At 37.0% G+C, this 134,088-nt stretch overlaps 7 protein-coding genes and 1 long non-coding RNA gene across 10 annotated transcripts; 4 read left to right on the top strand and 4 right to left on the bottom strand.

Annotated features, from left to right (window-relative positions):
• Nucleotides 1-47,627: 47,627 nt before the first annotated feature.
• LOC114823884 (uncharacterized) lies at nucleotides 47,628-51,962 on the top strand. Of its 2 annotated transcripts, none has more exons than XR_011579151.1 (2): nucleotides 47,628-47,864; nucleotides 51,629-51,962. It is a non-coding gene; the product is annotated as an uncharacterized lncRNA (long non-coding RNA). The 2 variants fall into 2 exon arrangements; XR_011579150.1 differs by lacking the exon at nucleotides 47,628-47,864 and adding an exon at nucleotides 51,269-51,455 and having other exon boundaries at nucleotides 51,629-51,894.
• Nucleotides 51,963-61,761: 9,799 nt separating this feature from the next.
• LOC103418419 (LOB domain-containing protein 15-like) lies at nucleotides 61,762-62,985 on the top strand. Its single transcript, XM_008356551.4, has 3 exons — nucleotides 61,762-61,912; nucleotides 62,006-62,324; nucleotides 62,513-62,985. Exons 1-3 carry the CDS (start codon nucleotides 61,899-61,901, stop codon nucleotides 62,954-62,956), a joined length of 777 nt encoding a protein of 258 aa, XP_008354773.3. The 5' UTR covers nucleotides 61,762-61,898; the 3' UTR covers nucleotides 62,957-62,985.
• Nucleotides 62,986-72,109: 9,124 nt separating this feature from the next.
• LOC103418409 (peroxidase 4-like) lies at nucleotides 72,110-74,666 on the bottom strand. Its single transcript, XM_008356542.4, has 4 exons — nucleotides 74,275-74,666; nucleotides 73,514-73,705; nucleotides 73,244-73,412; nucleotides 72,110-72,680 (listed from the first exon to the last, which is right to left on the bottom strand). Exons 1-4 carry the CDS (start codon nucleotides 74,569-74,571, stop codon nucleotides 72,289-72,291), a joined length of 1,050 nt encoding a protein of 349 aa, XP_008354764.3. The 5' UTR covers nucleotides 74,572-74,666; the 3' UTR covers nucleotides 72,110-72,288.
• Nucleotides 74,667-86,387: 11,721 nt separating this feature from the next.
• On the top strand, nucleotides 86,388-87,359 carry LOC103407651 (biogenesis of lysosome-related organelles complex 1 subunit 1-like). Its single transcript, XM_070818854.1, has 3 exons — nucleotides 86,388-86,640; nucleotides 86,770-86,975; nucleotides 87,120-87,359. Exons 1-3 carry the CDS (start codon nucleotides 86,481-86,483, stop codon nucleotides 87,207-87,209), a joined length of 456 nt encoding a protein of 151 aa, XP_070674955.1. The 5' UTR covers nucleotides 86,388-86,480; the 3' UTR covers nucleotides 87,210-87,359.
• Nucleotides 87,360-96,724: 9,365 nt separating this feature from the next.
• LOC103418383 (peroxidase RIP1-like) lies at nucleotides 96,725-98,525 on the top strand. The gene is made up of 3 exons (XM_008356517.3): nucleotides 96,725-97,007; nucleotides 97,170-97,364; nucleotides 97,604-98,525. Exons 1-3 carry the CDS (start codon nucleotides 96,771-96,773, stop codon nucleotides 98,162-98,164), a joined length of 993 nt encoding a protein of 330 aa, XP_008354739.3. The 5' UTR covers nucleotides 96,725-96,770; the 3' UTR covers nucleotides 98,165-98,525.
• Nucleotides 98,526-99,913: 1,388 nt separating this feature from the next.
• LOC103419828 (cationic peroxidase 1-like) lies at nucleotides 99,914-101,868 on the bottom strand. Its single transcript, XM_008357921.3, has 4 exons — nucleotides 101,656-101,868; nucleotides 101,239-101,430; nucleotides 101,000-101,165; nucleotides 99,914-100,376 (listed from the first exon to the last, which is right to left on the bottom strand). The coding sequence occupies exons 1-4, from the start codon at nucleotides 101,866-101,868 to the stop codon at nucleotides 99,988-99,990; spliced, it is 960 nt and encodes a 319-aa protein (XP_008356143.2). The 3' UTR covers nucleotides 99,914-99,987.
• A 1,700-nt stretch (nucleotides 101,869-103,568) lies between these two features.
• Nucleotides 103,569-109,096, bottom strand: LOC103418327 (protein TIC110, chloroplastic). The gene is made up of 14 exons (XM_008356456.4): nucleotides 108,441-109,096; nucleotides 108,166-108,349; nucleotides 108,010-108,075; nucleotides 107,814-107,912; nucleotides 107,550-107,616; nucleotides 107,075-107,139; nucleotides 106,896-106,990; nucleotides 106,514-106,641; nucleotides 106,325-106,425; nucleotides 105,991-106,207; nucleotides 105,621-105,775; nucleotides 105,240-105,365; nucleotides 104,167-105,138; nucleotides 103,569-104,030 (listed from the first exon to the last, which is right to left on the bottom strand). Exons 1-14 carry the CDS (start codon nucleotides 108,935-108,937, stop codon nucleotides 103,788-103,790), a joined length of 3,015 nt encoding a protein of 1,004 aa, XP_008354678.3. The 5' UTR covers nucleotides 108,938-109,096; the 3' UTR covers nucleotides 103,569-103,787.
• A 13,826-nt stretch (nucleotides 109,097-122,922) lies between these two features.
• LOC103418337 (transcription factor SCREAM2-like) lies at nucleotides 122,923-124,481 on the bottom strand. Of its 2 annotated transcripts, none has more exons than XM_008356465.4 (4): nucleotides 124,143-124,481; nucleotides 123,722-123,850; nucleotides 123,436-123,612; nucleotides 122,923-123,199 (listed from the first exon to the last, which is right to left on the bottom strand). In XM_008356465.4, exons 1-4 carry the CDS (start codon nucleotides 124,221-124,223, stop codon nucleotides 123,101-123,103), a joined length of 486 nt encoding a protein of 161 aa, XP_008354687.1. In that variant the 5' UTR covers nucleotides 124,224-124,481; the 3' UTR covers nucleotides 122,923-123,100. The 2 variants fall into 2 exon arrangements, with proteins under 2 accessions (XP_008354687.1, XP_008354693.1); XM_008356471.4 differs by having other exon boundaries at nucleotides 123,722-123,845; nucleotides 124,143-124,309.
• Nucleotides 124,482-134,088: the final 9,607 nt, after the last annotated feature.

Raw genomic sequence — 134,088 nt, 5'->3', positions numbered from 1 at the left:
TTATATAATTACATGCAGAAAGAAAGGTTTTTAAGGATAATGGTTGACATCGTAAAAGCATGGAGAGATTTGGTTGGCGGTGGAAAATAGGTGTCAAAAACCAATTTTGGCACTTGAAGCTCACATCACATATGCAATGCAAACAATTCCAATTGCAGTTTTTAATTGTCTAATAGAACTGCAAGCACAGTGTTTTATCAGATAGAAAATAGTCCAATACATCAAAGCAATTCAAGTTCTTGAGAGACTAAAATAATTTGTTTCCAACTATGTATTGCATCAATCTACATGTGAGATTCCATGTGGAAGGGTTCCTTAACTGAAATACTAATTTACTTGGTTAGTGAGGCATCCAAGCATGTTAGCAACTAATTAATTTCAATTTTGTTCAAGCTTATTAGGGTTGTTCAATGCATCAAAACTTAATCAATTCTCCCTATTTTTGTTTCAAAATTCTCGTTCTAGTAACTCTCCTTTGGATTGATAAGTGATTGGGTACACCTATTTCAAAGATTGGTAGTGTTCTCGAGTTCAATGCTTCTCTATTTCGCACCAAGGTCTCAAACATTATTAGTATGAGAAAATGAGTACTGCTTCCTATTGATGGGTTCATGCCAGGGCGCTCAACCATGGAGGCAATCTATCTTTTACGAAGATTGATGGAAAGATATAGAGATGGGAAAAAGGATTTACACATGGTCTTTATAGATTTGGAAAAAGCGTATGATAGGGTCCCAAGAGACATTCTTTGGAGGATTTTAGAGAAGAAAGGAGTACGAGTAGCATATATCCAAGCTATACAGGATATGTATGAAGGAGCAAAGACTGCCGTAAGAACTCATGAAGGACAAACCGAAAGCTTTCCCATAACTGTAGGATTACATCAAGGCTCATCCTTAAGTCCTTACCTTTTTGCGTTGGTAATGGATGAGTTAACAGGACATATTCAAGATGATATTCCTTGGTGTATGCTTTTCGCAGACGATATAGTGTTGATAGATGAAACTCAAGAAGGGGTAAATGCAAAGCTTAACCTTTGGAGAGAAGTGTTGGAATCTAAAGGTCTTCGCCTAAGCCGATCAAAGACAGAATATATGGAGTGCAAGTTCAGTGCAAATGGAGGCCAAAACGAGTTAGGGGTGAGGATCGGAGATCAAGAAATACCAAAGAGCGACCGTTTTCGTTACCTAGGATCTATCTTGCAAAAGAACGGAGAATTAGATGGAGATCTCAACCATAGAATACAAGCTGGATGGATGAAGTGGAAGAGTGCATCCGGCGTGTTGTGTGACCGCCGTATGCCACTGAAGCTCAAGGGAAAATTTTATAGGACGGCAATAAGGCCGGCGATGCTGTATGGCACAGAATGTTGGGCGGTGAAGCATCAACACGTACACAAAATGGGTGTAGCGGAGATGAGGATGCTTCGTTGGATGTGTGGGCACACGAGAAAGGATAAGATTAGGAATGAGGATATCCGGGGTAAAGTAGGAGTAGCCGAAATTGAAGGAAAGATGAGAGAAAATCGGTTACGGTGGTTTGGACATGTGCAAAGAAGGCCTACTGACGCTCCGATTAGAAGATGCGACTATGGGACAGAGGTTCAGGGTCGAAGGGGTAGAGGAAGACCCAGGAAAACTTTGAGAGAGACCCTAAGAAAAGACTTAGAGTACTTGGATCTAACGGAGGACATGACACAGGACAGAACACAATGGCGTTCTAAGATTCATATAGCCGATCCCACTCAGTGACTTGGATTTTCCAAGTCTCCAACCGAGAAGTTGTCCTCTCTCGGGAAATTAAGGGAACACTACCTCAACCTACATGCTCCACTCACAAAGCTCCAACATACAAGCTTCAACAAAAGAAAATTCAAAGAACTTAGCGAAAAAGGCTTTGGTGATTTAACACAATACGTTGAAATGAAGGAAAGCTTATTTATTGATATCCCCGATAAATTACAAATATGTACATATACTTGAGTCAAAATAAACAAACAAGAGGGAGCCTTCACAAAGGTTGCTTAGGAGAAGTCTCGGCAGTCGGTAGAGCCCCAGAAAGAGAAGGCACCGGAGGGGGATCATTCGGAGCCTCAGTACTGGACAGAACCCTAGAAGGAGGAGGCATCAGAGGTTGATCATTTGGAGCTTCATTACGCGGTACAGCCCCAGAAGACGAAGGCAATAAATGCCTTTGGAACAAACCCACAAATCTCTGATGATCAAGTAAAACCTGACCATCAGATTCCTTCATCTGGTCAAGCTTCCTCTTCATGTTTGTAGCATAGTCATGTGCGAGCCGGTGCAACTGTTTATTCTCATGCTTGAGCCCTCTAATCTCCTGTTTGAGACTCATCACTTCAGCCGCCAATGATTCAACTTGGCGGGTTCGAGCAAATAGGCGTTGGGCCATATTAGACACAGAACCTGCACACTGAACACTAAGAGCCAGAGAATCCTTAACAGCCAACTCATCAGACCGTTTGGAAAGTAGTCTGTTATCTTTGGGAGTGAGAAGGTTCCTGGCCACTACCGCAGCGGTCATATCATTCTTCATCACGGAATCCCCAACGGTAAGAGGACCAGTAGGGGAGACGAAGGATGGGCGCCATATGTTGTCTGGAGAAGGCGGGGCTGCCTCTTCAACAAGGTTCAAGTCAAAACGACGGTCGGAGGGGCCAGACATTTTCAAAGGTGTAGAAAAGAGAAGAGGTCGGACAAATCAAGATCTTAGAAGTGCAAGAATGGAGCTTCTACTGGTGGATATTCAAGTGTGCTTTGGAACTTAATGTCAGCCTCTATAAAAATCTGCACTCGACGAAGCTTCAGAAATCGAAGAGGCGTTTGCTTTCTCAAAAGCTGGGCTGCTCAGAGACCACGAGGGTCGATCTCAGAAATCGAAGAGGCGTTTGCTTTCTCAAAAGCTGGGCTGCTCAAAGACCACGAAGGCCGATCTCAGAAATCGAAGAGGTTTGCTTTCTCAAAAGCTGGGCTGCTCAGAGACCACGAGGGCCGATCTCAGAAATCGAAGAGGTTTGCTTTCTCAAAAGCTGGGCTGCTCAGAGACCACGAGGGCCGATCTCAGAAATCGAAGAGGTTTGCTTTCTCAAAAGCTGGGCTGCTCAGAGACCACGAGGGTCAATCTCAGAAATCGAAGAGGCACCTACTTTTCCAGCCTTGTCAGCACCTGTCACACGCACACTCAGTTTTGCGGAAATTATGGGCATTCTGTCGAAGATTTCTGGCGAAGTAGAAAGCACATGAATCGTACTGTTCAATCACCCACTTCCCACACGCAACAGTAGCTCATGGGTACCACATATAACTTTGCCAAAGTTCTCTGACAAAGTTGAGACTACTTTTCCAGCCTTGTCAGCACCTGTCACACGCACACTCAGCTTTGCGGAAATTATGGGCATTCTATCGAAGATTTCTGGCGAAGTAGAAAGCACAGGAATCGTACTGTTCAATCACCCACTTCCCACACGCAACAGTAGCTCATGGGTACCACATATAACTTTGCCAAAGTTCTCTGACAAAGTCGAGACACGTGAAGCTTGCAACTCTCACTACATCGCTCTGACCAAGAAGGGTAAAAGAATAGCAAAGAAACAACACTAACAAAGTTTAGACACATAAATTTTGACGGCCTAGCTACCATATTATTACCCACAAGGGTAAAGGAACAGTACCACTGTTGGATAATTGGAAAGTCCCGGTGTGTCAACCTCTGTGCTTCATGGCAAGGTAGACTAGAAAACATGCCCAACCTTTACTCACATTCGAGAAAACACTCCCAACAAGATTGCTTGCCCCAAAATCGAAGAGGCATCGCCCTCCGAATCTCGAGAGCCAGACTCCCAACATGATTACTTTCTCAAAAATCGAAGAGAGGGTAAAGGAACAGTACCACTGCTGGATAATTTGAAAGTCCCTGTGTGTCATCCTCTGTGCTTCGTGGCAAGGTAGACTAGCAAACATGCCCAACCTTTACTCACATTCGAGAAAACACCCCCAACAAGATTGCTTGCTCCAAAATCGAAGAGGCACCGCCCTCCGAATCTCGAGAGCCAGACTCCTAACATGATTACTTTCTCAAAAATCGAAGAGAGGGTAAAGGAACAGTATCACTGCTGGATAATTGGAAAGTCCCTGTGTGTCAACCTCTGTGCTTCGTGGCAAGGTAGACTAGCAAACATGCCCAACCTTTACTCATATTCGAGAAAACACTCCCAACTCCCAACATGATTACTTTCTCAAAAATCGAAGACACCGTTCTCCGAATCTCGAGAGCCAGACCCCCAGCATGATTGCTTTCTCAAAAATCGAAGAGGCATCGTTCTCCGAATCTCGAGAGCCAGATCCCCGACAGGATTGCTTGTTCGAAAACCGAAAAGGCACCACTTTCCCAACTTCAAGAGCCGGATCTCCTTGGATAAAGCTTGTCTGTAATCTTCACACGCAACATCAGCTTTCCAGATACCACAGACCACTTTTTCAAAGTGCTCTGACAGAGTTAAAACTTGTGAAGCTGGCAGCTCCCACTACCGTGCTATGACCAAGCAGGGTAAAGGAATAGCATTATTACTTGATGTTAGGGAGACTTCTATATATGTCGACCTCCATCCCCAACGGACAGGCAGACCTGCAAAAATGCTCAACCCTTCCTCTTATCTGAGAGGGCACTCCCAACGAAGCCTTTCGAAATATTCAGCTTTCTTTCCCCCCGATAATACCTCTGTAAACAAGCTATACTAGAGCAAGAATATCTCATATCATCAGGGTTAAAAGCAAGAGTATCCCATATCATGCTTTTTCCCTGTCTTTTCCTTTGGCCTTGTTCTTACCTGCAAGACAAGGAGAAAGAGAGCAATCAGTCAGCACTTGGAATCAAGCTTCCAGCCAGGAACTGACTGCCTGGAACCCCTTACCCTGGCATTGCTCTCGAGTACTCATCTTCAACATCTTATGCTCCCAAGGAAGATACCGCATCTGCCTGAGGAACAGATAGGGCAAGTGAGAAGGATACAAGGAAGCATGTGGAGACAAGCGTAACAGCACACGTGCCGATACATCCACTACTCTGTCAAAAGCAAAAGTACCCCATATCAGCAGGGTCGAACGTACTCTAGATTTGATGGACTTGTTTTGACCCTCAAATTCTTCAGTCGGCCTTATACTTTGGAGGAAACCAGAAAACCCTCCAGCCCAGTTCAAGAATAAGCCTGTGGAAAGTTACTTCTTCAAAAGCAAAAGTATCCCATATCATCTCTTCTCATTTTTCTTCTCTTTATCCTTCATGCTGCCTGCAAGATAGGGAGAATGTGAACAATCAGCCGGAGCTCTGATTGTTTACCTTGTCTGTTACCTCTTTCAGCAGATCCCCTAGCTCGGCGACTTGGGGGACTCCTACTACATGGTTTGTATCGCGCTTGACCAAGCCTGAAACTACAAGTAAGCTTCAAGTGACATTGATACATTACCTTGTGCATCTCCACCAGTTACAGATACCACCCCTGGATGGAAGAAGAGTACTTCCAGAGAAGATTCCACATCTACCTATGAGACAGATAAGGAAAGTCAAGCCGATACCACACTCCGGGACTTAGAAGTTTCGTGGTTACGAGATCATTCTCCCACAATATTTCCTAAAGTCATTTGTACTAAATCATTCACTTGTACTCCCTAAAGGAGAGCTTGAACCTATGTACTTGTGTAAACCCTTCACAATTAATGAGAACTCCTCTATTCCGTGGACGTAGCCAATCTGGGTGAATCACGTACATCTTGTGTTTGCTTTCCTATCTCTATCCATTTATATACTTATCCACACTAATGACCGGAGCAATCTAGCGAAGATCACAAAAAGTGACCGTTTTCGCTACCTAGGATCTATCTTGCAAGAGAACGGAGAATTAGCTGGAGATCTCAACCATAGAATACAAGTTGGATGGATGAAGTGTAAGAGTGTATCCGGCGTGTTGTGTGATCGTCGTAGGCCACTGAAGCTCAAGGAAAAATTTTATAGGACGGCAATAAGGCCAACGATGTTGTATGGCACAGAATGTTGGGCGGTGAAGCATCAACACGTACACAAAATGGGTGTAGCAGAGATGAGGATGCTTCGTGGGATGTATGGGCACACGAGAAAGGATAAGATTGGGAATGAGGATATCCAAGGTAAAGTAGGAGTAGCCAAAATTGAAGGAAATATGAGAGAAAATCGGTTCCGGTGGTTTGGACATGTGCAAAGAAGGCCTACTGACGCTCCGGTTCGAAAATGTGACTACGAGACAGAAGTTCAGGGTCGAAGGGGTAGAGGAAGACCTAGGAAAACTTTGGAAGAGACCCTAAGAAAAGACTTGATTACTTGGATCTAACGGAGGACATGACACAAAACCGAGCGCAATGGCGTTCTAGGATTCATATAGCCGACCCCACTTAGTGGGAAAAGGCTTTGTTGTTGTTGTTGTTGTTGTATACTTTTCGATAAGCTTCCAACATAGGATCAACTACAACGTAAATGTCCTCCTTTGGTACCAATCTACCAATTATGTTACTGCAACTCAGAATCCATTGATCACATATTTATAAGTTGTGAGTTTGCATAACATGCTTGGTTTTTATTTGCTGCTAAATTTGGCACTGTTTTGTACTTACTAGCTCTATTTCAAATCTCTGACTCTCTTTTATATCAAAACACTTTTCTCCACAGATCTGAAATATATGGGTTGCTTCGAGGTTTCTCTTGCTAATGGATATCTGGAAAATGCGTAATAAAATGAAGTTTGAAAACGACCCTCTTTCCCTTTTACACATATGTTGTTCTACTTTGGCTTGGATTAGAAGTTTTGGAGCATTCTTTCGGTCATGTCGGGGATTTTAGCTGAGTTGTTTAGCTCTCCTTCTATTGTTTCCTTTCTTTGGCATTCTTCTCTGTATGCTTGGGTCAAAGTGAATACAGATGGGCTCATTGAGGGTAACCTAGATTTTGCGACTTGTGGTGAGGGCTTTCAAAACTTTGCAAGTTATTTTCGTGGTGATTTCTCTCAAAGTTTGGAGGCATCATACTTCTTTCTACGTGGAGCTTCATGATGTCCATCCTTACTGTGGAGTTGGGGCATCCGCATGGTTGGCAAACTATGTTGCTTGAAACTAGTGACTCTTCCAGTGTGATATCTTACGTTTCTTCTAGCTCATTTTCCCCTCCGTGGACGCTCTAGACTCGTTGAAAAAATTGCCATTCCCTTTTACAGCACATGGTGGTTTCTCGTTGCTCATAATTTTCAAGAAGAGAATGACGTCCCTCTCACAAATTAGTCAATTTAGGATTCTACTTGTCTTTCCTTGTTAATCAGGGATTTTTATCGTTATAGCCAAAATTTGGCTACCCAATTCAAAAATTACAGTTTTTATAAAAAAATTCAACCATAGCAGAAAACTCAACTAAATAGACTTATATGCGCTCTAAATTCAATTATAATTACCATCTAAAACTCAAAACCCTTCCAAATTTTTTGCATGGTTGTTCAATGAGGAAGTGAAAAGGTCAGGGACCAGTTGCAGGCACATAGAACAAGCCGTGAATGGTCAGCTGCGGCATTGAATAGTCTCCGTAATTTTTTCGTTGATCTAAGTCGTTTGATCATTCGCCACACAAGGTAACTTTTTTTTTTTTTGGTGTGCTGAGTCAATAAAGCATCGAAAACTGTTTGGTAAACATTAGACCGTTTAGGTCAATTAGTACTATGGTTGAGTGGAATTCCTTTTCATTTGTAAATAAGAGGTCTTAAGTTCGATTCTCGTTAAAAACAAATTTGAACCACAACATTACTAGCCCATTATGAGGCTAAACCCACCCTCATCCAGCTTAATGTAGATAATATCTTTTGATCAAAAAACATTAGACCGGTTGGTGCCCTCTTATTTAGACACCGACTTCTCCATTGGTTCTTGTAAACATGACAATTATCAATCGTAGTAGTTTGATTTAATTGAGGAAGATTAATTACTACATAATTAAACACAAGATCAAACTTGTTTAGGACAAAGCTTCCTTAGTTGCTTATCAATCCAACTTGTCAATAGAGGCTAATTAACTCAACCCATGCATCTTACAAATTCCAAGATCTAAAAATTTCTCGAATAATTTTAAACTGTTTGAAAATAAGAACTTGAAATTGTTTAAATGTTTGTCAATTCCAATAGATTGACTAAATAATTGTTGGAGCAATATTAGAAAATATGAAAATCATAAAGAAAATCACAACATCAATAGTAAATATGAAAATCATAAAAACAACTAGAGATAAAGTTAGGAAAACTGACAAACTTTGAAGATTGAGGCTTGCATAAATGCAATGTCCTAAAGACAGAATTTCGCCCCTACTCTTGTGCTTGTAGTTCGGTAGGCGTCCGTCTCCCAGGATTCAACAATCTATAATCCGAAGTCAAAGCACTTCAATCTTCGGACTCTGGCGAACTTCATATATTCTGTACTCTCAAGACACGACTCGGATTTCTACTAAGACATTGGAAAAAACTCTTCTCTTCATTCCTGTTAGACAGGTGGGATGCTTGAGTTTATATAGAACTCAAGCCACCCTTTTTGAAACAATATGACTGTTGTCTAAAGTTTCAATGAACAGATACAACTCATGAATTTGAATTCAACTATGACACATGACTCTTATTTTTCATTCATACAAAAATTAAATATTATAATATTAATTATAATATATAATTTCCAACAATAATTGAAATCAATATGCCTTATATTTTTTAATTATGTGGGGCAATCTTAAATAATAGTAGATTTTAGCAGACTAAGATTGATCAACAGATCGCCGAAGTCGCCGCTCATAGGGCAATAATAGTAGGAAAATGTCTCAAAAGGTTCGCAAAAGGCCACTACGATACCTAAACGATGATTAAATTTCTAGGGTCTTTAATATATTAATCTATTCAGAATTAAAGCAAATGAGCAAGTCAGTGAGTGAGGCAAATGGATGGCACCTGGACGTACCTGGCTTTATGGTTCAAGCCTCTACTGCATCTGCATAAATTCTGCAGTGGATCGGTTGAAGTTATATAAATGCATTTTTTAACGGTTAAGCACGTGATTATCAAGCTTAAACTAATTGCAAATATACGAAGGGCTTGTAACTTAAGCAATTAGTACACTTTTTGCATATGAGGTCTTATGTTCAATATCGCATGCTCCAAGTTTTTTGTATCGAAAAATGTTTTCATAAAAGTACAAATGTTTTCATAAAAGGGCACAAAGGCAAGAGTCGAGAAACAAAACAGCGAAAACGGCTGAGGGCAAGCCAAAACAAAGGCATTAAGAATGCAGCAAAATGATGGTCATGACTCATACCTCTTTTGATGAGATGAAAGCGAAAAGGAGTAAGCAAGTTGCTGTATACAATACGTATGTTTCAGCTGACTTTTTTACACACTTACATTAGTATAAACCATTTTTTTTTACCAACCATAGAGTTAGTGCGTCAATAGAAATCGTATCCTCACTAAGGTCCATAAGTATTATTACTTTCTATCACTGCGGTAAAACGTCGTCTATTATTAGTATAAACCATTAAAAATGAACATTTGATTAATTTGGTATATGTATATATATATGAAAAAAAAGGCTAACAAAATTAATTAGCAGTTGATTTAGCAAACCTAGACGGTTTACTGGGCTTTTAATTAATGTGCATGTGGTAGCGATCTAAGGGTTTATTTGAATGTGCTTTTAAAATGACTGAAAGCGCTTTTAAAGATCTTTTTTTTGTTCCAAAAGCACTTAAAGTGCTTTCTGCAAGAAGCACCAGTTATGTGCTTCTTCCAGGAAGCACTTTAAGTGCTTTTCCAGAATATACTTGTATTTTTACTAAGAATTAGTTCCAAAAACATTTTCAACAAAAGCGTTTTTAGTCATTTTAAAAGTACATCCAAATGAGTTCTAAATCTAGATTATAACTAATGATGAAAACTAAACTTGGAATTAATCTTTTATTATTTTTTTATGTATGTAATATGTATTAGTTGGCCGGTCATGATCAATTATATAACTCTCAATCCATAAAATTATATTTTTATGTTTCACTAACAAATTTTTCAACCCCCTCCTATTTTTATATAAGAAAAACTAATCTAAGTCATACATCAGCATGTTAGACAAACACATGCAGACAATTTTAAGGCACAAATCGATCCTTTAAATTAGCAAAAGAGGCATGAGTTTATTCCACTCTGCCCCTTGCATACATATATCTAGGATATTGGTAAGACACTTATAATTAATACTGAAGCAAACAATTGCTTCAACCCCAAGCACGACAAGCTCTCTAAGCACCCAAACAAGAATTTATGGATAACTTCTCATCAGCACTTGAAGATCAATACCATGGAGGAGCCTCTGCCTTTGTTTCAGTTCCATTCACTTGGGAATCTCAACCAGGTACTCCTAAAGCCAAGTTCCTCCGAAACCCTAGTCGTCTACCTCCTCTTACACCCCCACCTTCATATTTTTACGATTCCCCGAAAATACACCCAAGGAAAAAGAACTCAAAAAGCTCTCTTCTTTCACACACTATTTTCCCCAAAATGCGTAGTACTAGTACTACTTCAAGAAAAGCATCAACCCCATCATCAGCACCAGTCTTTTCATCAGCATCTCCTTCATCTTCTTCTTCTTCGTCGTCATCAGTGTATTCAACAACGTACTATTCAGTGCCATCTTCCCCAGTAACACCGACGAAATTTCTGGCACGAGGTAGATCGATGTCAAGCCCGAAGGGTTTTGTTGATTCAAGGATTCATCATCATCATCAGTACGAGGACTATGATGGGTCAAAATTTTCAACTAGAGGTTGCTATGCACCCTTCATTAAGTTGTTTCTTAGGGAATTTCATTAAGTTTTTGGTTTGCTTATGCATTGTAAACAAATGTATATATGATCACCAATTAGCTTAATTGTGATCAGATTGTTACTTGGATATAGTGAAATTAATGCACGTTATATATTGAGCTGTTAATTACATCTCAATTAGCTTTTCCTTGTCATGCATGCTTTACCTGAATAAACATATATAATTAGCCACGATTGGAGAGGAACTTCCCTATCCCGGGTTCATTGTTCCTCTTTCTCTATCAATCTCTCGTGAATCGCAAAAGAATATGGGAAGATAAGTGTGTAGTGTACTTGTCTGAAGTTTAAGGAAGAGAAAAGCACCTTGTTCTGAACACTGGAACCGAATCAACTAGGTGAAGTTAATTTGTCAATGCGGAGAATGTGTCAATACTGAAAATGTGTGCATATCAATTTCTTAACATAATTAATCAATTATTATTTTTCCTCTGTTAAACGAAGAATAAATGATGCGCCATAATCTTACTCAACTTCGTGTGATAGCTTATTGTTGAATCAAATGCATGTGTGACATATCAGCACAAACTTTTGGACATGCATCATGCTTATTAGTTAAAAAGCATTTGCAATTGTTATACGATTTTGTCAACTCCGATCTTCTTGCTGCATGACACTGTCTGATCTTGTTTTATGAGGCCCATTTATGGCCCTATACTTCGCCATTAATGTCGGCCCAAATCACGTGCTTCCATGGCGAACCAGAAAAATACTAAAATTATTTGGAAATTACGCAGGGTGGTGCTATCAACATACCTTTAATTCATTCGATCTGACAACCGAAAATTGAAAAGATTGTGAAAGATAAAAAGGGATGTGTCTGCAAAGGCTTATTAATTGAAATGCCCCCTGAAAACTGCCATTTAGTCTCAGTTTAACGCTTGAAACTGGTTTTGTCTTACTTTACCCTTTGAAACTAACATTTTCAACTTCTTTTGTCTCACTTCACCCCATTTTGTTTAAGAAGTGTTAAATTAAAGGGTATTTTAGATTTTTTACATTTTACACATCTATTTATCTCTAAGCTACACACTAAACCAATCTCAATTCCATTTTTGACAACTCTAATTCAAACCCCATGAGTTAGGCCTTTTTAAAATAAATTAATCAGTCAATAGAAAAATTCCGAGTAACAATGTGAAACTTTTGTTTACAAACTATGCACAGTTGCTTTATTTGATTTTTTTTTAGATTATATTTTCTGCAACTGATTTGAAATAATCTTTTAAGGGTGAAACTTATCATGTTTCTTTTCTGTTGCAATGTGTTTTAAGTGCAAAGTTTCGAGCCAATACATGGATGTCTTGGAAGTGAAATAACTCTACGAACAAAAATATAACCCTTATTTTTATTGATATAATGATTTTATTTCTTGGAACTTTTCTATTTATTAAATAATTTATTTTTAAAAAGACCCAAAACTCGTGAATTTGAATTAGAATTGTTAAAAATGGAATTGAAATTGGTTTAGTGTGTAGGCTAGAGGTAAATAGATGTATAAAAATTAAAATGTCTAAAATACCCTTAAATTTAATTTTTATTTAAGGGAATGGGGTGAAGTGAGACTAAAAGAGTTAACAATGTCATTTTTAGTAGGCAAAATGAGACAAAACCAGTTTCAAAGAATAAACTGAAACTAAATGGCAGTTTCAGAGAGCATTTCAATTAATAAGCCTTACACAAAATACATTTGTGCCACTCGTGCATCCAGCAACCAAATTTGTTTATTTGAAATTTGAAACAATTAGAGCATGAAAGGCTGTGTTTCTTTTAAGTGTATGGGTAGTATTGTTAGAACTTAGAAGGGCAGTTGTAAATATTGTAAAGAGATATAAGATGGCAATAAAGCTACTACGATTATAGTGAAATACAATTGCAATTATTTTTTATTTCTCTCAATTTCCTCTCTTTCAATTTGCTTTCTTTATTCATCTTAACAATAACAAGCCCTAGTAACCAAAATTGACCTAATTTCACTATAGGAGGAGAATTAGGAGAGTTTGAGTCAAACTCTTATGTACGCATGGAGGTAAATCTTTGCTATTAGAGTTATTGCCTGAGTTGATCCGCATACTTTTTAAAGAACAACAATAAGAAAAATATTTGGTGTTTTAATTTCAAATGGTGTGACGGATTTACTCCCGATATATATTAATCCAAAAAGAACCTGTGAGCAATTTCTGCAGTCTATGATACCCCAGTTTTGATATTAATGTTGGTAATTAATAAGGTGAGATTTGTGCGGCAAGTATTATTGTTAATAATTTCCTAGGGTTTTGAATGGCAAAGTGAGATCAAGTTTCTGATTAATTTTGTTTGTTGTTAAGAATATATTTGGAGAAATGTTAAAGGGACTCTCTCAAAAATTAAATTCTTCATGAACTCTTTGACACTTCACACTTTTGACACAATGTGTAATAATATTAATATGAAAATTGACGTTAAACTATAAAGTGATAAAAAATCCATGAAAATTTTTATTTTTGAGAAAGAGCGAAGACACCGTCAAATCACTAATGCCGACTTTCGTCGTTGTTGGATGTGACATCCCACATCGCCCAGGGGAGTGGATCCTGTATGTATATTCTCATCTCTACCTAGCACGAGGCCTTTTGGGAGCTCACTGGCTTCGTGTTCCGTAGGAACTCCGAAGTTAAGCGAGTTCACGCGAGAGCAATCCCAGGATGGGTGACCCACTAGGAAGTTCTTGTGTGAGTTCCCAGAAACAAAAGCGTGATGGCGTGGTCGGGGCCCAAAGTGGATAATATGATGCTACGATGGAGTTAAACCCGAATGTGGTAGAGGACCTGAGTCGGGATGTGACATTAGATGGGTGGGTCTCCTTAGCAGTTAGCACTCTCATTTATCTGAGTATAACAAGAGTGCGAGTTGCTAGCCTTGAACTACGGGTCAAACAAGAAAAAGTTATTTTCTCTCTTTCCCTTAACCATGTTGTCAGAACAGAAAAGTACATGATTGTGTATGCATGAACCAAGCACTAATAACTGTGATACTCGTTTGCCTTGTTAATTATAAGTAATTTAGGTCTAACACTTGCTAGAGAGTCCAAGGAGGCCTTCATATTGTTAACTGATATATACACATTTCATGTTGTTAACTGATATATACACATCATCATTGTTTTGGATACATGTCAGCATGAATGTTTACACATCAGCAAGGCAGTTAGGTGACACATCAACAAGGCAGTTAGGATGCTTGTTAAGATTGTAGAAATATAAGGAAGTTCGTTAGTCAGTTGCTTATCTCTGAAGCATATGATAGATGTATAAATATTGACTTCCTTTTCTCTGTAATTCATTCGGGTAATGAAATCTTTGGTCATTCATTTCCTCTCTAAACATTCTGTGATTGTTCTTCTTTTCATTCTTCTCCCTTTATACATTATTAGTATGAGAAAATGAGTACTGCTTCCTATTGATAAGTGATTGGGTACACCTGTTTCAAAGATTGGTAGTGTTCTTGAGTTCAATGCTTCTCTAGTTCGCACCAAGGTCTCAAACATTATTAGTATGAGAAAATGAGTATTGCTTCCTATTGATAAGGAACATCATTTGTTGATTTAAAAACCTTTTTTTTTTGGGCATTATTTTTTTTTTTTAAGATACTTTTCGATAAGCTTCCAACGTAAGATCAACTACAACGTAAATGTACTCCTCTGGTACCAATCTACCAATTATGTTACTGCAACTCAGAATCCGTTGATCACATATTTATTGGTACCAATCTACCAATTATGTACTCCTACTCACAAATTCTTCTCAATCTTTTTTCTTTTAAGAAAAAAATCTTTAGATCCGTTATTGAAAGTGGGACAACTCGAACGTAATTTAACTTGCATTAATTTAAAATAAATTGACCATCAATGTGACTGTGTATATGTTAATTGAATATAAATGGACTTCAGTGTCATGCTAATCCAGAACGTTCTCATTCGACAACCTTATATTGGGAATTATCATATTATAACTAGATTTTTAGATCGAATCCTTATTATTATATAATTACATGCAGAAAGAAAGGTTTTTAAGGATAATGGTTGACATCGTAAAAGCATGGAGAGATTTGGTTGGCGGTGGAAAATAGGTGTCAAAAACCAATTTTGGCACTTGAAGCTCACATCACATATGCAATGCAAACAATTCCAATCAGTGCAGTTTTTTATTGTCTAATAGAACTGCAAGCACAGTGTTTTATCAGATAGAAAAATAGTCCAATACATCAAAGCAATTCAAGTTCTTGAGAGACTAAAATAATTTGTTTCCAACTATGTATTGCATCAATCTACATGTGAGATTCCATGTGGAAGGGTTCCTTAACTGAAATACTAATTTACTGGGTTAGTGAGGCATCCAAGCATGTTAGCAACTAATTAATTTCCATTTTATTCAAGCTTATTAGGGTTGTTCCATGCATCAAAACTTAATCTATTCTCCCTATTTTTGTTTCAGAATTCTCGTTCTAGTAACTCTGTTTTGGATTGATAAGTGATTGGGTACACCTGTTTCAAAGATTGGTAGTGTTCTCGAGTTCAATGCTTCTCTATTTCGCACCAAGGTCTCAAACATCATTAGTATGAGAAAATGAGTACAGCTTCTTGTTGATAAGGAACATCATTTGTTGATTTAAAAACCTTTTTTTTTTTTGGGCTTTCTTTTTTTTTTAAGATACTTTTCAATAAGCTTCCAACATAGGATCAACTACAATGTAAATGTACTCCTTTGGTACCAATCTGCCAATTATGTTACTGCAACTTAGAATCCATTGATCACATATTTATTAGTTGTGAGTTTGCATAACATGCTTAGCTTTTATTTGCTGCTAAATTTGGCACTGTTTTGTACTTACTAGCTCTGTTTTCAAATCTCTGACTCTCTTTTATATCAAAACATTTTTTCTCCACATATCTGAAATATTTCGGTTGCTTTGAGGTTTTTCTTGTTAATGGCTATCTGGAAGATGTGTAATAAAGTGAAGTTTGAAAACGACCCTCTTTCCCTTTTACACATATTTCGTTCTACTTTGGCTTGGATTAGAGGTTTTGGAGCATTCTTTCGGTCATGTCAGGGATTTTAGCTGAGTTGTTTAAAGCTCCTTCTATTGTTTCCATTCTTTGGCATCCTTCTCTGTATACTTGGGTCAAAGTGAATGCAGATGGGCTTGTTGAGGGTAACCTAGATTCTGCAACTTGTGGTGGGGGCTTTCGAAACTTTGCAGGTTATTTTCGTGGTGATTTCTCTTAAAGTTTGGAGGCATCATACTTCTTTTTATGTGGAGTTTCATGATGTCCATCCTTGCTGTGGAGTTGGGGCATCCGCAGGGTTGGCAAACTATGTTGCTTGAAACTAGTGACTCTTTCAGTGTGATATCTTACGTTTCTTCTGGCTCATTTTCTCCTTCGTGGATGTTTTGGACTCGTTGGAAAAATTGCCATTCCTTTTTACAGCACATGGTGGTTTCTCATTGCTCATATTTTTCAAGAAGAGAATGAGGTCCCTCTCACAAATTAGTCAATTTAGGATTCCACTTGTCTTTCCTTGTTAATTAGGGATTTTTATCGTTTGGGAAATTTTATTTGAACCCATATAACCTCTTTCTACACCCAACTTAAATTTTAATTGTGAATTGTCTTTTTTACCCTATTGCATAATTACCACCAAATACAATATGAAATTAACAATCAAACCAAAATTTATCAACAAACCCACATCCCAAATAATCAAATTCTATTATCACGCAATGTTTATCCTACTTTCATCACGCAATTAATCAACATTTATTTGAACCATATATTCGCAAGAAATCATCATTATGTGTTGTCTACACTAAAAATAGCAATAACATCTGTTGATGCACAAAACCAGAAGGTCTTGGAACAACGTAAATCCGACCATGAATCTGCAAGAAAATAAAGAACACAAGATGTATCATGGTTCACCCCAATGTTTGGGCTACGTCCACACTGATGTTGATATTGTTTTACTCTGAATGGTGAATATACAAGAAGGCTAGAGGTAGTGTGCTCTTTAGCCTATTATAGTGTGTTATCTTCTTATGGCCAAAATCTTGATCTCTCCTAATGAGGAGAGTGAGCAGTCATTTTATAAAATAAAGGCTCTTCACTTATTACATATTTGCCCATTCATTTATTACATAATTACACTTGAGTCCCCCGAGTATTTATACGAGGTCTAAATACGGAGGCCCTAAGTATGGTACAAACAGTAGTCCCCCAAGTCTTCAGTCAAGAGTGTCTTTTGGCTGGAGACTTGAAATTCAGTCTATGTGTGGGCCGAAGTAACTAGATGTCGTCTAGAACTAATACTCTATATGAGGCAGTGTTCAATCTGAAATAATGCTCAACTAGATGTAGCACATGTTGCGAGGCTGCTCAGCTTGTGGCGTTGAAGGTGAGGGAGTCCCTTTTATAGAATAAGGGCTCGTTCCTCAATACATAAATGATGGGCTAGAGTTGATGCTCGCGGCGAGGCGGTTGCTCAGCAGGCGGTGATGCTCTCTATTAATGGTGAGGGAGTCCCTTTTATAGAATAAGGGCTCGCTCCTCAATACATAAGTGATGGGCTAAGAGCGATGTTTGCGGCGAGGCAGTTGCTCAGCTGGCGGCGATGTTCTCTAATGATGGTGAGGGAGTCCCTTTTATAGAATAAGGGCTCGCTCCTCAATACATAAGTGATGGGCTAAGAGCGATGCTCGCGGCGAGGTGGTTGCTCAGCTAGCGACGATGCTCTCTAATAATGGTGAGGGAGTTCATTTTATAGAATAAGGGTTCACTCCTTAATACATAGGTGATGGGCTAAGTGTCTCTTTCTAATGAAGGTGAGGGAGTCCCTTTTATAAAATAAGGGTTCGCTCCTCAATAATGGGTGCTCTCTAATGAAAGTAAGAGAGTCCCTTTTATAGAATAAGGGTTCGCTCCTCAATACATAAATAATGGGATAAGTCCCCCAAGTATTTTCATGAGGCCCAGTTGCGGAAACCCAATATATGGTACATAGTGTAGTCCTCCAAGTCTTCAGTCAATAGAGTCTGTTGGCTGGAGACTTCAAATTGAATCCATGTATGGGCTGAAATGGCGACTGTTCAGAGGCGGTCTTTGTATACCCTACACTGAAGCTTTGTAGGTGAAGCTTTGAAAGTGAAGCTTTGAAGCTGGATCTTTTGTAAATTAAGCTTTTGAAGTTGGAGCTCTGTAAATGAAGCTTTCGAAGCTGATTGACATGAGTGATACTCATGAATGTTTATGTTGATTGACATGAGTGATGCTCATGGATGTTGAAATGAGTGATGTTCATGAATGTTGACATGAGTGATGCTCATGAATGTTTATATATGATTGACATGAGTGATGCTCATGTATAATTTTGGAGTACTTGACGTACTTTTGATCACCTGGTTGGTGATAATAACGGCATGTTGCTGAATAATTTTGGAGTACTGGATGTACTTTTGATCACCTAGTTGGTGATAATAGCGGCAGGCTGCCAAATAATTTTGGAGTACTGGACGTACTTTTGATCACCTGGTTGGTGATAATAGCAGATGAACCTTAAGTGGAGGGATGGAGGTTGGAGTTTGAAGCCATAGGGCCTGGCTCTTTTGGGCATATGGGCCTTCACCCTCCACATAACATTCCAGCCCACTATTTTGGGCTTGCCGACATTTTGCCCCGTTCTTTTTTTTTTTTTTGGCATGCTGCCTTCTTTCTATTTATGATTACAAGTGTGAGGGGGTGTCTCCCCAGAGAAAGAGAGAGTTTGAAAGCAGGGACTGTGGTTGTGAGCCTTGTGGCTTCTGTATGTGAGGATGAGACCTCCGGATTGTGAGGGTGATGAGGCCTTTTTATAGATTACATGCCCCTTCCCTTTTACATAAATCATGGGTTCAATGTCTGGAAGCCCAAGTAACGAGGCCCAATATAAACTTATCGTTTTAGATAATGGAGTGGACATCTTCTTTGGTGGTTGACAAAAGTCATTTTACCTGATAATAAAGTTCTTTTCTTTATTTTTGACGAAATTATGATCTACTCCCTTTATTTCTTGCTTTTGCGGTGTCCCCCGTGTGCTCTCGCAAAGGAAAGCCTTCCTTTATTCCTTGCTTTTGCATGTGGGTGTTTATTCCTTGCTTTTGCTTTCTGCTTTTTTTTTCTCGATTTTTTTCTGCTTTGCTTTTGCTTTTGTTTCTTCTTTTCTATTTTGTGGGAGTGGTTGAGCTGTCTTAAGGCCTTTCTTTTTCTTTTGTTGGATAAGTGTGACAACCTGGAGAATAAATGTATGGTTAAGAATGGGATCTGGCTTCCACTGGTCGGGGGAGAATATTAACACGTCGATGCCGGTGGACAGCTATTGTAAAGACATGAGCAGCTGCAGCAGTGTGGACATACATAAATTTGAATGGGAGTTTTGTGGAACGCTTTCTGAATTTCACGCTGACTTGTATTTCGCTCCACTTCAAGGACCTTGTAAGGGTCTATAGTTTTTTGCTTCCATGGTTAAGTAGCACCAGCTTTCTTATAATGTAGAAAAAATTGATAGCACTAGCAGTTTTTGTACTCTTTTCAAAATACAGCAAGAAGCAAAGAGAATGATCTTACCGAAAGTGGTGATATCCATCAATCACATCAAGAACCAAGGACAAAGAACCATCCCAGCGATGCCAATGCTCTGATGCAGTGATAAGTATAGTTTTTCTAGGAATATGAGCAACACGTCTTCCACCACGCACCAGTCTAGAACTGCCACCACTCCGCTCATGTTTCTTAAAGGACTTTACCACCTTAGAGCCAAAGATTCTCCGTAGCTCATTGTCAGCATTTAAATACCTGGGATCCACTTGCAGCACAGAGAGTGCACACGGCTTAGCCAAATTCTCACAACCTTTTCCGCTAGCTACTTTTTCCGGGGCATCTAAAGAAATTGATTCAAGAATCCCATCCAAGGGCTTTTTGATATTGGAAGCAGCCGAAGAAGAGGAAGAAGCCTCTTTGCTTTTCTTCTTTTTCTTTTTCTTTGATTTTTTATCGTTGGTTGAAGCTACACAGGCCTTCGTTTTCAGCTCAGGCACAACAACCACAGGTTCATCAATAGTTTCTTATTCATCCTCTTGATCGTCGTCGTCACCAAGTTTTTCGACGAAAGCGGTTTTGCCGCCGAGGCGAGCCACGACGATCATCACGTTGACGGGGGCCCCGGTTGGGATCGTCGACTTGGAATGACTTTTTGTGAAAGCAAGGTAAGAACAAGCATGGGGGGGCACAATCTTCAGTATCAGAGCCTTCTCCAGAAACTTCAAAGTGATTGGCACGTTGTTTTCCCAGCAAATGTGAGAGACCAACATATTGGCGAGCTCTACTGAGGGCAGAGAAACTCCCATGGAGTTCAAGTTGGAGGACAACTGCATGACCCAGAGCATATGATCACTGCCCTTTTGCTGTGCCCCTTTGGTCAGTTCCACCATACTATCCTAGAGGTTTCTTTGTAAGGAGACCTCCATTTATGAGACAGATTTTGATTATGGCTCTGGAATTTGGAATTTGGAGTGGATTGGTGAGCGTGGAGAGAGAAAGAGCTCTGTGTTTGTGTCTCTGTGTGGGTTTTGCAGATCCACGGTGAACAGTGGTGAGGTTATGAAGGTTTCACGGTAGTGATATGAAAAATTGAGAGAGAACCGACATAGCTTTTTGTGTCGATTCCCACAGACGGCGCCAAATGTTGATGCACAAAATCGGAAGATCTTGGAACAACGTAAATCCGACCGTGAATCTGCAAGAAAGTAAAGAACACAAGATGTATCGTGGTTCACCCCAATGTTTGGGCTACGTCCACACTAATGTTGATATTGTTTCACTTTGAATGGTGAATATACAAGAAGGCTAGAAGCAGTGTGCTCTCTAGCCTATTTTCTGTGTGTTCTCTTCCCATGGCCTAAATCTTGACCTCTCCTAATGAGGAGAGTGATGAGTCATTTTATAGAATAAGGGCTCCTCACTTATTACATATTTTCCCATTCATTTATTACATAATTACACTTGAGTCCCCCGAGTATTTATACGAGGTCTAAATACGGAGACCCTAATTATGGTACAAACAACATCTTTTAGAAAAATAAAAAATCACGAACCGTAAAATTCTTCATAAACTAGACATCCAGAACTTTCCAAGCCAAAGCTCAATATCTAGTTCATCTTGAGGAAGTACAGCTTAATCTTAAAACTTGACAAAAGAATAATTCCAATAGAAGCCAAACGCCTTGGATAAACAACAAACAGAGAAGCCATGACCTTGAATGCCATGGTGAGGAAAGGAGATGTCAAGTATCCTCTTTGTCCACAAGATCTCAAAGTGGTACATGAGGAGGAAGACAAGATAAAATGGGAGAAACAAGCTTACACTATGTTATAATAAATATTGGCAGTAAGTGATCAATCTGCAATGGTCACAAATTAAACTTTTACGATATCTGCCATTAAGCTTTACTACGAGTCTAATGCTAAAATTAAAATCAAATTACAGTTGTTGGAAGCATCGATACTAGCGGGATCACCATGCTTGAAGAGGTCCAAAAAAATGTATATAGAAAGGGTCTCAAGGTATGATATTATGGTAGACTAGTTCTGTTTGATATAGTTCATATTTTTGTTTGATCATGAGCTTATGTTTTATTCTTTCTTCTGATCCATCAGCTTGTAATAGCAAACCGCCGAGAAAATTGGTAAGGAATGGGTGTAAAGATAAATATATATTTTGAATTGGGTTTATGTGGGTAGTTTAGGTAGTAAATTTGGGTTTAAAAAAGATATTAAACCTTTAATTAAAAATAATATAGGTGTAGAGAGTAAGTTGGGTGTAGAAATAGGTTATATGGGTTCAAATAAAATTTCTCTTATCGTTTATAGCCAAAATTTGGCCATTCAATTCATAAATTACAGTTTTTATAAATAAAAAAAATTCAACCATAACAGAAAACTCAACTAGATAGATTTATATGCCCTCTAAATCCAATTATAATTACCACCTAAAACCAAAAACCCTTCCAAATTTTTTGCATGGTTGTTCAATGGGGAAGGGGGATGGAAAAGTCGGGGACCAGTTGCAGGAGAAATTTTTAGTTGTGATGGGAACACAAGTAGTACATCACGTGTTTTATTAGGAATAGTGGGAAATTTTATTTTTTTAAGTTATTAACTTTTTAGTACACATATCACACCATTTGTTTAGTGACACGTGGTGTACCACTCTGTATACCGATCACATTGAAAAATCTCTCTGATTGCAGGCATGTAGAACAAGTCGTGAATGGTCAGCTGCGGGCCTGCGGCATTGAATAGTCTCCGTAATTTTTTGATCTAAGTTGTTTGATCATTTCGCCACGTAACTTTTTTTTTTTTTTTTGATGTGCTGAGTCAATAAAACATCGAAAACTGTTTGGTAAACAGTAGATCAGTCGGGTCAATTAGTACTACGGCCTAATGATATTCTTCTTCACTTGTAAGTGAGAGGTCTTAGGTTCGATTCTCGTCAAAGGTGAATTTGAACCACAATATTACTAGTCCATTATGAGGTTAAACTCACTCTTATCCACCTTAGTGTAAATAATATCTTTTGGTCAAAAAACATTAGACTGGTCAGTTCCCTCTTATTATTTAGACACCGACTTCTCCATGGTTCTTGTAAACATGACAATTATCAATCGTAGTAGTTTGATGTAATTGAGGAACATTAATTACTACATAATTAAACACAAGTTCAAACTTGTTTAGGACAAAGCTTCCTTAGGTGCTTATCAATCCAACTTGTCAATAGAGGCTAATTAGACATAGATTGAGTACTTAAAGGCGGTGTATTCACTTGGAACTTTTATAGGATGTAGAAAAGCTGAAAAATTCAAGAGCATTCAGTCAAAAATTTTAAAGAGTTTATAGAAGTATATAAAAATTCAGGTGTATTTAATTGTAATTTTTAAACGAATGTATAAAAACTACATATTTATTAAATTAAAGGGTGTAGTATATTAAGATTTATATGGACTATTGTTGATAGCACCAAAATAATGGGCTGGAATGTTATGTGTGTTAATATGTATGCAGTTATATCAGAGAGAGAATTATCAAGAACTTAGAGAGAGAAAGTAAGCAGAGAGAGAGATGAATATCTGTATTATATATTTCTTACTCATGAAGTCATTACATTTAGACTTATATAGCAGCTCAAATACATGTAACTAACTAACTAACTAAATGCACAATCTATTGACAAGTGTCATAATCCCACACACCTATATATCCTAACAGCCCCCCACAATCTCAGGTTTGGATGAACCAAGCATGAGATTGGTACAATGAGACCGAAACAAAGGAGAACTAAGGCCTTTTGTAAGGATATCCGCAAACTGCTCCCTGGAAGAAACAAACTGAACCAGGAGACGAGTGCATTTAGTTAGTTAGTTAGTTACATGTATTTGAGCTGCTATATAAGTCTAAATGTAATGACTTCATGAGTAAGAAATATATAATACAGATATTCATCTCTCTCTCTCTGCTTACTTTCTCTCTCTAAGTTCTTGATAATTCTTTCTCTGATATATCTGCATACATATTAACATGGTATCAGAGCCAGGATCAGCTAACGCTACTCTGTTCGATCCTTCTGATTTCTTCCGCTTCTCCAAATTGATATAATATCAATCGCCGATTTTCTTCTCTACGTGTTTCGGCGTCGTTGCTGCTCGTGATTGTGTTCTTTCTTTGTACGAGTACACTCTTTTCTCCATTTCTAGGGTTTGCTGCAAATTGGGATCTGTGACGTTGTGTTGAAGCTTTGCTGCACACCAGGTGTTTGTTTTGGTGTCTCAGTGACAAGTTGTTCTTCGAACTTTGACAATATGGTAACTGCATCACAACTTCAGATTCTTCAATCTCCAATTACTGCTCTTATTTCCACAATTCCTACATCTGTGAATATTAAGCTTGATGATACAAATTACTTGAATTGGCAATTTCAAATGCAATTGTTGTTAGAAGGTCATGGGATTATGCAGTTTGTTGATGGTTCTAATCTCTGTCCTCCCCGATTTCTTGTTAATTCGAGTGACTCTGGTATGGTATCTGGTAATTCTTCTTCTCAACTTGAGAATGATGCATACGTTGTTTGGAAACTGCATGATAGAGCCTTGATGCAACTGATTACTGCGACTTTATCACCTGCTGCCATTTCCTGTGCTATTGGAAGTTCTAGTGCCTGTGATCTTTGGAATCGGTTGAAAGAACAGTTTTATACTGTTTCAAGAACCAGCATATTTCAGATGAAATCGAATCTGCAAACCATTAAGAAAGGTTCAGATTCTGTGTCTAAATATTTGCAGCGCATTAAGGAGGCTCGAGATTACTTGTCTGCTGCTGGAGTTTACTTTGCTGATGAGGATATTGTCTTCTTGGCCCTCAATGGCTTACCTCTTAAGTACAATACTTTTCGATGTGTTATTCGAGGACGGGAAAGTGTCATTTCTCTTAAAGACTTTAGGTCTCAATTACTCGCAGAAGAACTAATTGTGGAGAGCAATGTCTCCTCTCAGTTTTTGTCTGCCTTGGTTGCTACTACCAATACCATATCTGAACCTAAGTCTTCCTCTTATCACACTCAATCTCAACCTGGTCATGTGCCCTATAGTTCTTCTAATGGCTCATCTAATGGTCATAATGGTGGTTTCAGACAGTTTGCCAATAATCGGCAGAAGGGTAAAGGAAAGTTCAATCCAGGGTATCGGTATCCTGCATCAAGACCACAGTTCTTTAATCAGACTCCTGTTCCTACTTCTGGTGTTCTTGGTCCATCTCCAACTGTGCCTTTTGTTCAATCTGTGTTTTGTCAGTTGTGTAATGCATATGGTCATACTGCACCATTTTGTAACTCCAAGACAGTGGATAAATCTAGTTGTCAGATTTGTGGAAAGAACAACCACACAACTTGGTTTTGCTTTTACAATGATAAAGGTCCTTCATACATTGGTCCACAGCATCCATCTATGGCTCCGTATTCCTATGCTCCTTCAGCACCTCAGTTCCCTTCTCAACCTGTGATGCAAGCCATGTATACAGTGGTTCCATCCTCTTCTCAGGCATCTTCCTCTCAGTCTTCCCCTCAACTTTGGCTTGCTGATTCTAGGGCTACGAATCACATGACCACTGATCTCAGTAACCTGTCTTTAGCCTCTCCATATCCAACCAATGAGACAGTTCAAACTACTAATGGAGAAGGTTTGACAGTATCTCATGTTGGCAGCACTGTTATTAATACACCAGTTCATCCTATCAAATTAAATTCTGTTTTATATGTGCTCAAATTGTCTCAGAATTTATTATCAGTGCATAGAATCTGTCTTGATAACAACTGCTGGTTGATTTTTGATGCGTTCTGTTTTTGGATTCAGGACAAGGCCACATGGAGGATCCTCTACAAAGGGCTATGCAGTAATGGACTTTATCCCATCTCATCCCTTGCCAAACATCCTGGTTCTTATTCCCCAAGTGAATTCAAGGTGTCTGCATATCTGGGACAGCTCATTAGTTCATCTCTTTGGCATAGTAGGTTAGGTCACCCTACCAATAATATTGTGTCTACTATGCTCAATAAAGCTAATATTAGGTGTTCCAAGGATGATGTACCCTCAGTCTGTCATAGTTGTCTAGAAGGAAAGTTTACAAAATTGCCTTTTCAATCTAGTACTCATCAATCTCAAATACCTTTTGAAGTTGTACACAGTGACCTTTGGGGCCCTGCACCCTGTAATTCAATTGATGGTTTCAAATTCTATGTAACTATCATTGATGAATGTACTAGATTATGTTGGGTATTCCCACTTATAAATAAATCAGACTTTTTTGATACATTTGTCTCCTTTTATGCCTTTGTTCAAGCTCAGTTTTCTGCAACCATTCAGTGTTTACAAACAGATGGTGGGGGGGAGTATATAAGTCATAAACTCCAAGCTTTTCTCAAAGCCAAAGGAATGTTACATCAAATTTCTTGTCCATACACTCCTGAGCAAAACGGCTTAGCCGAAAGAAAACATAGGCATCTTATAGAAACTACTGTTACCCTGCTGCAATATGCTAAACTTCCATCTCAGTTTTGGTCTTTTGCTTGTCAAGCTGCTGCCTATTTAATCAATAGGATGCCTACACCAGTTTTAAATCATAAGTCTCTATTTGAGTTACTATTTGGTACATCTCCTGTGATTACTCATCTTAGAGTTTTTGGGTGTTCGTGTTTTCCTTTACTAAAGCCCTATAACACTTCCAAATTACAACCTAAAACAACTCAGTGTGTTTTTCTGGGGTATGCCTCTAAATATAAAGGCTTTATTTGTTTTGATGTCTTGAAGGGGATGATCTTTATATCTCGGCATGTTGTGTTTGATGAATCCATTTTTCCGTATCAACAATTACTAGCTCAGTCTAAATGTGTCATAGCATGTGCCTCATCACCTGCCTCTTCTGATATTCATCCTTCATTACCCTTAGCAGCTGCATCAATACCGTATATCATACCTCCTCAACCACTTTCCACCCTCGACTCTTCTACTTTGAATCCCACAGATGCTTCATCTTCTCCGTCCATTACTGTCTCAGCAAGCTCTTCCTCCTTACTCCCTGTGGATCCTGAGTTTGGTCCTAATCATCTACAACCAGTGTTGCCTATTGCTCCTTTAAATATGCATCCTATGCAAACTCGGAGCAAGAATGGTATTGTGAAGAAGAAAGCTTTCCTCAGCTCTCTCAGTGCTTCCGGTTATGTTGATTTGTCCCTGTGTGAGCCTGCCACTTATAAATCTGCCTTTAAGGTCCCTGTTTGGTATAAAGCTATGCAAGAAGAAATTGAGGCCCTACATACTCAAGACACTTGGAGTTTGGTTCCTTTACCTTTTCAGAAAAACTTAGTAGGCTGCAAATGGATTTTCAAGCTTAAGAAGAACTCTGATGGTTCTATTTCTCGGCATAAAGCTCGGCTGGTAGCCAAGGGTTTTAGTCAAGAACCTGGCCTGGATTATGGGGAAACTTTTAGCCCTGTCATCAAGCATACTACTATTCGCTTAATACTAGCTTTGGCTGCCCATTTTAATTGGTCATTAAGGCAGCTCGATGTTAAAAATGCCTTCCTACATGGCTTGTTGCACGAAGAGGTATATATGGCTCAGCCTCCGGGGTTTGAAGATCCCACTCATCCTGAGTTTGTATGTAAACTGCACAAATCCTTATATGGTTTGAAACAGGCACCAAGGGCATGGAATGAACGGTTCACCAATTTTCTGCCTTCTCTTGGTTTTACTTCCACTTATGCTGATTCTTCTCTGTTTGTTAAGCACATTGGTACTGAGATTGTCATTCTACTACTCTATGTTGATGACATAATTGTCACCGGCAGTGCTTCTTCTGTCATTCAACAAGTCATTGATTCTCTTACAGATGAATTTGATATTAAAGATCTGGGCAATCTGCACTACTTCCTTGGCATTCAAATTGATCGAATTGGTACAAGTTTTTTCTTGTCTCAGACCAAGTATATACAGGAGTTATTACAGAAGGCAGAAATGGTTGATTGCAAGCCGTGTGATACACCTTGCTTGCCTAACAATCGCTTACTCAAGGATGATGGTTCTCCTTTCAACAATCCTGCGGCTTATCGCAGTATAGTAGGTGCATTGCAGTATCTTACTTTCACCAGGCCGGACATTGCTTTTTCTGTTCATCAAGTATGTCAGTTTATGCAGGCTCCTATGATTTCTCACTATACTGCAGTCAAAAGAATATTGCGATACTTAAAGGGTACTCTGACCTTTGGTATATCATATTCTGCTAGTGACTTACAGTTAAAAGCTTTTAGTGATGCAGACTGGGCTGGCGACCCTAATGATTGAAGATCTACAACGGGCTTAGTTGTGTTCTTAGGTGGCAATCCCATTTCCTGGTCATCTAAGAAGCAGCATACCGTGTCACGATCCTCTACCGAGGCGGAATATCGGGCCATGTCTTCCACTTCCGCTGAACTTGATTGGATCCAACAGCTTCTTCAGTTTCTGCACATCCAACTTCCAACAACTCCAGTTCTTTTTTGTGATAATTTGTCCGCCATAGCTTTGTCCTTCAATCCTGTTCAACATCAGCGTACGAAGCACATTGAGATAGATGTTCACTTTGTGCGTGAAAGGGTTGCTCAACATCGTCTCCTGGTTCAGTTTGTTTCTTCCAGGGAGCAGTTTGCGGATATCCTTACAAAAGGCCTTAGTTCTCCTTTGTTTCGGTCTCATTGTACCAATCTCATGCTTGGTTCATCCAAACCTGAGATTGTGGGGGGCTGTTAGGATATATAGGTGTGTGGGATTATGACACTTGTCAATAGATTGTGCATTTAGTTAGTTAGTTAGTTACATGTATTTGAGCTGCTATATAAGTCTAAATGTAATGACTTCATGAGTAAGAAATATATAATACAGATATTCATCTCTCTCTCTCTGCTTACTTTCTCTCTCTAAGTTCTTGATAATTCTCTCTCTGATATATCTGCATACATATTATCAACCATTTCTGCCTTCTGTAATAACTCCTGTATATACTTGGTCTGAGACAAGAAAAAACTTGTACCAATTCGATCAATTTGAATGCCAAGGAAGTAGTGCAGATTGCCCAGATCTTTAATATCAAATTCATCTGTAAGAGAATCAATGACTTGTTGAATGACAGAAGAAGCACTGCCGGTGACAATTATGTCATCAACATAGAGTAGTAGAATGACAATCTCAGTACCAATGTGCTTAACAAACAGAGAAGAATCAGCATAAGTGGAAGTAAAACCAAGAGAAGGCAGAAAATTGGTGAACCGTTCATTCCATGCCCTTGGTGCCTGTTTCAAACCATATAAGGATTTGTGCAGTTACATACAAACTCAGGATGAGTGGGATCTTCAAACCCCGGAGGCTGAGCCATATATACCTCTTCGTGCAACAAGCCATGTAGGAAGGCATTTTTAACATCGAGCTGCCTTAATGACCAATTAAAATGGGCAGCCAAAGCTAGTATTAAGCGAATAGTAGTAGGCTTGATGACAGGGCTAAAAGTTTCCCCATAATCCAGGCCAGGTTCTTGACTAAAACCCTTGGCTACCAGCCGAGCTTTATGCCGAGAAATAGAACCATCAGAGTTCTTCTTAAGCTTGAAAATCCATTTGCAGCCTACTAAGTTTTTCTGAAAAGGTAAAGGAACCAAACTCCAAGTGTCTTGAGTATGCAGGGCCTCAATTTCTTCTTGCATAGCTTTATACCAAACAGGGACCTTAAGGGCAGATTTATAAGTGGCAGGCTCACACAGGGACAAATCAACATAACCGGAAACACTGAGAGAGCTGAGGAAAGCTTTCTTCTTCACAATACCATTCTTGCTCCGAGTTTGCATATGATGCATATTTAAAGGAGCAATAGGCAACACTGGTTGTAGATGATTAGGACCAAACTCAGGATCCACAGGGAGTAAGGAGGAAGAGCTTGCTGAGACAGTAATGGACGGAGAAGATGAAGCATCTGTGGGATTCAAAGTAGAAGAGTCGAGGGTGGAAAGTGGTTGAGGAGGTATGATATACGGTATTGATGCAGCTGTTAAGGGTAATGAAGGATGAATATCAGAAGAGGCAGGTGATGAGGCACATGCTATGACACATTTAGACTGAGCTAGTAATTGTTGATACGGAAAAATGGATTCATCAAACACAACATGCCGAGATATAAAGATCCTCCCCTTCAAGACATCAAAACAAATAAAGCCTTTATATTTAGAGGCATACCCCAGAAAAACACACTGAGTTGTTTTAGGTTGTAATTTGGAAGTGTTATAGGGCTTTAGTAAAGGAAAACACGAACACCCAAAAACTCTAAGATGAGTAATCACAGGAGATGTACCAAAGAGTAACTCAAATGGAGACTTATGATTTAAAACTGGTGTAGGCATCCTATTGATTAAATAGGCAGCAGCTTGACAAGCAAAAGACCAAAACTGAGATGGAAGTTTAGCATATTGCAGCAGGGTAACAGTAGTTTCTATAAGATGCCTATGTTTTCTTTCGGCTAAGCCGTTTTGCTCAGGAGTGTATGGACAAGAAATTTGATGTAACATTCCTTTGGCTTTGAGAAAAGCTTGGAGTTTATGACTTATATACTCCCCCCCACCATCTGTTTGTAAACACTGAATGGTTGTAGAAAACTGAGCTTGAACAAAGGCATAAAAGGAGACAAATGTATCAAAAAAGTCTGATTTATTTATAAGTGGGAATACCCAACATAATCTAGTACATTCATCAATGATAGTTACATAGAATTTGAAACCATCAATTGAATTACAGGGTGCAGGGCCCCAAAGGTCACTGTGTACAACTTCAAAAGGTATTTGAGATTGATGAGTACTAGATTGAAAAGGCAATTTTGTAAACTTTCCTTCTAGACAACTATGACAGACTGAGGGTACATCATCCTTGGAACACCTAATATTAGCTTTATTGAGCATAGTAGACACAATATTATTGGTAGGGTGACCTAACCTACTATGCCAAAGAGATGAACTAATGAGCTGTCCCAGATATGCAGACACCTTGAATTCACTTGGGGAATAAGAACTAGGATGTTTGGCAAGGGATGAGATGGGATAAAGTCCATTACTGCATAGCCCTTTGTAGAGGATCCTCCATGTGGCCTTGTCCTGAATCCAAAAACAGAACGCATCAAAAATCAACCAGCAGTTGTTATCAAGACAGATTCTATGCACTGATAATAAATTCTGAGACAATTTGGGCACATATAAAACAGAATTTAATTTGATAGGATGAACTGGTGTATTAATAACAGTGCTGCCAACATGAGATACTGTCAAACCTTCTCCATTAGCAGTTTGAACTGTCTCATTGGTTGGATATGGAGAGGCTAAAGACAGGTTACTGAGATCAATGGTCATGTGATTCGTAGCCCCAGAATCAGCAAGCCAAAGTTGAGGGGAAGACTGAGAGGAAGATGCCTGAGAAGAGGATGGAACCACTGTATGCATGGCTTGCATCACAGGTTGAGAAGGGAACTGAGGTGCTGAAGGAGCATAGGAATACGGAGCCATAGATGGATGCTGTGGACCAATGTATGAAGGACCTTTATCATTGTAAAAGCAAAACCAAGTTGTGTGGTTGTTCTTTCCACAAATCTGACAACTAGATTTATCCACTGTCTTGGAGTTACAAAATGGTGCAGTATGACCATATGCATTACACAACTGACAAAACACAGATTGAACAAAAGGCACAGTCGGAGATGGACCAAGAACACCAGAAGTAGGAACAGGAGTCTGATTAAAGAACTGTGGTCTTGATGCAGGATACCGATACCCTGGATTGAACTTTTCTTTACCCTTCTGCCGATTATTGGCAAACTGTCTGAAACCACCATTATGACCATTAGATGAGCCATTAGAAGAACTATAGGGCACATGACCAGGTTGAGATTGAGTGTGATAAGAGGAAGACTTAGGTTCAGATATGGTATTGGTAGTAGCAACCAAGGCAGACAAAAACTGAGAGGAGACATTGCTCTCCACAATTAGTTCTTCTGCGAGTAATTGAGACCTAAAGTCTTTAAGAGAAATGACACTTTCCCGTCCTCGAATAACACATCGAAAAGTATTGTACTTAAGAGGTAAGCCATTGAGGGCCAAGAAGACAATATCCTCATCAGCAAAGTAAACTCCAGCAGCAGACAAGTAATCTCGAGCCTCCTTAATGCGCTGCAAATATTTAGACACAGAATCTGAACCTTTCTTAATGGTTTGCAGATTCGATTTCATCTGAAATATGCTGGTTCTTGAAACAGTATAAAACTGTTCTTTCAACCGATTCCAAAGATCACAGGCACTAGAACTTCCAATAGCACAGGAAATGGCAGCAGGTGATAAAGTCGCAGTAATCAGTTGCATCAAGGCTCTATCATGCAGTTTCCAAACAACGTATGCATCATTCTCAAGTTGAGAAGAAGAATTACCAGATACCATACCAGAGTCACTCGAATTAACAAGAAATCGAGGAGGACAGAGATTAGAACCATCAACAAACTGCATAATCCCATGACCTTCTAACAACAATTGCATTTGAAATTGCCAATTCAAGTAATTTGTATCATCAAGCTTAATATTCACAGATGTAGGAATTGTGGAAATAAGAGCAGTAATTGGAGATTGAAGAATCTGAAGTTGTGATGCAGTTACCATATTGTCAAAGTTCGAAGAACAACTTGTCACTGAGACACCAAAACAAACACCTGGTGTGCAGCAAAGCTTCAACACAACGTCACAGATCCCAATTTGCAGCAAACCCTAGAAATGGAGAAAAGAGTGTACTCGTACAAAGAAAGAACACAATCACGAGCAGCAACGACGCCGAAACACGTAGAGAAGAAAACCGGCGATTGATATTATATCAATTTGGAGAAGCGGAAGAAATCAGAAGGATCGAACAGAGTAGCGTTAGCTGATCCTGGCTCTGATACCATGTTAATATGTATGCAAATATATCAGAGAGAGAATTATCAAGAACTTAGAGAGAGAAAGTAAGCAGAGAGAGAGATGAATATCTGTATTATATATTTCTTACTCATGAAGTCATTACATTTAGACTTATATAGCAGCTCAAATACATGTAACTAACTAACTAACTAAATGCACAATCTATTGACAAGTGTCATAATCCCACACAAGTTAGAATATAATGATGTATGGTTGAGATCTTGCCATGTGTAATTAGATTAGGTGGTTTGTTAGATTAGTAGTTTGTTAGGAAGTCTGTTAGAGTGACTAGTTTACTATAAATACATACACTTGTAATTACTCCATCATTAAGAAAACAATACAAAAATCTCATTTACCTTCTTACTTCTCTCTCTCTGTTCTCTGCTACTCTCTCTCATAACTCTGTTTTATATTTCTTTAACATTAACATGGTATCATCGCGAGTCTAGGCTAATCGCCAACTCCGATCATGTGTTCTTCCGCTGTTTTGATTCTTTTTCGTGGTGGTTGTTGAGTTCTTTGGTGGAGTCGTCTTTCACCACCTCAATCGTCGGTGTCCAAGCTTTAGAATCTTGATTCTTGGAGCTCCATTATTGGTTCTTGAAGATCGTTAACTTCCACTATACATTTCTTGTGCTGTGCTTGTGTCTTCTTTGTGTTTCTGGGCACCTCCGACTACCCATGTATGTGTTTCTCAAGCTGCAAATTGTTGCACATAAGGTGTTCGACCTTTTTCCTTAGTGAAATCTTCCTCTCAATTTTCTTAAAATGGTCACTGCAAATCAATTGCAAATCTTGCAATCCCCAATTACTGGCTTGATTTCTTCGGTCTCTACATCCGTTTCTGTCAAGTTGGACGAGACCAATTACCTTCAATGGCACTTTCTGTTGCAATTGCTGCTTGAGGGCCATGGCATTATGGGATTTGTTGACGGATCAAATTTGTGTCCTCCTCAGTATGCAGCAACCTCTGCCCATTCAGTACTCCAAAATGGTTCCTCTGCTAGCCCTGAATCAGATGAGTTTAAAGCATGGAAAATGCACGATTATGCTCTGATGTTGCTCCTTACTGCAACACTTTCTTCATCCGCAATTTCATGTGTGATTGGTAGCACGAGCTCTCGAGAGATGTGGGTTCGTCTCCAAAACCATTTTTTCTTACCAAGTACAAAAACCAGTATAATCAAGTTACAGACTTATCTTTACAACATGAAGAAAGGATCAGATTCAATTTCCCAGTTTCTTCGAAGAATTAAAGAAGCAAGAGATGGACTTTCTGTTCTTGGTGTCACACTTACTGATGAAGACTTTGTGCTCATTGCGTTGAATGGACTCCCTGCAACATACAACACATTTAAATGTGTAATCAGAGGGCGTGAGAGTGTTATTTCACTCGAGAACTTTCGTCAACAATTGCTCGCTGAGGAAGCCATTGTGGATTGTGCTTCTGTGGCACCCCTTCTGTCTACTGTGGTAACTAAATTTGGTGACTGTCAGACACAATGTTCTTTCTTTCCTCTCTCTAGCTCTCAGTTACATGCTGGTTTCAATAATGGTTATCATGCTCAACACAATTTTAGTTCATGCCAATCACGCTTAGATAATAATGTTGATGGTTATAATGGTGTGTATATCAATTTTCGATTCAAGAATCATGGTAAAGGGAGGTTTCATTACAATAATGGTGCAACCTACAAGTATTTTCCTGAACTTTCACCTGGAATTCTTGGCTCCCCGCCATCTCCAAATTTTAATTCTCCACCACCTGATTTTCCTACACATCAAATTTGTTCACAGAATGATCATTTTGATGATGATTGTTATCCCAGACATAATGCTCAGTCTTCAGTTTCAACCCCTGAATCATGTCAAAGCCCATTGGATCAACAATTCAAACTAGGTTGTCCAGTCATCCTGCAGAAACATGAAACACCTTTACAGAGTAATTCTGATGTTGAAATTCATACGGTTTATGATTGCAAGTCTGGTTCTCTATCGGACTTCATTGTTTCAGAAGATGAAATGTTTTTAGATGATGTCAAAGACCAAGTTTTGGAATGTATTGACAACGAAGGTACATAATCTCAATTGATTTCAATGGGTTTACAATCGTGTATTCAAGTGACATTTCATGTTCTTAACTCTGATAACAAGACGGACATTAGTGTTCCTGCTCAAACTGTTGCACTTGCACATGAGTTCAGAAGATTTTATGTATTTCGGTTATGCAATGGTGGATGTATATTCGATATTCAGTTAGGCTATCATATGAGAATTTGTGACAAGGGTGGGGACACCAGGTCTACGTTGATTTGGCTACTATGGTACACATGATATAGCAATAATATACAAGCTCAAGATGCTAGGAGGGTTTTCTTATTGCAGAGACTTTGTGCAGCAGCAACCTCACTCTCCAATTGCAAGGAATACTGCACTAATGATTATTTGAGAACCTGACTGCTTCAACCTCATGATTAGGTGCCCCAATCTTGAGTTTGAGGGGGGAAGTTAGAATATAATGTTGTATGGTTGAGATCTTGCCATGTGTAATTAGATTAGGTGGTTTGTTAGATTAGTAGTTTGTTAGGAAGTCTGTTAGAGTGACTAGTTTACTATAAATACATACACTTGTAATTACTCCATCATTAAGAAAACAATACAAAAATCTCATTTACCTTCTTACTTCTCTCTCTCTCTCTGTTCTCTGCTACTCTCTCTCATAACTCTGTTTTATATTTCTTTAACATTAACACTTATCAATCCAACTTGTCAATAGAGGCTAATTAACTCAACCCATGCATCTTACAAAGCAACTTCCAATATCTAAAAATATTCTCGAATAATTTTAATCTGTTCGAAAATAAGGACTTGAAATTGTTTAAATGTATGTCAATTCCAATAGATTGACTAAATAATTAAAATCAATATGCCTATATATTTTTTAATTATGTGGGCAATCTTAAATAATAGTATATTTTAGCACACTATGATTGATCAACAGATCGCCAAAGTCGCCACTCATAGATTTTAGCAGACTAAGATGTTAGAACCAATCAAATATCACTTATACAATATATAATAATTTGCATAGTTTATTTTCGAATGAAAACTTGAACAACAAATACAATATATCAAAATATAAACACTTAATGAAACTGCATATAAAATCACAAATTCCTGACTTGTTCTTTGAAGATAGAGGTTTGCAGAAGCAATCTCCTAAGACAGAAATTTGCCCCTACACCAGTGCAGTAGTTCAATGGACGTCTATCTTGTAGGATACAACTATCTAATCCAAGTTCTTGTACTCGAACTTGGATTCTTGGCGAATTGGTTGTGGTGTTTCTCTGTGAAATATGGAAAAGAAAGCGATGGAATTGTTGTTTTGGTTTATGATTTGACGACCATATTTATAATGGCGTAATAGAGCAGTTAAAGTCGTTCATGTGATCAGTTTTATCATTTCGGAAAAAATTGAATGCAAAAATAAAAAACGTAAAAATAATACTTGTGTTTTTCGTCCATTTGAGCTCAAGTGAACTAAGTACCAAGCCCCATCTTTGACATTTAATATAAGCACCACACCCTCCAAGTCTAAGGCCCAAGGTCCCTAGCCTTGGCCCAATTCTTTTCAAACCATAAGTGAGTGAACTCACTTATAAGGAGACGTTTCTAAAAAGGTTTGGACGATGTGGGACTGCGAGTCCCTGACAAGTTCCAACATAAGATTGATCAATAGATCGCCGAAGTCGCCGCTCATACGATAATAATAGTAGGAAAATGTCTCAAAAAGTTCGCAAAAGGCCACTACAATAATTAAACGATGGAGTAATGCTATTCATACCATGTTTTTGTATCATATTTTCATACCACCTTAGGTGACATTTGATGTGGACAGCCACATCATTTGAATCAATCAGATTTTTAAATTTAGGTCATTATTTAATAAACTAATAATTAAGAAAAACTAGTTAATTAAATGATGATTGTAGTATATGAGGAGTCTTTCTCCTTCCTTTCCTTGGGTTTTGCAAATTTTTCAAATGATGTGGCTGTCCACATCATATGCCACCTAAGGTGGTATGAAAATATGGTACAAAAACAGGTATAAATAGCATTACTCTAAACGATGATTAAATTTCTAGGGTCTTTAATATATTAATCTATTCAGAATTAAAGAAAATGAGCAATTCAATGAGTGCGGCAAATGGATGGCACCTGGACGTACCTGGCTCTAAGGTTCAAGCCTCTACTGCATCTGCATAAATTCTGCAATGGATTGGTTGAAGTTATATAAATGCATTTTTTAATGGTTAAGCACATGGTTATCAAGCTTAAACTAATTGCAAATATACGAAGGGCTCGTAACAATTAAGTACATTTTTTGCTTATGAGGTCATGTGTTCGTTATCGCATGATCCAAGTTGTTTGTATCGAAAAATATTAATTTTCATAAAAGGGCACAAAGGCAGGAGTCGAGAAACAAAACAGCCAAAAGGGCAGAGGGCAAGCCAAAACAAAGGCATTAAGAATGCAGCAAAATGATGGTCATACCTCTTTTGATAAGATGAAAGGGAAAAGGAGTAAGCAAGTTGCTGTATACAATACATATATTTGAGCTGACTTTTTAACACAGTTACATTAGTATAAACCTTTTTATTTTTTTTATTTTTTTACCAACGATAGAGTTAGTGCGTCAAAATTGTTAAATGTTAGGAGGGAGAAGGATTAGTGAAAATCATATCCTCACTAAGGTGCATAAGTATTATTACTTTTTATCACTACAATAAAACGTCGTCTACTGGGTTGTTTTATTAACACCCCACATCTACGTTTCAATCAAAATTTATTTTAGTACACCCCACTTACTTTCCTATACTACCCTCACATCCCAAACTTTCTACATACACCCCACATTCTTCATATACATTCAACATTCTCTCATTGTTCATTCTCACCACACCTCCAAATTTCAAGACTCTCACTAAACATGTAAATGCTAATTATGAGGTTGACTACATAACATTCGATTGTTGGTTTATTTTACTGGTAGAGCACAAATCCAAAATTTGTATCCCTCTCTCTTAGTCCTCTAGAGTCAATCTCACAAAATTTTGAAGCAAAAAAGCATGATAGGACATGGGTGAATTTTTTCTTCCAAAATTATAATGGAAAGATTATAATCGGTTCAATTCTTTTTACGGTACAAAACTTAAAAGAAAGTAGTGCCAACTGCTAAGCTTACCACTTAGAGAAAAATTTGTTTTGAGAAATCGAAAATTTGTTTTGGATAGTTATAGATTTTGATAACAAAAAAAATGTTGTAGTTCTTACAAAATCCATGATGAAGACCTAGTTTGGGAGTGAGGTGCTTAAAAAAAAAAACACCTATGAAAAAAAGCTGTTAGGGTTTTAGGTGTTTGGTAAACTGAAAAAAAAAGGCTTATTTTGGAAGCTGCTGTGAGAATAAGCTGAAATCAAAGGAAAAAGCTGAAGCTGCTATTTGCAGCTTTGGAAAACTGGCTTTTTTTTCAAAGCACACGGGGCTACAGTGCTCCTTTAATGAAAAGACCCACTATCAGACTGTTTTTTTTTTCCAAAAGCACTTTTACAAAAAAGTTTACCAAACGCTCTGCTGATTTATTTCACAGCCGCTTATTCTCACAGCACAGCCGCTTATTCTCACAGCAGCTTTTTTTCAAAGCACAGCAATACCAAACCAGCCCGAAGTACGTTTGGTTATGAATTCGTAACATTTTTATTTTTATTTTTAGGGTTTAGGTTTCTATCAATTTGGGTTTTTGTCAATTAGGGGTTTTAGGATTTTAGGATTCGGTTTAGACAACCAATTTAGAGTTAGGGTTCATATTAGTAAATAATTTGTGTATTCAATTTCTTTTAAATTATTTGGGGCTAAATAGTCATTTCATGTTAAGATACATGAGTGTTTTAATAATACATATTTATGTGGAGCCTAGACGGTTGACTGGGCTTTTAGTTAATGTGCATGTGGTAGCGATCTAAATCTAGATTATAACTAATGATGAAAACTAAACTTGGAATTAATCTTTTATTATTTTTTTTTATGTATGTAATATGTTAGTTGGCCAGTCATGGTCAATTATATAACTCTCAATCCATAAAATTATATTTTTATGTTCAACTAACAAAATTTTCAAGCCCCTCCTATTTTTATGTAAGAAAAACTAATCTAAGTCATACATCAGCATGTTAGACAAACACATGCAGACAATTTTAAGGCACAAATCGATCCTTCAAATTAGCAAAAGAGGCATGAGATTGTTCCACTCTGCCCCATGCATACATATATGAAGCTAGTGATAGAAAATTTATGATTGTATTTTCTTCGTCAATAAGATTACAACAGATGGTTATATATACAACTAATAAACCTATAAAAATGACAGCTCATCTAACTGATTTACAGCTCATGAAAACTAACTATATCAGAAAAATATCTTCTAAGTTTTATCTTTTACAATATTAGCCTTAATATCCCCCCTCAAACTAAACGGAGGTTGTCGCAGAGCAAGTTTGTGACGGAGAAGATGAAACCGAGCTTTAGACAAAGGCTTTGTGCAAATATCAGCAAGCTGATCTTGGGTGCAGATGAAGTGAACCGAAAGAGCTTTAGACAAAACCTTCTCTCGGATATAGTGGTAATCAAGTTCAACATGCTTTGTCCGAGCATGGAAGACAGGATTTTTCGCAAGATGCATAGCAGAAATGTTGTCACACCAGAGCTTAGGAGGAGAGGGAAGGGTCAGACCGACATCAATCAAAAGCTTGCAAATCCAGGTGAGTTCAGCAGCAGAGTTGGCTAGAGAACGATACTCAGCTTCAGTGGAAGAGCGGGCCACAGTAGGCTGTTTCTTAGCACTCCAGCTAAGTAAAGATGTACCAAGGAAGATACAGAAACCACCAGTGGAACGACGATCCAGGGAGCAGCCGGCCCAATCAGCATCAGAGAAGGCATTGATGCTAAGAGGTGTGGGAGTTTTAGAAAACCACAATCCAAGTTCAAGAGTACCCTTGAGGTACCGAAGAATCCGCTTGACAGTTTGAAGATGGGATTCCCGCGGTTGATGCATGAATTGACACACCAAGTTGACTGCAAAGGACAGGTCAGGCCGAGACCAAGTCAGGTATTGCAATCTACCAACGAGGGACCGATATTCTGTGGGATCAGATAAGAAGGGAGAAGCATGATCCAGAGGAGATGTACTGAGGGGAGTTGCACAAGGTTTGGCACCATCCATTTTGGATTTCTGAAGTAGATCCAAAATGTATTTTGTCTGAGAAAGAAAAATACCAGAGGACGACCGGTGTATTTCCAGGCCAAGAAAATAGTGCAGTGGGCCCAAATCCTTGATAGGAAACAAAGCACTGAGCTGAGAGATTGTAGCTTGACAAGCTCGAGCATCAGGACCGGTAACAAGGATATCATCAACATAAACAAGAATGAATACCAATGTAGGATCCTTTTTAACGAAGAGGGAATGATCATTCTGTGAACCATGGAAACCAAGAGAAGAAAGAGCAGAATGGAGTTTCTCATACCATGCCCGAGGGGCTTGCTTGAGCCCATACAAGGACTTGTGCAGTCTACAGACATGAGTTGGCTTTGTAGGATCTTCAAAGCCTGATGGCTGAACCATAAACACAGATTCAGAGAGGTCCCCATGCAGAAAAGCATTGCTAACATCCAATTGATTTAGAAACCAATCGAATTGAGCTGCCAAAGTAAGAAGTAACCGAATAGTGACAGGTTTTGCAACAGGACTGAAGGTCTCCATATAATCCAGACCATGTTGCTGATGGAACCCTTTCGCAACAAGCCGGGCTTTGTACCGAGCAATAGTGCCATCGGGTTTCCTCTTAATGCGGAAAACCCATTTGCAACCGACCAAGTTTTGAGAAGGCTGAGATGGAACAAGAGACCAAGTGCCAGTACTGAGCAAGGCATTGAACTCTTCCTGCATAGCCTGCCGCCAATGAGGGTGTTTGGAGGCTTGTAAGTAGGTATTAGGAATATAGTCTAGAGATAGAGAAGAGGGAAGGGGATGCTTAGTTGCTGTGTAGGCTTTAGGCTTGTAGATCCCAGACTTAGAGCGAGTTTGCATAGGGTGATTATTAACCGGAGATGAAGGAGGAGGAGGGACTTGAGGTGGCAGAGAAGGAGAGGAGGGAAGGGAAGTAGAAGGTCCAGGATGAGGAGTTGAAGAAGAAGAAGAAGTGGACGGAGACAAAGATGTGATAATAGGAGTGGTAAATGTTAAAGATGTGGGAATGGGATTGGGACAGGTACTAAGAAGTGGAGACAGAGAGGAAGAGGAAGGAATGTGATGAAAAGGAAAATGAAGTTCATCAAAGAGCACATGACGGGAGATATAAATCTGTTTTGTCACAACATCGAGACACTTGTATCCTTTATGTTGCAGACTATACCCCAAAAATACACAAGGCTGACTTTTGGGATCAAGTTTCGAGTGAACATAAGGTTTTAACCAGGGAAAGCACTGGCAGCCAAATATTTTGAGTGTATGATAATCTGGAGACTTGTGAAATAGAGATTCCCAGGGAGAACACTGAGAGGCAGTAGGAAGCCGATTAATCAGATATATAGATGTAGCAAAAGCATCAATCCAAAATTCATGGGGAACTTTAGAGGCAGCAAGAAGTGTGCGTGCAGTCTCAACAATGTGCCTGTGCTTCCTTTCAGCACAACCATTCTGTTCGGGGGTGTGAGGACAGGTAAGTTGATGTATGATGCCATGTGTTTTCAAGAAACAGGAGAATTGAGTACTAGTAAATTCCCCACCAGAATCGGATCGCAAAGTCACAATCTTAGTACACAACAGATTCTCAACCATAGACTTGAATTGAGTAAACACAGTGAAAGCTTCAGATTTGTATTTAAGTGGAAAGAACCAGCAATATTTGAAGAAATCATCAACAAAAATGATATAGTAGCGGAAACCGTGAACAGAACTAACTGGTGAGGGACCCCATATATCAGTATGTAAAAGCTCCAAAGGCTTGCTTGATGAACAAGAAACAGAAGAAAATGGTAGTTTTGAACATTTTCCCATCGCACAACTAGAACACATAGACTGAAGGGAACTACCAGTAAAAGAAATACAAGAAGTTGAAGCAATCTTATTCATTATTCGAGATGAAGGATGGCCTAATCTTTGATGCCATATATCCTGAGAGGCCTTGGATGTTGCTGCAAAAGCATGTTGAGCACCAACAGAAGAATTTGTAGTAGAAAAGGGATAGAATCCGTCGCGTACAGGTCCTTTAAAAAGCACCTTCTCCGAAGAAAGGTCCTTCACAAGAAAGTGGAAAGGATACAGATGAACTGAGCATTGATTATCAAGAATGAATTTGTTGGCAGAAAGCAAATCTTGCTTTAAGGCAGGAACATGTAAAACATTCTTAAGATCAAAGCAGTGAGTATTAGTAGAGACACGAGAAGAGCCAAGATGGAGAATAGGCAAACCTTTGCCATCGCCAATGTAGACTTGTTCAGGACCAGAGTAGGATTCAGGATTTTGCAGTTTTGCATAGGAGTTTGTCATGTGAGAAGAAGCTCCAGAATCAAGCAACCAGGTGTGGGGAGATGAAGATGTAGTAGCACAAAAAGCAGATTGGGACGGAGCACCAAAATTAAGATTGAGGCGTTGGGAACACTCCATAGCTTCATGGTCAAATTGCTTGCAAATTTGACAAGTCAGTCGTTTGCCAGAGTTAAAGGAATTTGAGTTGTTGTTGAATCTGAAGCCACGATTCTGAAAATACCGCTGATTATTAGGCCTGGTGTAGTGATTGCGCTGAATATTACCCCTGAAATTTCCACGATTTTGCGAACTTCGGAGATGCGAGCCACGACCTTGATTTGAAGAAGAAGTAGAGAAACTCTGAGCAATGTAAGCCTGAGAGGGAGGAGGTTCAGTAGGTGTAGGCAAAATACCAGTAGAAGTATTAAAGGCTTGGATCGGTGCAGAGGAAAATTTCTTCCGATTTTCGATCTGAATCTCTTTACTCAACAAAAGACCGTGGAGTTCATCAAGAGTTGTAGAACCGACTCGGAATTGAACAGCATCCACAAAGGAGTCAAATTCAGGAGGTAAACCATGAAGTGTAACAGAGATTAACTCAGAATCATCAACCGGAGCACCAGAGCTGGCCAAAGCATCAGCAATTTCTTCAATCCGTTGAAGAAATAAGGCGGCGGAGGATTCACCTTTGGTAATGGTGCGAAGCCGAGATCTGAGCTCATGAATGTGAGAGTGCGACGCCGTTGCAAATCTGGATTCAAGTTTAGACCAGAGCTCGCGAGAAGAATTGACACCAACAGTATAAGGGATCAAAGAATCAGAAAGAGTTGAATTTATCCAGATTAGGATGTTCTGATCATTTTCATACCAAGAAACAAACTCAGGATTCAAGATTGACGTGCGATTTCCAGAAGAATCACAGAGATACTTCGGCGGAGCCACCTGAGATCCATCGACAATGCCAGTAAGATTATAGCGCCGGAAGATCGGAGCAAATAATGCACTCCAGGTGAGATAGTTGGTGGTAGTGAGCTTAATCGGGACCATTGAACCAATATTCTGGATGGTAATGGAATAAGGTGACGGAGAAACACCGTGAGAAGACGAGTCATGACCAGAGGAAGGAGACGCCGCCATGGAAGACGATTAGGGTTGCGATTGGGAAGAAAGAGAAGGCGATTAGGGTGACGATTGGGAAGAAAGAGGCGGTGCGAAAGCAGTGTTTAGGGAAAGGATCGAGAGAGAGTCGTAAGACAGATGGCGAGAGATACCATGATAGAAAATTTATGATTGTATTTTCTTCGTCAATAAGATTACAACAGATGGTTATATATACAACTAATAAACCTATAAAAATGACAGCTCATCTAACTGATTTACAGCTCATGAAAACTAACTATATCAGAAAAATATCTTCTAAGTTTTATCTTTTACAATATTAGCCTTAATAGCTAGGGTGTTAGTAAGACACTTTTAGTTCAAACAGAAGCAAACATTGCTTCAACCCCAAGCACGACAAGCTCTCTAAGCACCCAAACAAGAATTTATGGATAACTTCTCATCAGCACTTGAAGATCAATACCATGGAGGAGCCTCTGCCTTTGTTTCAGTTCCATTCACTTGGGAATCTCAACCAGGTACTCCTAAAGCCAAGTTCCTCCGAAACCCTAGTCGTCTACCTCCTCTTACACCCCCACCTTCATATTTTTACGATTCCCCGAAAATACACTCAAGGAAAAAGAACTCAAAAAGCTCTCTTCTTTTACACACTATTTTCCCCGAAATGCGTAGTACTAGTACTACTTCAAGAAAAGCATCAACCCCATCGTCAGCACCATGTTTTTCATCAGCATCTCCTTCATCTTCTTCTTCTTCGTCGTCATCAGCGTATTCAGCAACATACTATTCAGTGCCATCTTCCCCAGTAACACTTACAAAATTTCTGGCACGAGGTAGATCGATGTCAAGCCCGAAGGGTTTTGTTGATTCAAGGATTCATCACCATGATCAGTACGAGGACTATGATGGGTCAAAAATTTCAACTAGAGGTTGCTATGCACCCTTCATTAAGTTGTTTCTTAGGGAATTTCATTAAGTTTTTGGTTTGCTTATGCATTGTAAACAAATGCATGATCACCAATTAACTTAATTGTGATCAGATTGTTACTTGGATACAGTGAAATTAATGCACGTTATATATTGAGCTGTTAATTACATCTCAATTAGCTTTTCCTTGTCATGCATGCTTACCTGAATAAACATATATAATTAGCCACGATTGGAGAGGAACTTCCCTATCCCGGGTTCATTGTTCCTCTTTCTCCATCAATCTCTCGTGAATCGCAAAAGAATATAGGAAGATAAGTGTGTGGTGTACTTGTCTGAAGTTTAAGGAAGAGAAGAGCACATTGTTCTGAACATTGGAACCCAATCGATTTGGTGAAGTTAATTTGTTAATGCGGAGAATGTGTCAATGCTGAAAATGTGTGTATATCAATTTCTTAACATAATTAATCAATTATTATTTTTCCTTTGTTAAACGAAGAATAAATGATGCGCCATAATCTTACTCAACTTCGTGTGATAGCTTATTGTTGAATCAAATGCATGTGTGACATATCAGCTCAAACTTTTGGACATGCATCATGCTTATTAGTTAAAAAAGCATTTGCAATTGTTTTATGATTTGTCAACTCCGATCTTCTTGCTGCATGACACTGTCTGATCCTGTTTTATGAGGCCCATTTATGGCCCTATACTTCGCCATTAATGTCGGCCCAAATCACGTGCTTCCTTGGTGAACCAGAAAAATACTAAAATTATTTGGAAATTACGCAGGGTGGTGCTATCAACATACATTTAATTCATTCGATCTGATTATCGAAGATTGAAAAGATTGTGAAAGATAAAAAAAGGATGTGTGGATAGCACCATCCATTATAAAAAGGCTTATTAATTGAAATGCCCCCTGAAAACTGTCATTTAGTCTTAGTTTAACGCTTGAAACTGGTTTTGTTTTTTTTTTTTTTTTAGGTTTCCCAAGGTATCCCCAGGCAAAGTCCAGGACTAATCCTTCGAGGTACTGTCGGGCGCATATGCGGGGACCTCTCCCAAGAAAGTTTTCTGGATCCACAAGGCTCGAAACCGAGACCACTTGCTTAAGCGACCAGAGCCCCTTCCACTCTGACCAACCTTCATTGGTAAACTGGTTTTGTTTTACTTTACCCTTTGAAACTGACATTTTTAACTCCTTTTGTATCACTTCACCCCATTTTGTTAAAGAACTGTTAAATTAAAGGGTATTTTAGACTTTTTACATTTTATACATCTATTTACCTCTAAGCTACACACTAAACCAATCTTGATTCCATTTTTGACAACTCTAATTCAAACCCCATGAGTTAGGGCCTTTTTAAAATAAATTATTCAGTCAATAGAAAAATTTCGAGTAACAATGTAAAACTTTTGGTTACAAACTATGCACAGTTGCTTTAGATGTTTTTTTTGGGGGGGGGGGGAGGGGGGAAGTATTTTGGACATGATAGCTTAATGATATTTTTTTTTTAGATTATATTTTGTGCAACTGATTTGAAATAATATTTTAAGGGTGAAACTTTATCATGTTTCTTTTCTGTTGCAATGTGTTTCAAGTGGCAAAGTTTCGAGCCAATACATGGATGTCTTGCAAGTGAAATAACTCTACAAACAAAAATATAACCCTTGATATAATGATTTTATTTCTTGGAACTTTTCTATTTATTAAATAATTTATTTTTAAAAAGACCCAAAACTCGTGAATTAGAATTAGAATTGTTAAAAATGGAATTGAAATTGGTTTAGTGTGTAGGCTAGAGGTAAATAGATGTGTAAAAACTAAAATGTCTAAAATACCCTTAAATCTAATTTTTATTTAAGATAATGGGGTGAAGTGAGACTAAAAGAGTTAAAAATAGGGAAATGATAAACACACACCTTTTATAGCTTTATACACACCCCTGGCTAATCATGTCCGTTGTTTTCGTTTGATTTATTCAATCCGATGGCTTGGAACAAAGAGGGGTGTGGGAAAAGCTATAAAAGGTGTGTGAAAATCAGCTCCCTAAAAATATTAGTTTCAATGGGCAAAATGAGACAAAACCAGTTTCAGAGAATAAACTGAGACTAAATGACAGTTTCAGAGAGCATTTCAATTAATAAGCCTTACACAAATAACATTTGTGCCACTCGTGCATCCAACAACCAAATTTGTTTATTTGAAATTTGAAACAATTAGAGCATGAAAGGCTGTGTTTCTTTTAAGTGTATGGGTAGTATTGTTAGAACTTAGAAGGGCAGTTGTAAATATTGTAAAGAGATATAAGATGGCAATAAAGCTACTGCGATTATAGTGAAATACAATTGCAATTATCTTTGATTTCTCTCAATTTCCTCTCTTTCAATTCGCTTTCTTTATTCATCTTAACAATAACAAGCCCTAGTAACCAAAATTGACCTAATTTCACTATAGGAGGAGAATTAGGAGAGTTTGAGTCAAACTCTTATGTACGCATGGAGGTAAATCTTTGCTATTAGAGTTATTGCCTGAGTTGATCCGCATACTTTTTAAAGAACAACAATAAGAAAAATATTTGGTGTTTTAATTTCAAATGGTGTGACGGATTTACTCCCGATATATATTAATCCAAAAAGAACCTGTGAGTAATTTATGCAGTCTATGATACCCCAGTTTTGATATTAATGTTGGTAATGAATAAGGTGAGATTTGTGCGGCAAGTATTATTGTTAATAATTTCCTAGGGTTTTGAATGGCAAAGTGAGATCAAGTTTCTGATTAATTTTGTTTGTTGTTAAGAATATATTTGGAGAAATGTTAAGGGGACTCTCTCAAAAATTAAATTCTTCATGAACTCTTTGACACTTCACACTTTTGACACAATGTGTAATAATATTAACATGAAAATTAACGTTAAACTATAAAATGATAAAAAAAATCCATGAAAAAAATTTATTTTTGAGAAAGAGCGAAGACACGGTCAAATCACTAATGCCAACTTTGGTCGTTGTTGGATGGGTGGGTCTCCTTAGCAGTTAGCACTCTCATTTATCTGAGACTTGAACTACGGGTCAAACAAGAAAAAGTTATGTTCTCTCTTTCCCTTAACCAAGCACTATTAACTGTGATACTCGTTTGCCTTGTTAATTACAAGTAATTTAGGTCTAACACTTGCTAGAGAGTCCAAGGAGGCCTTCATGTTGTTAACTGATATATACACATCAGCATTGTTTTGGATACATGTCAGCATGAATGTTTACACATCAGCAAGGCAGTTAGGTGACACATGAACAAGGCAGTTAGGGTGTTTGTTAAGATTGTAGAAATATAAGGAAGTTAGTTAGTTAGTTGCTTTAGTTAGTCAGTTGCTTATCTCTGAAGCAAATGATAGATGTATAAATACTGACTTCCTTTTCTCTGTAATTCATTCGAGTAATGCAATCTTTGGTCATTCATTCCCTCTCTAAACATTCTGTGATTGTTCTTCTTTTCATTCTTCTCCTTTTACTGCCATTCATAGCTTATTGTTAATATGGTATCATCGTCGGGGGTCGATCCGTGGTGATTTTCCGTTTTTCCACCTCGCGATTTGTCGTTCTTCTGTTGGTTTAGATGATTTGTTGTTCTTGGTGCAGTTTCTTGGTGATTGAATCATGGGGTTTCAACAGAGAAAAGGTATGTGCACTCCAACTGTTTGATAATGTGTGTTAGTGAGTATCTATTTTTGGATTGATGAATTGTTTGCTTATAAGGCCAATTGCCATTATTTGTTCAAAATTGTGAAGAATTATAAGGTGATAGTCATTTCTTGTTGATTTGTATTTGCTTATTACTCCATTAAAGGCCGATTGCCGGAGTATGAAATCTTGATTGAAGGCCGATTGCCATATTGTTGTTTAGTCATCTCTCTTCTTTGAAGGCCGATTGTCGAAGAGGGTTCTGCTTTCTTGATTGAATCTTGGTGTGTTGAAGGATGTTTGTCGACGAAGTCTTGTTCTTAATTGTAAACTTGAAAGAGTCTTGTTGGTGTGTAATCTTGATATCTGTGATTGTGGAGTTCTCTATTGAACTTTCTTGATTGTGGCCATATAAGAATTTGGTAGTAGTAAGCATGATGTCTAAGGGTACAGTGGAATCTGTGAAGATTGAAGGACTTCTAGGAATGCTAATTGTGAAATTACAAGATGATAACTTTGTTAAATGGAGTTTTCAGTTTCAATCAGTTCTGTGTGGATATGATTTGTTCGATTTCTTTACTGGTGATAATCCATGTCCACCAAAATTTGTAATTCGTTCTGAAACTGGAGTTACCAAGGAGTTCACTACTGTATACAAGAACTAGGTGAAAAAGGATATGGCTTTACTTAGCCTGTTAATTGCTATGTTATCTGATGATGCCATGGAGCATGTTATTGGGTGTAAAACATCACAGGAAGCATGGAATGCATTGCGAGATCGGTTTGCAACTGTTTCAATCTCACGAATTAATCAGCTAAAAACTGAATTTCATACTGCACAAAAAGAAGGTGATTATGTTGACAAGTTTTTGCTGAGATTGAAGACTATAAGAGATCAATTAATTTCTGCAGGTGAAAGGGTGTCAGAAAATGATCTTATTATTGCTGCATTAACTGGTTTGTCACAGGAGTTTCACATGATTATGACAGTGATATGGGCAAGGGAAAATCCTATGTCTCTAAAGGATTTCAGGGCTCAACTTCTTAGTGTTGAATTGACTATTGAGTTCAGGATTACATCTCTCACAAATACAATGTCTGCAATGTATATAAATGGTGACAAATCTAATGGTGACAGGTCCAATGGCTTCAATGGGATGTATCAGGGTAAGAGTTCTAACATGGGATCAAATAGCTATCAATGAGGTTTTGGCACTGGTACATATCAAGGGAATGGCACTTATCAAGGTGAAAGCTCTGCTATAGGTGCAGCAAACAACTATCAGGGAGGCTATGGATTCATTGGGAACAATCAAAGACCTTTCAATTCTCAGAATAATCGTGGGACATTCAATTCAAATAGGAACCCTAAACCATACTTTGGTAACAAATACAAGGGCAATAGTGGCTTTTCTTCTTATCAGGGCAAGGGATCACAATCTGGTTTTAGTGGTCAGTCTTCAAATAGTGGTTCTAAAAATGGATCTACTTGGCAGAGTTGGAATGTCAATACAAATTTTAGATCCTCTATTACACCTAAATGCCAGATTCGCTTTCGAATAGGACATACTACTCTTAATTGTCATTTTAGAAGTTGTTCGTGGCAGGAATTTCCGTTGGGGATGTTTCCTGGCCGACGAGCACACAGCTCCCCTGGAGGTTGGCGCTGGTTGAGGGCTGTTGTCAGGCTTCTGCTTCGTTTCCGGGCGTTGTCGGGCAAGTCTCGTCGGGCAAGACTCTTCGGGCAAGACTCTTCGGGCAAGGCTGAAAGAGAAGGACAGCGTTAACTTTGAGAGGTGCCTTTGTGGGGCCTTAGGTATAGGCCTTGAGGCTCACAATCAAGGTTAACATTTAGGTGCTCAGGCGTGCCACTGCCATCTTTAGCATGGCAGATGTAAAATGGTTGTCGTTCTTTCGTTGTATATATGTATGTATCCAAGAAACCGTGTTAGTTATAACAGGTGCCTTTGTGGGGCCTTAAATGTAGGCCTTGAGGCTTCCCATCAATAACTAAACCAGTGCTCGAACGCATCATATTTATTCTCGTGATTGTAGGAGTTTTCTAACTATTATATTTCTGATTACCCGAATCCAAGGAATAGAACGAACCCAAATGGGTGCCTTTGTGAGGCCTTAGGTGTAGGCCTTGAGGCTTCCCATCAGAGTTCATTCTTATACTTAGACTCTTGAGATTGCTGAATGAGATGAATCCAAATGGATACCTTTGTGAGGCCTTAGGTGTAGGCCTTGAGGCTTTCCATTAGAGTCCATCCCGTGCTTAAACGTTCTATGATAATCATGATATAATAGAAAGAAAACTAGAAGGTAGGTCGATTACTTGCGCCCCAAGTAACTTCGGACTTCTCGTTTATCAAGGATTGTCGTGGATGGGTTAAGTCCACATAAAGTTCTTTTTTATGCCTTGAGGCCAAGGACTTTTAAACTAATCAGATTTACATGCCTGCGGGCTTAGGACTTAGATCTAATTTAATCATTGAAGATATATTTAAATCGGATCCAAGTATTGAGAAAGCTTTGTCATTGTGATTTTGCTAGAAACAACTTGCATATAACTAAAAATATACAACATATTGCTAGACTTTAAAGAAAGAGAAGACAAAGACAGAGCAAAGCAGGTCGGGCAAGATTAAACCTTATCAATTAAGGCTGATCGTCTTGCAGGTCCCTATCTTTGTGGTTCTGTCAAAGGTGTGAAAGCTTAGAGGTGGAGAGGGGAAAGGAGAATACAAAAGGGTGAATCGATACTACAACAAGTTCGAACAAGGTAGCAGAGCTATTACAAAGTTTAGGAGAAAAGATTATCCCGAGGGGGATGAAAGCTTGGGCTGACTACAGCTTCGTTTTGAAAGGAAAATCTGGCTTTTTGAGCAGAGTTTGTGCTTTTGTTTGTTTGTTTGAGTGTCCCTATTCCTGTCTTCTCTTCCTCCTTTTATAGACGACTCGGTTTGGCTCCTGTAGCGACAGCTTTGCCCGAATGCAGTCTGAGGGTGATGACTCATCAGCTTTATTACATGTAATGCCACCATAAAGTACTTTATGAGCTGTGCAGTCTGATCAGTCTACACCACTTGGTCCTTGGGTAGGTAGGCAAGTGGCCTTTGTGCATTGTATCAAGTCAGAAAAGGCCCTTTCCTGCTTTCCCAAGTTTCGGCTGGGCTTTGATCTTCTATTCCTCCAGGCCTCCTTTTGGGCCAACTCCATCCTTGGGCCAAAAAATCAAGTTTTAATCCAAACAGAAGTTCATATGGTTCAAATGTAATTCAATATCAACTCTTGGTATGCCAGATATGTGGAAAGAAAGGCCATGCCGCTTTGGACTGCTATCATAGGAATAACTATACTTATCAGGGAGCACCACCACCACCATCAACAATCACTGCAATGTCTACTCAAGGTTCATAGGGCTTTACTCAACAAAGAGATGATTCATAACCACATGGGTTTTCTGCTGTTGATACATGGGTGTTGGACACTGGTGCCACACATCACATGACAGCCAATGTCAATACTCTTATTCAAGTCACTACTTATAATGGAGAAGAAAAGATAATCATAGGCAATGATCAAGGTTTGGATGTGAAACATATTGGTTCAACAACATTACTTACTCCAACAACTTTCTTATACTTGAAAAATGTTTTACGTGTTCCCAATATTGCTGTCAATCTTTTATCAGTGAAGAAATTGTGTCATGATAATGGATGCTGGTTTATTTGTGATGATTGTGTGTTTTTCATATAGGACAAGGTAACCAATGTGATTTTCTAACAAGGAATGAGTGATGGGGATCTCTTTACCATACATATGACAATGTTTTCAAGATCGAATTTGAGTGATGGGGATTTCATCCATCTGAAGAGATATTACCAGCTATGTTAAAGTCAGCTTAAGTACCAGTTACCATAGATTCTTCATAGTCAGTATGTTCATCATGTATTTCAAGCAAAATGTGTAGGCAATCATTTCCTGTAAAACATAGTAGTGCAAGTTTTATGTTTGAAAGAGTACATTTAGATGTATGGGGGCTTTCTCCAAAAAATGTCAATTGAAAGATATAAATATTACATTAGTTTCATTGATGAATATTTAAGGTTTCTGTGGATTTTTCCTCTGATTAATAGATCTGAAGCAGTGAATGCATTTGTGAAATTTCATGCCTTTGTGCTTAATCAGTTCCATACTTCCATTAAATATTTGCAAACTGATGGAGGAGGAGAGTACATTAGACCTGGCATTTGTGTCGTGTTGTCTGTGTTCGTGTCGTTTTCGTGTCATACTCGATATCTTAATGGATCGTGTCGTGTAACACCCGTTAAAATAAACGGGTAAAATGACCCGACCCATTAACAGGTAATATGACCTGACCCATTACCCATTAAGGAAAATATATTTTAAACCAATAAATAATCAAATGAAAAACATAATACTAAATAAGTATATACATATCATATTGTCACATCCAAAACATAAAACACATTTTTCTTTTAAGTATATTTTCACTTACCTAAAGTCTTTAATAGTTTTTTAATTAATGTAGAAGTGTAAAAACATATAGAAAAAATATATAAACGCTCGTAATGACAAGTTTTACAACTTTCATGAAGAGCTTAACTTCGAAATTCGCCACTATAATCATATAAATCATAAATCAAAATTTAACCGTTGATTGTTGTTTACATTTACGCTTCATTGTTCTCATCAAATTTTGTTGTTTTCAGATTTTCTTTTTTGAAAACTTGATCTATTAGAGGATGCAGGAAGATGAACGATTTGGATCGTTGATATTATATTCAGAGTTTTACGGTTAGTGAAAATATTGCTTGATGTTTATAAAGTTTCTACAAACTATATAAATTTAAGGTTTATGAATTATACTCTTGGATTTCGAAGTTGACCCCTTCATGAAAGTTGTAAAGTTTGTCACTATGAGTGATTGTATATTTTTTTTACATTTTTTACACTTTTACAATAATTATTATTAATTTTATTAATTTTTCCCTCAAATAAAAAACATTATTCATGAAGGTTTGGAGGATTTTAAAAATCTGAACGATAATGTAAGTGTAAATCACGAGTGTTTATATATTCTTTCACATTTTTCATACTTGTATGTATGTCTTTTTAGTTCTTGCCTATACAAATACTATATTAGTTTATTTTAATTTTGGACAACAACATGTTAAGTAAAATTTATCCTAGTAATGATAATAAGGAACTCTCATAATAAAAATAAATAATGACTAAAACTTTTTTTTTAAACTTATATAGAATAATAATACAAAACTATACATTTAATATAGAATATATTGTATATATTAATATGACTATTGTATTTTATAAGAAATCTTTTAGTAATTAAACTTTAAAATTATCAAAATAAATTTTTTCTTAACAGGTCGAAACAAGTTACCCATGTGTTACCCGCGTGTATACCCGTTAAGAACCCGTTATTAACGAGTCACCTGATAATGACCCGATAAGTTATCGTGTTGGTCTGAAACCCGTTATTTTCGTGTCGTTTTCGTGTCGTGTCAGAAACTGCCGGGTCTAGAGTACATGAGTAAAGTCTTTACTAATTTTCTAGAGTCTAAGGGGATTCTTCATATAATTTCATGTCCACATACCCCTCAACAGAATTGTATTTCTGAGATAAAGTATAGACACTTAATAGAGACAGCACTTACTCTAATTTCTGGAGCAAATTTGTCTGTATCATTCTGGTTTCATGCTTGTTCTTATGCAATTTTCTTAATTAATAGAATGCCAAGTAAGGTGCTGGAAATGAAGTCACCATATCAAGTGTTGTTTGACAAAGTTCCTAAGTTATAAAATTTAAAATTTTTTGGAACTGCAGTATATCCCTTTCTGAGGCCTTACAATTCAAATAAGTTGCAAGCAAGATATGTGCAGTGTGTTTTTCTTGGGTATGATATGGGGTACAAGGGAGTTATATGTTGCAACTAGGAAAATGATTCTATCAAGACATATGATTCATGATGAACAAATGCAGTACTGTTGACCCTAAAAATTACCAAGCCTGCGTGGCGCGCAGGCCGAGTAATCTATGAGCTAACTTCGTTCTTCGGTTGAATGTGGGGCATGCCAACTCATCGGCCGAGCTCGGCTGAGGAGTAAAATATGCTGCTGTTGAGTTGGGTGTGCTGCTGACTTCTAAATCTCGCGACTGCGGCCGAGGAAGGAACACTCTCGGCTTTCGGGTTCTAGAACCTGAAGACAAGGCTGCTAGTTCTGCGAATTTCAATATCAAATTCGGCTTTCAATGTGCCGAATGTAATAACTTGTAACAATTCACTTCGCCGAAAAGGCTAATGAGATGACCTCTGCCAATAAGGATTCGAAAATCTTTCTCGACCGAGACTTGGATAGATAACCAGTCAGCCTCGACGCAGTGCTGTTTATCCAAACTGAAGATGTTCGCCGGTTGCCTTCACAGTGCTGTTTATCTAAACTGAAGATGTGTTGGTGAAAAAGAAAATAAAAAAATCTCAAAGTTGTTGAGAGGGTTTGCGCAAGGCAGTTTTGTATGTTGAATTCGAGATCTCTTCCACGTTGCACAACGCTTTGTATTTATAGCAGTGATGTATTTACTAGCCAACCCGTGCAATTCCGGCCCAAAGCAAAATACTCCGAGATAATTATCATCAAAGCCTTTGTCATCATCTTGATATCTTGGAATAGTTGGCGACTGCAATTTTCCTTGTATTGAGACTAGATACACTAGTCTCCTGATAAGACTCGTTCTTAGAATCGTAGCCAACTTCAACTTCCTAGGCACCATGCACCATATCTTATCACCCATTCACAAATTGCATGGAAAATGGTCTCTCAATTCCCTACGTACATGCATGAATCCAATCCTTTTATCTCCAAACCCACGTGCACCACTTGGAATGTGTGCAACATCAGGATTACTACTTGGTCGTAATCATCACCAATCTTGTTTATCAAATCTCACTTGCAGTTTTATCCCATTCTGATGATGATAACAAATCCCTCTATTATCCAAAATACAACATGCATTCATGGTTTCCAGCTATGGGATACGAATTCAATCCTTATCCTCTTTTATCCCAAATCAATTGGATCGACGAATGTTAGGTTTAAATAATTTAATATATTACTAAGAGATAGTATCGTAATTAAAATCACAATATTATTTCTTAAGAATAATTGAAAATCATTTCAACCATTTTGTTGTTCAACGGTCTAAAATTTTGCTCATCCAACAGCCTTGGTTGCTCGGGCTGATGGTGTAAAATCGAGTCCAAACAAGTACCAATGAAGATCAACAAATGCAATATTCTATTCACATGCCTATTGTCATTCATGTTCATATACCAACTGTTGCAGTACCTCATGTTTCACAGAGGGATAATACTAGCAAATATGAGTATGATGTGATTCATGGTGTGTCTATTTTTTATACCAGTGTTAATTCTGGAAAGAAGTCAAGTTCAGTTGTATCAACATCCGGTATAGAAGACTTATCACTGTCACATAATACATCATCAACTCAAGGTCCTCATCCTATCACTCCTACATTTTCTGGTAGATCACACATGTTGCATGTCCATAATGATACACAATTTGAGGTAATTCTTCCAATATCTTCTCCTATACTATCTAATTTTGATGCTTCTGGAATTGCATCTACACATCCAATGCTTACTAGATTGAAAAGTGGGGTAATCACACAAAAGAGTTACAAAGGGTATTTAGCCACATTACCTAAACTACAGTCACTTCAACTAACTGAAGATACATTCTTTGGTGGGGGATTTTCTTTCCTTATGAGTAATAGTGATACTGCAGAACCAACAACCTTCAGGAAGGCTGCTACTATACCATAATGGAAAAGTGCAATGCAAGATGAGTATGACTCTCTTCGGGCTCAAAGGACTTGGGAACTAGTACCACCTCTAGATGATAGATCCATTATTGGCAACAAATGGGTATACAAACTCAAAAAGAACCCTGATGGGTCTATATCAAGGTATAAAGCTAGGTTGGTTGCACAGGGTTTTTCACAAGAACAAGGTGTGGATTACTCATAAACTTTCAGTCATGTTGTGAGACACACAACAGTGAAACTATTACTATCATTGGTTGCAATTAATCATTGGGAGTTAGGGCAGTTAGACATCAAAAATGCTTTCTTGCATGGTGAATTACAAAAGGAGATTTACATGAAACAACCTCAGGGATTTGTGGATATGGCTAAGCCATCTTATGTATGCAAGTTAATAAAGTCATTGTATGGTCTTAAGCAAGCTCCAAGAGCTTGGAACTCTAAGTTCACAAGTTACTTACCTGCAATGGGGTTTAAAGCATCTGCTTCTGATTCAAGTTTATTTATTCAGCACAGTGATGGGGATGTTGTCATTTTATTATTGTATGTAGATGATATTATACTTACTAGATCTAATTCTTGCAAAGTACAAAGTGTTATCACAGAGTTATTTGAAGTTTTTGAGCTTAAAGATATGGGAAAACTCACTTACTTTCTTAGTCTGCAAGTAAACTACAAATCAAATAGGGATATATGTGTCAATCAATCCAAGTACATAAAGGACTTGTTGCATAAAGTTGGTATGGAGTCATGCAAACCAACATTTACACCATGCAAGCCTCATGATCATTTATTGGTCAATGAAGGCACTTTGTTGACTGATCCAAGCTTGTACCACATCATTATTGGCTCATTGCAATATTTAACCTTTACAAGGCCAAATATTGCATATGCAATCAATTTTGTGTGTCAATTCATGGCTGCTCCCACAGAAGTACATTTTGGGGTAGTTAAAAGGATTTTGAGGTTTTTAAAATGAACTATGCAAAATGGTGTAACATTCTCAACTAATACAGAAGTGGGAATTACTGCATTCAGTGATTCCGATTGGGCTACAGATTTGAATACTGGTTAGTCATAGGTTATGTAGTTTACATTGGCAACAATCCAGTCTTGTGGCAATCGAAGAAGCAGAATTCAGTTTTGAGAAGCTATACAGAAGTTGAGTATAAAGCATTAGCTCACACTACAATTGATGTAGCATGGATAAGAAACATTTTGAAAGACATGGTTGTTGTGATACCCTTTCCACCTATGATATATTGTGATAATAAGTCTGCCATTGTTCTGAGTGCAAATCCAATTTTTCACTCCAGGATTAAGCACTTCGACACGGACTATCACTTTGTTCGAGAAAGGGTTCAAAAGGGCGATCTTCAAGTCTAATATTTGCCTATGGATGAACAAACTGCAAATATATTAACAAATGGATTACATAGTCATTCTTTCTTGAAGCATTCCTACAATCTCAAACTTGGGAACCCAGTTGAGATTGAGGGGGGATGTTAACTGATATATACACATCATCATTGTTTTGGATACATGTTAGCATGAATGTTTACACATCAGCAAGGCAATTAGGTGACACATGAACAAGGCAGTTAGGGTGTTTGTTAAGATTGCAGAAATATAAGGAAGTTAGTTAGTAAGTTGCTTATCTCTAAAGCAAATGATAAATGTATAAATACTGACTTCCTGTTCTTTGTAATTCATTTGAGTAATGCAATCTTTGGTGATTCATTTCCTCTCTAAACATTATGTGATTGTTCTTCTTTTCATTCTTCTCCTTTTACTGCAATTCATAGCTTACTGTTAATACATGTATCTTTCCTTTGGGGCTTCTTTAATTAACCAAAGACCTTAAACTCTTATAGAGAAATGCTTACCTAAGGTCCTCAAAAAAGGACTTGTGAGGATCTTGATGGGTCCATATTATACTATATATTTTACCATTATCTTAGTATTAATTTATTCGTTATTTTTGTAGAATATTGATACTTTGATTTATATTCTTAATGTAGGACATTCGACTTCTTCTAGAGAAAAAATGATCAAACAGATGAATTTTGGAGTGATTCTAATTGGAGGATGTTCATGAGTCTTTCAAGATGTTCATATCAAAATTCCAGATTTTCCCAAATTGACGTTTCTGGATGTTTTGGGCATTTTGAAGATCAATATGGCATATTTTGAAGAAGATTCCTTATGAGGATTTGTAGGGAACGTCTTCAACTTTCAAAAGAGATATTTGAGACCAAATCAGAGTTGATTTGGTTGGTCAAAAATATGATTTTATGAGAAGTCCGAGTTTTAGTTCAATTAGGAAACCTTTTATTTCCTGGTTATATTATTCTATTATGTTTCCTAATTTTTAGAAGATCTTTTCTAGATAGGATTTTATTTTGTAGTAGTATAAATAAGGCTTTTTAGCCATTAAGAAGGGGGAGGAGAACGCATAAAATTTAGGGATGCACTACTTTGGAGCTTTTGACTATTTGTATTTCAAGGTGTTTTCTATCTTTTTTCTATTTCAATAAAATTCTTTTTGTTTTATGGTTGTTCGTAACTAGTTTCGTTTGCTAGGGCAAGGCCACGAGCCTTAGCAATAATATGTAGTTTCATTTCAATTTACTTATGATATTATGCATGCAAGTTTTGAATTGTTAATCATCGTATTTGAAACTATCTAATTGTCCTGATGATTGGCCACCTGATATTTAGAAAAGTCATTTGATGCAATTTTGGCTAAGGGCTACCCCTGAAATTGACTAAGGCTTCTTGTGGTTAATATGTGCATGTCTTAAGGGTTATATGGTTTTTTAAAAGGTTTTCACAAAACTTAATGAGTCTTGCATGTTCATATTCAATCTAGACGCCACAGACGGGTTGCATGTTAGATATAGGTTCTATGTTGGAGGTTCCAAGTAGGGCATACTTTAGGAAAACCTAACCTTCAAAATATGCATGTGTAAGTCATAAGTAATTGGAAGAACTACGTATAATTGTTAAGGTAACGGCGGAACCCTAGTGCTTAAATAGATTTTTAAACTGTTTTCTTTTGTTTTCTTTACTTTCCCAATTTATTTAATTGTTTTTAATTAAATTCGTTTTTAATATTTTAGGTCATAAAATCAACCTTTTCCAAACTTTGTTTTCAAATAATTAATTAAGATTTGGTATTTATATAAATTATTCATTCAATCCATGTGGAGAACGACCTTGCTTGAGTTACTATACTACGATAACCTTGTACTCTTACAAGTATTTTTAAGTGTTTTATCCTTACTTTTCCAGGTATAAAAATCCCTATCGGATCTCTATCGTATAACCCCTTGAATCTAAAGGTAGCTAGGCTTATTAGCTTAAATTCTTCTTATTACACCTAAACAAAATTCGGATCAATAAAAAAATAAAAAGGCAAGTGGTCCTTTACCACATCTGTGAAAATGAGTTGAGTTCTTGTATGACGTTATGGGTTCGAATCCCGTTGGTAATTAACCTAACATCTAATCTAACAAAATCTATCATTTGACAAAATAAAAATAAAATAAATAAAATGAGGGAAGAAGATTTCAAACTGCAAAACCCATCATTCTTGTTTGCATATCTAACAAACTTGAACTAATGAAACAGAGCGTAAAATCCCAACAATCCCAATTCCATAAAACTCAATAACTTTACAAACTCAATTCAACCCAATCTTGTTTCAAGACCTAGACAACCCAATTATACAAATTCAACAAGATTGAAATCCACACAATCTCAATCCCACAAATTCAATAAAATTCAAAACCCAGCACACCAAGAAAATATTGGGATTAATTGTTGACTTTTAAAAATTGCTTCCCTCTTTTTCATCGATATAACCTATCAGGCTATGTAACGCCGCGTATATCTTCCCGATGCGTCGTCGTCATCGTCGAGAACAAATGAACCGAATTGATTTTTCTATTGGGGTGAAGGAACAGGAGATGGGTTACCACTAAATCTAATATATGAATACGAGCCAACAATCCGAATTGATACTTCCTGTTTTGTAAGTTGATCGAACCCGGATTAAAATTCAAAAGCAAACTTGATATGAATCTAGCTACAAGCCAACAATCCAGTAGACAACTGTAGGAAACAAACAAAAAATGGACCCGTAGATCTAAGATTTGTTGGAGTTTGGTGGGTGAGATTAGATACACATTTGTATCCCACATCAGCTAGAGAGAGAGCTATCTAGTGCTTTATAAGTAATGGTACCACACATATATTGTTGAGGCCTTTAGGTAAAACTCCATACTCGTTTCTCCTGGGTGGTTAAAGTGTGATGGATATCGTAATATTGACTCGTATGTGTGGGACCTGTTGGTGTGCTTCTGCACAACAATTCGTATCAGAGCCCACGCACCGCTTGAGATTGGTGACTCTCATGATCGTTGAAGTTGAAGAGCTCATTTGGAAATTGGTTGCATGTGGTCAAAGTCGAGCTCTATTTGTATTTGGATTGCGAGATGTCAACTTTGTGATGGCTCGAATCTCGCCAAGGTGGAGATTTTCGGAGTTCGGTTGTTGAGAACCATATTTGTGTCCCACATCGACTAGAGGGAGAGCTATCCAGTGCTTTATAAGCAATGGTACCACACACACATATTGTTAAGGCTTTTTAGTAAAACCTCATACCCATTTCTCCCGGGTGGCTAAAGTGGGGATAATATTGGCAATACCGACAAATGTGTGTGGGACATCAAATCCTAGGCTATATTGTGTTTAGGTATAATGGGAATATGTTAGACTTTACCCTTAGGTCTATATGAAAGAGGTCCTCACGGTTTCTCAAAATGAGAAAATATTGGCGATACCGACTCGTGTGTGTGGGACATCAAATCCCGGGCTATATTCTGTTTAGGTATAATGGGAATATGGTAGACTTATAAGTTTATTTACCCTTAGGTTTATATGAAAGAGGTCCTCACAGTTTCTCAAAATGAGAACCTTATATGAGCATCACTGAACTCTTCTAACACATGCATGAAAGATGATTTGGAGAAACAAGTTCTAAGTTGAGGCACCTAGCTATAACTATATAGAAGTGATTTTTTTTTTCTAACATGAAAAATGATTTGGAGAAACAAGTTCTAAGTTGAGGCAGCGAGCTATAACTATATAGAAATGAATTTTTTTTTTTTTAACCATAACACAAGGAATATTATTAGCATCCTAAAAATTCAAAGTTATGTGATGGGTTATGATAATTTGGGTTTATTAGAATATGAATAATTATAGCACATCGTACACAAATGCTATAGTGGCAGCCTATTGCAAATGAGAGATTTTACTCTCATGACAATAGAGGAAAAATAAAAATCATTACCAAATCCTTTGGATGCTATCAACATCTCACCGACCTTGAGAATATAATATCAGATTCTTCAACCATTTTCTCATGCCCTTTTGTTTGTTTCTTTTCATAAACATTGACCTACTGGTTACTATGTCTTAAATTTTAGGTAGATGGGCCATGGGTTCACTCTAACAACACCGATACTGTTCTCATTTAGCCACCTGCTCTATCCGTCAGATGTGAGATTTTAATACAAAAGGTCTCGGTGTTAGTTAGAATGGGGTAATTCTATTTAAAAGGCTTATTCTCAAGCCTTCTGGCCGATGCCGGATAGAGGAATTTTAACACTCCCCTGCATGTGAGACCCCATTTTATGGGTCACACGTGAAGTGTTCGCGCGTGGCCAACGGGGACCCACCCATTTGCGCGGGGTCAAAGGGAACCCACCCGTTCACGTGGCAGTACGGGCTCGTCATTGGCTTTAATACCATCTTAAATTTCAGGTAGATGGGCCGGCCATGGGCCCACTCCAAAAATACCGATATTGTCCTTACTTGGCCACCTGCTCAATTCGTCAGATGTGGGGTTTTAATGCAAAAAGCCTTGGTATTAGTTAGACAAACATAATTCTATTTAAAGAGTTTGTTTTCAAGCCTTCTGACCAATGTGGGATAAATGAATTCTAACATGCTTCCCAACTTGCCTTGCCTTATAAGCACTCTCTTCCCCATTCTCAAACTTTCTTTTCTTTCTCCTTCTCTCCTTTCCTCTCTTTGCTCCCAACTTCATTCAGACAATATATAACTGAATATATGTCCAAGGGAAGGTCCTTATCAATATTCTTTTTATTTTGGTTGGTTTGCTTTTTCTTTTCAAAGCCTTATAGATTTCACCTAACTAAGTTCTTGTTGTTTTATAGGGAGATCACAACCTTCGATGAGATAGGAAAGAAGATCAGGAGAGAAAGTGATGCATCTGTTGTTGATCAAATGGGAATCATGAGCACTACTCAAATTTCGTCATCATCGTCATCGTCGTTTGGTGTTCCTCATCAAGGGATGACGATGATGAGTACAACAACTTTGAACACAATCACACCTTGTGCTGCGTGTAAGCTCTTGAGAAGAAGATGTGCTGAAGAGTGCCCTTTCTCTCCCTACTTCTCTCCACATGAACCCCAGAAATTTTCAGCTGTTCACAAAGTCTTTGGTGCAAGCAATGTTTCCAAGATGCTACTGGTACTAAATATTAAATAATTAATATTTTAGGAATAAGCACTCTAATTTTATATGCACTACTTAATTTCTGTTTTATTTTTTTTGGGAAAATTTGAAATAGGTCTAATTTTCTAGGTCTATTTTTGAAATAGATCCAATTTTTAGGTATTTTGGATCCATATCAAAATACCCCTATTTTTTTTTAATAGGAAGTGGCTGAGAATCAAAGAGCTGATGCAGCCAATAGTCTAGTTTATGAAGCAAATCTGAGGCTGAGAGACCCAGTGTATGGGTGCATGGGTGTAATTTCAGCCTTGCAGCAACAAATTCAATCTCTACAAGCTGAACTCAATGCAGTAAGGACTCAGATATTGAGATACAAATTCAAAGAGGCCACTAGTCCCAGTATCGTTTCTCCTAGGGGTATTATTCACCATGCTGCTTTGGTTTCTAATTCTGGGATGGTGTCCATTGCTGCGCAACCACAAGCGATTTCTCCACCACCGCCACCGCCACTACCACCAGCATCAGCTCCGTCTTCAGTTGTTTTTTCTTCATCGTCTTCCTCTTCAGCTTCTTCTTTATACAATCCGTCCACAAACACGACAGGCTATAGCTCCATCTCAAGCAAAAATGTTCCGTATTTTGATTAAAATGATATATAGTGTTTTATTAGACCCTTTTTCTTTGTTTGATTTCTATTGCTTATCATGTTTGATAGATCAACAGAATTAGTTTTATCTATATGTATGGGGGTTGATATAGTTTCCCTTTACTTATGATTGAGAAGTCACACATTAAGATTACATAAGAAGTTAAAAACATAAACTTGGAGACTAATTACAACAATTACTCCAATCCCCAACCTGTTGTGAGTAGTACTCCAAGTTTTTCAAGTTACCTCTATGCCTTAATTAACAAGGTTTGTTTTTCACATGGTTTTTTGACCTCTAAATATTAACCACATTTCAATCTCTCATATATATATATATTCTGTTGTAATTTTTACTCCGTCTGAAGCTGGCCAATTTACAAAAGGGTTTTTGACCAAAGATGCATTAGGGTTTTTGGAAAGGCTCCCTGCCAGACTTGACCAATATGCTTTCTCATGATCTTTTGGAAGAAGTTAAAAGCACACCAGATTTTGAAATCTAAAATGCAGTAGTGATCTGAAACTAGACAAAGAGAAGTCTTAGAATCGTACTGCATGTGCAACCTAATGGGTTTTGGTAGGTATGCATTTTCCAGTAGGGTTGCCACAGGTGCAGACAATCTGGAAAAAGTTGTTAATTGCACGTGTGGGAATAAGCGGGCTCTGACTTTAACTTTAATTAGCTAGCTATGTCTTCACAGTACACATGCATGTTAGTCTGTGCCAGTGAAAGATGAACCTGAAACCTCATTAAAGAGTACCACATGTTATTCGAGGGAGACAAAAGGTGTTAGGGTTTTTATACTTGATCGACCAAAACTCTAACATGTTATAGTATACCCTTATCTTTTCTTCCTTTATATTGGTATAGCTTTCGATTGCTCTTTATTACACAAATTTAAACTCATTTAACGATATTACTTTTATCGAGCATTCTTTTATTTTTAATTATAGCAGGAATTCTTTCACATTTCTCTTCTACAGATAACTGTATGTTTGATGGTGGAGGGCAATTAATATAGTGAACAATTACACAGGTGTTATATGGGACTCTTATATTTTTGACCCATTGGTGGCGTGCTGCAGACCAATTTTGTGACGTTATATCGATGTATTGACATGCCTTGGAGTGTTCTGGTCAGCCTCATAAAATACGAAAACAGAAGAGGGGTATTTAATGTCTGTTGGAATGCATGCAAGTCATATCTTTTGTTAAAATGCATGCATGAAATAAACATGTTGGATGACTAGTGAAGTTAGGCTAGTCAACATTCTTTGTGTAAATTAGGCAAGTTAGGCAAGTTAGGAAATTAGGCAAGTTAGGCAAGTTAGGCTTATGTCTATACTTTCTTTTCCTATATATATGTTTCATTTGTAATTGTTTCTTCATGAAATACACATCAAAAATTCAACATGGTATCAGAGCAGGTTCATTTGTAACCTGTCTCTGCCATTCTTGCTGCTGCAATTTTTTCTTTCTTTCAAAGTCTAGTCATGACTGAAGAAAGTTCTGTGAACCATGATGAGGAAACCCGCCACAATCTCTCTCCAAACTTCTCAGACGTTGAGGTTAACACCAATCAACGTTTGTGTTCAGTTCTCTTGAACGAGTTCAATTATCTTCCTTGGTCCCGAGCTGTTTCACTAGCTCTCGGAGGCAAAGGGAAGTTAGGGTTTGTAAATGGAAGCGTGGAAGCTCCAGACCGTTCTTCCTCTACATACAATGCATGGCTCTGCAAAGATCAACTTGTCATGTCCTTGCTGCTCAACACCATGGAGAAACATGTTGCTGAAATTTTTAGCTACTCCAATTCCGCACATGATCTTTGGAAAGCTTTGCAGGATATGTATGGAAATCAAAACAACTATGCACGGGTCTTCCAATTAAAGAATGACATTGCCAGTGCTCAACAAGAAGGGAAAGCATTTGTTCAACACCTTGGGAGCCTCAAAGCCATGTGGAATGAGTTGGATGTATATCTCCCTCATACCACAGATCCTACCATTCTCCTAAAATGAGCTGAGGAAGACAAAATTTATCAGCTGTTAGGGAGTTTGAGCTCTGAGTACGAGGACCTAAGGAGTCACATCTTGATGAGTCAAGACCTGCCTACCTTCAACAATGTTTGTGCAACTATCCAACGAGAAGAAGCAAGGAAGAAGGTTATGAATGTTGATCACAATCCTAGATTAACGGAGACTCGGGCATATGCATCAAAGTACAAGAACTCAGAAGCCAAGGTATACAAGGGAAGTAACACACATCTAAAATGCAAATATTGCAATGGTGTTGGTCATGAGGAAGACAAGTGTTGGGAACTTCATCCTGAACTCAAGCCTAAGTTCAGCAAAGATGGAAGGATGATACCAAGGTCCTCACAACAATTTCAACCTCATTTCAAGGCACAACTTGCTAATGCTCACGCTCCTACTATCTCACAAGGATCCATGAAGTTCACTGCCAATCCATTGTCATTGATCAATGAATTTGCAGCTTACCTACAAAGTAAGGGGCACGGAGGAGGCTCACATGGTCAAGGCAATGAAGAGGGTAGTCACACAGCTATGTTGGGACAATTTGCCGGATTTCTTGCTGGAAATGAGAAAGTTCCAAAGGGAGAAGCATCAGGTATACTCAAAGCCTTTACTACTGCCCTATTAACTAGTACTGAAATTGATTGTTGGATAATTGATTCAGGCGCCACAGATCATATGACAAACAAAGTTACAAATTTACATCATTTTAAAAAAATTTCAAGCCCCTCACATGTGTCTGTTGCAAATGGAAAAAATGTCTTAGTTTTGGGAAAAGGAGAAATAAACTTACTCTCTCAAAAAATACCTTCCACTGCCCTCTATGTACCAACCTTTCCCTTCCAACTTTTGTCAATTGGAAAGATCACCAACACCCTAAACTGCCGTGCTATTTTCTCATCAAATAAAGTAATGTTTCAGGATGTTCTCACCATGAAGATGATTGGTGAATGGGTCTTCATAAATGGACTTTACTACCTGTGCAAAAATGCATGTTTCACTCAGGCTCTTCAAGCTCAATCGAAGTCCATAGATGAAAACCAACTTTGGCATAGGAGATTAGCTCACCCCTCTGAACTTGTCTTGTCGAAACTGTTTCCAAATTTTTGTAACCCCTATCCTACTTGTGATACTTGTCAATTTTCTAAGTTTACTAGGCTACCTTTTGGTAATTCAATGTCTAGGACAAGTAAACCTTTTGAAATGGTACACACCGATGTATGGGGACCTGCAACTGAATCAATGGAAGGTTTTAAATATTTTGTTCTATTTATTGATGATTTCTCTCGAACAAGTTTTCTATATCTTATGAAATCAAAAAGTGAAGTCCCTACCATTTTCAAAGACTTTCACATGCATGTTAAAACGCAATTTCAATCAAACATTAAGGTTTTAAGGTCAGATAATGGCACTGAATTTCTATCCAACAACATGCTTCAATACTTAAGTTCTCAGGGTATCATACATCAAACCAGCTGTGTGGGGACTCCCCAACAAAATGGAGTAGCCGAGAGGAAAAATAGAGATCTCTTGGAAAAAAACTCGTGCTCTCATGATTCACATGCACGTTCCAAAGAAATTTTGGTCGTTTGCCATCCTTATTGCCACTTATCTCATCAATCGACTTCCAAGTCGTGTGCTAGGGTTTAAATCTCCCTATGAAGTTCTCAAGGGGAGGAAAATAAATTTGACACATCTCAAGGTGTTTGGTTGTGTGTGTTTTGTTCACATCCAAACCTTGAACAATGACAAACTAGATGCCAGGGCAACCAAGTGTGTGTTTATGGGATACTCGACCACTCAAAAGGGATACAAGTGCTTCAATCCAGTCACTAAGAAGTGCACAGTTTCAAGAGATGTGAAGTTCGAAGAAGACTATCCCTATTTTACAAGTCAGGGGGAGGATTTAGTTGACATGTTCCCACTCCCTCAAAACTTTAATTATCCGATGTTGGAAAAGAGATCAGTCATTGTAAGTCCAGATTGTGAAGAAGTTCAAACTGACCAAATTACTGCCAGTGAGAGTGAAGACGAGCCCTACTCTGATCCTTCTCCGCCCTCTACAGAGTCTCAGGTGATTAAAAGAAATCCTCCTCGAATCAGAAAACCTCCAGCTAGGTTGCAAGACTATGTTACATATGCCTCACGACATCCAATCAATGAATGTATCAGCTTTAGTAAGTTCTCAACATCTCATGCTACATTTCTCAGTGAAATTGATAAGCACTATGAACCAAGAAGCTTTCAAGAAGCGTCTCTTCTCCCACAATGGAACCAAGCCATGAAAGAAGAGATTCGTGCACTGGAAGAGAATTGCACCTGGAGCCTAGTTCAACTACCACTAGGAAAAAAGGCTGTTGGAAGTCGTTGGATTTACAAGACTAAATTCAAAGCTGATGGATCTATCGAGAGACACAAGGCTAGACTTGTTGCTCGAGGTTTCACCCAAACCTTTGGTGTAGATTATAAGGAAACATTCGCACCGGTGGCCAAGATGAACTCAGTCAGGGTTTTACTGTCAGTTGCAATCAATTGTGGATGGTCACTCTACCAAATGGACGTGAAGAATGCTTTCCTTCACGGCGAGCTGCAGGAAGAAGTGTATATGCAACCTCCTCCAGGCTATGATGGTATTAAAGGCAACATGGTTTGTAAATTGCACAAGGCAATATACGGATTGAAACAATCACCAAGAGCTTGGTATGCCAAGCTCAGTTCTGTTTTGGAAAAGGCTGGATTCATGCGAAGTAATGTTGATTCTTCGTTATTTGTAAGAACTGGCACCAGGGGGAAGTTGGTGGTCCTCGTCTATGTTGATGATCTTATCATCACTGGAGATAATACCGTGGAGATTGAGGCACTAAAACTCTCACTACATCAAGCTTTCGCTATCAAAGATTTGGGGAGGTTAAAGTATTTTTTGGGGATCGAAATGGCAACATCTTCAAAAGGACTGTTTCTACATCAACGGAAATATGTATTGGACCTCCTTCAAGAAGCAAAAATGCTTGACTGCAAGCCTGCTATCACTCCCGTTGATTGTAAACTGAAGCTCAGCATAGATGGAGAAGCCATGCATGATGTAAGCTACTATCAACGATTAGTAGGCAAGCTCATATACCTCACTATCACTCGTCCAGATATCACATATGCAGCGAGCTTGGCTAGTCAGTTCATGCACTCTCCCACTGTTGATCACCTTAACCTTGTTAAGAGAATCCTTCGTTATCTTAAGGGTTCAATTGGGCAAGGAATTACAATGCATAACAATCAGTCCACTGTCATTAGTGGCTACACAGATGCAGACTGGGCAGGTAATGCAATTGATAGGAAATCAATCACAGGCTATTGTACATTTGTTGGTGGAAACCTTGTCACATGGAAGAGTAAGAAGCAACAGGTAATTGCTCGTTCCAGCGCAGAGGCTGAGTATCGAGCCATGGCAGCCACTGCGTGTGAACTCATTTGGCTTAAAGGGCTTCTTTCAGACTTAGGGTTTCCTAGTTCTACTCCTATGACGCTTATGTGTGATAATCAAGCAGCCATGCACATTGCTGCCAATCCTGTATTCCATGAAAGAACCAAACATATTGAAGTGGATTGTCATTTCATCAGAGCTCAAGTTCAAACGCAAATCATCCGGACCATGTTCACACGAAGCCATGATCAACTAGCAGATCTTTTTACAAAGGCACTAGCATCATCTCAGTTTCATCGGTTATTGGGCAAGCTTGGCTCAATGAATCCCCTCGATCCAGCTTGAGGGGGAGTGTTGGAATGCATGCAAGTCATATCTTTTGTTAAAATGCATGCATGAAATAAACATGTTGGATGACTAGTGAAGTTAGGCTAGTCAACATTCTTTGTGTAAATTAGGCAAGTTAGGCAAGTTAGGAAATTAGGCAAGTTAGGCAAGTTAGGCTTATGTCTATACTTTCTTTTCCTATATATATGTTTCATTTGTAATTGTTTCCTCATGAAATACACATCAAAAATTCAACAATGTCCCTTTCCCTTAAATGAGATTTGGGTGATCCATGCCGATAAAATTGTGATAATGACTCGTGGTACATATATTGAATTAGAGTTTCCTTGGCGTGTGGTACTCAAACTGATCTGGGAGAGGCGTCAGTATATGTATTATAATATGCAAACAAATTAAAAATTAAATATTGGAAAAGACACATTAGAGATCAACAAAATTGGCAGAAATCAAGAGCGTTTTGATGGAATTGGATCTTCATTAATTTATAGGTTGCATTGCTAGGACAGTAAATCGGCCCAAAATAGATTGAGTTTGTAGCAATTTGGGTCGTGTTAATTTGATTTGTCTAAACTTGGTTTGTGAATAAGTCAAGTTGATGTTCAATCCCGATAAGTAACAAGTCAAGTTTAAACATTGGTATATTCGGCTCGTAAAGTTTGGTATATAGCAGCACATCTTTTTTCTTAGGCAGATCATTATGCTTGAGATTTTGCTTTTAAAGAATCATGTTTACTTTTTTTCCTAAATTTAGATTGACTATCTTCACATTTAATGTTTTTTTTACTACATATGGAGAATGATATTCCCTATTTTATTTTGTTCTAAATAACCTTCATGCGTGATGCATAAACCCCCATAGCGTTCCAATCATAAAAGAGACGTTTATGTGCCTGTCTTAAAGTATTATGTTTGAAGATTTTGAGTTATATACTTTATGTTGAATATATTCTGGTATGAAATCTACTTGCAAAGTTTTGTTTTAAGAGCGGCTAACATAATTTATTGTATACTCAAAACGACTCGAGCTCTCTATCAAGCTTATACATTTTAAGCTCACTCAAGCTCGACTCATATAATTAAAAAGCAATTCAAAAATAGCTTAAGCTCAAAATAAAATTAAACAAACGAAATTTAAACAGAGTTATATGATCAAAATGAAATTATGGACATGATCAAATTGTCTCTCCACAGAAAAAGTGTTCACCATATGACTCCAATTTACTTCTTTTTGTTCCAACAAGAGGGCAACTAGATAAATTCAAGCTAATTAATTTAAGCTACTACAGTACCATCACAAATTTAATTAATAGTATAATCACATTCACATTTCCTTCAACAGTGACAGAATAAATAATTGTGCTGATTAACATGCTGCATTATAGCTTTGACTACTTCTAATTAGTTGGATGCGAACGTCAATCTTTTATGAGGTTCCTACATACAATAAATTGAACATGAGATCAGGAGCTACTAAATACTTTAATCACACAAGATTTGATAAGAAACCATGTTGCAAAATTTATTCAGCTCACATGCATTCCCAATTTATTTCTCAAGACATGTGAGCAATTTGAAACATGCAGTTTATGCTAACAAAGCTTTCACATGGGCTATTCTACTAATATAATCAACAAATAAATACAAAACAAAATTTAAAAACAAATCAGAAATATCCTTTTTTTTTTATTTTAAATCAAATGTGGCATAATTTCATTTCAAAGCCAAAAAAGGAAACAAATTACAACAAAGAAACTTCTCCAACATCAAATCTTACTAATGACATTAATTAGCAGGTTCCAAGTACGAACTCCACGAGAGTAAACAGCCAGTCTAGTAAAGCGATGAACTACACTGTTTGCATGACAACGAACATGAAAAGAAATAGCTCCAGTGATCAAGTATGTGAATCACATAAGACATTGTGGAAACTTTTTGTTGGAGCTTAAATAGCAGCCTTCAAAATAAACTCAAATTCTAAAATATTTAATAAACATACATATGTATTGTATTGAAATTACGTGTCCCACTTTTAGAATATATTAGTAAAAAGTGTATATATACACACATCAACAACAACAACAACAAAGCATTTTCCCATTAAGTGTGGTCGGTTATATGAATCCTAGAACGTCATTGCGCTCGGTTCTGTGTCATGTCCTCCGTTAGATCCAAGTACTCTAAGTCTTTTCTTAGAGTCTCTTCCAAAGTTTTCCTAGATCTTCATCTACCCCTTCGGCCCTGGACCTCTATCTCGTAGTCGTATCTTTTAACCAGAACGTCAGTAGGCCTTCTTTGCACATATCCAAACCACCGTAACTGATTTTCTCTCATATTTCCTTCAATTTCAGCTACTCCTACTTTATCTTGGATATCCTCATTTCTAATCTTATCCTTTCTCGTGTACCCACACATCCAATCCAACGAAGCATCCTCATCTCCGCTACACCCATTTTATGTACGTGTTGATACTTCGTCGCTCAACATTTCGTGCCATATAGCATTGTCGGCCTTATTGCCGTCCTATAAAATTTTCCCTAGAGCTTTAGTGGCATACGGCGGTCACATAACACGCCGGATGTATTCTTCCACTTCATCCATCCAGCTTGTATTCTATGGTTAAGGTCTCCATCTAATTCTCTGTTCTTTTGCAAGATAGATCCTAGGTAGCGAAAGCGGTCGTTCTTTGGTACTTCCTGATCTTGGATCCTCACCCCTAACTCATTTTGGTCTTCATTTGCACTGAACTTGCATTCCATATATTCTGTTTTTGATCGGCTTAGGCGAAGACCTTTAAATTCCAACACTTCTCTTCAAAGGTTAAGCTACATATTAATATAATTTAAATAGAATAATAATACTACGTGACAATATTTTTAAGACTTTTTCTATTGCACATGATCTGACCGCTCTTATTTAGATGTGTAATTCTGAAAATTCCTTGTTTCGTGTAGCTGAAATTTTTTAATGGTAGGTACGACATTGCTAACAAACCAGATCATGACTTCTGTAGTGGGCTTTGACAAATCAAAGCAATAATGAAACGAGGCCGAACGGAGTTGGGCCAAATTAGCGTAATTTTATTTGGATGTATTTAATAACTAATTAAGTACATATTATTAGGGCTCGAAATTTGAGCTAACTCACATCAAACTTGATTTATGAGAGTGAAACTTGAAACTTACTATTTATAAGTGAAGAAAAATACCATTAAATTCTAAAGTTAGTGCAACGATGCTTGTTATTTTTAAGATGTTCGATTAAGAATTTCACATTATTACAAAGCACCGGGAAATTGGATTGTTCATCACCATTCACTTTGTTCAATTGAAGTAAACAATCCATCAACAATTAATATCAGGTAAATGCCTATAATTTGAATTCTTTGAGACTAAAACATACTTTATTCGTTGATATAATAACAAACAATACCTAATAAACTCTCACTCAACAAACAAAATGTTCCCAAGTAAATTCTCCCAACTTCTGGGGTTTTTGGTTTATTCTATCATAGAGGAAGGACCTACTTTTGTCGACTAATTAGGCTTCCTGCAGTTCAATCTAATCTCACCCTTGGATCCAGTGAGTGGCTTGTTATCTCCCATCTTGATCATTGCCTTGGCAAAGTCAGCATTGAAGGTGTTAGCACTGCCACTGTACGATTTAACCAATGAATCGGTTGGTCCACCATTAAACAAAATTTGGTCACTGTGGAGGAGACCCTTTTGGTTGACAAGGTTCTTGAAGTAGGCAGTGTCGAAAGTGTTAGGAGTAGTGATGTCAAAAGGTGCAAGGTTGTCGTCTCCGGAGCCAGCTGTTCTTGGACATGTGTTTTGCCTGGTCCTGGCAAATGAAGCATCAATGTTGGTCTCGTTATATATGCGAGCTCTGAAAGTTGTACACCTTGCTTGCCCAATTGTGTGAGCTCCTGCCATATCATGTCAAACAAACACATTTAGTTGAGAGACCAAGGGAATTCATCGATAAACAATATTGTTGGGTTTACATGCTGTTAATTGTGTTCTCAATCTAGCACCGCACATTCAAATAAGAGTTCATTCCCTCAATATCTCAAAAGTGAGTATCTAACGTGTCATCAAGTCATATGACAACATAAGCGAGATAACATTTCATTAAGTCGTTGTTCCCTTTGTTTTTACCTAGCTTGCATATGAATCAAAACGAAGACCATTTAGTTTTTTAAGGCTCTTTTCTCATTTCAAAACCAAAATCCCCGTTAAACTAGCCAGGGGCTTCAAATCCACAATCGAAATTAACCGGCCAAAACCAGAAGGCTTTGGTATGAGGTTTTCTTGTCCACTTTTATTTCGTACAATTAAGAGTCAGCCTACCAAGTAGCTCTTATATATTCGAGAGGTATTCTCTTCTTAATAATGTTGGAATGAATTTACGTTCGAATTTGCCCCCCTGTTTATCAAATAAAAATAGCCATCCAAAGATGTGCATAGTTAAAAGGAAGCTGATAGTTACCAGATAAGGCTACCAAGTCCCTTTGAGAGAGACCTACGGCTCGGAATCTAGTGGTGAGCTCGTTGAGGGTAGCAGTGGGCGGAGGGAGGACTCCACTATTGGCAGCCGATAGGCTTGCTGTCTTTGAATCCCTTCTTCCAAGTTTAACCTCCCAACTTGGTCCTCCAAGCTGCAGAAATAATTAAATTTATAGTGTTTATTATAAACCCTACTTACTAAAATCATGTGTTTTCCTTATTGATACAAAAATCATGTGTTTTTGTTACTCACAATTTGGACGGAGTCTCGAGAAGCAATGGCTAAGATATCAGCACAGGAAACGACGCCGGGGCATGCCTTTTCCACTTGGGACTTGATCTTGTCCACAACCTCAAATCCTCTTAAGGAGTTGTTATTCGGGAGTGCAGTCTTCTCACCGGTGAAGGAAGAAGTGTCGTCCAGTAATAGCGATCCATCACAACCCTAGTACGTACGATGCATAAATTCAACAACATAGGATTAGTAGTAGTAGTAGTAATTAACAATAACCACCAACAGGTCATTATATATTGACTTTTACCATTTGTTTTGAAAGGTAATAACTTTTAGTAAAAAAAAAACTCTGCACTAAGATAATTTGAGTATAATTGAGTACTTTAGATTTTGACATTAGCCAGGTAAGTTCATGCCCACATGACGGTCACAATTTTGAGTGGCCCCTTGATCCTTTCGATATATGCATGTCTTCAAGCTAGATATGTTATTTGCAAGTGAAGGAATGAACTCATTTCTTCAGTGAGAGAATGTAAGCATTATTCTATATGAATTATTGTTACGAAATTGTGGGATTTTAAATTCAACTTCCTGAATTTGATACTAAATTATTGGTAGTTTATTGTAAGACTTAATTCAACTCCTCTCTCTAATATTGTTATATAAAAAATAAAAACAAAACTACATTAAGTAATTATAAGGAAAGTGAGGACGTGCACATACGGAAACTAATTATACTTTTAGGTTTTTGAATAATTAAATGATTAAGAAGAAATTACGTTGACGAAACAGTCATGAAAGTGGAGGCGAAGAAGAGAAGCGCCCATGCGCTTTTCTTTAGACACAGCAGACTTGACAACAGACTTGACTGCATCAAAGACTTGAGGACAACTCTTAGAATAAAAATTCGTAGAAAGTTGAGCAGAAGAGTTCCCCGTGAAACCCACAAGAACACCGAGTGTGACAATCACCAATATGGAACACAAAGAAAAAGTATTATTGGAAGCCATTGTTTCAAATTTCAAAAGGTAATTGAATATTTGAATGAACAAGGGTTTGAGAATATGCTGTTGCATGGAAAATATTAGAGATATATATATAGAGGAAGAACGAGGGAGATTTTGGGGATGACAGGTTACCTAATCTGAAAGACTAATTAAGCACTTGAGCAGTGCATGGCATGGTAATTTCTACGTCTAGAATTTAATTAAAAGGTGTTTGCTTTTAGTTAAAGGGATCAACTAGTACAACCACAACAGCAAAGAATGCGATTGATTGAATGATTTGGATGGAGAAAGGTACTAAACCTCCAAATGCACGTTACGTGAAATGAACCAGAGGAGAGTCGATGGGGGAATGGATCAATTCGTCATAACTTTTGGGGGTCCACTATGATGAAATTAAAATTCTACCATAAAACTAATTGACAATATAAAAAGTAGTTCAAGATCATATAAACACATAGCAAATCTTAACTAAAATATTGATGAGAGCTTTGCAATTGGAAGAGAAGCTTGTGGGACCGTGTACAAAGCACTCTTACCGACGGGTCATACAGGTGCTGTTAAGGACGGGTCATACAGTTGCTGTTAAGAAGGTAGTACCGAACAGGGAGGGCAACAATGTGGATAAACTTTAGGAAAAATCACGCGTCACCGTTGGAGGGAAGCAATTTAAATTGATTTGTGGATGTGGTCCTAACTTCTAACTGAATTTTAAATTTGATGTGTTGGTTGTGTAAACTTACACTACTCAATTTTTCTATTTGGAGTCCAATTGGACTATTTTTTTGGCATTAATAAAAATAAATATATGAGTGTTTGACACCAATTGGAACATAAGCAAGTATGGGGTTCGATCTATAACTTGCATCTCCATTTTTCATTTTTCCTTTTTTTTTTTGTTCTTAAATGACATGTTGTTCATCTACTATCTTCAGGTATCTCATTTTCCAAGTTCTCTCCGGCTCTCTCCACCACCCTCAGTCGGCTGCTCTCGACCCTAGCAAGAGAAACCTGGGTCTTTGCCCATTGGAATAGCCATGGTAGCATGGCGAAGCTTTACCATTCTAGAGATCCGTGACTTTGACGGTGACTTTCAACATCCTCTTCAAATTGTCGCTTAGAAACAAACTCAAACTCCTACATATAAACAAACAGTGATTTTTCATATAATAAGTCCAACGAAACCAAACTCCTACATATAAACAAACAGTGATTTTTCATATCATAAGTCCAACGAAACCGATATCTGTTCAAAAACAGTACATGCGTCTAAGTTGAAACTACAATTTATGAGGATTTATGTACTCACCACTGACCAGGACAACGATGTAAATGCTCCCACGCATGTGTGATATCCTTTCTTCATATAAGCACATAGCAAACCTTGTTCCTCACCAATGTGGGACAGCTCTCAACATACCCTTGCACGTGTGGCGGATTTTTAAGCCTACACGTGGACAACAACTGGGTGACGTGAAGTGCGTGTGGCCGTTGGGCTTCACACATGGACAACCTTACTCTGATACCATGATGAAATTGAGGTTCCACCATAAAACCAATTGACAATATAGAAAGTAGCCCAAGATCACATAAGCACATAACAAACCTTGTCTCTCACCAATGTGGGACAACTCTCAACACACTATACACTTGGTCATTAAACCTTTTGGGATTTGGTGAAGGTACAATGCAAGATTTCGAACAAAAAAAAAGATACCATATTCCATGGAAGAATTGGTGTCCAATTCCAATCCTAATTCTTATACAATAAACCATAATCCTAATTAAAACAGTACTGGAGAACTCCGCGTTGCTTTTGTAAGATTCTCTGCCCATTTTGACCAGATACAACACTACAAGAGAGTACAGATCACTAGCTAGAATCGACTAAAACTGTGGAACAGTATATCAAACAGGTTTCTAGTAGAAACTTGAATAATTAACAAAGCAATATCAAAACCAAAAGGTATCCTGCTACTTTGATAAGAAGAAACCTGTAAGATTTTTTCTAGCTAATTAAAAAAATGCCAGTTCTAGAAATCAGACAAATCAACATTTTGATATTATTTTGTAGGGTAAATATCAGTTTACTACCCTTAAGTTTCGTGGTTTTCAACATTTAGTACATGAAGTTTTTTTTCGTCTCAGAGTCATACCTAATGTGTTAATTTTGGGACAGTCTCATACATCCATTAGTCAAACTGTTAATTATCCCATTAAGTGATGACGTGGCGCCCATGTGGACAATGACTGGGCGCTAAAATATTAAAATAATTAATTAAATAAAAGTAAAAAATAATAAATAAAAATAAAAACCAAATCCCCACCCTTGGCCACTCACCCGTCTTCCACCTCTCTTCCTTCTTCCCTCTGCAACACCTTCTTCGGATCCCCTTTTTTTCTCCTCCATTTTTATCCTCCCTTCTCCACAACCACCTCCTCCTCTACCATTCCTCTCCTAACCCCACCCCCTCTTCCTTCTCCTTATCATGCACCCCAACCCAACCCCACCCCCATGTCCCTCTTCCCCAATCCCTCTCATTCCTCCTTCTTCACCTATCTTTTTCTCTCTCTCCAAGCACAATCGATTGGAGGGTTCGTCATCAAGTTTGGATTCGAGCTTCTCCATGTCTAGTAGGTGCCGAAGATGACGTCCTCGGAGCCACCCAGCTCCTCGAAGCTGCGGGACGGGCTTCGAACAAGTCCTGGAGCAAATCCAGGTCGTCGGGATCAGGAAATGGACCTCGGATTGGGTTCAACAGTGGTAGAAGCCTCGGAATGGGGCGTTTGGAGTCATGTCTGGAAACGGCGGCACCATGCGTGGGTGGTGAGAGTCCTAAAAGCTGGAGCTCGGATCCGATTTCAGGTTGGCCGGATCTTGCATTTTGTCGAGTTCGACGCTCAGAGCTCTCTTTCTCTCTCTTCTACTTTCTCTCTTTGCAACCATACTAGATGTGTTGATAGTGAGTGTTCTTCACTCGGGATCAAGTTGGAATCCTGGTGATTGTTCTCCACGACCGATCCATATGCGACGCCATTCCCGTGGCTATCGACCTCCGACAATGTGAGGGCGACCAATTGGTCTTCTGGGGTTTGGTAGTATGGTCATAGTTAGGGTTTGGCTCGAAGGCTTCGCTGCCAGAGGTCGAAGCTCCCAATTCGGAGGACATGGAGAACCAGAAAGGTTAAGGAATCGCGGTGAGCTTTGGTGAAAATGAGAAATTAGGGTTTAATCGACTGTGCTTGGAGAGAGAGAGAGAGGTGAAGTGGGAGGAGTGGGAGGGATCAAAAAAGGGGGATCGGGGAAGACGGAATGAGGGGTCAGAATGGGGAAGACGATAGGGTTCTGGGTTTTTTTTTTTTTTTACTTTTATTTATTTAATTATTTTAATATTTTTAATGACACATGGTGCCCAGTCATTGTCCACATGGGCACCACGTCATCACTTACCGGGAGAATTAACCATTTGACTAACGGATGCATGAAATTGTCTCAAAATTAACACTTTAAGTATGACTCTGGGACAAAAAAAACTTCATGTACTAAATGTTGAAAACCACAAAACTGGAGGGTAGTAAACTAATATTTACCCTATTTTGTATATGTTACATATACTAGGCCTGACAATTCCTGACATGACCCGATAACCCGACACGAAATTAATATGTGTTTGGGTCGACACGATAATGAAATGGGTCTTTATTGGGTAACCCAATAAGCACTTATTAAGATAATGGGTTGGTTCGGTTATACACGTGGGTAACACGATACATGATAAGCAAAATATTAATTTTATAATTTTATAACCCTAAAAAAATACTATAATAATTATATATATTAATTTAACAATTTATACCCCTAAAAACTATAATTATATATATATATATATATTAAATTAAATATTAAAAATTGGTGACCATTGGATCGGTTTAAATATACATACCATTCAATTTCTTAAGTGTTATATGTACAAAATAAATAAATTTAAATCTACTTAATAAATATATATATATATACCATTGAACTTGATGGGATACGAAATCTACAAAATTAATTTCAATGATCCAACTGTCAAAGATCAAGTAACAGGACAAAACTTTTCGACAGTTATCAACGAAAAATCAAGATTTAACGGCTATTATAACTCCAATTTTGATGATTTTTTACAGCTACACTCCTTGACTCTATATGAATATAATGAATGAATTTGATCCTCAATTTAAAATATTTACACTACTGGATACCACAAAATCTTATGTTATAATTAATGAAAGTATGAATAAACTCTTAAGTGTTAGTGAATATATTGTTTTGATGGGATACGTATTCTACAAAACTAGTTTCAACGATCCAACCGTCAAACATATTTGTATATACTTCGAGATTGCATACGCCAAAATTGCAAAAAACAAACATTCAGAGATCAAGTAACATGACAAAACTTTTTGACGGTTATAAACTAAAAATCACGATTTAACGGTTATGTTAACTTCGATTTTGATGATTTTTTTTACAGCTACACTCTTTGACCCTATATGAATACCATGAATGAACTCAATCTTCAATTTAAAATAATTACACTAGTGGATCCCACAAAATCTTATGTTATACTTAATGAAAGTATGAATAAACTCGAAGTGTTAGTGAATCTATTGTTTTGATGAGATACGCATTCTACGAAACTAATTTCAACGATCCAACTATCAAACTTGTTTGTATATGCTTCAAGATCGCATACGCCAAAAATCGAAAAAAAAAACAAACATTCAGATATTAAGTAACGGGACAAAACTTTTCGACGGTTATCAACAAAAAATCACGATTTAACGGTTATTTTAACTCCGATTTTGATGATTTTTTACAGCTACACTCATTCTTTACACTAGTGCATACCACAAAATCTTATGTTATACTTAATGAAAGTATGAATAAACTCTTAAGTATTAGTGAATCTATTGTTTTGATAGGATACGCATTTTACGAAACTAGTTTCAACGATCCAACCGTCAAACATGTTTGTATATACTTCGAGATCGCACACGCCAAAAATTACAAAAAACAAACATTCAGAGATCAAGTAACAAAACAAAACTTTTCGACGGTTATAAACGAAAAATCACGATTTAATGGTTATTTTAATTCCAATTTTGATGATTTTTTACAGCTATACTCCTTAACCCTATATGAATACAATGAATGAATTCGATCTTCAATTTAAAATATTTACACTAGTGGATACCACAAAATCTTACGTTATACTTAATGAAAGTATAAATAAACTCGTGTTAGTGAATCTATCGTTTTGATGGGATACGCATTCTACGAAACTAATTTCAACAATCCAACCGTCAAACTTGTTTGTATATACTTCAAGATCGCATATGCCAAAAATGGCAACAAAAAAAAAATTCAGAGATCAAGTAACGGGAGAAAACTTTTCGATGGTTATCAACGAAAAATCACGATTTAATGATTATTTTAACTTCAATTTTGATGATTTTTTACAGCTACACTCCTTGACCCTATATGAATACAATGAATGAATTCGATCTTCGATTTAAAATATTTACACTAGTGGATACCACAAAATCTTATGTTATGATGATCGATGAGAATTGAGGATTTTGTAAAAAGAATAACATGCAAGCTTTGTGTTCCATTGGCAAGGTTTAAGCTTTTGAGAAAGGCTTCACAACCTTGAAAATAAAAACTCTTTCATTTTGCATATCCTTACACACTTAATATTTTGTAATAGACTAGTAGTGTATGGATGTTTGTTTATTAGGCTCTTATTTTCGAGTGTAGATATAGTACATAAACGACAAATGTGTTTTAATGTTTTGAAGTAATATTTATGTGGCAATGTGTGGTATGTGCAAATTTAATAAAATTATATATATATATATTTCTTAACGGGTCATAACGGGTCGGGTCACTTTACCAAACCTATTAAGGACCCATTAAGATAACAGGTGTTACACGAAAACGACATGAACACGACAGACACAACTCGTTTGCCAGGCTTAACATATGCAATGACCCCACGTGAGCAAAATCTGCTATATATGATATAATGGAGTATTAGTTGAGGCTTCATTTTCGAATTAATTAACTGGTAATTAATGGGAGGAGGGCCTAGCTACTTATAAGTCTTGCATTATTTTTTAAGGAAAACTAACCAAAAGTTCTCAAAAACTTTAGTTTTAATCAAAATGATAAAATAGTGTTGTAAGTTAATAGTACAATGAGTGACTTTTCATACTAAAAATATTTTAACGTTAAAAGTGAATAGTACCATGAGTGTTTCATTAAGACTTCCTATTTTTTTAATCTATAATGTGAGACATTTCGTTTTGCTTCTTTACAATTTTATATTTAAAAATTTGACAAAAAGAACAGTACGTGCTACCCCTTCGTCACCTTTTATTTTCATTAATAAGAGTAAATATGCTACGTTTTGATATACATTGATAGTCAGAGGTGGATTCACGGGGTTCTATGAGTCTTGGGTATTAGGAAATGTATTCCATTGAATGAAATGATAAGATTACATCGTATTTATACAATAGATGTGCACTTGACAACTTACCATAATGAATCTAACTGTCCTATAACCACTTATATCAGAAAATCAAGGTAATTACAAAATTGACACTGTTAACTTTTTTCAAGTAATTTTTTTTCCAAGTAGTAATTCCACGATATTCCAGAAAAATTATAGCCTGAATGACCTCCACGATTATTCCTTTGATTATAGCGATTGTAATTCTGACGCTGATTATTGCCACGATAACCAGAGAAATTTCCCTTATTCTGAAAAGACCTAGGGTTTGATTGATTTCGGTCTTGGTTACGACCTTGATATTGCTTGAAATGGGATGAATTCTGAGCAAGAAAGACTTGGGAACTAGAATTTGAGGTCGGTGTAGGTAGAATTCCAGTAGATGATCCAAGATTTGAATTGAAAGCTTGAAAAACGTTAGAAGAAGTAGTAGCTTTCTTGCGATTTGCAAGTTGAATCTATTTGTTAAGAAGCAATCCATGAAGTTCGTCAATGGTTGTAAATCCTAGACGGAACTGAATCGTATCAACAAAGAAATCATATTCAGATGGCAAGCCATGAAGTGTTACAGAGATAAGTTCAGAGTCCTCAACCAGAGCTTCGGTGCTGGCAAGAGCTTAACGATCTTCTCAATTTGTTGAAGATAGGCAGCATTAGCGGATTTGCCTTTGGAGATGTTACGAAGTCGAGATTTGAGTTTATAAATGTGAGATTGTGAGGCCGCTGCAAGGTGCGATTCAAGCTTGGACTATAGCTCTCAAGATGAATTTACACCAATAGTATATGGAATCAAAGATTTAGAGAGAGTTGAGTTGATCCATATAAGAATATTCTGATCATTCTCAAACCAAGCGATGTACTCAGGATTCAAGATTAGGTTACCAGATGAATCTCGAAGAACTTTAGGCGGAGCTTCGATCGAGCCGTTAACAATCTTGGTGAGATTGTATATTCGAAAAATTGGAGCAAACAATGCACTCAATGTGAGGTCGTTAGTGGTAGTGAGCTTGATCGGAACCATTGAACCGATATTCTGAATCGTAATCGAAGCAATTGAAGAGGTGTCAAAGGAATTAGGGCACGAATTGACCTTCAGAGTAGGATGAACTGGTGAAGCGGATTTATAGGAAAGAGAAGTAGCAATCACCATTGCTGCAAGTTAGGGTTTTAGAGAGGAGAAAGAAGGAAGCGTGATAGAAAAGTCACAAAGAAGAAAAATATCGAAGTCGGTTGTAAGACAGAGGCGAAGGATACCATATTAGGAAATGTATTCCATTGAATGAAATGATAAAATTACATCAGTTGGTATTTATACAATAGATGTGCACTTGACAGCTTACCATAACAAATCTAACTATCCTATAACCACCTATATCAGAAAAATCTAGTGACAAAATTGACACTGTTAACTCTTGTCTCTTACAAAACTATCCTTAATATTGGGATCCTACAAAAGTCGAAAATTGGGGGTAGGGGAGGGCAAGGTCGCGAAAGGACTCTATGGATTGATGGGTTCTATCGGTCTCAAGACACTAGGAAAGTCGGGAAATTTGTGTTTTGAGTGTGTGTGCGCCCGCCCCCGCGCGCCGGGGTGGGTTTGCAGATGCAAACTGAGAATTCTTATAAACTATTGGGCCTTGGCAAGTGATGCTCGACATCAGACGTTGAGGGGGCGTTTGTTTGCCCTCACTAAGTAGGACTGGACTGGATTGGACTAGTTGTTAGTCCAATACTGTGTTTGTTCCATGCTGGGACTAACATTAATGAGACTAAAGGGGACTAGCATGGACAAAACCCTTTACTAAGAAGTCTTAGCGAGACCCCCAATAACCATGGGACTAGCTAAGACTATCATCTCTCGTCCTCGTCATGCTCAACAACCACTCCCGATAGACTCCTCGTCATCTCCGGTCATCTAAATCATAATAAAATATTAATAATTTATATATTAAATAATATAATATTAGAATTTGTTATTATCCAGTTTCTTAGTCCAACATTGCACCAAACGTTTCACTAAGTTAGTCCAGCTTAGTCTAGTCTAAGTCAGTCCAGCTTAGTCGTTGAAGCTAGTCTAGTCCGAGATAGTCCGGCGCAACAAACGTCCGAAAGTTTTCGACATATCCAAGTAGCATGCTTGGGAAGCTTTCAACAAGTATAGGTAGATGACGTATCCACATGTGCTCGACTAAATGTATGAGAAAAAATTTTGCGCGTTGGACACGTCTGAATGTCTTACATTGGGACACCACGAAGCTAGAGTAATGGATCTACCTCTATTGCCAATGTGTGTAGAAAACTATAGTTCTTCAGTATGACCCACAACGATGTTTGAAAATAAGCCTATTTCATATGATAACATCGTGTTATTGTTTTGAATACTGCTACAGTGGCAAATTCATTGGAAATAAATCTTATCCGTTGGTAGAGAGCTATCATAGGTAGGGTTTGGAAGTGACATTTGAATTTTGAGTGTGACAGTGACAATGCCAGTTGTATGTATAGCTAATTAAGCAGACACCATTGTAGCAAATACGACTCTTGAATTATTTAAGAGGAATATTGGGCCATACCCCAACCTTTATTTTTCTTATCTGGTAGTATTCTGGACAATACCAGATGGTATTAGGTTCGATTAGATGTCATTTTAAAGAACCCGTTAGCATTAAGTTCGATTAGACAAGATAATTGGCATGTGGACTCATGCCTTCAAGCTATATTTTCTTGACTTCCGAATTTTATTTCAATTTTAACAAAATTTAAGGGACCAAATTTTCAAAGTTAGGCAGCATGCAGACCTAAAAAATTTAAAGATTACATATAAAAAAATACTGGTTGATGGATTTTCTTTCATGCAGATACAGTCTTATGAATGTAATACATAGTTGTTCTACCATGTCATTGTTTTATGATACGGAGATTTGAAAATTGTGTGTCTATATATGTATATACATAGTAGTAAAGAGTAAAAGTGGTAAAACTGTAAAACAGATCTCAAACTACCCTAAACGTATTATATCATTATATGCTCTCTTCACTCATGGCCCATGGGCAAATGAGTTGAGATCCTCTTTCATTGTTTGGAGTTTGAGGATCAAAGAGTTCAATTCACTCAGAATTTGACCATCCACACTAACTTATTTTATTGGTTCGCTTCACACAAATTAAAAACTTAGAATCCTTCCTTTTAAACAATCTGGATTTCTTAGTTATTAGACTCTTAAGCAGTAAGAGCCAAAAAGAATCTGAACTCATGACAAATGGCGATGCAACCTTGAGCACTTACCCTCCGGACACCATATATTCTCTCTTATTTTTTTAATTTTTTCTTTCAGTAAATGTAATGTGTTAAGCATGCTGCTGCTCAAACTTTTATTATATGAAGAGGATACCTCTCTCTCTTTTGGAAAAATGTGTTGCAAAACATGGAGTGGTTCTAAAGTAAAGTTTTGCTACGATGTTTGGTGTTAACTTTTTTTTTGGTCAAGGGCAGCGAAACATTCATAAAAGAAAGTCTTAAACCTACAAAGTATGAAAGTTTTGCAAATGTTTGGTGTTAAACCTTTTTTTGGTTAAAGGCTGTGAAACATTCATAAAAGAAAGTCTTAAACGTACAAAGTGCGTAGCCCTAAGAAGGAACAACATAGAGAAAGATGAAGTCACTCATGCTAGTACTAGTAGAGAAAACCCTAGAAGCCTAGGTGAGAGATGACTCGTCGCAATTGCCCGGAAACCATAAATGGTTAATAATTCACAAACCCAATTCCGTACCTCAAAATAACAATTGTTCACCCCTATATTATATCATATATAGACCTTCAAAAGCTCTGAAAAATAAACAATTTTAAATCACATAACCATAAACCATGACTAGACAGGGAGCCATGGATAAATGTGACTTGTTTTCTTGAGCTGGCAAATTATTCCACAATGGGAATACATTTTAATTATTACTACATGCATCGTGCGCTATAAAAGACTAATTTCGTGTAGTGAGTTTTCTTGTCTTAGTGAAGTTAACCTGCATATTTATTTCCCTTAAAATAATGGTTACACAAAAGTCACCACCCCATAAAAAGCAATCAAAAAAGAGAACCATAAGAGTATCCTAGTTGATAGAATAGGATTTTTCATATATACATCAACTAGAGTGAATCCAAAATATGATTGAACTATAAGACTGTTTGGGTGGGGCTAAACTCTTTCTAATCAACCTACTTAAAAAGCAAAGCATAGTGAGCTTGACTTTTATGTGCAGCCTCCTTTCCTAAGCCTAGCAGACAAGCCCTTCATATTCAGTTTCTTACAATCAAAAGCTAGCTTCAATTATTTATCAAACACTAATAAACAAGTCAAAGTTCTAACTTCTTTATTGAACCCTGGTCATAACAAGAAATCTGTTGGTAACTATCATATTGTCACTTAGTGTTACTATTTACTCAAATTATAGTGCGTGTTTTATCCACTAAACTAAAGGTTGGTTCTATCCACAACACCTATTTTACTTTCTACACACTCATTATTAATTTTTATCCTTTGATCTTCAATTCATTCCATTCGACTACTGAAATTGAGATGGTGTGTGGAAAGTAAAAATAGGTGTGTGGATAGCACCACCCAAACTAAAATATGCACATTATTGAGCTGAAACCTATTGTTAGTTGAGCATTGAGAATCTTATAAAGAGGAGAAGGTAATCTTTGTAGATTATGGCTTTATGGCTTTTTCACCGGATTCTATATTAGGTCAAATTATTCTTATAGCAACATGTTATGCATGCATGCGTTCAAAGTTAATATTATTCGAGTACTTTAAGAAAGCATGCAATCTTCAAAGAGAGCATTCAAGATTAAATCTGGAAGCTTTTCAAAACTAACAAAAATTAAAATTAGAAACTAAGACCAACTTGGCCAATTTGTGTGCCATCAAATATAATACGTGTTTTATTTATTAGCATTAGAAATATTCAACATGTTATGCATGTATTAGAAGTTAAATCGTAGAGAAAATAAGCGGATATGTAAAATCAGGGGATTGATTGAAAATAAAAGATGACTAAAAGTGGGAACCAATTAAAAAGTTGGACTTCATAAAATTGTGAGTCTTGCAATTTTATTTTTTGATACAACGATATTGGAGATGGGTAATTTAGGTCATACCTAACAATAATTATATATCAAACTTATCACTCATGAGAGTTAAATTTGAATCTTTTCACTTATAAGTGGAAAGACGATTGAACTTTAGTGATAGGAGTGACACGTAACAAGATTAGTTCCTATTGGGCTGAACCCAACCCAAACAAATGGGCTTCCATACAGAGGTGAGCCCATGAAAATTTAGGGCCAACACAAAAGATTGGGTTGTCTTAATTTATACGAGTAACCGTTTTATTTGTACATTTCAAACGACCACAGCATGCACTCACAAACGTCTCTTCCACTGGCCCATGGCGCCGTCGCATCGCCGTCAACCTTCTCATTCTCGTCGGAGCCAGAGCCGGGAGGTGTAGAAGAAGCTCTGCTCCAGCTCGTCCAGGATCACCACCACGTCTCCCTCAGACTCCGCGACGCCACCGGTGAGTTGACTCAGTTCCCCCAAATCCAATTTCGAATCCGATTTTAGGGTTTGAAGAAAAGACGCTGGATTATTGAAATTGAATTAGTTGCGGATTACTTGAGTGATTAGTCGTGATTGATTTTGGCAGAGAAGGCGACGAAGGACGCGATCAAGAAGGCAGCGCGTGCGGCGGACCTGATGGTGGAGGCGGTGAACGGCGGCGTGCAAGAGGCGTTCGTAAACGAGAAGCGAATCGAGTATGAAATTAGGGCTTTGGCTGCCACCATTGCACGATTCAGCAAACAGACCGATCAGTGGCTTTCTGTTACTCACTCTATGAACACTGCCATCAAGGTTAAATTTTATTTTTGTTCCTCAATTTTCCAGTAATTTTTTTTCTTTTTCTTTTTTTGTCAATCCAGTAAATTAATTAATAAATGTTGAATTTTTAAACAGGGGTTATTTTAAATTTTAAATTTTTGGTTTTTGGTGAGGTAGGAAATTGGAGATTTTGAGAACTGGATGAAGATCATGGAATTTGATTGTAAAAGCATCACTGCAGCCATCCACAATATTCACCAAGCATGATCAAGCTCAGCAACAGATTATTTGTTTCACCAATTTCCATATAATATCTGTACAATTAGTGTGTACAATTAGTCTCAGATGGAACATATGTTCTGAGTTCAAATTTCATGAATTAGAAAACAAAAGAAAACTGTAGTAATAGTTCCTCAATTTTGTATTCAAATTGCATGAACGATAGAAAAAAAAATTTAGAAGTGGTTTTTCAACTTTGACCAAATTAGAGCAATAATCCTACAATTAAAAATAAGCGACAATTGGTCCTTAATTTATCAAAACATGTTGGGGAAATTTTATTTAAATTCATGTAACATCTTTCTACACCAACTTAAATTTTAAATGTTAATTGTTATTTTTACCCTATTGCATAATTACCATCAAGTACAAGATGAATTAAAAATAAAAATAAAATTTATCAATAAACCCACCCACTATAATTAAATCGTACATCACTCATTGTTTATCCTACGTTTATTATGACTAAAGTCCTAATAGCTCTTATAGAGAAAAATAAGTTTTTTTTATCGATGGATGATGATTTTGAAGTTTTGATTTCTCCAACTAAGGTACGACTCGATTTGTTCCCATGCTTGTTTGTCAATTTGTTGTCGTGCCGGTTTGGTTGGTCTTATGGCTCTTCTTAAACTTGCATCTATAAGCACTTGGTTTTGCAGCTTCTAATGGTTGCAGCTTATCATCAGAATTTACAATTAACTTCTTCAGCCATTTAAACGATCAATTAACTCGTTGATTATAATCCAAAAAATTGTAGAAACAAATTGATCAAAAAGTAAGGAAAAGATGAATAGCTTAATCCCAAATAATTAGTTCCAGAACTAAGAGTGCTTCAAATTTTTGTGAAAATAATTGACCAGACAAACAATGACAACTTACTTTAACAGTGAAGTTGTTCTTTTTCGAAAGAACAAAATTTGCAGAGAGGAAAGTTGGTTTGATAAGAGAAGGTGATGGGGGTTATTTATTGTGGTGGTGTTGATAGCAACTCAAGTAACTGGTTTGGTTGAGAAATAGAGCATGTGTCTTGGCTTGGTAAAGAGAGCAAATATCTTGGTTTTGTAGCAGAAAAAACAATAGCCATAGGAAATGCTAGAGAGGGAGGGGGGAGGGAAAAGGATGCGTAATGTTTTTTTGTTCCTCTTTGAAAAAAAAAAAAAACTATTCAATTAGAGATTTTATTTTATAAATTGGTGTAAAGATAACTTTACATTTTGAATTGGGTTTAAGAAGGTATTTTAGGTAATAAATTTGGATTTAAAGAGATATTAATTCTTTAATAAAAAATAATATGGGTGTAGAGAGTAAGTTGGGTGTAGAAAGATGTTACATTGGTTCAAATAAGATTTTTCAACGTGTAGTTATGGTCTTTTTCGTCAACTCTGTCAGAACTTCCATAAAAAAAAATCATGGTGGAAAGACCATTCCTTCAATTGGGTTAAAGTTGAGGGTCATTGCTATAATCGGGTTAAAATTAAGGGACCATTGCTACAATTATCTCATTTGGTTTTCTATATTTGCCCCTTAATTCAGTCTCACGTGCGTGACACGTGACTTAGTTTGACTGAAGTTTTGAATGAATTGACGAAAAATGACTGTAGATACATGTTTTGATGAGTTAAAAAACCAATGGCCACAAACTTTTATTGAGGGACTATTACTCCAATTGCATTAAAGTTGAGGGACTACTGTTATAATTTTCTCTGTAATATGCACACATGACAAAGTGTTTTGCAGTAGTTGGCATTGGAATTTTGCATGTGGTCCAATATCCTAGTTGATAGGGTAGTGCGTCTTTGGTTCCAAAACTCTCCTCCTCCCTTAATTTATTATAATAGTTTCGAACTCTCTCATTCCCTTACACAACCAGTTAATCCAACCCAAAAAAATATGAAAATAACGGGTTTCGGGTCAACACGTTAATTAATTGAGTCATTATTGGGTCACAAGTTAAGAATCTGTTAACAATGGGTTCTTAATAGGTTTACCTACAGATATTCCATTTCAATCTGTTAATGAAAAAGTTAGTTTGATACTTTTAAACTCCTAAATTTTTTTTACTACAATAAAAAAAATCCAAAACACATTAAATATACTAAAGCACATTAAAAAATTCATAATAATTAATTTACAAGTGTGAAAAATATGAAAAAAAATATGCAAACACCCATGATTACATCCTCTATGCTTTGAAGATAGGCACATTGATGTTTGGGTTTTTAAAACCCTACAAACCCTCATGAATAGTATATTAGGGGAGTTTAAAATTAATAAAAATTTGTAGTAATTAATGTACAAGTGTGAAAAATGTGAAAGAGCATACAAAGCTCGTGATTGCATCCTCTACGCTTAGACCATGGTTACATCATTGTTTAGATTTTTAAAACCTTCCAAATCCTCACAAATAATGTTTTTAGTTTGAGTGCAAATTAATACAAATTCATAATAATTAATGTAGAAGTGTGAAAAACGTATATATATATAATATACTCACTCCTAATGGCAAGCTTTACAACTTTCTTGAAGAGGTCATCCGAAATTTGACATCATAATTTATAAACCCTAGATGTATATTTAACCGTCGATTGTTGTTTATACTCTATTCTTCTTATAGGATTTTGTTTTTCAAATTTTATTTTTTGAAACCCAAGATCTTTTAGTGGATACAAAAAATGAACGATTCGGCTCGTTGATATCACGTTTCGATGTTTATGGTTAATTGAAATATTTTCAATGTGATATAGCTCCTGTAAGGCCCAAAATATCACCTCGGATCCTCAGAATAATGATAGTTCGCACTCACTCCCTAGGGCTAGACTCGGAGTGAAGCGAAGGCCAAGCCTCCCCCATGGGGAATTGATCTAATCAGGTGGTTCCCGGTGTGATCGAAGCAACCAATCTTCACTTTAGGCGGGTTGATCCACTTCGAAGTACGGACTTAGCCAGCTCACTACTCGGTTACTAGGCCTTCCTGCCTAGACTGCCCAATACCTTGGCGCCCAAATGAAGTGTCAGACTACTCCTACTGGTGTGGTTGCACCTTACGCCCATGATGAGGAAGAGACAAATTGTCTTTCCCTGATGTGGCATATGTATGTCAAAATGGTCCCCTTGCCGGCCTCCAATGTCCTAGACGACTCAGAGAATGTCGGATGACATAAACAAACTCCGTAAGGCCTATAAATACATACGGTGACTCCTCATCAAAGGTTAGACACTCAGAATCGCAGAAATTCATCATACCTATTTCATCCTCTGTCTTGCTAGATTAAGCATCGAAGCCTCCATGCCGAGAACCACCCCTGGTGCTTTCGCTCGTTTTTGGCCTGTGCAGGTTCATACTTGACAGTTGAAAAACGGGTCCAACAGTTTCTAGAGACTTTATATACTCCGAGCAATATTTTCCCTAACCATACAAATATGACGTGATATCAATGATCCGAATCGTTCATCTTTTTGCATCAGCTAAAAGATCATGTTTTCAAAAAAGAAAATCTGAAAAAACGAAATTCATTAAGAAAAATAGAGTATAAACGTAAACGACAATCAACTGTTAAATTTAAATTTATGGGATTATGGGGGTGAATTTTGGAGTTGTCCTCTTTGCAAAAGTTGTTAAGCTTGTCCAGGGCCGGCCCTGAGAATTTGGGGGCCCTAGGCGAATCTTCAAAGTGGGGCCCTAAAGTTCTTGGACCTCCGACTTTTTGTATGTAGTAAGAAGAATTCGCTAATTATATAAAAAATATATTTCTTCATCGAATATCTTTAAAAATTAATATCAAAAGAAAAAAGATATACTAACATTACTTAATATTCCATGTCACATGTCTTTAGATGCAAATGCACTAAGATTGAGAGTGAAGAGCAATAAAACTTGATGATCAAGAGAGTAAAAAATAATAAAACTTGATTGACGAATATAATAATTCAACAACGCCAAGTGGTTCTCTTGTGTTCTTTCTAAAATCAACACACACTAGCAAATCAAATTTTAGAATAACCTAGTTTAACAATAAATTATTGAAAAAAAAAATTTAATTCAAAGTTTTGGTTACCTCAAATTACAATTTTTAGGACCAAGTGATAGTTGCTTAAACATTCAATAGAAATAGAAAGACTGGGAAGTTGAAAGAAAAAGGATTACAAAGTTATGATTATTCTGGTTTTTGTTATTTTTTTAGTTTATTTTCAAAAGCAAAAGAAAAAAAAATGCATTTGGACAAATTGAGGCCATTAATTTCACTAGCTTCTTGTCACACGTGTAGGCGTATGATAATTGGCATTTGTATGTTTTTTATTTAAGAAACTCAAGTTTTTTCTATTTATACAATTTTTATTTAAAATATTTTTGAAAATAAATAAGAATTTAAACATAAACCACCCACTAACATGAGGTTTTGTTATTTTTTTCTAAAGTTGAAAATTTTAAATTCATTCAAAATTAATATTTGTTGAATTATTTTAACTCCTTTTGATTCTTGTAATTTTAAAATTTTTAAAGAGCAATTTATCTTTAATTTTAATCTTTAATTTCATAGATTTGAAAAAAGCAAAAACTAATGCCTACAAGGTGTTTCGAACTGCCCACCCCAATGAAAATGAAGTGGAACCGTTTCCACTGCACCAACGAAATAATTGTGATGTTTCTTACGTTTTATTTATTTATTTTTATATATAGGATGTATAAAAAAATTTGGGCCCCCCCCGAACTTGGGGGCCCTAGGCTACCGCCTATCTCGACTACCCTTAGGACCGGCCCTAAGCTTGTCATTACGAGCGTTTGTATATTTTCTTTTTCACACTACTATGTTTTTCATTTGATTATTTTTAATCTGAAATCTATTTTCTTTAACGAGTAACATATTGGATTATATTACTTACTAATATTAATGAGTCGATTTCAGGTTGGGTCATATTACCGAACGGTGTTACACGACACGACTCGTTAATGTATCGGGTATGCCACGAAAATGACATGGTACGAAAAGCACAGCATGAATGTCATATCTCCCCTTAATAATAATAATAATAAAATAATAATAATAATAATAATATTATTATTATTATTATTATTATTATTTTATTATTATTTTTTAAGTTGGCATTGGAATGGTCTTTTCCAAAATTGAACTAGAGATCAAATGTGAATTGGTTTTGAAGAGGTCGCATGAAGAGAAGGAGGGAAAATGTCAAATGTAAAAAATCCTATAAAATTGTATCAGAGGCATTGGACTCTTGACTTTTCGCTGCTTCTGATTGAAATTTGAATGTCAACATCTTGAAACCTAAACCTAAGGAAATGTCAAATGTGAATTAGTTTTTATGCTAAAAAGACCAACCACTGGCAGAAGCTGCCTACATCAGCTAATTCTGAAAATAAGGATTTAATCATAGGGGATTAGGATAGTAATATAGTGCTAATTCTCTATTTAACGATTTACTAATCGGTACGACTTGGTCGATCTAGACGGTGATGTTAACCTTGATTTCATTAAAAACTTAATATTAAGAGTATAGTTGATCACCAAATTCCATTCATTTGTTTTTAAATTAGTTCTGCAACTTGGATATGGTCATAACCCTAATTTTTCTGCAGATTGTGCGTTGGAGGAACAAGTTTGGTTTCTGCACAATTAACCATTTTATCAACCAAAAATAAAAAACTAGAGCAGAGCAAAGCAGCACAGCTAAAACAATAAAGGCCCGATCCGTATTTTACTTAAGGATTCGACTAAAAATAATTAATTTTTCTTAAAAACAAGGGTTTTGAATTTATATTTTAGAATTCAAGAACTTGTTTGGCAATTCTAATCCTTGGCATTTAATTGTAATTTTTCTTACCATTCAAAATTCTTTACCCATCCATAATTATGTTTTTAATTGTGCTCTAATCATATTAATAAATAAAAATTTATTCAAAAATTCAAATTCTCATTATTAAAAAAATTCAACAACAAAACAAAATCAATTTATACATAACATTCGGTACCTTATTTTATTCATAGGTACGGAAGTATCGGTACGTAACTTTAGGTACCTTATATTACTTATAGGTACAGAAGTATCGGTTTGTAAGTTTCGGTAAGAATATATCGGTACATAACTTTAGGTACGAATATATTGGTACAAATATATCAGTACAAATGTATCGGTACGTAACTATAGTATCTAAACATACATATGTACGTAATATGCATATACATATATATTACTCCATTCACGCACAATGAAAAATATATGATAATATATGACTTTTCTTATTATGGGAACTTAATAATAACTATCAATGATAAATAACATTTTTATTATTTATGGGAATCAATATATAACCTACAAACAAAAAACTCAATCATTATTACAACCTATTTAATATTAAAAATTACAATTAAATGCCAAGGATTAGAATTAGTTTTTAATCTTGCTTTTAGACAAGGATTAGAATAGAATTTTCCATTAAATTTTTAAAAACAATTTTTTAGAGAAAAAAGGAATTTAGATAGAACCAAGCTTAACAGCCAACACACATGATTTTAGTGATTTGTGCATCACTAGCGTCAAATAAACTTTGAATTAAATTGTATTGTTTTGGTGGCCGATGACGACGACATTATTAGGGAAGGAGGGAGGAAGAGAGCCCAGTGAAGGATGGCCCGATGGGTCGCTGGGTGTGAAGTGGTGGTGCTAGCGCCGGCCACCACTGGGAGGTGATATTTCTTAGTAGACGGAAATCTCACAGTCGGCGATCAGTGGTTCTTTACTCTTCTTCTACTGCTGGACTCAACGTGACTAACTCGACTCGCAAAGAAGAGATCGAGACAGAAAAAAAAAAATTTAAAACGTACTTTTGTGTTTTCAGGACTTAGGCATGGTTTTTGAGTTTTTCTTTACTCTTACACTATGTTTGGATGAAAAAATTTAAGATTACTAAAGAATTTTAAAACGATAGTAATTGAAATGACGGGATTTTATTTTCTAGAATTTGTGAATTTTCTTGTTTGATTAACCTAAAAGAACAATGGAATTAAATACAAAATTTATTATTTTTAAACTCTCAATCATAGAAATTGAGAAATGACACCTATTTACATGGAATTTAAACTTGGGAATTGGAGGTCACAAATTCCAAGTTTTTTTTTCACACGAAAATTCTAAATTTCTATGTTTATGAATCCAAACAAAAGAATTTGTGCATGTTAATTTATAAATTCTGACTTTTATCCAAATTCCAAATCTATTTCCCTCATCCAAACATAGTATTAAGTCCAGTTTTTAGAAATGGTCTACCAAACCAGAATTCAAGATTTGTGACTCTAAAACAGTTTTTGTCTACCAACGAACCCTAAACTACTTATAAATTTTTTAGGGAGACTTTGGATGCGGTCCCTAGTTATGAACAATCTTTGACTGAAACTTTGTTGGTTTTCAATTTTTGATCCAAGTCCCTAAAATTAATTGATAATTTATTTCTATGTACGTTACTATATTTTTTAAATTAAAAATTAAAATTTATAGTTGTTTATAGTAATGAGATTTTCAATAAAAAACATAATTTGTGGGATTAAAAATATTAAAATATAAATATACTATTGTGTGTGTGTGTAAACATGGGTACATTCATAAAAAATAACCAAAAAATGATTGTATCAAAACATGGGTACATTCTTCAAAATGGGTACATTTAGCAAAAATAAAAATGGGTACAAATAAATAAATAAATATGGGTACAATACAAATAAAACTGTAAAAAATATGGGCACAAAAAGAAATTAATATATGGGTACAAATTAAAATTGAAAGGAAAATTGGTACAAATTAAAAAAGGGTTGCAAATTAAAAATGGGTACAAACTAAAAATAAAAATATATGATAAAAAATTTAGCCATAAATATAAATATACTAATTGTAACATTTTAAATATTAAATGAATATATTTAGAAATAAAAAATATTTTATTATTGAAATAATTAATGATATTATTAATACAAAGGACCTTGATCAAAAATTGAAAAGTAATAAGGTTTTAATCAATAGAGTAGTAAAAATAAGGATGAAAACCTAATTACTCCAATTTTTTATGACTATTAATAAATTCAAAAGATAAAGGTCTGGACTCTGGTTGTAAAATACAATCCTTTAGACATTAGTCTAGAACTTCTTTCTATCTCATTTTTATGAGCTTTTAGAGGTTAATTAACCTAATTTAGGAGGCTAGGAGCATAAATTGCATAATAACTACTAGAGTTGTTGGATTACATTTGTGTGGACACTTCCCTGTGGTTTAGCTTATGAGCCGCATGCTATTATATGTATAATTTCATAAGAAAAAAACAATAACATTGGATTAATCAAGAAAAATATCAAAGTTTTGTGGATGATTTTGTAACGAATATCTTATATAAGCTTATTCAATTGTATGTTGGAAGACTCAGACCAAGTGTTGTGATTGTGTTACAGGCTTATAGCTCAATTCGATCATATTGGAAATGTAGTGGCATAACCAACGAATGAACTAACATACTTCACAAGCTCAAAATCTATAGAATACATTGAATCAAAGATTAAAAACAAAAAGTGCATGCATGTGTTGAAAGGATAAATCTTGCAAGGGTTTAAAGATGTTGGGCTACTCCTCATATTATCAATTAGTTTTATGGTAAAGTCTCAATTTTCTTCATGGTATCTCCCACATGTGTTAGGCTTGAAATTTTTCCACAAGTGAGTGTGAGCATGTGAAGGTATAAGAGTCTCACATCGGTGAAAGGAGAAACTTTGTAGGAGCTTATAAGAGGTTGAACTACTTCTCATATTAGCAATTAGTTCTATAGTAGAACCTCAACTTTCTTTATGTGTGACTAGTAGAGAAGTTTGATGGCGGGCAGCAATAGGTGCGATGGAAGAGGAGGGAAGTGTTGGGCTACCGCCTTTTAGGATTAGATTAGACTTGTTTAGTCATCTATGCGTGTCAACCAAATCGACGGTTTTAATGTAAAGTAGCATTCTCATGATGCACCGTACATTTGTTTGATACATATAAATGGTTCAAGGATCTCCAGATTGAATGATCTTTTGCAAAGATGATATTTAGATAATGATAAAAGGTTCCAATTATAATATATTTATACGATGAAAATACGTTAATCATAAGTGGAAACACAAGAATTATCCTTTAGAAATCGTGGTAAACAAACAAATTTAACCAAAATGTACGAAGTATACAATCCCAATTATTTTATTCTGCATATTGGACCATTGGAGGTTAGACCGAGTCCACGATCAATAGCGTGTACATGGTGCAAAATCATTAATAATGTTTTATTGCTAAGTTATTGAACTAATTAACCTCTTGATTAATTAGTCTATGCATGAAATGAAAGATTAACATTTAGTTCTGCATTAGCTGCCAATGAGATCAGATGCACTAATATAATATGAGAATAATGATGGCATCATATGAAGCTAACAACATTCCACCACCTCTATATAAGAACACTTTACCTCTTCAACTTGTTGCATGCAATTTCTGAAGTTATCTAAACTAAAATATATACAATGGCTTCAGCTAGTTGTCATCCATCTGTCTTCGTTTTTGTCACTACTATTTTACTTGCAGCTGCTATTGTGATGATCCCTACTTCATGCACTGCACAACTCACTTCTAATTTCTATAAGCAATCCTGCCCTCAGGCGCTGCAAATTATCAGATCAGTTGTCAAGCAAGCGATTAATCGTGAAAAGCGCATGGGAGCATCGCTACTACGTTTGCACTTCCATGACTGCTTTGTCAATGTAGGTTTCAAGTTGTTATATCTCATTGATCTCTTTTTTCTCTTTCTTGTTATTGATTTTAGCTTGATACATGCCGTTGCTCGTTCTCTAATAGTTTAAGCATTTAGTGCCCCGTTTATTATAGCATGTAAATTTTCATCTTGGGGGTTGATGCAATGGCAGGGGTGTGATGGATCAGTTTTGCTGGATGACACAGCTAACTTCAGCGGTGAGAAGACTGCGAACCCAAATCTGAACTCAATTAGAGGTTTTGACGTGGTCGATGACATTAAGGCGACTCTCAACAGAGATTGCAAGGGAAATGTGGTCTCATGCGCAGACATCTTAGCCGTGGCAGCTCGTGACTCCGTTGAGATTGTAAGTGTTAAAAAGTCTTCAGCCTTAATGAGTAAGGTTTCATTCAGTAATGTTTTCTCACCAGTTAATTTTGGCAAGTAATGTTGTTAGAATAATCTGGAGTTTGGACTATACGTTTAATTAATAATTAACTTATCATCGTAACCATCTGGTCCAGATTCATAGTCTACTAACATAACATATACCAAATTATCTTAATTAGAAGATAAATTAATGCAAAGTCTTGTGCTTGTTTTTAGTTGGGAGGTCCTTCCTGTTCCTATGAAGTACAATTGGGTAGAAGAGATGCAAAAACTGCAGTCTTGAATGATGCAAACAGAGATCTTCCGCCTCCTATTTTCAACTTCTCTCAGCTTCTCTCCAATTTTCAATTTCAAGGACTAGACCTGAAAGATCTGATTCTCCTCTCAGGGGGGCACACCATTGGCCAGGCTAGGTGCATCACCTTCAGGACCAGAATTTACAATGAGACCAACATAGACCCCGACTTTGCAGCCTCGTTGCAAAAGGGCTGTCCTTCAAATGGTGGTGACAACAACTTAGCACCGATCGATTCGACTGCAGCAAACTTTGATACCGTGTACTTCAAGGCCTTACTGCAGAAAAAGGGTCTCTTCCATTCTGATCAGGAGCTCTTTAAAGGTGATGGTAGTGACAGTGATAATCTGGTGCAGTATTACGCTAACAACCCCCAGGATTTCAAAACAGATTTCGGGGCTTCCTTGATCAAGATGGGTAACATTAAGCCTCTCACTGGTTCTGATGGTGAGATAAGACTCAATTGCAGGAAAATCAACTAGGACTTAATAGGTGTATGCTAAAAGCAACAGAGTGAAGCTCATTGGACAGTTCAAATATCCACTGCATTAGAAGTTTATTTTGAATAATTGCTGAACTCTTTTATTAAATGTGTCTTGTATTAGTTATTAATTTTTTTTCTCCTCCCTACTAGTAATCTAATCTTGGTTATTGAGTTGGTAAATGGTATACATGGTATTCGAAATTCTTTGTTAAAAAGGACGGGTTTTTTACGAATGATGTCACTATCATAATGTCAAAACTGTATCAATATCACATAAATATTTTTCAGTGCACATGGTATCTACCAATGTCAACGTTGTATTTTCTGTCTATTCTCTAATAAAGAACTTATGTTTGTAAGCCTACATTTGAACAAATAAAGATTGACCAAAATATTATTAAGAATGAATCTCATATTGATTAGAAGATGAATCTTACATGTGTTTATAAATAAGTTGAGTTACTCGTCATATTTACAAATGAGTTTTATGGTGAAATGTCAAATTTCTTCAAATAGATGCTAATGTCGGAACAAGTTATGTGGTTCCAGTTTTGCACAAAAATAAACCCATAAAAGAAACGGAACATAATTTGTAAGACTATAGAGTACCTTCATGACCTAGCGAGAAACAAGATATATAAGATCGATTATTTTCAAATCCTAAATCATTTGGAGCCCAGAAAAACCAGAGAATTCTCTAACATTTTATTAATATAATCAAAGATTAGAAACTGTTGCATCCTAAAGGTTGCTTATATAGTGCCTCATAACCCAAGAATATAAAAATCTCATTCTGCGCTAGTAAACAATAGAATTTAAACGAATTTCCACTAGGCTCGTTTAAAAGCAACGAGTCTTGCATATCTTATCGTCCCCTTCGAATTCATATATTTTGGGTTTAAACTAACATGCCAATTACCAAAGTTACGTTAATTTCAACAACCTCTGAGAAGTCCAGAATATTTGTGAATTGCCAATTCTCCAATTATTTTTCTTAATTGATTGTCATTTCTTTTAATTTTATTGCATTTGCATGTAAAGGCTACAACACTTCACATGAGCAAATGGCTTTATTTCAGACTTTTATAAAAACTATGAAATGATTGTTCTCAAAAGTTTAAAATTTTCCAATTAACTGTTGATGTTCAACCATTATCACATAATATAGATCATTTTTCTTAATGGATCGCCCTTTTATTTTTTAATCTTATTGCACGTATAATATCTCAATTTCTAGGCTACATCCCTATGAGTATAATAATGACTATATTTCCGATTTGTCTAGAGACTATGACATGATTGTTCTACAGAGTTTGAAATTTTCCGAGTAAATATTCTAACCTTATGAACCGATCTTATTCAACAACTAATTACATATTATTGATTCGATAAAAAAAAAATTACATATTATTGATTCGACAAAAAAAAAATTACATATTATTGATGTTGAACCATTAAATACATATTATATATATGTGTGTGTGTGTATATATATATATATATATTAATACAACGATATATGTTTATACTAAAGAATGGACTGACTAAGCCATTGGCCATCTTTTATAATTAGTATCAAACTCGCTATTTCCAAGAGTATCGAAGAGGAATATTACTTAACAATAGAACTGACAACCATTGCAAAGGATAAATTATTCAACTATGTATTATATAAAAAGGATTTGACTTTGATATTTTAATTAAATTGGCCTGCCTCTTTCTTTTTTTTTTCTTTTTTTCTTTTTTGATCATTTTGTTATTAGAACAGAGAATCTGACATTACTTGGTTTTACGGAACTAGATCATTTTAAATGGCTCGGATCAGTTTATTTTGCGGCAGTTGGTACGAACTTGACCAGTCGTTCCAGTAAGCGGGCTAAGGCTCCCCATTTTCACCATGGCATTTGCAAAATCTGTATAAAAAGTTCCGGCAGTGGTGCTATAAGTTGTAACCAGAGAATCTGTTGATCCACCACTGAAAAGCTGCTGATCAGAATGCAATAGACCCTTTCTATTCACCAGGTTCTTAAAATAAGCGTTGTCGAATATGAAAGGGCTTGTAACATCTAGTGAAGAAAGGTTGTCATCAGTCCCGGAGCTCGCAGTACAGTTTGATTTCAAAGATGTAGCAAACGATGAATCGATGTTGGTCTCATTATGTATCCGTTTTCGAAACACTAGACACCTTGCTTGACCCATTGTATGAGATCCTAGTCACAAAATTTGAGTAAACTGTCGATTTGCCCCCTGAACTATCACCCAACTTTCGATTTGCCCCCTGAACTTTTTAATTGGAAAATTAAGGACTTAAACTAATTTTTTTGGCCGATTTGCCCCCTGCTGTTAATTTTTCATTCATTCCATCCAAATTTCTGTTAAATGGAAGCATATGCACAACATGTGTGGGTAGTTCGGTCACTTCATTCTTTAAAATAATTGAAAACCTTAGATTTCTAAAATATAAACCTATGCAAATATGTGTGATTCTATAGCTTTTCTGTCTGAAGGTCTAGTGAAATGACGCTTTTGTCCAAAAATGAGAGTTACGTGGTTTGCACATGATAAGAGTTAACGTTAATTTGGATGAAATTTATGAAAAACTAACGGTAGGGGGGAAATCGGCCAAAAAAATTAGTTTAAGTCCTTAATTTTTCAATTAAAAAGTTCAGGGGGCAAATCGAAAGTTGGGTGATAGTTCAGGGGGCAAATCGACAGTTTACTCCACAAAATTTTGATAATACGTAAATCAAATATTATTGCTTGGAAGTCAAGTAACTGAAATTCAAGAATTTCCCAAACATATTGTTGCTTTTTTCGTTATATTTGTACTTACCAGAGAGAGCTACCAATTCTTTGGTAGTAAATCCTTTAGTTGAGAAAAAAGAGATGAGGTTATTAAGATCTAGACTTGGAGATGGGATTTCAGCATTTGCAGCACTTAAACTTGCTGTGGTGGAGTCTCTTCTGCCCAATTGAACTGTCCATGAAGGCCCTCCCAACTGCATGACTATTTATACATTAAAAATCAATTTTCATAATTTTACTCTAACTTATGCATTAAATGTTACTTACCGAAAGAACTGAATCGCGAGCTGCAATGGCAAGGATATCTGCACAGGAAACAACCCCAGGGCAGGCACTTTCTAGCTCAGATTTTATAGTATCAATCACTTCAAATCCCCTCAATGAGTTTGTATTTGGTAACGCCGTCTTTTCCCCAGTAAAATTTGCAGTGTCATCTAATAGAACAGATGCGTCACATCCCTATTTGAAATCACACGAAAAATTCGTTAATACTAATAATGGCCATGGAGAAGGATTATATAGTTGTCTTTGACTGAACTCGGATATTACACAAGAAAAATTATTCCTGTAAAGCACACACATGGATGCAAGGTTCCTATTTTCTTTAATTCTACAACAATAACTATTTTATGGATGTGTGTGCTCGTGAATGTGAGAGAGGACGAAGGGTATAAAGGGACATACATTGACAAAGCAATCGTGGAAATGGAGTCGGAGCAAGGATGCCCCCATGCGCTGCTCCTTCACCATTGCTTTAATAACTGCATTCCGAACAATGGAAAGGGCTCGAGGGCACGTTGTCGCGTAGTGATTGGAGGACAATTGAGCAGACGATATTCTAAACAGGAATAAAAGCACAAAGAAGCAGAATCTGATAGTGTGTGAGATAAAAGCCATAGCTGAAAAAAGAGAGGGGACAATGTACTTCTTTTCCTCTTTACTTTCTCCAGTAGAATGGAGCTTAAAATTGTATAAATAGAGGATTACTTTAGTGGACTATTAACTGTTTGCCGATTTACTCCTAGTTGTTCTAGGTCAAAGGTCCTAAGGTTTAGCCAAACGACCAAAGTTGTCTGATTTCAATCATTATCTGAAATAGCAAAACATTGAGGAAAGTGATTTTTGCACTTCGTTTTTAGTCTCACACGATTTTTTTCTAATATCAAGATTGAATAAATCAAAGAAAAAATAAGGGACAAAAGCAAAGAAATGAGTTCAGAAGTAGAAATTGGGAGTTCCAAAGTCACTACGCAAACATCAAACAATAGAAATTTCATCAATTTATTTTTCTTTAATTAGTAGCTAACCCTTCAACCCAAACTCCACTTCATAGGAAAAGTGTCTAATGGCCTACAAATTATTTTAATGCAACGGAAAGGTTACTCCTTTGTTTAGGGGTTCGGGTCGTGGAAATAGTCTTTTTGCAAAGCAAGGATAAGGCTACGTACGATAGACATCTCCCGCCGGACCGTGCGAGGAGCCTTATTAGCATGTGGTCACTCTACTTTTCTAAATAGTTTTCAAGTGATCAAAGAGGGAGGAAACAAAATACTGGTGAACTTGACAACATTTTTTTCATGGAGGTATCTAATTTGTTAATCGAACGAAGGGTTGATGCCACTCACATGTTTTTCACATGGTTGAATAAAAGTTTTTGCGATTTCCCCAAACTTCAGAATCTTCCAACACCTTGTAGGTATAGGCACAAACTTCATAAGTAGATATTCTTACTTTGAACGCGGATATACCGATTACTCTATCATGTATCTTCGATTACGCTCAAGTTGTTCTCCTCCGAATGTGGCAAAGCATGCTTCATAGAAGTCTTGTTTTACCGGTGTTATTGGTCTCTAGAGGATTAAATTCAAAAGTTTTCGGTTTCCTTTGAATATGGCTGGTTTGTATTTGACAAATCCATATGATCAGCCAAAGTAAAATCATGAAGGGAAAGATTACGAATGAGATAATATGGACTTAGTGCACCTATGATAAATGCCTTTTATAATCCATTTTTCTTAGCTCATGATTACCCTTACTCCCCCAAGTTGATAGGGTCATCAATGTCAGAAGAATGTTTTGCCAATTATTGACACGGGCTATGTAATTCTTCAGAGTATTGACGACGGTCGTTAGCTTGGGTTTTCTATTTGACAGAAGGATATTGTTAACTGCCACTGCCACAATATCCAGGGATGGTGATTCCAGCACAGACGCAAATGAGCCGCGTATCGTCATGAACAACTGACCATTCCAAACATCAACAAAGAGGGTAGGAATTTCTTGGATGCCAACATCAAGCGGACACGATATTACCAATTAATGAGTGGACACTGAAATGACATAAAAAGAATGATCCCAAGCCAACAAGACTCCCCGCTTTGCGAGGTTCGGAAGAGGAACATCTATTATCCTTGCAAAGCAGGAGGTTGTTTCCACGACTCGAACCCGTGACCTTTTGATCACAAAAGAACAACTTCTCCAAAATTTGACTTGCCGCATGAGCTAAACCATAAATTGACCTGAAAATTAACTGTAATTCCAACAGTTGTGCATGTTAATGACTGAAACATTTGATTTAAAACATTCTAAACCAGAAGTCGAAAATCTCGTCGTATAACAAAAATTAAACGATGCAACAAACTTATTCTACGGCTATCCAGAATTTTCACAATTGCATTGACAACTTGTCTATAATAATCACATTATAAATTCTCTCTCACTAGCTCTCTTTGTCAAGGAGACATGGATGATGAACAAAAATCAGCCAAGCAGGCAGAGGCCTACTCCCCGGTGCGCCTTCTAAGCCTCAGAGACGATCAGAATACAAACTTTTCCTCCTCCGCACCGATGGTTTGTAATCTATCTCCCATCTCCAGGAGAGCAGTGGCCATGCTGTCACTAATGCCCAAGAGATACTGCAAGCGCGATAATTTCTCTGGTGCCGCGTCGCTTTTCATGTATATGCCAAAGAGATCGGCCAGCTCCTCTGGAACTTCCCATGAAAGTGGCTTGGCAGGCACAGCTTTGTCGCAAGCTAGCAAGTCATTAAGAGAGGAAACCTGCAAAATGCACAAACAAATCATCAAACTCTGCCATTCAATCACATTTAACGGCCTATCTCCACTGATTCACTAATCAAAATTAGCACGTAGTAGTTACAGGACTAAAATAATAAAAGATACAACAAATCCATACCACTCCTTGACGATTTCTCTGCCTCAGAAGTGACACAGCCTGAATCAGTGAGTTTGATAATCTGGTCTGTGCAAGCTCTCGAACAACATTCTTGGTCTTCTCAGCATTAATATTGAGATCTGCTGGGATTTTCTCATAGACTTCTTCCTCATCAAACTCTCCGGTGCCTGATGAGAATATCTCATCCACGGTCTTTTTGAACAGACTTTCTCGCAAGCTCTCAGATATCATGCTGTCTAAATTAACACTTGATTCTTTAAGTTCTCTTATCTGCTTAATATTGAGCCTCCCCTGACCAATAGCGGTTTCAATCGCAGCTGCCATTTTTGTAGTAGTTATATTCTTTATTATCTTTTCCACGTACTGTGGAGGCAAGCCAACTTGCTTCTGCAATTCATTAAGTTGCTCTACCCTGGCTTTTGTCAATTGTCCATCAGCTAAAATCACCTCTGCCTGTTGCCTGAAAGCTTGCTCGGCCAGGCTCCTGTGTACTTCAACTATCTCCGTAGTGCTTAAACCCAATATCGCCCCAAGCTGATTTAGTAGCACATATTCTGAATCATCCTTCTTTGTAGTGATCTGAGCACCAAAGGGAATCTTCTTCACTTCCCCAGTTATACAAAACAGCAAGTATGTTTTGTATAGGTCAGTCCTCTCTCTTTCTTCCAGATCATCTTTAAGAGTTATCTCAGTCTGGCCAGGCTTCCCCAACTTTGCAGCAAGCTCCTTGTCGGGTCTAATCTTTCGAAGTGTCTGAATAGATTCCCATTCCTCATCCTCCAGGACTTCTGTCTCTGGCTCCTTTATTGGCTCTTCTGTGGCGGAATCAGATGATTCCCCTTTTATGTCTGCCACCAATTCAGTCACAACCAATGTGTTGAAAGCTATCATCTTTTTAAGTTCTTTTGCAGACTCAGTACGGCTACCAACTGACCGTGCTCGTTTTACATAGTTAATAAAAATCTTTCTTACCTGCATAGATTGAAGTAAACAAAGAAGAGAGCATGTTAAATTTGAATTCACAAACTCTACATTAAAATATAAATAAATAAAGCGATCAAATGGATACTCACTGCCTTGCCAGCAATAGACATGGCAGCCTCCCTAGACAATCGCAGACCATGAGCTGCCTTTCTCACGGCTTGTTTTACATCAGCGTCGTAACCATCAACACCAGATGCAATTGCGTCCTTCACAACCTGGACAGAAACCACCGCAAGAATCAGTATAAAGCCTATTCCAAAATAGCAGACTTTTCTTAACATATTTACGCATGTTTATAGTGGAGGCTCTAATAGGAAAGCTAAATTAAGGAGCAACTTAAACTAAGAAAAAAATTATGGTACATGTGCACATGCAGATGATGGGTCTTATGGAAAACCACTATAAGGGTCCATGCCAACCAAATATCTCAGATACCAAACAAAGGAGCTTAAAAGAAAAATCGTAGTTACCTTTTCAAACAAACTGCCACAGATATCTGAATGGGCAGCCTCAACCGTCTGCTGAGGTATACAAAGCATGACCCGTAGCCTTAACAATGCAGCAACATCATCCTCATTCAGCTCTCCATCAGCAACACACTGCTGAAGCTTTTGCCGGTAAATTTCTAAAAGAAGAACAAGTCAGATTCTGAGAGGGACAAAACAGAATATTAATTATAACACCAAGGTAGTGTTTGGTTATGAACCAAGGGAACAGATATTCCTAAATGCACATTAACTGTTTGATCCACGAAATAAAAAAGGAATGTCCTCGGTGAGTGTTGAAAATAAATGTATTAAAAAAATTTGTGCCAAGGACAAGCATTGCAACTTCCATTACCTTCATGAATCTGGCTGGCTCTTTGTGGATCAAAATGCAGCTCCTCACAGATATTTTGAAGGAAGGCTGCTTTGCTGTCTGCAGCTTCTAACTCACCCGATGCAACAGATTGTGAAAGACATTTACGGTATACCTTCGAAGTAACATCAAGCACAATGGATTCTGCCTCTCGTTTGCCCAAACCAAATATATTCCTTAACTGATTCAAGGCCGAAAGCTACACAGGCAAAAATCAATCATAAATAAGAATAGTAGAAACGGCAGAAGCAGCAATGGTAGCAGTTTTTAAAGCAGTTTATAAGCAAAAAAAATATGCATGCCAGCCTTTGTTTACCTTACTCTCTTCCAAGCGACCTGTGGATAAAGAATCCGTAACATATGCTCTGAAGAGGAGCTTCAAGTCGTCCATCTTTCTATCAGCATCGTAGTCGCCACCTAAGTCAGAGACACAAGTAAGTAGAGCTGGGGTGTCCAAAATTCAGCCTTAGAGAAGAACAACCAAGAGACCAGCACAGATTCTTACCAAGTAAAGAAACTGGGCCAACCCCAGGTGCAAAGCGAGCTGCATCTGGCTGGTTCTTTAGTGAGATGAGCAAACTATTGAGTTCTAGCATTTTATCGAGCTCTTCCACAACTTCTGTGATTCCAGCACTGAAAAACTAAGTCTATTAGGACCTACTAGTGTTAAGTTTGAAAATCATTAATGTCATCGGAAGCAAAAGTTCTTAACAGAAATTAAACAAAATAACATCTTTCTAGATTCATATTTTGATCTCGGACTCTTTCATACAAAAATAAAAAATAATAACCAATCCCTGGGCTAAACTTGGATGGTAGTGGACTTAAGTATTTATACAAATAACATAGGACTAAGCTGCACTTATGTATGGAAGTAGTGAACTTACGCTGATCTGGTTCTGGACTTGAGTATACGAAGTGCTGCTGAAATATTTGCCTCAACTAGTTTTCTTGCATGTTCCTTGAACAAGTCCTCTGCGTGCTGCATCAAACAGAATTATCCATATTAAGAAACAACTAAAGACAAGATAGTGCAGGTCTAGCAAATACATTGCAAAGAAGATACCTCGTCAGAGAGCCGATACATGCGTTGTGCTTCTTTAAGCTTAACAAGCTGCTCTACTCCAATATCTGAGAACAAGATAGTTAAATTTGTCAGGATTTGGCGCATAAAAGGTGTAAGAGCATTACAAGCTTGCATAAACAAAATGTTGAACTCGTCTAATAAAAATCTTTATAAAAAAAAGTTACTTAAAAAGGGATTTGGAGAAAGTAAGATCATATGTCTAACACTGGCAGTCTCTTTTTGAGATAACTAACAATTTTGACCTCATATGGTGTCTCAAATTGGACCATCAAAGTAATGAAATTGTACCATCAAATATAAATGTAACAAAAAATCAAACAAATTGTTCCTTGTATCCTATGAACCATTCTCTACAAGAGGTCAAATTTAAAAACAAATTTCAATTACTCAGTGTGTATATTCTACTTCTAAATCGGTAGTGAATGATAAAAGCCTTAATGAATGATGTGGTTACCTCTGCCAACGGATTTTAACTTGGAAGCGTATAAACGCTGGGCATTATCACGGATAGCCAGCTCAACCTGTCAGAAAAAGGAATGATGAATCATGCAGCAAGAGAAAAAAAAAATGAATAGCAAATTACAAAATCATATGAGTCTGACCCAATTAAGTTTCTACGACCATAAAACAACTAGAAAGATGGCAAGAACATTGACTCCGGGCATACAGCACAAAGAACAACAATTTCATGGGTCAAATAATATACTAGTTATGATACCTGGGAATCAGTAACTTTAAAAACACGCTTCCAAGGTAAGAGGAAAGATGAAGCATCCCCAAACACAAGAGTCGAAACATAAATCAGCTTCTGAAACGCCTGCACTGGAGACTCACTAACAATGGTCAAAGCCCTGTACCTCAACTATTCAAATAGGGTAACAACAATCTCAAAGTTTCTGGCAGCAAAGACCTACCCGACGCTGCTCTAGATCACCCTCACGGTCAGTCTCAAGTCGCTGTCTGAAAATTCGCCTTCCAATCTGAAACCCAAAAACCACCAACATATTTAAAGGTGAAACAAAGAGTAAATTCATTTGCTTTCACAAACCGAGAAGCAAATAAAAACCCACCTCCATATGCATTGAAGCTGCTTCGGGGTCATCGATTCCCAGAGAATTCTTGAAGCTGACGATTGTGTCGACTTCGTCGCCTTTGAGTTCTTGAGCTCCAGGAGGAAGAACAGAAGTGACAAAACGACAGTACAAATCACAGAGCTCGGCATTAAACGCCTCGTCTTGCTTGCTCACACCATATCTGCAAAAATTAACAAACTTTAAATGCAAATTCAATCAAATTCACTGTAATTTGCACGACCCAGCTGAGAATTTTGTTACTTAATTCTCACTTTCTCGCAATGCCTTCAATGTCCTCCTTCTTAACAGCTTTCGGGTCGTCGAACCCGGCAACGTAATTGTGCAAGTCAACCGCGGCGACCTCGGGAGCACAAGAGTTCATAGCGTATAAGGCGGCCCCACCGGCGGCTCCGAGCACCGCTGCACCGCCATAAGCTGCATTTTGGGACTTCCCCAATCGGAGACCCAACCCATAACCCGCAGCCACAGCTCCAGCGAACACAATTGCCGACGTCACTATCCGGAGCGGCGGCGAAAGCTTCTCCACAACGGGCTGGATACCGGTGAGCTCTCTCTTGCCGCCGAAGACATCGGGAGGCGGCGGTGACGCATCTGTTGGTTGTTCCGAGGAGGCGGCAGAATTCCGGGGAAATGAGACCCTGAAACGGCGTCGTCGGGAGTGTACGGAGGTTGCGGCGGGGAGAGAGATGGGGTTGAGGAAGGGCGAGCGGAGAGCGGAGCGGTGGGGAGTGAGAGTGGAGGGATTCATGGGTCCCACTGTAGCGGGATAAGGGGAGACGACGTCGTTAGGGGAGGGGGGGAAGGGTGGAGGGAGTAAAAGGGATTTTGCAGGGTTTGGAATCGGACACTTTTATAAGGTTTGACGGAAAAGAACACTGAGGATTGGAGAAGATAACCGAGTGAAAGTGAACTACAACGTTAGGCTACTTGGGCCTAAAGGATATGGGCATGGTCACAAATGCTATTGGGCCTAAATATTTATTTTTCTTTACCCGTGTGAGTCCCCACTTGCGATGAAACCCTAGCAGCTTCCTATTTAAACCAAGCTTAAGGAGCCGTTTGGTTCTCCTCTCTCTAGAATCTTTCTTGACACGCCTCAATCCTGATATCTTCAAATATCAAGGTAGACATGTGCTGGCCGATATCCGAGGATGATGAAGCCATTAAAAACATGCATGCTGATAAAATATGTAATTAGAAAGGGACACACTAATGTAGAATCGTGTTCAGAGCATACAACTAATCAAGAATAAAGTGAAAGAATTACGATAGAAAGGAATGAACTAAGGAATGAGTCATAAACAAAGGAGACTCGAATATCCCTACGCAGAAATGTCTTGACGCCATAATTGTGTGCCTCGATTCTAACTCCTCTCCTGAGGGGGCGCAAAAACAAAAAATATGAGTGGACCAAAGTTTATAATAGTACTAATAATACGGAAACTGATTTCTTTCTGAACATACTAACCTCCTATTTTGAAAACACATATATATTATATAGTAAGTTTTCTGAAAACTCTAGCATGCCATGAAAACGTTCGTAAAACATGCATAATGTAAAACCATGCTCAATACTAAATATATCGCCGCCCGAAGGTAAATCAGTAAATCTCATCAATATTGTACTATCTAGGGGTATCTTAGTCGCCCAAAGGCAGTACCTATCCATCATCCAAAAGTGAAGTTGTATGACACTGGGTTACGCCAGTGAAGAAACCATGGTCCATCACCCGAACATGAAGCTATACGACTCCGGGTTACGCCGGAGAAGAGGATATAGAACATCACAAACCAACACTAGTCGTGGCTAGTGAAGTTGTCCGACATTGGTTTTGCCAGTGAAGCTGGGGTTATGTCATCAATATCATCAATTCCTCATTCGCCCGAAGGCAGTACCTGTCCATCACCCGAAGGTGAAGCTGTACGACACTGGGTTACACCAGTGAAGAAGCCATGGTCCATCACTCGAAGGTGAAGTTGTACGACTCCGGGTTACGCTGGATAAGAGGTATATACATAAATACCCTCAGCTGTGTCATATGGCCATATACGTGTACATACCCATGTTGTGTGGATGTGTTGTATGATAACCCGCTAAACATATCTCATCTCAAATCCGAAGCTCAAAAACTCAAAGCCTCATCTCGTAAATCCATGATACCACATATTCATAAATCCATCAAATAAATCGTATTCATAATCCATAGAAATTCCTATACGAAAGTCAAATAATTTATAACCTTTCGTAAAACGTAAATTCGATAAATCATAAATATCTTGTGAAAGCAATTTAAATAAATCATAATCTCTCCGTAGATCCTAAATATAGAATCTATAAAAACTTATTACAAAACATGCTCCGTTCATGAAATATGCAATGCATGTAAACCTAATATTTTTATAAAACCATGTAAGTTTGGTCCACTCAAAAGTTTTTCATTGCCCGGGAGCCGCTCGAACTAGCGAGAATGGTGTCACTTCCCCTTAAAAACACAATTATGGACCATTTAGTAAAACTATACCCAAACGATAGAATATGGAAAAACGGACGGCGAATTCGAATTCAGCACGTCGAAAAACCTAAGGAGAGACCTTCGGTTTCCCCCCACACACCACCACACAAGCCGCCACGAGGCGGCAGCCTGGAAGGCCACCCGCTGCCGCACGCGGCGGTCGGCAGCCCCGACTGGCCAAAAAATTCAACAACTCCAAAAATTTCCAAATTTTACAAGAATGAAGATCTCAATGAGATAAACCAAGAATGAAGATCTCAATGAGATAAACAACTTTCTTACCTAGGTCGAAGTCCAATTCGGCCGGAAAACATCTCAAATCACCCTCGATCCATCGTAAACCCTTGAAATGGGTGTTCTTGATTCGACGCCAAAACGAACTTCGACGCCCCAAGAAATGCGTGGGCTTCGTTCTTGAGGTTAGGATGAGTAGATTGGTGGTGGTATTCAATGGTAAGGGTTGCCATAAAGGTGGATCGTCACTGTGCACCCATTAACACCGACATGTTCCATTCTTCATGAAACTAGGGTCAAACTTCTTCGATTTTGGGGTGGAATTGGTAGAGGGAAAGTCATGGAGTGTTTCTCAGGTGTTGAATGGCTACAAATCGCTGGAAATCCATGGTGAAAGGAGTTGGAAACCATGGAGGCCGTCGGGTCAGGTTACGGGTTAAAAATGGGGTCTGGATTCCCTCTTTTTCAATTGGGCAGCACCCATCTCCTTTCTCTCATCTTCTTTCCATCATAGCCACACATGTGACATTAGATTAATGCTTCAACAAAATTTGAAGCCGAATGACCATTTTGCCCTTAACTTCGTTCGTTAATAACTCTTTCGTTATAACTCCAAATTCAATTCCACTCACGCTCACACGTTCTTAGCGATGAGTACTATAAGAATACACCAAGAAAACGGATCTTATGTGACATGACAAGGCGGTCAACAAAAGTCAACGTTTTTACCTCGAAGGGAATTTTTGTAGTTTCACATTTTAAAATTATAAAAACTGTAATATTTGGGGAATAATCGTTACATTTCTTCAACCTCTCTCTTATTTCTCTGAAACCCTAACTGCTCATCTTCCAAATACAACCTAGAGTCACGCCTCATCTCTCTTCCTTTATTCATTTCTCTCTACTGCAACCTTCCCCAAAACAAAACCACATAACCGTCGTGCATCAGTTCGACACTCCTCCGCCATTGCCTCTCAACCATCTCGAGCCTCCAACGCATAAAGGTAAATTCCAGTCCTCCCTTTCTTTTTCACTTTGTCTGCAACATTAAGGTTAGGGACAAATTGGTGGAATTTGTCTTGTGCATGTTGTTATCTGTATTAGGGGCCATGGATCCGCAAATTAGGGTAGACAAAAATGATGAAATTTCAAAGAGATCGTGAAATTTCAGATATTTATGAGAGTTTTAGGTCAGTCCAAGGATTTGAGTTTTGATACATTTGGGTTTGGATGAAATTTTAGATCTTTAGTAAAATTCATGTAATTTGATTTCAAATCCAAATGCAATAAACCCTGCTCTTTACACAAATCGTAGTGATGGAATTGTTGATCAATTTGGGCACATTATGTTATGTTCTTTCAGGTACATCCATAGTAAGGGGTCTATGAGGGTCTCAACTGGCTCTCCAACAATATTGCAAACACGATGAGCTCATCTTGTTGTTTTGTTGCATAAATAAGACGACTTGATGATTTTGAAACTAATGTTTGCTTCCCTTTGTTTTTATTTTTTTTGCAAACTTTGAACGATCGTTCAACTTTGGCAACCGTTTCTTTGCAACGAATCAAAGTGGAATTCTTCTGTCCTTTTCTGTTTATGAATCTTACAATGTTATTTGTCCGAAGAATGTATTTTGGTATTACAAAGTTATTGGTGCCCTTCTAGATTCGATTTTACACTCTCCATAGACTTTTTTTCGAATGCATATTCCTGTCTAACCCGATTTGACATTCCGACCTGGTTCAGGCGAGCCGACCTGGTTCAAACGCTGATAATTTTGGTCCAATTTGAGCAACCCTATCCGATTTAGGCGCTTGATTAAATCCTGTCTGGTTCAATCGGACTAACCCGATTCAAGCGCCTGATCAGTTTCGGTCTGGTTCAATTGACCCGATCCAGTTTATATGGCTGATTAATTTCAGTTCAATCCGACACTATATGATGGCTAATTAAGATTCTGCTCATGGGTTGATTATTTTGGTCTGGTCCGCCCTAGTTTTGACCTAGCCCAGACTGCCTTTCTAGTCGGCTAAATCTGGTCAGGTTGGGTTTGATTGGTCTGATCCAATTGGGTTTGGGTAAAAATGGCAATCAATAAAGCTCATTTATTAACTATTTTGCATTGAATATGTTTACGCTTTTCCACTATTCTTCTATTTTTTCTCAGTTGTCATCGAAATGGAAATGGAAATATGGAAACACCCTCGAGGGAAAACACCGGTTTGATGACAAACATAGGGCACCCTAAATAAGTGCAGCTTTGTTACAAGTTGTTGGAATATGCCTACAGAATACAAACTTCCTAATCTACGAGATTAGAATATCACGGAGCTAATTAATGATCATTGAGCTAATAATCTGCATCTTCATTTAACACCAATTGTTGGGCATCAATCTTTATGAAATTGGGTTGAAATGTTTTGACCCTTCATACATATTTCATTTACTAGTTACTCATTGTTCTAATATGATCCCTTATGGTAAAAAAAAATTGAATCAAACTCATACGGTCCATATTCATATCGGAGACCCAAGAATACAGAGTTGGAAAGATTTCATTGAAATTGTTTGTTTTGAAATTTCTGGAAAAGATTGTTCTCTCCATTTAACAATAGGGCCATCATGCTTATTAAGCTGGTTGCTTTTAGGCCCACCCAATGGTGTAGGCCAAGGAATAACCAAGGAGCCCAAGACCCAAGGGGTTTAGAGAGTGTTGTCCTCGAGCATTCAAGCCAACCGAGACAAAAGAAGAGTTGCCCGACCACATGGAACACGTGGGCAAACTGATAGTTTTGGCATAGATCTTGTGAATGCGTGAGTCGGAGAATGGTGGAATTGATATTGTAGGTTCACACAATTGCTATGATGATATCATTGAAAATGGAAATCCCGAAGAATGCATGGGTCGGAGACCCTTTTGGCATGGATCTTGTGAATCACATTAACTCTTAACTGCATGGTAATATCAAAGTTTTCAACATTTTGCCTGCGCAGAGGTATGATTTCCTATCAAAGTTTTCAGCATTTTGACATGCATTTCCCATTTAATGTAATTGTGCCAATTTGTAGATATTAATCAAATCTAGATTTTCTTGATATGTTCCTTGGGATGGCATGCATATTCTTACTATACAAGTTTATCTTACGGTAGTTAATATGTTCCTTGGTGTGGTGTTTTTGTTTTCATTCATTTCTTTAATGCCGTTACGATCATTTTAGCGCCTAATCTAGTTGATGCTTTGAGATCTTGAGTTGATTAGTTTATCTGTGAATTCATTCTGCAGAGAGAACATCCTTTTCATAATTATACTATACGATCTAAATACACGTCGAAGCTTTCCAAAAAACAATCACCTAAACATGGAAAAGTGTCGATACCAAGCCGATCAACTAGAGAGGCAATAGCCTCCGACTCTATGTCTGAGGAAAGTGACGGGGAAGAATACTTTAATTGAAGAAATGCGTCAAGATCAAATGCCGAGGTACTGAACCAAAATTCTTCATTTTCTAGCAATACTAATGACAGCTTACTCAATGCTTGTAAGAAGCAGTGAGATGTTCTAAAGGATCAAAGTGTTGGTTCGGTGCTCCATGCAAGATGGTTATATGAACCTGATGAAAGAGATCGAATAGGTGCTTCTCATTTCAGAAAGATTTTTCAACTTTCTTGTGGGAATGTAGAGAAATCACTCGGACATAATTATGTTGAAGTTTCCATATGGGGAGAGTCTTTCATTTTACATCAAAGTAAGTCATTTTTGGATGACCTTGAAAGTTCTTTGACACACACACACACACACACACACATAATAGTACTTTAGTTCATCACATCTATATTTCAGATTTCACCCTAATAACTAAGATATTTTCTTACTGCCGTTTGTCTACTTCTTACTGGGAGAATTAGTCCAGTAACAATAATCTTTGTATGCTCACCAAATCTGCAAAATGGTTGGAATTGTTGTGGCCCTAAAGTATAAGTTACTCCCTATAGATATTTTGACATTGTCGTGGCCAAGTTTTCCCGGGTAGTCCTACCACTTGCCCCATATGAAGTTTTGTTTTTAAGAGGGAACAGGTTTTCAATTAGAGTAAAAAAAAAAGTAACAAGGCCTGAAATGACGACAATGGTTGAATCAGAAGAAATAAATAAGGCGGTTGACGATCGAGTTCTTTATATCTATTATGTTGCCTCAAGTCACAAAGTTCTTAGATCCTTCAGGATCTCCTTGGACTAAATGGGTTGAGAAATTAGATAGAAACACAGGCATTCCAGATATAGAGTTTGGATGAAGTCATGAATGCTTGGAAATTGTGGAAGGAAAAGTTTGCCGGTTTTACATCAGTCTCAAACCAAAGAGACAAGGTAGATGCCGATGATTGCACTAGATAAAGTTTCTCATGCATGGTTGATTGGGATCTAACCAGATCACTGTTTTATGTTCCCTTTGAAATACTCCGAGATCATACAAGCTCAAATACGAAAGGTGATACAACTTTCTTTATATTAACAAAATAACGTGCTTTCGTAGGCTTGAATGTCTTTGAAAGCATAATATGGGGAGCTTTCTTCTCTTTAGAATAAGGGCTTGATAAGATGATTTATCTATGCAAAGTTGCAGGAATATTTCATAAAGTTAATATTTACAAGGACTCTGGTGTTGTATGCAAGTGTAACAGACTGTGGATTTCATCCAAAACAGCACTTGTTATTCATTGATGATGCTGACTCGGTGGAGATCAACAAGTTCTTTATCAATATTTTCTTTTTCAAGTTTGCCTCGACTTCACAAATATTAGAATTTAATAATAGTATTACTGGAATGACAAATGTAAAGATCTTAGATTGCCAAGTGTCAATAGATTAGAAGGTGTAAGGTAGCTTAGTTGTTAAGCAAGGTAGTTACCAAATATGTAAAGCTATAAATAGCCAAAAGTGGATTGGTTAGAGGTTAAGAAAAGATATAACAAACAACCCAGATTTCTGAGCTTTCTCTTCTTCTTCTTCTTCTCTCTCTCTCTCTATCTTTTTCTTAGTTTCTTGTTTTTCATCTTTGCAAATTCAGAGGATTTGTTCTTACTTTTATCATGGTATCCAGAGCTGGCGATTCTCTTGTGGCGTTGCTAGTTGCTTGATTTAAGATAACGAAACCTAGCGTTCGAGTTGCTACGACGATTTGGTGTTGGTGTGTCAAGATTCTTAGTGTTGGTGCATTAAGAATTTGGGGTTTTTTTTCAAGATTTCATTTCATATCATTGGAATCTTGAGTTGAAAGCATGTATGTTATTCAGATTTCTAGATTTCTTCAATTTTGCTTCTATTTTCTGAGATCTTGAAGAGTTTGTTCAATTGCGATGATTCAGATTGTCGACTATCAGATCGTTTCTTTATGAGATTTTACTTGTTAATTGCGTTTATCGAATTGTGTTTCTTGAATTGAAGGCTAATGCCATAAAATAATGAAAGTAGTAGACAATTTCTTGATAATTGAAGACCGATGCCATAGAATTGTTGTTGAATAAGCAATTTCAGATGATTAATTTTGTTGATGCACAAAATCAGTGGGGACTTTGGTACAACAGAAAGTGTTAAGTTTGTGACCTTCGCTAGATTGCTCCGGTCACTAGTGTAGATAAGTATGTAAATAGATAGAGACAAGGAAGCAAATACAAGATGTACGTGGTTCACCCAGATTGGCTACGTCTACGAAGTAGAGGAGTTCTCATTAATTGTGAAAGGTTTACACAAGTACATAGGCTCAAGCTCTCATTTTGTGAGTACTAGTGAACGATTTAGTACAAATGACATTAGGAAATATTATGGGAGAATGATATCCTTTTATAGAAGAGAGTTTTTAGCTTTGTTCTGACATTGACACGTGTCGTGTTGTGATTGGCTTCCGATGTTGACATGTGTCGCGCTATGATTGGCTTCTGATGTCTACATGGGTCGCGCTGTGATTGGCCTCCTGGTTTGAGGGAAACTCTTCTGGGTCCTTGACGGTATAACGTTAACCGGTGCTCGGTAGTTTCGGGATTGGTCAAGTATGGTACAAACAAAATTTTTAAGGCCAATGCTAGTGATTAGTTGATATCAGAATTTGTTGGTCGAAGATTATTTCTGATTTCTTGAAAGTTCTTTGTCGATTGAGTATTACATTATGGCTTCTTCATCTGTTAAGATTGAAAGTGTTGTAGGGATGTTAACAATTCGTACAACCAAATGGGCTTTTTCGGTTCTAAAGTGTTACAAGTTACTTGATCACTTTGATGGCACCTCTGTATGTTCTCCTAAATTTGTTATCAGTACTAAAACTAGTGTTACTAAAGAGGTTACTTCTGCATTTCAAGAATAGGAAATTGTTGATTTGGCATTACTTAGTCTTCTTCTTGCCACTTTATCTGATGATGCAATTGAACATGTTCTAGGATGTCGAACTGCGAATGAGGCCTGGTTTATTCTTGAGGATCGATATGTTTGTTTCAAAGTCTAAGATTAACATGCTTAAGACCGAATTTCACACTTTCCAAAAAGGAGCTGATTCTATTGATAAGTATTTGTCTCGACTCAAATTTATTCGAGATCAATTGATTGTTGCAGGGGAAAGCATCTCTGAAAATGACTTAATCATTGATGCTCTTACTGGGCTTCCTCATGAATATGCTATTATCAGAACCATTATTTTGGCTAGAGAATCATCAATTTCTCTTAAAGAGTTTCAAGCCCAATTGTTAAACATAGAAAGAGACATTGAGGGAATGGAAAATACTCTTTGTCACTCTATGGCAGCCATGTATATGCAAGGCCCTTTTTCCTCTAACCCTACTGGATCAAAGTCATCATCATCTCAATCTAGTTCACAAGAAGATGTGTCTTCTGCTGTAGTTGGTACTATATCACCAGGGTCATTTTATCCTAACTTAGGCAAATCATCTTTGTCTCATTCTAATGTCATATTTGCTCCCCAGATGCATCAATAGTTTCCTTCATCACAGTTTATGCCTCCTTATATGCCTTAGCAATTCCCTCATTTTCAAACTATGCCTTAGGGGTCTGGTTTTGGTTTCACTGGCAGTGTATCATCTGATTTCAATACAAATGGTCCAAGGTCTTCAACTTACAAAAACTCATATGAAAGGTCTCAGAAATGTGGTTTTAAGAAGTTTTATAATAGGGGTAGGGGTTCCAATTCTAATCAAAGGCAAAGAGGATGGCAACCATGGTCTGGCAACACTGATACTCGTTTTACTATACAACCTAAATGTTAGATTTGCCAACGAAGGGGACACACTGCACTTAATTGTTTCTATAAACATCCAAATTCCACTCATAATCTTTCAGAATGCCAAATATGTGGTAAACGTGGACATATAGCACTTGAGTGTTACCATAAAGGTAATGTTGCCTATCAAGGTGCTCCTCTTCCAGCATCTTTTCAAGTGCAGCTAGACTTTGCATATCAACAACCTATTTCTCCATTATTCCAACCATCATCTTCACATCCCAGTACTTTTTAAGATGTTTTAGCTGCACAATATATCTCTCATTATCCAACCGGTGACACTTGGGGGTTATAGACAATGGATTCAAGTCATCACATGACCTTAGATGTGCAGAATCTCACTCAAGCATCTTCTTTCGAATGTTCAGATAAGATTAAAGTGGGCAATGGTAAGGTTTGCCCATTGAGCATATTGGTTCCACAACATTTATTACACATTCACCTTCTTTGAAAATGAACAAAGTTTTACATGTTCGTCAGATTACAGAAGACCTATTATCTATAAAACAGTTATGTAAGGACAATCGATGCTAGTTTATTTGTGACGATATCTGGTTTTTTGTGCAGGACAAACTAACAAAGACGATCATATATTAAGGAAAGAGTAGGGCTAATGAGTTGTTTCAGATTCCAGTATACAAGGGTATTTCTTCATCAGTGCAGCCTCATTTTTTCAGCACATCTTGGACAAGTGATCAAGTTAACTATTTGGCACCAGAGGTTGAGGCATCCTACCAATGCAGTTTTATCTTCTATGTTACACAAGTCTAATGTTTCTTCTGCAGTCGATGAGTCTTGCACAATGTGTTTTACTTGTATACATGGAAAAATGTTAAGGCTTTTTTTTTTCGAGAAAACTTGTGGAAGTTTGTTTCCTTTTGATAAGATACATTCGATATATGGTGTCATTCTTCAATTAGATCTATTGAAGGCTACAAGTATTATGTTACATTTGTAGTGATTGTACTAAGTTTGTAGAGATCTTTCCACTTTGCAATAAATCAGATGTGTTTCAAATCTTTATGAGATTTCATACTTTTGTTTCAATGCAATTTGGCATTAGTATGAAATGTTTTCAATTTGATGGTGGTGGTGATAAGCAATTTGAGAATTTCTTGGTTTCTAAAGGAATGGTGCATAAGATCTCTTGTCCACATATACCTCAACAAAACGGATTTGGTAAGAGAAGATATCGGCACATAGTAGAGACAACTATCACTTTGTTACACACTGCAGGATTATCTTAGTCTTTTTGGTTTCATGCATGTGCACATACAGTATTTCTTATTAATAGAATGTCTTCTCAATCTCTAGGAATGGATTTTCCATTTTTTAGTCTCTATCACAAACATCCAGATATTACTCATGTGAAGGTATTTGGATCATCTATTTTTCCCTACATTAGACCTTATAATCAGCATAAGCTTCAACATTTTTCTGGGTTATGATGTTGGTTATAAAGGGACAATATGTTATCACTTGCCATCAAATAAGCAATTTTTATGTAGGCATGTGATACATAATGAGGCAAGTTTTCCTACCAAGTTAACACATAGTACTTCCTCTGTCAAGACTAATTCCAAGTATGATTATACTCTGAGATCACCAATTGTTGTCACTTTACCAGTACCTCTTTCCAACATTGGTTTTAGTATTTCAGTATCTTCCACAGTTAATTCTCAACATGAGTTATATTTCTCCAGTTCACATCGTTATCAGATAATGTTCACAGTTCAACTTCAACACCAGAATCTACAACTTCTTCATCAAATACTCATTTTAGCTCTATCTCTCAAGATCACTCAAGTTTGTTAACTGTCCATAATCCTACACAAATTCAGGCATGTCTTCTTTGTCTTCCTAATTCTACTATTCAAGGGCTACAAACTAGTGCTATTACCAGACATGATTATTCTGCATACATTGCCTTTTTACCTCAATTACAATCTCTTCAACTTGATGAACATGATTATGATGTTTATGGTTATATTTATGTTGTTGATATAACTGATGGGGCTAAACCTAAAAGTTTTTTAAAAGCTTCATCTATTTCTCATTGGTAGAAAGCTATGCAAAAGGAGTATGATGCCTTACAAACTCAGGGTACTTGGGTTTTGGTTCCTCTTCCCACATATCGGTCTATTGTTGGTTGTAAAAGGGTTTACAAAGTTAAAAAGAACCCTAATGGTAGCATTGCTAGGTATAAGGCTCGTTTAGTCGCTCAAGGGTTTACTCAAGAACATGGGATTGATTACTCTAAAACTTTTAGTCTAGTTGTACGGCATTCCACAGTAAGGCTTATACTTGCTCTAACTACTAATTGTTATTGGAAATTAAGGAAATTGGACATAAAAAAAATGCTTTCCTTCATGGGATTTGCATGAAGGGGTTTATATGCATCAACCTCAGGGCTTTGTTGATTCTACCAATCCTTCTTATGTTTGTAGACTTGTTAAATCCTTATATAGGCGGAAGCAAGCACCAAAGGCATGGCATTAATTCTAAGTTCACTGAAGTACTTCCATTATTAGGATTTGTTGCCTCACAATCTGATATTAGTTTATTTGTGAAACAACATAAAGGTGTTGTGGTTATTATGCTCTTGTATGTTGATGACATTATTCTCACAGGATCCAGTGATTCTCTTATTCAAGAAGTTATCAATGGACTTGCATAATTTTTTGATCTTAAGGATATGGGTTCTCTCACTTATTTCCTTGGATTACAAGTTCAGTATAAGCCTAATAAGGATTTGTTTGTTAATCAAACAAAATATGCCAATGAGCTTCTAGTTAAAGCCGGTATGGAACATTGTAAGCCCTCACCAACTCCAACCAAGCCACACATTTAATTGCTTGTTGAGGAAGGCACACCTATTTCAAATCCAACTTTATATCGTAGTCTTGTTGGAGCTCTTGAATACCTGACATTCACTCGCTCTGATATAGCTCATTCTGTAAGTGTTGTTTGTCAATATATGCAGCATCCAACTGAAGCTCATTTCTTTTTGGTTAAACGGATATTACGATGTCTTCAGGGTACTTTGAATTGTGGTTTAACTTACAAGTCTTCACCAGAAACAACTATTACAACTTATTCTGATTCTGATTGGGTTACTGATATATTAATACTCGAAGATCTATGACATGATATGTAGTTTTCTTTGGTTGTAATCTAGTCTCTTAATAGTCCAAGAAACAGTCTTCAGTGTCTCGTAGCTCCACTAAAGTAGAATACAAAGCCTTGGCTCATAATGCTGTAGATGTTTGTTGGCTCAGGTCCCTGCTTAAAGATCTTCATGTATTCCTACCCTTTCCTCCAGTGCTTCACTATGACAACTTATCCACCATTACTCTTAGTTACAATCTTGTGTTCCACTCACATATCAAGCATCTTGACACACACTTTTATTTTGTCCGGAAAATGTGCAAAAGGGTGATTTCTTGGTTCAACATATCTCTACAAAGGAGCAGGTTGTAAATATCTTGACAAAAAAAGTCTTCATGGTCCTTCCTTTGTTCATCATTGTTACAATCTTAACCTTGGAACCCCGAGTTAAGATTAAGAGGGGGGTAATAACAGTATTACTGTAATGACAAATGTAAAGATCTTAGATTGCGAAGTGTCAATAGATTAGAAGGTGTAAGGTAGCTTAGTTGTTAAGCAAGGTAATTACCAAATATGTATAAGAAAAGATATAACAAACAACCCGGATTTATGAGCTCTCTTCTCTCTTTCTCTCTCTCTCTCTCTCTCTCTCTCTCTCTCTCTCTCTCTCTCTCTCTCTCTCTCTCTCTCTCTCTCTCTCTCTCTCTCTCTCTCTCTCTCTTCTTCATAGTTTCTTGCTTTTCATTTCTGTAAATTCAGAGGATTTGTTCATACTTTTATCATAATTCTTCTTTTTTTTTTTTTTGACAAACGATAGCGTTAGTAGGTTAAATTTATGGTCGTTAGGGGGAGGGACATCGGTGAAGATTGAACCCGCGTCAAGGTGCATAGGCATTATTGCTTTCCACCACTGCAATACAGTCCCATCTCTAAACATTAGAATTCACCAAGTAGACATCTCTTTGCTTTGATGATCGACCAAAATTGCAATGCTTATCGTACGTTTAACAAAATTTTCAATTATAACTCTAACCGCAAAAGGGTAAATTTCCCAATGGCTCCTGAAAATTTTCAGTTTGTGCAATTACCCCTTGAACCAAATGTTTCTACAATCTACCTCCTGAAGTGCAACTACAATCTACCTCCTGAAATGAAGAGAATGGCATTGAAAAAAGGGTACGTGTTCTTGTGAAGTGCCATTTTTTGACAAAAGGTGAATGGAAGTGGACATAGGTATCAAACTATAACACACTTCGAAGTTTGTTTGGCTTTTTGTAAATTTGTTTTTAGTAATTAGGTGGTAATTGCACAAGATTGAAAAACTTAAGGTGTCATTTGAGCAAATTTCTCGTTGAGAAACCCCTAAAACTAAGCTGCTCTCCAAAGAATCACCTTAAGAGTAAATCGTCAATAAGACTACCTGACTAGGATAACTCTCATACGAAGTAAGACTATGCAGAGTTCGATATGACCAAATATAAGTGTCTCATGCTTTTATGAGACATGCCCTAAAGATGGCATGATTTGGAAACCCTACCCAAATTTCTCCTTCCAATTCATTAAAAAAAAAGGAAAAAATGATACGAATGGATAATGATCTTTAAGGCATGAAAGGCTTTGCATATTCGTTCATCCTTCAACCACATTATCATGCAAATTCTCATTATAGTCTATTGGCCTGCAATGAGCAAATCTATAACCTAGATATATGCTTGCCATAGTACTTGCATTATTCTTGTAATTTGATTGAGATGAAAAGGTTAACTCTTGCATTATTCTTGTTGTTGGGAAACTTCACTCCAGTTTTGAATGGCCTGCAACATCGCTTCTTTCACTACCTCAACATCTTTCTGTTCAGCACTTTGATTATCCTACAACATCAAATTCAAGAGAATAAATCACCAAAGATGTTCAAATTATATATGCGCTCGAGAGCAACAGAAAATCATATGCTTCAAAGAGAGAATTTTTTGAACGTATTCAAGGAGGTCAAGGAGGAGAATTTTTCCATCATTTGCTCGAATATGTACGAGCCTTAATCATATGATGCATCAGAATATGAATGCGAAAAAAACGAGAGATGTTTATCACTTTTTATCGTTCTTACATTGATTGTTCCAACAGCTTCTAGAAGAAAATTGTTGGAACAAGAAACCCTAGCTTGATGCACATCAAGGCCTAGCTCTTCAAAAGCTTCCAATACGAAAACAAGTAACCCGCTGCAGCTTTTTTCACTGAACATCTTAATCAGAAAGCCTTCCTCACGAGCTTCGACTTTCAGTTGCTGAAACGTATTAAAAATCGAATGAAAGAAAGAAATTAAACCCCAATTAGTTAATTATTAAATACAGACCAATGAAATCCCTACGTAATAAATTAAATAAGGATTCTACCACAGAAAAGGGGTTATGGGAAGTTGAGGTTTGCGCTGAAGCAATCGTCTGTAGATTCATTTCCTCCACTTTGCGCTTTAAGTTTTGTATATATTTTGATGCATCGAATACAATTGCGGTTTTACTGTGCTGCACACGTACACACACAAACACATGGATAGTCATGAATCTTGGGTACTATATATATACATGGATAGTCATAAACCCTATACATTTCTCTGTGTGCGTGATGTGATTATTATTCTAAAGAGGACGGAACCGTAGAAATTTTCAAAGAACCTTTAGTTTGAAATCAGAGAAAAGACTCGGGATTCAAATTGGAAGAAGATCATTAAGATGATAATTCGATAAAGGGTATAACGTAAGTAGAGAAAATGAGTACATATGTGTGTGTGTGTGTGTGTGTGTGTGTAATTAATACCGCATGAGACTTAGAGATGGAACGAAGGGTTAGCAGTTTCTTGGATACTGGCGCTCTCTTCATCTGCACCTTGGAGACCATGGCCTCTCTAGATCTCTCTCTCTCTCTCTCTCTCTCTCTCTCTCTCTCTCTCTTGCTGATGAGTATCTGTACTTATAAAGTGAATTGTGGGGGTAAAAAGAGATCGAGAAGCAATCACTAATGATGCAACCTCACTTACTTTTTACTAAATATAATAAAATCTTCATAATATTTAATAGTATCACATAAAAGAAAGATAATTGCTCCAAAATTATAATAATCTTAGCAAATTGTTAATGACATTTGAAAAAAGTCATTATGCGCTTTTCCGGGGTGAAAAGATATATAAAGGAGTTCATAATGGTTGTTTCAAGTTTCTCATATGTAACATCTCACGTCGATCAACGGAGAGGATGTGATGTGTCTTATATGTACATGCCCACCTCTTATAGCACGATGCCTTTTGGGAACTCACTGGCTTCGGATTCCATCGGAACTCCGAAGTTAAGCAAATTCGGACGAGAGCATTCCCAGGATGGGTGACCCACTGGGAAGTTCTCGTGTGAGTTCCCAGAAATAAAACCGTGAGGGTGTGGCCGGGGCCCAAAGCGGACAATATCTTACTACGACAGAGTCGAGACTGGGATGTGACATCAAAGACATGATTTGAAAAAACCTCACTTTTAGTTATTATCTTTAATTTGATTTCATATATTAACATATAGTTGATTATTCTAAGTCTAGAATCATCACTTGGAGATTATTCCACTTTCCAGTATGTGACATCAAAGACATGATTTGAAAAAACCTCACTTTACGTTATTATCTTTAATTTGATTTCATATATTAACATATAGTTGATCATTCTAAGTCTAGAATCATCACTTGGAGATTATTCCACCTTCCAGTATTGGATTACTTAATCGCTCAGATGACTTAAGCACATTTTGGACCACATAATTTGATACTTCAAACCTAAAATCGTAGCTCTACAAGACCATTCTATACCTTAAATAAAACCCTGCCAATTGGAAGACAATTTAATAGAAGTGAATTTTTCTCAACGCCTTTTGTATGTTACAAACCGAGTGTATTATTATTGTTTAAGTATTCATGTTATAAATGACACAAATACTATGGTTAAGTGATATTTTTCTTTACTTGTAAGTGAAAAACTTTAGATTCAACTCTTATAAATAGTTATTTGAATCAAACACTTAGGTTGGATAACATCTGACGGCATATCTAACCTAAATAATATATCTCATTTCGCCTAGGTTGTTATATAACATATACTAACTTATTTAGATAACATATGTTTCTCTCCTTTCCACATCAGGTAAACATGCATCATGAATATGGAAAACTTGAAATATGGTTGCATGGAATGAGAGGTAATAATTGGTTATAGAGGAGAAACATTGAGAATGAGAAAACCAGCTGATGGAGGGTGTGGGGACATTTTTGGAAATAGATTATGGAATTTATGAAGCAGACATTTTGCATGGGAGCAAACCTGTCTAGTAGTGACTCAATGAGCAGGCAAGGGTGGTGGAAGATAGATTTATAGGGCACATACGGTGACATCTTTTACTAATAAAATAAAAATATGTATAAATTTTTGTATGCATGTCTTTATTTTATTTATACGAAACGCTATGTAGGGGTGTACCAACGTCATATAACTTGTTATTGGGTGGTGGTAGGTGGGGTTAAAAGAAGAAGGAATCTACTCGTGATTGGGACACCATCGAAACTAGCATAGGAAGCGTCAAAGAGTGTTCAGATTTTGTGTTCAATGCTTCCAAACCTTCCTCACGGGAAGGAATTATACTCTCTCTCTCCACACAACGGCACAACCCCATTTGGCCTTCGTTTCTTTATTTGATTCCTTTTAAAAATTGCCATTTGATTGCAGTGCATGCCCATCGTACCACAAACAGCAAACACTTTTTCAAATGTGTCCTATTGGTTTAATTTTCTTCCACAACGTGAGAATGGAGAATCATACTCATGCTCTGCTCAAACCATAATTCACTTCAAGAAATAAACCTATATAATTCCAATGAAAAATTAAATATATACGGAAAATTTAAGTAATTTAACAATATTTTTATGTTGAGATCCAGATCCTTTTGGTGAGGATCTTGGGGATCCGTAAATCGTATTCGTTCATCGTAAATCGTGTTGTCAGTTTTTATCAGATACTATTTGTGTTTAATTTTAAATAAAAATATTTAAAATAATCTCTGACTGTACAATATACGATGAACGAACACGATTCACGGATCTTCAGAATTCTCACAAAGATAATCCGACGAGGATCCGGATTCTTTTTAGTATGATAAGGATTATCATTACTTTTCTATTTTTTATTATAGTTTAAGGTATTTTTGAAATTTTATGTAGTCTTTTTTTTATTGTTTCTCCTGTTTTTTTCGCTACGATTTTGATTTGTTTTCCGTAGAATTTTTTATAAAAATTCATATTTGTTATTAGGGGTTAAGATTGCTCTCCTGTTTATTGAAGATCCTTTTTATAATTACATCTCTTGTAAAGCTTTCTTTGGAGTGCCATGAAGTAAGATTTGGCAAGAGATGCATAGGATCTTTTCATGAAGTTGGGAGTATTATTTGGTTACTGTTACGTATTCTTGGTTTCTTGGTCTTCATCGTTACCCTACTGCGATGGAGTTCTTAAGCAATACTCAAGCATATGATGCATACAACACCCGCTCAAATGTTGTCATCAAATCTGATAGAATTACCAACTAGCTACTATCTTTGAAATATTGTAAATATACATGCAATATTTACTTAAACATGAACAAACTCTTTTATTCTTCCCGCTGGTGGGTCTGGTTAGACAGGGAATTTAGTGGGTAGCTCATGTGTTAGCTGGAGTACTACTTGCTCTGAAGGTTGTCTGCATTCACATTCATAATCAAGCAACATCTATACTCACATGAGTTCCCCAACTTAATCATTACAACCAAACATTATACCCCATATGCTTCCAAAAAAAAAAAAAAAAACATATACCCCATCCACGGTTGCCCCTTCCTCTTGTCCTTTTGAATGCGTCCTTAATATGCTGCTTTAATTTCAGTGCTTGTCATCGTTCATATTTGTAAATAGGGTTTCTGTCAACCGTCAATCTATGTATATCAGTGCCCCAACTTAATCATTACAACCAAACATTATACCTAAGCTGTTATACTTATTTCATTCACGTACATTATACTTTACAGTTCGTTTTCATATCTTTTCTTTATTAATATGCTTCTGTCTTTTGTTCATGTGTCTCATGGTGGTGTTGGTGCAGTTTATCATGATCCAACCAATAGCTTCGTTGGTGATTTTGAGTGCAAATTTCCTATTGTAGCGGTCACTATTTGTTTCTTTTGCAATTCCTCTTCGGACTTGGCGCCGCTTGTATGCAAAGAGTGTTCCCTTATACTGGTTTTGTTGGCGATTTTGTGCGTAGAGTCTACCATGAGGTGGATTATGAAGCAAATTTCCAGTTGCCAGGATTGAAGTTATTTTGGCTTTGTTTTTTGTTTTGAAGTCCTTTTTATTTGAAAATCCTCTTTGGATTCAATTCAGGTTTCTATTTGAAATTTTTAATTTTTTTAAAATGCTCATAAAACCGTTTTTTTTTATGTCAAACGATAGATTTGTTAGATTATGAAGCCGATGGAGTTCGTTTATCATTTTGTCTAAAAAAATATTGCTTGAATAACATGTAAGTTTCCATTAATTATTTAATACTGCACGTGTCTCCATTAATTTGTTTAGTAACATATACGAATATTCTTATACAGGGGCACGTAGTAATTTCCTTGTGCATTCCAAGCACCAAATATTTCACTCCCAGTCATTTTTCACATTATATCACATATATCAAGTTATCAACATCTTAAGATTCTATAACATCGACATTTATTTTAATACAATAGCTATAATGATGCTAATATTTTGTATCATGTGTATATATTTGCAAGTTTTCACTTAAGTATTCATAATATTTTTTATGATTATTAATAAAGAGCAAATTATAGTGTTCTGTTAAAAAAAATAAAGGGTATCCATGGTGGGAAATTCCACAATGCTTTTTTTTAAAAAAGGCACATTACCTTATATAAGGAGTAGAACTTGGGTATATAGAAGTATATGTCCATGCGAGTACAAAACTCATCGCATGATTACATGGATATACCAAGTGACATGGAAGAAGAACTTCTATGCCAAGTACTTCACAACGTTATGTGATGTCACATGCCAATAAACAGTATATTTATTTTATTCACATAACATTGTATTGACATACAACGGCACAATAATGGTATAACTATACCATATAAGTTATTTTCCTATATGAGGCCTTGCCGTTAACTCTAGTAGCTAGTGCAGTTGCATGCACTCCTAATGAGCTGTACGTGTCTCATATATGTAAATCATAAGACATAATAAGGCCACGTCAAATGGCTAATTAGGCTGCTCGCCTTTAGATATTTTGTTCTGGAATTTGATTAATTGTGTGAAGATAGTATTTATGTGTGTGTGTATATATATAAGTATATGTGTGTGTGTATATATATATGTATATTTGTGTGTGTGGAATTCCAGTTCCAGATATTCTATCTTCCTCGTGACATCTATATAATAGAGTTTATGATATTCCATTTGGACAAGGTGCTGTTCAGATATATAGGTACATTCTCAATTGTATTCTTTGTGAGTACTGTACATATAGTAGTACTATTTCCAAACACACTTGCAAAACAATTTAATCAATTATTGGATCCCTTTCTCTCCTTTACATACAAGACTTGCGAGTGATATTTTTGGCTAGATTTGGAATTTACAAGCATATATAGTTCTGTTCACGTTCGTCATATATATATATATATATATATAGAGAGAGAGAGAGAGAGAGAGAGAGAGAGAGAGAGAGAGAGAGAGAGAGAGAGAGAGAGGAAGTACATTCACATGCAAATTATATTATCAATGACAACAAACATAAAGTTGAAATGAACATGCCACATAGACAAATCTGTTAGTCACCCAAAGGATTAATCCTAGGCATAAGATAAACATCAAAGAGAAAAAATTTGTTTGACAAGTTGACAACATACATACAAAGATATATATAACTTAGATATGAAATACTGTATACATCTTCGAGTAACAATTTGATTAATTGAAATTAATATGATCATTATAATTTGATTTAACAGAGCTACATAGGCACACAGAAAAACAGAGTAAAAAAAAAGTTTCTCTCAAGTACAAAGACTCGGCATGATGATTACAACTCTACGGGATGTTAACGTAGAGTCTAGTGATATTCCTAATTCATGTTGTAAATACAAAATTTTCTGCAATAAATAAAATAAGAATACGTATATAAAATAATATTGTATTCATTAATCTTTAGGGTACAATAAATGTGGTTATTTTTTTACAAGAATATTTGTTAACTACATTGGAAGAGGCATGAAACTATCGAAATTACAGAGAAGAAGAAGATGAAGGTTTAGAAGGAAATCAAAGCTTGTATTTGATAGTTGAACAAAATTACAGAAAATGAGAGAGAATTTACAATTTATACTAGCCTACAAAGTAACTAACTCTAATCTTCTAACAAACTCTTCCTAGACCAATCTCCACCATTCAATCATAAACCAATCTGCACCATACATCTATTAATAATATTTTCTAATTCGATTTCCAATCTTGAGATTTGATCCAAGGGTGGTGAGCACTTGATCTTGAATCGGGATGCGATTTCTTCCAAGGCCTCGTGACTTGATCTTGAATGAAATAGACCACGAGCGGTTTCATGTGGTTGGTGGTCTTTTGCTTTACTGTGGATGAACCAGCACGTGTTTGTTTTGCTTGTTAATTCTCGACAAGCTTGATGAAGTATACGAATGTTACTATTTTGCCTTGGCCAGCGAGCTTTATGAATTTCTCCAAGGCTTTAGCTTGCTTCGTTTTCTCTAAAGTCCATCTGAATCCCATGATTTGTGGGATAGATTTTTTTATTTAATTTAATTTGAGCTAATTATTTACTTTAGTTTTAAAGTTTCTTTAATTTAGGAAATTAAACTCTAATTGATATAATTTAATCAAATTAGGGTTAATTTGTCCCCTTTGTGTTTGTTTTGATTCATTTGATGGATGTTTCAGATGTTAACACATGTCACTAATTATAACTCCATCTAGTTTTCATGAGTCACATCACATATGTGCAATTTGTGGGACCCCTAGTGTACGCTACGTTAGCCCTTGGCATGTCAAAATTTAACTTGTTAGTGAACATTTATTTCACCAAAATTTACAAGTCTAGTGTTGTTTGGGCTAGATCTATCATTTGCATAACTCCCTTTGTCCTACCTTGTCGGGCAAGGTTTGTTGCTTAGTCTTCTGCAATATACATTTATTGTTAGTTTGAATGGTGCTTTTGTGGGGCCTTTATTAAGGCTCACAATCAAAACTAACATGGATCTGAGCGTGCCACTGTTCTTTTTGTTTAACTGATTGTTGACTTGATTGTTCAATTAATCAATTTCTTGCACTACAAGTCACTTTAACTTCTTGTATTATGAAGATTGTTCACAGATGGGTTAAATCTGCATTAAGTTCTTTTCTTGCCTTACGATCAAGGACTTTCATTTATAACATCATATGTTCGTTCACAAAGGAGTTCAAGGTCATTTACATTGCTTAGGCGGATGGCAAGGAAACAAGAGTAATTAGTTTAACAGGATTGATCATAAATAAAACTTGAACGAAATTAGTTAAAAATGACATAAGGTTTAATTAAAGATACAGAAATAACATATCTATTCTACATAAATAAAGGAGATTCGAGTAAGATTACAACCTTGTCGGGCAAGGTTTGTCCTCTTGCAGATACCTCTCCTTGTATTTGAAAGTGATTGGAATCTTGGAAAAGTAAATATAAATGAGGTTTACAAAAGGGATTCGATACTACAACAAAGAGAATAATAGCAAAGCTTCTAAAACTAGACAAAAGAGAACTTTCTACAATGGACCTGTGATTTGAAAGGGACAAAGGATGAACAAACTAGAGCTTTTTCTATTTTTATTGTTGAGTAAACTGAGAGTTGCTTGATTGATTGGTTGAGAGAGAGTTTTTGCTCGTGCCCTTCATGGCTTTTATAGACTTTTCTTGCCTGATTGTTCAAACATTCCCTTTTGGTGATGGCTTCCAAAGCACGATGAGTCATCATCAACTTTTGTTAATTACCTACTCATGCCACGGAAAAGTGCTTTTTGCTGGGGGTGAGCTGCCATATGTTACTTGTCACTTCTCACATAGGCTTGCTGCCTATTCATTGTCAAAAATGATTTTAAATTCCTCCTAGGCGGAACTATCCGAGCCCAACCCCTTTCTGTTTTTCGCATTCCTGGGCTTCCAATTATACTAAGCCCAACATTAATTATCCACCCAAACAGGTGTACGTGTCAAAATACAAATTGTAAATTAATATTCAAATTGACAAACACAATGGATAAATATCTATGACATCAAATTGTTTAGTTTAATCAATTGGACAAATAAATTTGTACCCATGAGTCATAGACGCTTTGCATTAAGAATTTTGAGTCCAATGAGCTCCGGGCCTCTTTCTTGATGAAAAGATTTTAGCCCTTTGAGCTAGAAAAGGATACAAACTTCACACAAGTCTATGAGCTTTGTATTTTCTTTTGGTGAAGAAACGAACTCTTTTACTTGAGAAGAAACAAGCATGATATGAAATAACAATCCTCAAATAAATAAGGGTAATATCGTTGAACCTATAGTGTCATGGTTATGTTTTTTAAACTTGAATTATATAACGTCATGTTTATGTTTTTATTAGTGCTAGAGATTTGAAGTTGACACCTTTCTCGAACATTGGAAATAGAAGTATATATTGTCACATCCTGACCCGAACCTCCACCACATCCCGGGCTCGACTCCGTCATAGCATGATATTGTCCGTTTTGAGCCCCGACCACGCCCACACGGTTTTGTTTCTGAGAACTCACACGAGAACTTCCCAGTGGGTCACCCATCATGGGATTGCTCTCGCGGGAACTCGCTTAACTTCGGAATTCCTACAAAATCCGAAGCCAGTGAGCTCCCAAAAGGCCTCGTGCGAGGTGGAGATGGGAATATACATATAATGTTGAGAGGATCCATGCATATTGTCCGCTTTGGGCTCCGACCACGCCCTTACGGTTTTGTTTCTGGGAACTCACACGAGAACTTCCCAGTGGGTTACCCATTATGAGATTGCTCTTGCGTGAACTTGCTTAACTTCGGAGTTCCTACGGAACCCGAAGCCAGTGAGCTCCCAAAAGGCCTCGTGCTAGGTAGAGATGAGAATATACATATAAGGCTTAGATGATCCACTCCCCCGGACGATGTGGGATGTTACATATATAACGTCATTGTTTATTTTTTTTATGATGAATAAGTACCAATAGACCAATGGGCACTTTGGTTTTAAAATTGTGTTGGGGCAGAAAATACTAGCAACTTAGGATATATTTATCCTATATATATGTATACAATGCATTCAATTATTTAGGTCTGCTTCTGCTGGAGGCTATTTAAGAACCAACAACTATACTCTAAACCATACACCAGAAAATTATTTGTGTCGACAAACCTTACCTGTTAGTACGGTGATATTTATGAAACTTTGAAACTTTGGGTTTGAAGAGAAATTAAAAAATAAAGCTTGAAGTGGCATTCAAAATTTTATGCATTTAGCTAACTTTGTTTGCATATTATTTTGGAAAGGAATCTAAAAAAAAAAAGGTTAACAAAATATAGTGACCGTGCATTTGATTTGTTAAGATAAGAGAAGAAAAGAGGAAGAAGCACTAATTTCATTGATGTGTTTTCTTGAATAAAGAGAATGTAGAAGGCGGGGTATATAGTAACATGGATAGTGCTGGGGAGATAATGTTAGGAAGATTATCAGTTTAAATTATATTTTATAAATTATATGACGTGATTGTTGATGATTAGATTATTATCTAAGTGTTGATTAACATACTTATTTTCAATTGATGATAGGCCACATGGTTTACAAATTGGTTTAAAAAGTTAGTATACCTAGCATTACCCTAGTACTATATAGTAAACCTCTTTAATCTAACGACTCGGAAGTTTAATAATAAAAAATAATAAAAAAATAAAAAAACCCAGCTAGGAATATTATTATTTGAACCAATGGCGGAGCCAACATGAAATCATTGGTTGTTCATGACCTCAACAACTTCAAAAAATATCATGTATATTGTATTTGACCCTATAAACAGTTAGAACAAACTAAATTACAACATCATCCTCATACTTCTTCTATTTTTATCTATAATCCATGTCTTTATTTTTTTCTCTTCTTGTGAGCGATTCTATAGTGTGCACCAAATGCTTGATGAAATGCCTTAGTTGACAAGCCTTGTCAATCTTCAACATTACTCTACAGTTTCCTGTAGTCACCCTTGACAAGCCATTACATATCGTAATAGTTCTTGACATATATTGTCACAAGCCTTTGGCAAATGGTGGCAAGAGTAAACATGTTCCTATCAGGTGCTTGACGAATGGTCCAATGAAGTATTCTTTGTCAAAGTCATGACTCCATTATTTGAAAATTCTGGCTCCGCCACTGATTTGAATGATGTAAGACACAAAAAACAATCTCTCATATATATCATGTCGCAGTGAGTCCAAACATATAACTCGAAACTCAATTCACATGCATATGTCGATATAAATGAGTAGTTAACTTGTCACTACATTTCTACCTTGCATATTTTGTTTCAATGGTCTTAAGAAACCAAAGGAAAGATTGAAAGGCAAATTGACTAGGGTTTGAGTAATAGACAATTGGGTG

The sequence above is a fragment of the Malus domestica genome, chromosome 03, assembly GCF_042453785.1.
Source record: "Malus domestica chromosome 03, GDT2T_hap1".
Classification (NCBI taxonomy): Eukaryota; Viridiplantae; Streptophyta; class Magnoliopsida; order Rosales; family Rosaceae; genus Malus; species Malus domestica.
This window is presented reverse-complemented; position numbering and strand designations above follow the sequence as displayed.

Bases quoted from the DNA above. Each gene is read 5' to 3' on its own strand.
- LOC103419828 (XM_008357921.3), bottom strand. From the start codon at position 101,868: ATGGCTTTTATCTCACACACTATCAGATTCTGCTTCTTTGTGCTTTTA. The intron at 101,431-101,655 runs GTATGTCCCTTT...GATTTCAAATAG, and splicing joins TCCACGATTGCTTTGTCAAT to GGATGTGACGCATCTGTTCT. The intron at 101,166-101,238 runs GTAAGTAACATT...ATAGTCATGCAG, and splicing joins CTCGCGATTCAGTTCTTTCG to TTGGGAGGGCCTTCATGGAC.
- LOC103418327 (XM_008356456.4), bottom strand. From the start codon at position 108,937: ATGAATCCCTCCACTCTCACTCCCCACCGCTCCGCTCTCCGCTCGCCC. The intron at 108,350-108,440 runs GTGAGAATTAAG...TAATTTTTGCAG, and splicing joins ATTGAAGGCATTGCGAGAAA to ATATGGTGTGAGCAAGCAAG. The intron at 107,913-108,009 runs GTAGGTCTTTGC...TCTCCAGTGCAG, and splicing joins GTGATCTAGAGCAGCGTCGG to GCGTTTCAGAAGCTGATTTA.
- LOC103418419 (XM_008356551.4), top strand. The intron at 62,325-62,512 runs GTACTAAATATT...TTTTTTTAATAG, and splicing joins ATGTTTCCAAGATGCTACTG to GAAGTGGCTGAGAATCAAAG.
- LOC103418383 (XM_008356517.3), top strand. From the start codon at position 96,771: ATGGCTTCAGCTAGTTGTCATCCATCTGTCTTCGTTTTTGTCACTACT. The intron at 97,008-97,169 runs GTAGGTTTCAAG...ATGCAATGGCAG, and splicing joins TCCATGACTGCTTTGTCAAT to GGGTGTGATGGATCAGTTTT. The intron at 97,365-97,603 runs GTAAGTGTTAAA...GCTTGTTTTTAG, and splicing joins CTCGTGACTCCGTTGAGATT to TTGGGAGGTCCTTCCTGTTC.
- LOC103407651 (XM_070818854.1), top strand. From the start codon at position 86,481: ATGCACTCACAAACGTCTCTTCCACTGGCCCATGGCGCCGTCGCATCG. The intron at 86,641-86,769 runs GTGAGTTGACTC...TGATTTTGGCAG, and splicing joins CAGACTCCGCGACGCCACCG to AGAAGGCGACGAAGGACGCG. The intron at 86,976-87,119 runs GTTAAATTTTAT...TTGGTGAGGTAG, and splicing joins CTATGAACACTGCCATCAAG to GAAATTGGAGATTTTGAGAA.
- LOC103418337 (XM_008356465.4), bottom strand. From the start codon at position 124,223: ATGGTCTCCAAGGTGCAGATGAAGAGAGCGCCAGTATCCAAGAAACTG. The intron at 123,851-124,142 runs GTATTAATTACA...GTACGTGTGCAG, and splicing joins CCATCTCTAAGTCTCATGCG to CACAGTAAAACCGCAATTGT. The intron at 123,613-123,721 runs GTAGAATCCTTA...AATACGTTTCAG, and splicing joins CCCATAACCCCTTTTCTGTG to CAACTGAAAGTCGAAGCTCG.
- LOC103418409 (XM_008356542.4), bottom strand. From the start codon at position 74,571: ATGCAACAGCATATTCTCAAACCCTTGTTCATTCAAATATTCAATTAC. The intron at 73,413-73,513 runs GTGAGTAACAAA...TTATTTCTGCAG, and splicing joins CTCGAGACTCCGTCCAAATT to CTTGGAGGACCAAGTTGGGA. The intron at 72,681-73,243 runs GTAACTATCAGC...ATGATATGGCAG, and splicing joins GGACTTGGTAGCCTTATCTG to GAGCTCACACAATTGGGCAA.